The sequence below is a fragment of the Anopheles ziemanni genome, chromosome 3 (assembly GCF_943734765.1).
Source record: "Anopheles ziemanni chromosome 3, idAnoZiCoDA_A2_x.2, whole genome shotgun sequence".
NCBI classification, from domain to species: Eukaryota; Metazoa; Arthropoda; class Insecta; order Diptera; family Culicidae; genus Anopheles; species Anopheles ziemanni.
In genome coordinates this window covers 39,165,625-39,275,270 of record NC_080706.1, presented here as the reverse complement: position 1 = coordinate 39,275,270, position 109,646 = coordinate 39,165,625, and the positions used below count along the sequence as shown (strand labels likewise).

Below are 109,646 nucleotides of genomic sequence, written 5' to 3'. Positions count from 1 at the left end.
CACCGCCCCCGCCCGCTAATCCCTTTTCTCCCGCGCAGCTCGTTAAGCATCGCGCACCTCTTTCGTTCCGTTTCCTGACGCTGCGTTGAGTTGCTGTTTTCATTTTGCTGACCGAGCAAGAAAATTTGCTCTTTTAGGGCCCTCCCGGCGTTGGGTGGCATGTTCTTTGATTGCATCGGCTTTTTCTCCTCACTCCCCCCCTCCGGTCGTTATTGTTCTCGGGGTTGTAGAAACTTGGCCGAATCTTTTCGTACCTTCGCGATGCTAGCGTTTCCTTTTGCCAAGTAAATAAAACAACCACCATTTCGAGGGGTTTATCAAGGTTCAAGTTTAAGGTGTTCTTTCGGAAGGACGCATTGGGAAAATACTAGTGACGTGTGCAGTTGCGGTAATGTTTGCGGTTCAACCATTGACCGACCTCAAGTTGACTGAAGTGAACAAATTCAATCTGAACGGAATACCAGGTGTGGTGATTGAAATTGTCCGTTTTACTTTTCAGAGTAAATAATTAAACATTTCTTCGGCTTTCAAAACAGATTATATTTTTGTTGGATATTAAACCATAACAATAAGTCAGTTTCTCTATGTTACTATCATAGAAACTTTTCCAATCGACATTTTTCATCCGACACATACTAACTGGTAGTAATTTGGAGAATTAGTTTCGGATGTGGGTGCAATACATACTGGAATATCTCAAGGTAACGTTATCGACTGCTTAAGTCATAGAGAACACAAACAAAATTATTAACCAGGAATCATTAGAACTAGTGATGGGCGATTGAATGATTGAGTTGAATCTTACTAATGAATGATTTGAATCCTAATCGATAGTTTTTGTTACTCCTTTTTATTAATTTGGATCCTCAACAGGCATTCGAATTCCAAAAAAGTTAATGATTGAGTAAAAGAGTAGCTAGTCGGCATAGAGCTTCGAATTTCAAACTGGGATTCGAATCCCAATTTCCAAACTGGGACTTAATATACGAACTATATATGATTACACATACAATTTGTGACTCTAATCCCTATTTGTGATTTGAAAGCCAAATCGGGATTCGACTCTCTATGGCGACTCTCTATGGCGACTAGCAACTCTTTCACTCACTCTTGGGATTCGAATCTCTATGGCGACTAGTAACTCTTTTACTCATTCATTCACTCGAAGATTAATACATCATTTTGCACGTTTTTTATTACAAGAAGTGACTTAAAGATTCGAATCATCGTGATGATTGTTCACTCTGATTCAAATCTTTAAAAAGAGTGGTTATTCTCATCACTGATTAGAACTCTCGCTTCTTTCTCTATACTTAGCCCTGTGAAAAAAGAACTATTTTGTTTCTGTAGGATATGCATTTGCAGAGCAGAACTTAATAGAATGTTAAAATAGTAGCAATGATAATTAGCAACATTGTTTCTACGATGACATTGCCTCTCTGATGAGACATATTGAAATAAATTAGGGTTAAAAAGGAGATTACATGATGAAATTAGGATGTTTAAAAAAGTATGGCCCTAAAGTTTGGCTGTTGTGTCAAGATTTTGTCTTGATTATGTGTCAGAGGAAAATCAGATTCTTCCACGACGTATTCTCTGTTGTTCTGGAATAAACCATGCCTTGTGATTTCAGACAATACGGAAGCATTCAGCGTCGCAAGCCCCTCACTCCGCATCTATTACGGCTGGACGCTCAGACTTTCAAATCGCAACTTAAACAACCTTATCAAGTGCGACCCAATCCATCACCGAACACACCGATCAGCACCACCGGGTGACGCTGGCAACGATCAGCCTTCCTGCGTTATCGCACGGCTCGCGTACCGTCTTCCAGACGCGAAACGTGGTTTCCCTCGGATCAGTTCAGCACTTTTAGGGTAGTGTCTTACCCGCAACCTCGTCCGAGGGTGGCGTGGCGTGTCTCGCATGAGCTGCCGGGGACGCATGGTGTATAACGTGCCCAGCGATGCGATCCGGGTGCACATGGTGGCCATCGGTTCGTTTAGCGCTCGTGTTCACTGATGATGGCCCATTATCGGAGGTCTCCCGTGTGAGTTCAGTCCAGAACCCTCTCCCGTATGCTGACTTAATCTTAATCGGAACGAAAAACGTCACAGTATTTGCAGAGGAATCTGAATGTTTTCAAAGTACTCTTACTATCGAGCTTACATATGGTAGGAAGGAAACCAGTATGGTCCATGCATAGACAAGAACTTGTTAATGGTTCGCTGTTTGCAAAACAGACGTAAGTCGACCTCTCAAGTAAGCCAACGTCCGTGACCCGGTCATTACCTTTCAACTTCGTGATACCGACAACACGAAAAAGGTGAGCAAAAAGGATGAACGTGTGTATTAATAGCTTGCGCTCCCCGTACAGCGATACGGTAACGTTTGAAAGTTGAAACAGTTTGTGCCTCCCTGGGAGTGATAACCGACCGCACGTGAATGTGATTGACGAAAGGATTCAGTAGTCCATCGGCGTTTAAAGAAATGTATTCCACAGCAATGTCGGCTTTGGAAGCAGATTATGTGAAGGTTTCTTCTGATTGTGACAATCACTTAGTAAAAGTGATCAAAATATGTTTAATAACACTTCGATTCTCCAATTCGCATGTGACAGCCAATGACACGATATAGAGATTATTAACGTGCTCGGAACTAGCGCTATCTTATCATTTGACTTATCTTGAAAGAATTAATGAATGCCCCGCTAGAAATAACTAACCTATCGCTTATGTCATGAGCTCATGGAGACGAATTGCCGCGCGCAGTTTTTGATAACCGGATTCTAGACTCTTTACCAGTTTGTTGTCAAGAGCGAGTTATAACGTGAGTTTGTGTTGATAAAGGTCTCTTTGCGGCTCCCAATTAGCATAAGGCTTTTAAACTAAAATCAAAACGTAATAAATATTTTTAGTTAAAAAGAAATGCAAAAGTTAAATTAAATATTGGCATTCCAAGTGTATAATCTTTGTAACACAAATCGGTGCGAATCGTCTGTGATTGACTCGTGATAATACAAACCGACTCAACCTAGATTCACAATTTCCTGTGGGTAGCTCCCCCGGAAATTGAGATAAGATTTCCAAAAGCTTATCGTACTCGTAAATATCCCCAAACGCTCCGGACCACACAATGGATACTATGAAGTACCGCTTCGAGGCATTCTCCGAAGGCTTCACTATCAAAAGTGATATGCAGATTGGTGGAGTTCACCATTCCGATAGTCGATTGTTTTGTTATCGTTTTGCTCGGTCCGAGTTTAGCGCTCCCTAGCCATCGACAACCGGGTGCGTTAACTATTTGATGAGCTGATTAATTGTTTGACATTGATAACGTTCCTTCGCAACCGTGTAATCAGACTAAAACAACGTCTTCATTTGGTTGGGCACATGTGCGTCGCCTTTTCGCGGGTCGATCAAACCAGCAAGTGCCAGTAACCCTGGGAATAGCTGGGTCACATGAAGATTACAGACCGCAGCATCAATCAATTGGTTTGCATCGTTCGGCGATAGTAAAATCCGCGTGCGAAAGACACTTCTCGAACTCGCCGAGCAACCCAGATACGGAAGACACGACACACGGTTGACGCAACGAACGTTATGAAGGACATTGATGAACCGTACGTGGCGTTTCGTGCACACGGGCGTCACCGTGAATGTCTCCAAACTGCGATGTATCGTCACGCGTATTCTAATTCAATTCGAGTGTCCATGGTGTCGTCGTCGGTCGGAAGTGAAGAGCCGGGTAGCCATTGTGTTTCAATCTGGTTCAATATCCACCGAAACGTTTATTGCATTCTTCGGCGCTGGCTCGAAGGTTTGCCTGGCGAGATTCCATCGAAAGGGTGCCGGTGTCCCTTGCAGGTTTTATTTAGTGATCAGTGCGGTTCCGCTTGTCAAGAGAAATGACATTTAGACCAATTGATGATGTTTACTGCAAAATGTATATCGTAAGAATAACGGGCCCTTCCTGGGATGTTTTATATTTCCTCGCAGTTTCCGTTTCCTTCGTACGGTTTCTGGTTTATTATTCTGCGTCGCACGATGCTCCTCGAATGCGCTTTAATACCCGAACGGGGGATACGAAATTGGGTTAGAAACATCTTGAACCAGATTGCTAATGTCCATTATGATAACCGTCTGCATTAGTTGAGATCTCTTCCAGAACACGTGCTTATGATGAAGGGGGGCGCTGATAGGACATAATTAGCACGGGCCGTGATATTGAGTCTATGGGTTTTTCTTCTCAGTATTCTCCCCTCAGAGCGTTGTACTAGATGCTCCCCTTAATGCAATCCGATTTAAACATTTTAAAAGCAATTACTTTAGCCTCATTTTCTGTTGATCTTGTTTTGATGTTCCAGTTATGAATTAGTTTAACTAATTTAATTTTGGGGGTCCGCGACAGGCCGAGCGGTAGCGCCGGTTAGAAAAATCTGCCCATGAGCGTCGGGGCTCACCACCTCGACGGCGTGGGTTCGAATCCCAACCGAGACCGGACCCTCCCCTGTACGAGAGGACTGACTATCCACGTACAACAGGGATACAAGTCTCGTAAGTCCTTAACAGGCAGGCATGACCAAGAGGTCGTTACGCCAAGAAGAAGAAGAAGAATTTAATTTTAAGTTAATTGCTTTTTTGTTATACGACATTGAAATGTCTAATTTTACTACTTTTTAATTCTCTTAAAGTTGCTTTCTCAAGTTGCCCAACGTGTATAATTTAGGTTTAAATTAAATTTTGGGTTAACGTTCAATTTTCAACCCGTTATTTTGACTTGTTTTATGTTTAGAAATGACTTCTGTTGTGCAATGGTTTTAATGGTTTTGGAAAACATCGTTTCGCGCTCATTATTTACTTGCTGGTCTCTTCTTCGACCGGTTGACCTTCACCTGATCTACCCCGGCGGCGGGTTGATTGAGTTTAATTAAGTAATTGATCGTACGAATGGCATGTCGATCGAAAACCCTTCAGATAGCGGCTTATGTTCATATAACCTATCTCTCATTTAATTTTAAGTTATTTAACCTAAGAGCAGGGGTCTCAGCTACTTTAGACGGCACGTATTATGCGATCAAGTAGTGCTACCGTTTTCATCACCTAATTGGCATCGTACGTCCATCGAGCCAATCGATCACGTCCGGTTTCTCGTGCGTGCGCCATGCTCGAAGGGATACAGCGGATCTTCTTCTTTCCGTCACCGAATTGATTCAATTATTTCTCGAATGTAGTGATGCTGTAACGAAGGGACCAGTCGGTCCCATTATCTAACCGCGTCTAAACATTTTTATGTTTTCTACCCAAACTTGATATTCTTATGTCTTACCGCGTACATTTTCTGTTTTCTCCCCCTTTTGCTTACAGATTCGTCACATTGCAAGGAATAATATTCGGATAAAACCGCATGGACGCCTTTTCATCGAAACGTAGGCAACGTTACGCAACTGGCGGTGATTTTCACTCACCCACACCATATTCTAAACAAGCACAGCGAAGAAGGAATATTTTTTCCGAACAAGAGGTAAGCAAGAGGTCCCGAGTAGGAGGTGGACGTTATTGTATTTTAGAAAATGAAATCTTCTATTATTTTTTAATCAAACAAATATTGGTTGATAATGCCACTGGAAATTTTGTGAATAATTAAGGAATGTAAATGTAAATTTAAAGATTTGATTAGTAAAGAAGAATGAATTTGTAGACACCTTTTTGATCCCATTTATTTATGTTCTTGAAAAATGATTGATTTTCAACAAGATAACGCCGCGATTCCCGTAAGTAAGTTATCTGAATAAGAGATTTCGGGGCAAAATATAACTTGTTCAAATTTACCAACACGAGGTCCTTATCTAAATGCTTTAGTGCATCTTTAGGAAATCCTGGCCAGACGACTTTACACCGGAGATGCAGTTTAGAACGGCTCGAAAGATTCAAGCGATCATCAGAAAAGAATGGCGCAAAAGCAAAAGCTGACCAATTCGTTGGCAAATCATTTTTCTAAAATACTTTTAAAGAGTATAGAACAAAGTTTTAGTGATTTGATGTTTAAAGTGAGAAAGTGAGTTGGAATAATATGATGCTGCGTTAGTAGAAATTTCCTTCTATAATCATAATATTTTTATAACACAAAAATGGTAACGAAAACTTTAAAAAAATCTCAAGTAAATATAGTTGAAGGACACGTTATCTTTAAAAAATAATACAAACCATGTTCTATCAACAATAAGTTTTGAATTCCGTGCACTGTATTCCACTTTACTTCAAGAAGTTATTGTTTTGTATAGGTGGATGGGCAATACTTTTATATATTCCTTCAGAGTAAATCATTTGTTGTGAACGAATTAATAAAAGAATTGCACATCACATTTTTAGGTAATAAAATTTAAAAGGTACTAAAAAGTGTATTTAAAAAAATAATTAATGCAACATATCTATGTTATGTGCCAATGCAATGGTAATATAGCAATTAAATGATGTGAATTTTAGGAAAAACTACATTACAAACAAAAGTCTAATGCCCCTCAACCATTCGCTTTCTTCCTCCGTAGGTGTTCCGCATGCTCGCCCCCCAACTTGATCCATTAGCGGGGCGCCACGATCGCCATAATCGGGAAGAATGGATATTATCCGAGCGCCTGGAAATATTAATATTACCACTAGCAACGACAGCCTGGAGCCGTTGTTGCGTGCTAGCCCTCAGCAGCAATCAAAACCAAAGGACAATAACACAAACGGTGCCCAGCAACATTTCAAGCATCCCAGTAAAGACCCGCATCAGCAACAACAACACTATCGCCATAACGCCGATGGTCAACAGCACGCTCCCAGTGGCAGGAATGGCTTAAAAAGTAACGCCAGCAGCACCAGCAGTAATCCACCGGCGTCTTTACCGAGTCCGGGAAGTGCGACCGGTGCGGCCATGCCAACCAGTGGCGCCCAGTTGCGCCACCAAACGCCACCGCAACCGGTCCAAGGTTCGTCGACCGATTCGGGCAACAGTTCCTGCGGAAGCGGCGCGGCCAGTTGTAGTAGTGCGAGTGCGAGTGTCGGTGGAAGTGTCGGTGGTGGTGGCGGTGGGGGAGGCAGTGTCGATGAGCCTGAAACTTTAAATCAGTCCTCCACCCCCGGTGTGACAGAGCAACCGAAAACGCCCGAGTTGCAAAACCACCCGTTGCGTTCGTCGTCGTCCTCGAGTTTAAAAAATCGCAACATTTACGTGAATAAAACCTACGATGGTGGCGCGAATGTGGAGGACGTTGCAGCTGACGGTGGTTTCCGTTCGGCTGTAGTTTCGATCGATGAAGGAATAGATGGTTGTTCGGGGACGGGAAGTACCCGAACGATGGACCAGCGGCAAGCCACCGGTAGCAGTCAGCAGCAGGAACCGGATGAGGACCCCATACCGGGCGGGGAGGAAGAAGTGAAACCCCTGCTCGAGCTAACCAACGAGCGACGGGGCCGGCCAAAGACGAAGAGCATCGTAAAGAGTCCGTCGAGCCAGAGTTTCGGCGAAAAACCGGCGCGCGTTCTTAGTCTGCAGTTTTCCCAACCGGAATCGGTGATCGTCGCCGAACGGCCGGTCCATCATGTGCAGTTCAGCAGCAACAAGCACTGCGTCGGGGTGCATGGATCGGAGAGTGGAGAGGACCGGGCGCTGCTCGGTGGCTCGACGACGGCGGCCGGAGGTTTGGGTGGTTCCACCACCTCCGATCAGATGTGTTCGAGCCCGGTTGGAAGCATTTTGTCGCACGGTTCCGGTAGTTCGTCGTCTTCCTCCGGATCATCGTCGTCCTCGTCGTCGAACGAGAACAGCTCGCTCGGGGCGTACGCGGAAGCGCGGCCCCCGGATGGTGGCTGGGGATGGGTCGTGTGCTTCGCCTCGTTCATGGTAAATCTGATCGCGGACGGCGTGACGTTCAGCTTCGGTGTGATGTACATGGAACTGCTGTCGTACTTCGGCGAGGGCAAGGGTAAGACGGCATGGGTTGGCTCGTTGTTTATGGCCATGCCGCTGCTGTGCGGCCCTGTTGCGTCCTTCCTGACGGATCGCTACGGTTGCCGGAAGGTGACCATCGTCGGGTCGATTCTAGCGTCGATCGGGTTTGCACTGTCCGCGTACGCCAACTCGATCGAAATGTTGTACCTTACGTTTGGTATTTTGGCCGGTTTCGGATTGAGTTTGTGCTACGTCGCAGCGGTTGTGATCGTGGCGTACTATTTCGATAAGAAGCGCTCGTTTGCGACGGGCCTATCGGTGTGCGGAAGCGGTATCGGCACGATGGTGTTTGCATCGCTGACGCAGGTGTTGCTGGATAACTTTGGCTGGCGCGGAACGACCCTCATACTGGCGGGCGTCTTTCTCAACATGTGTCTCTGTGGCCTTCTGATGCGCGACCTCGAGTGGACGACGCACAAATCGAAGCAGAAACGTCGCAAACAGCAGCTTCAGCAGCAGCAGCAGGCGGATTCGGTCAGCAATAGTACCAACACGGCAGGTAATGCCAGCGTGCTCAATGGGGGGATCGTCGAGGGAGCTGGTGGAGTCGGTATTGTCGGTGGAAGTGGTGCGGATGGAGTGAACGACCATCATCTGTACGATCTGGACGATCCACGATTGTTCAGCTCGTTGATTACGCTACCGACGTACCTGCAGAACGGTGCCGGCCACGATAAGATACCGCTGGAGGTACTGGCGATGCTGAGCAAGCAGCACAACATGCACGATCATCACGTGCTGCAGGGTTTCCCGACGGCTCAGTTGAACAATTCGCGAAGCTTCAGTGAACCACTTTCGCCGCAAGTGGCGGAGGAGGAGAAGGAAGACGTCGAGAAAGCCAAGGAAGCCACCAATGGCGTGATGATGGACAGCCAACGCGGGATGGATGAGCAGGAGGGTACCAAAGAAACGAATGGCGCTGGCGATGAAACAGTGATCACGCCATCGCGTCAACGAGCTGCAGGTGGAGCACGGACCGCGGCAAGAGGACGGGACGCGGCCGCCGCCGGTGGTCAGAAGCGGCACCCGATCGCCACCCAGTACGACCACGATGGTACTACTCCGCTGCCGCCGGTGTTCCTGCGTCGGGTGCACAGCCACAGCACGCGCGGTACGGCCCCGACCGCAGTCGCAGGCACTGGCGCGTCCACCGCCTCCTACCTGAAGGACCTGCGGATGCACCGCCACTCGCTGACGTACCGCGGTGCTATGCTGAACATTCAGCGCTACCGGCTGCGGGCCTCCTCCTGCCCGGACATCTACCGCAACTCGATGACGACGATCGCGAAGGAGAAGTCCGCCTGGTACCAGGGGGTGGAGGAGTTCCGTGCGCTGCTGGTCAGCATTCTGGACTTCTCCTACTTCTCCGACATGCATTATCTGCTGTTCGCTATCTCCAACTTCCTGCTGTACACGTTCTACGACGTGCCGTACGTGTACCTCGGGGATAATGCGACCCAGATCGGATTCAGCCCCACCGAGTCTTCCATGCTGATTTCCATCATTGGCATACTGAATATGGTTGGGGAGGTAAGAGCCATAGTCAGCGAATTGACACCCTATGCATTCACCCCATGCTTGTTTAGATGTTGTATTACAATAGATGGCTTGTCTTGCTCTGTAATGTGCTTTTGCATGACTTTCTAAAGTTGAAATTACTTCGGTATAACGCACCTCCATTTATAGACCTGATACAGTAGAAATCATTCATGCTGTCATATCCATAGATTCTAGGGGCTCGCTAAAAATTCTTGTTGGATGAATTTCAAATACATACATATTTCCAAACATTGCGACAAACCTCCATAATAGGACACCAAATATCTGCTTTTGCCCTTCAACCACCTTCTCCTTTTAGAGCAGCAAATATAGAACATATTTCATTGTGCTTAGTTGAACCTTTACTTATTGTATGTAACGTTATGCTTCTTCGTCTGACCAGCAAATAACTTTTTATTCAGAAAAAATTGCAAGCTTTGACAAAGAATGGATATATTACGAAGACTTTTACAAAACAAAATTTTAGCCCCTATTTGTGAAGAATCGGTGCAATCAGAAAAATAAATCTGATTCAAAAGATGTTTGTGAACTTGTTTGTGTAGAAAACTTCTAAAGAATCGTTATACATACAATAATAATATATAAGAAACTTTGGAAAAAAAAGTTACTGAAATAAGTTATTGGTTGATTCCCATCTGAACGCGTGGATTTTACAGAATGCAACCAGCGCATCGTTACTCCCGCTAAGAACACTTTTCCACTAGTCCTTTTCGAGAGTTTTCGTCTTTGCTTTAAAAGTAGTTGGCTTATTTCGCATTGGGCTCATATATTTTACAACATTAAGTGTTGCTTTCTGCTAGATTCAGTAGGGATCGACGTCATTCACAATATCCCCGGAAATTTATTTGGTTGGTTAAAAATATAAATGTACATTTTAAAATCACTCTTTCGAATGTTCTCGTCCAAACATTTCAACCAACATAAATCACACGCGGTTCATTAATCTCTTGATTTTTTTTTTTGCTATTTGCATAATGTCTCGTTTTTTATGCACGAAGTTCGCACTACACCCGATTGAATTTTGTAGAAACTTCATCCATCCAATGATTAATGTCTTTTCAGACCAGAAGCAAAAAATTATACATTTCTCGTTGATGTATTTTCCTTTTTTTTTTTTTTACTAACTTCGTTCATAGTGGATCTCTGCGTGTCTGTGTTTTTCTTTTTTCTAGACATATCAGAAGGACATTTATGCCAATCGTGTAATGCGAACGTTCGATTCCATCGTATGAAGGATTCGCATAGGACATATCTTCCCCTCACGTCGAACCTCTTTCCCCTGTTGCACCATTTGGGTCTTGTGTGTGTGTGTATGTGAGTGCGTGTGTGTGTTTTAATGTTGTGCTCCCCATCCAATCCGTGTCTATCTTTATTGCCAATAGAATGTTACCTCAAATGTATATGTATGTTCGATGTTCGTGGGAACGCTTGAATGTTGACGTATGTGTGTGTGTGTCGATGTTTTGATGAGATATGAAATCCTTGATCTTGAAACCGAATAGATAGTGAACATGCCGCTTGATGTTAATCTTTGCCTCAACCTCCTTTTGCTCCCCGTTCCAAAATTCGAATCGCCTATGGTTGCGAAAAACAGGTCTTTCTCGGCTGGATGGGCGATCGGAAGTCGGTCAACCCAATCTACACGTACGCCCTCTGCATGGCACTGTGCGGGCTCGTGACGGCGTTGGTACCATTATTCAGGGATTACACGGTAAGTGCCGGAAGTGCTAATGTTCCACAGCCATTGTGCGACAGCGAAAGAGACATCCACTGCATCGTACCGTACCCTTTCGCTTTCTGCAGAGTCTGTCCGTTCTGGCTGGTGGCTTCGGACTGTTCATAGCGGCAAACTACTCGCTGACCAGTATTATTCTGGTGGAGCTGATCACCCTGGAGCGTTTCACCAATGCGTACGGATTGCTGCTGTTGGTGCAGGGCGTAGCGAACCTAGTGGGACCACCGTTGGCAGGTTCGTTGGCGGATGGGGGCTTTACCCGGAGCATGTGTTTTTTCATTCGAGTGTAATAATCTTTCTCTTTCGTTCACTGCTTTCCGCAAAACCCAAACACTGCACACTTGGATCCAGGTTGGATATCCGATTTGACCGAGTCTTACGATCTAGCGTTTTATTTGGCCGGATTTTTCATCGTCATTTCCGGCGCCCTGCTGCTAGTCTTGCCAACGATTGCGAAGGCTCGCAAGGTGTTAGACAAACGCCGCCAAAGCAGCATCGCAAATGGGGCGGCGAACGGCGAGCTGAATAATCTGCGTAAAAAGGTACGAATTCCACAAGAACAATAAGGATGCGCCCAATCGATGTGCCGTGCTAAAAATATAACACTATCTTCTTCCTGGTATTCCAATCGACAGCATTCTTCCGGCAGCTATCAGCAGCAACAGCACAATAACAATATCTCCGCCAAACCGCCGGTAACTTTGGATCTGAAAACGACGTTTATTGGCAACGGTAAAGGTGGCATCGATCCGAAGAAGGGTGGAGGACCCCCTACACCGAACGGGCGCGTATTTGGTTTGGATAGCAAAAATGTCCCCCTGGAGGCGGGTGCTAACGTTTAAGCACAAGGAAGCAGAAAGGTGGAACGCGGACACAGACAAAGCGATACGCACCGATCCAAGACGAACAGTGTGTGTGCGTGTGTGTATGTAGCGAGAAGGGGTTCCGGCTTAATCGGTTTCTTCCATACCTACGAAGCTAGCGTACTTTATTAATTTAACGAACTGTGCTCGAGTGCGTCGTTTAGGATTGTTTGATTGAAAACGGACACAAAAGGGATATCCTTGGCAGAAGATGGTTCAACGCGAATGAATGTCGAATCGTGGAAAAACGATAGGTAACTAATGGTAGCTCCATGCCACAACCTTTGAAACACGTGCGATAAGGAACTTCTTCGTTTTGTTTATTTAAGTCAAGCTAAGATGTGTACATATTTTTTTTTTCTAATTATTTTGTGACCACTTGTATGATGAGAACAATGCGTGAAAAGGTATCATTTTGCAGGCAGTTTTCCATCTCCACCATGTTGAATAACAAACGCGCTGTTGAATAGTAAGCTTCATCGTTGTCTTTAAGTATTACCTTAATTCAGATGGCTAGGGGAGGGACAAACTCTATCGCTTCAGCTTTCCCAACGTTTCTTGATCGATTCAGTTCACGGCAGTGGTGTTACATACTCGGATACATTTGTTTTGGTAGCCGACGACGTAAATATATACCTCAGGTCGAAAACTAAACAAAAAAAAAAACATTGACGTAATCACCTTTTGAAGAGATCCTACAATTCAAGTGAACACGCATTCTTGGTTGGAGCAATATTAGCGACAACTGTGGGCGACGATTTGATTAAGATAAGAATGTAAAGATTTATTTCTCCTTCCACTTTTTTTTGTAGCTCTATGTATGAGCATCGAAATGTTTAATTATTTTTATTACGTTTTTTTATTTAAATAAATGATTTAAATGTCGAATGTGGTTACGGCTATTGAAAACTGTTAAAAATGCGTTGTTGGCCGGAAGTGTGCCAGAGGAAATATTTAATACATATAGAAATTTCAAATAATAAAGCTATATTCAACAAATATGAATTAGGTACTACAGCTAACATTAGCACAGGACAATTAGAAACAAATATCAAGAGATCAGTTAGGAGGGAAGGAGAAGTAATAAACACAACGTTTGCGAAAACCAAATAAGGGGAAAAAGATGCTCGGTTCTGCAACACACAGCCTGAACCAAAATTGGAACCTTTTGAAACCCACGAAGAACATGATTTTGCCATGAATGTTTCCCGTCCTATTATACTATTGTACGGCAAGGACACAGTGAAAGAATATGCAAAATACTCTGTTTTCAGAATGTGATCATTCTAAAGCTTCCATAAGTCTCATTTTGGAACGAAAGTATATTCTACCTTGCCTCACAATTACAGTCCTATTGAATCAAACATAACTATGATCGTACTTCTCCGAAGGAGAATCTGTGAAAGAAGTGGATAATTTCCGTTTCACAAAATGAAACAAAGGTGTAGGGTTTCCACAAACATCCACTAAAATGGTGAAATCATCTTTGATGTCACCCCTTTGGCACAACGCTGTGGCTGCAGGCGGTTTTTTCTCTCCTGATTTCGCACGGAAGACTACGAAATCGTCTTTGTGGTGTTGAGCAAACGTGGTGACATATTAATGTGTCTTTTGGGTGAAATTCTCCTAAAACTAACAACCACAGTTTCGATGAAGTTGTGTGAATAAATCGAAACTACTGTTATTTATCCTCACACCCACGGATAACCAAAATCAGAAGCAGAGGGGCGGAAACAAACACACAGTGCAGATGCCGACATATAGAACTGACATTGGCCGCGCAACATTAGTTTGGAGCAAAGCAAGCAGAAAAGGGGGTTAAAAATGAATCATCAGCTGTGATCACCTAGTATATTAACAACTAAACTAAACGTAACTAGTAAAGCGATGCAAAACATTAGACACGTAAATGGTAGTAGGAGTATTGAAAGACACCTGACGCGGGGGAAGTAAGGGAGCGAATCCAAGGGGAACGGGTTTGGGAAGGAAACTGCGGAAACCAAATGTGACCGGAAAACAAATGGGGTTGGGGTTTCTTGCCGATAAGAAGGTAGCAGATGATAAAAGACAGTGAAACAGGACTATGTTCAAAAATATGTGTGCGTTTTATTTGTTTGCTATTTTGTGTAAAGAATTTCAACAAAACAAAAAAAAACTGTATAATACTTATCGATTCTGTTAGGATGTATGAACAAATTTGGTAACAAAGCACTGACCAACGTAGGAAACGTAACGTAAAAAATATTGAAAGTGGAAAAGGGATCAAACAAACGAATAATGATGGAGGCTATGCTCAATATATAGCAGCAGAAACGAAAATAGAGACAAGAAGATACAACAAACGAAACCAGGTGTAAAAGTTGTTGCCAAATATCGGTAAACACAAGGGATAGGAACGGGGAATACGAACGACCGGGTCCACCACTCAAACGGTGGAATGAATATATTTTCTTACAAAGATGGTTATTTTAAAGAAGATGTAATTAAATGTAACGGAAGGAGTACTGTTCTATTTTATTATTAAACATTTCAAAAGAGAAGCTCAATAAGAAAACGATCAGGGTTTTTTTTTTCCAGTAAAGCCTTCATCTTGCGCTACCAGTGCGTAGAGTAAGTTCTGTTTCCTGTCGGTTCTATTCGTAGTATGACTTAAGTTCACCACCGTTATCAAACTGTGAACCTAGGCAGAAGGAGAAAATCGCAAACGGGGATGGACTGCACGTGATTTGAAGGGGGTTACAATATAACCCACCGGTATTGGGTGATAATTGACCATGATCAGGTGGGTGCGTCGTGAATGCTTGATAATAAAACATAAAACGCATCCGCAAACGTTTGCCAGCACGGAAGTAGCAGCTCGATCGCATAGTAATTTGAAATTCAAATGTTTCTTCGATTAAAACCACCCCATCAATAGTGAAACGGTGAGCGGTGTGTGAAGATAAAATAAAAATAAGCAAACGAAATACACCAAACTCGTGAAATGTATGCCGTAAAGTTAAGCAAACAGACTATATAAAAAATACCAGTTTAAAATATATAATTAAAAAGCAAAGGAATCCTCCACCATGCACACACCACTCTACTTCCTTTGCGTCTCCTCCGGGGACTACGGGAAGGGGAGGTTTTTTCCTCTACACAGACACTTTGGCGACGGGACAGCTCGGTGAATTTAATAGTATAAAAAAAGGATACACTTATTGGAAATTTGAGCTAGGATTTTCTTTTCAAATTTTCTCGTATGCAACAAACTCTTCAAAGCAATTTCGTACGAGCGTACTTACATATAACCAACGTTCATCCCCCATCCCGAAGCAAAAACAAAATAGATGGAAAGCGCAAAACCGGACAGAGGAAGGAGCGCAAAAGGGTTCACTTTAAACCGCATATAACCGATGGGAAATCACTTAGTACACCAACACGCAAACAGTGGCGATGATTGGCCGTTGATGTTCGTTCGCATGGCGGAAGTACGACCATGGACGTGGGCAGAACGTTCATTCAACAGAAGAAGTTATAACGTGCAACAGGAAAAAAAAAAGAAAATGTCTTAATAAAACCCATTTTGATCGCATCAAAATAATCTGAATATCGTGTTTTAGTACTTTTTGGTTTAATTTAATGTCTTCTTCTTCTCTTGGGCGTAGCGACCGTTTACGTTCACGGCTGCCCGCCAATGACTTACTAGACTTGTACCCTTTGTATACATGGATTATCAGTGTATGTATCTGAGGTGCGATCGAAGCACGAAGGTACCCGATCGCGAGCGTAGTTGTTCTCAACGTGATACTTAAGTATCCTTGCGACTCTCGATTTAAGGCATTCAGTTTCGACCGGTCTAAGTAGGGGAACGGAGGAATTGCAACTAATGCTACAGTCAAAGCATGAGAAATCTCGCAAAAAATTCAGTTGCGGGCCGGTTCAAGCCCGAAGGCGGAGGAAACATAATCATAAGATGATAGCCAACGTAGAACTACCGGATATAGACACTTGGAATAAAGATGCTAAATCCGGTTCTTTCTTCCACGGGTGTCCTTGTGAAAATTTCGGTGAGATCATTCCATTGTTGGTTATATACTTTGCTTATTTCAATCCTCGTTTATTCCATGTTCAGAAACAGACCACAGACCACAGACTAACGAGACAACAGACTTCTTCTTCTTCTTCTTCTTCTTCTTCTTGGCGTAACGACCTCTTGGTCATGCCTGCCCGTTAAGGGCTTACGAGACTTGTTTCCCTGTTGTAACGTGGATAGTCAGTCCTCTCGTACAGGGGAGGGTCCGGTCTCTGTTGGGATTCGAACCCACGAATCAACAGACTACAGACGACAATATTCCTTGCTGCATCTTCCTCACAGTCTACTAGATTATTTCGGATTACTAGATGGTTGAAGTTGTAATAGATAATTCAACATCCACAAGCTCAGTTTCAAGTCGGTCATAATGACCGTCTGCAAAAGAAACTCATGAAAGCCTGATTTTATTCCAAAAATCCTCTTCTTATATACTTAATGGGTGTTGCGCAGGCTCTTGCGCAAGAATCTTTGCTTAACTATGTTTCTTGCGCTGTCGTTGCATGAAAAAAGCTATGTATCTCTTTTTGATATTTTGTCCGTGATCCATGTTTAATTTGAAAGACGATCGCGATCTCGGCAACGATACCGAGAGTTTACCGCGCTTCGTTGATGCACCATCACTGTTTTTCTTACTCCTTCGCGATGCTAAACTAATTAACAAATAAATGCGATATCCTTGCACGTGCATGTTCCAAGTCCTTCACTGTCCTAAACCGACAAATGAAAGCGATATTCTTGCACCTGCATGTCCGAAGTTATGGCCAAGCTTTTGGGTATTTGTTCCTTTTATTTCGATTCATATTCGCTCCAAATAAATGTACTATCTAACTCGAACGAGACTTATCGTCGGTCCTGTTGGCTAATGTTAAGCTCTGATAATCTAAAATTTTGATTCAATATCATGATCCAGAACATAACATAATTTTCAAAATTTATCCTTAAAACAATGCATTTTTATGTTTGTCAAAATATTAGTTCTTTTTCAAGATATTCTAAACTGTGATTTGAAAACTTTAAGTTTATGTTTTTTTTTTTAATTTATACACCATTTTCGGCTTCTCAATATTGTTTTATGCTATAGTGTTTAAATTACTCCTATATTACGAATTAATGAAATAATGAAAAGTACCTTTCAAGAAATTGGAATGTTTTTTTCAATTTCTTTACGAGGTAAATAATAATCCTTTGACGATTCGTACCATTTACCGCAAGCAGGTCGGATTAATGAATCCATTCCCAAGATCATAAATATAGATTGAAACGATGTCCGTCGATCCAAAGGAAATTGCTCCCGTTATGACCGGTGGCTAGAGAAGGTCACTTTAATTCGACATTTGAACTGCAACACAGAACCAAATATCAGGCAAAAGTCCCTTCTATGAGCCCAACATTACCGCGTGGAAGTGATTGTTGAGTTTTTAGTTTTCAAATTTTCTAAAATATTCTTATCAACGATACGGATGAATCGATAGGAAAAGTAAACTTTTATTTCAAAGGAAAAAACCCCTCTCCGCGGAAACACGTCGCGCGGAAAAGTGGGTCATTCCCAGCCGGGAACGGCACACAGTCGCCTGTTTTTCCTTCCCCTCCCCCGACCTCGTCGGGTTCGACTATCAGTCTTGAAGGAAATATGTGTCGAAATGCAGACGCAGACGGGGCAAACACGGGAAATTATATCACAACACAACACGGAAGACAAAAAGAACCGAATGGCTTTTCCACCCGTTCGTCGCCCCCCGGGGAGGGGTGACCATTTTCCCTCGTGATCGCGTTTGGTTGGTTGGTTGGTTGATTGGTTGGACGCCGGAGCGGCGGCAGGTTCGTGTGATCGCCTCGAACGAAATAACACCCACACCTCACCGAAAACCATCCAGGTCCAGGTTGCCCCGGTTACCGAAACAACGGGTGCAGTCGGCGCAGTTCCTCGGTTTTTTTTTTTCGGGGTGATTCTTTCCCTTTACGGTACGATGCAGTTCGTCGTCGTCGTCGTTGTCGTGGTTGTTGTTGTTGATGTATGATTATTTTTACTAGAAACTCGCGTCCGCGACGGCTCAGTGGAGGTGTCTCTGGTCCTACCGCTTTCCGCCGAGAGTACACGGTGGGAGGCATTTCCCGAGTGGTTCCCCCGGACCGGGGAGAAGTCAGAGAAAGATCGATAGAAAGGGAAGTCAAGAGATGGGGCAGAACGCGGAGGCGGAAGGCAATGGGATGGTTCCGCGTCATTCGTTGGCGTTTCGCGGGGTTTAGTCTCGCGTTGGACGTCCACCGGTTCGGTTCCACCTTGTTCGTTCCCGCCGGAGCACGGAAGCCGGCAATTTCGTGTCGATCGTGTATGACCTTAGGTGATCTTTGGTGTGAGAGTTTAAAGTGCTGCCCTTATGTTTAACGATAGTGTAACGTAGTGATGTTTAACCATTTGTTCTGAAGTTCTGTATGAAAAAAACCTGTACATCCAGGAAACAACCTAACTGCGCTTATGACAGCCAACAACACCTCCACGGCCGATTACTATTTTCCCTACTTCCTGTTGGGAAAACACTTGCCCAAAGTGTGCGCCCCGCGCTGAACCAAAACCAACCAAATCAAGGCAAACACACCGTTGCCTTTCCCTCGGGTGTGATCTTTGGTGGTGGATTATGGTCCATTTTTGGTCCTCTGCCTGTCGGATTTGGCCTATAAATAGTGAAGCTGTGCGTCGTGTGTGGACTGTTTGTTACCGTTTCGAAATGGGAATGATCTTTGTTTTTCACGGAATATTTTGACACAACCCAGCTCTCCCGATGTCATGCTGTGCATCTTCTAAGAAAGTGGTTTCTGTCCCCATCAAAGACACCTTGACGAATGGATGTGTCATTGTTTATAGCTGATTGTTTAGCAGAATATATATTTGTAGATAAATATAAAAAAAGAAGTTTATCTGGTTCAGCTATACATGTTGAGAACTTTTTTTGTTTTTATAAAAAAATATTTGTTTGGAACTTTTAAAGAAGCATAAATAAGATCATTGGAAATAAATTTATAAAGTCTTAATAATTATTTAAAAACTTTTTTGTAGAACATTACTACATCCTTACTTCATACAAATTCCTACGGATATATTCCTTGAACTTTCTTCGTCGCTTGGGCCTCAGGAAACCGCTTGGACGCGCAAATGTTTAATCAATCAAAACCATAGCCACGGCGGTGGTACGGCGTCTTCCTTCGGGCGGCCGTTTGGTGCGGGAGTCTTGGAAACGCACCAAGTGAACGTACAACCGTGAAAAACAATCCTCCGAGCACGCCGAGCAATCATTTGCGGTGGCGTTGTGGCTTACAATCCGCTCGGGATGGAGCTCCTTGCAGACAGCAGGGAGAGAGAAGGCAATGAAAATGCCTTGTTGTGGCGCCATTCCGGTGAGAAGGTTGGTTTGTTATCCTAATGGTCATAGGCCCGCCCTTCCGAAGAAGGCCATCAGATTCGGTCGGAGAAGTTCTTTACGGTACGCAAATTGTACCGGTCGTCAAGGAAAACGCAAGTAAACTTGTTTGTTCCGGCCTTCGAAGTGGGTGTCGGCTTGGCTGTATATTGCAGTTCCAGGCCTGAAAATATACCTAGGATTTTTCTACATATTTTTATTAACACAATATGATTTATGAAAATGTAATTTATTTGAATATAATTCAAAATTTATGAAAATTCAATTACGTTGTGTATTGAGACATTGAAAGAGTTTTATAAATATTATCGCCCTTGGTATCATGAGTGTCAAAAAGATAGAAACAAAACATCATAGAAAACACTTACCCTACATAGGGTACAAATTCAAAATTCTCCTACTACAAAACAAGACAAACTTTGAAACCAATAAAACGACGGGAAGTTGGGCAAAGTTATGTTATCGCACCAAAACACCAAACAGTACGGAACAACCATGGTGATGATCCACTTTTCACTAATGGCATTACAACCAGTTATTTCTGACGCATTAGAACTGTTCCGGTGAAAAAAGGGTGAGAATAGAGAGCCCCAGAGCATATTTACTTCCACCTTTTGGATCCATAGATTTTGGATTATTTTGTTGTACAATTTATTAAAGTGATGTCGTTGTTGGAAAGTTGAATGTTAGGGAGCATAAAATCACAAAAAAGATTCTTTCCTGAAATGCGTTTTAGATTTAATTATATTATGCAAACATTATTACCAGCAGAAACCTTATTTTATTCGGAAAACGTTTAATCTCCTTAACATTTTTTAAAACATTTAAAATGCATTTTAATCAATATAAAACAAAAAATGTACAAAACTAAAACGTAAGTGTATTTTGCTTTGCTTCGCAACTTAAATCGGTTTTGGAGCCAGATTTTTCGTTTGTTTGAATTTTCCGTTTCCGGAAACGCTCGTTAAAGGGCCTTTCCAACCAAAACAAAATACAACTGTGTACACTCCCAAATTTGGCGCCCTTCTTCATTCAGTAATACTATTTTGTTTTGATTGTTTTGATCACGCGCCAGGCACAATGGCAAGTGCAACAATTTGCTTCTTCCCCTCGACAAATGGCGTTGTGTGGCATTGACAATTGTCCAATATATTATTTTTAATCGAGGGGACTACTACAGGTCTTCTCTTGCGTTGAATATGCATCGGACTCGAATAGCGCACGTTTCTTTCATGTTCCATTCCGATTCCAAAACATTCTTCCATTTTTCTAAACCCACAGTTTTCTGTCATCGTTTATGTTTTTTTTAATGTGGTTCGAAAAACTGCTACAATTTTCCACTCCACTGTTGCAATAGTGTTGATTGAAACGGTTTGAAAAAATAGATGAAAATTAAACTAGCCCAATGACCCTGACAGCGGAACCAGTTCGCCGACGGTTTTGACAACCCTTGCCAGGAAAAATAACACTGTGGAAGGCCGGGCGTTGCTTTAAGGCCGTGAAGTGGTGCCACAGTGATCCAGTGATGGAAGTGAATGACCTATGATGAGCGGGAATGTGGGTGAAAAGTGTAACGTTACAATGTGAATGCCAAATGGGAAAATTTAAAGGTAGAGGCAAAATAGTGAGCAGTTCACTTGAAGAGTTCTGTTTCATAGTGTAAAATAATATGTGTGTATAATAACTTCTCTCGAAGTAAAGAAGTATTGTCTCGCCCGCGTGATTAAACGGATAACTGTGTCTTTAAACAAATCACATCATGAAACCAAATGGTAGTGAAGGAAAATCGTCCAATGGATCTGTGTACCATTTGTTACAGGTAAATTTCAAGCATTTTTGACTTATGTTGTACGTAACAGGTTTTTTGATTAATTAGTTTTTGTAGTATACCATTAACATTATTTGAAAACCACAGCAAAAATGATTGTATATTGGATTTATCACGAACAACGATAAAAGCGTGCATTTAATCGAGATTGTGAGATTTTTTTTAACGTTTAAAATGAACCTCAGTTTTTTACAATTAACACAGATTAGAAGCTCTAATTGTCGTTTCCAATTCATATTTTAATTGCCTTCTAAAAGCAGTCTCTTTTCTCTAATTAAGTGACAATTATCATAATTTGCCTCAATCAGTCTTTAAGTCGTTAAAAGAATAACGTAGATTTTATCTGATCATGGTCACTGAACCGAATAGCTAGGCAGATGTTCGTATTTTGCATTGCTTAGCGGAGAGCCTCACCCTATGCAATGCAGAGAAGATCACTAGATCTAGCTGGAAAGATAAACGAATAGCAGAAGCACCGATTTTGCGTATGTTCGTCGTGTGGCGAGTCGAGCAGAACTTATCGTGATCGTCAATTAAGATCCACTCATGGCGGACTGGATGGTCGAGCTAGACTTCCGGCCACACCCCGGTTGTCACGATCCACTCCATGACCTGGTGGTGTACCGCGATCGAACGATATTGAGTTATTGATGTAGCACTCGAACCAAAAGTAAACTACTTCGTACGATCCGCGAAGTGCAGAAGTAACTTAATCTTCTTTGCTTCTGTTGCCCTCCTGCATCGCTTTAACGCCATGTGGTTTCACTTAAGCCATGGAAAGTGTCTCGACAGAGCGACTCCGACGCATCCGAAAGGGATTTTCTAACCAAGCGACTACGGCAGGAGATTAATTACACAACCAGGAGAGATCTTTTCCAAGCTTCTTTTCTTATGGTTTCTTTGTGCACCTTATTTACGTCGTCATTGATTCAATTGTATCATGCGTGAATATGTATTGAACACATCATAAATGTGTTGAATAGTTTCTATTTATGATTATTTTTCCGGTTGCGTACTTAATTTATTTTTCACATAAAATGTTTGAAATTGATCATAGAGTATTAGAAGTAAAGTATGTGATGTGCTTATCTGTTTTAAATTCCTAATTAAAAGTTCGCTAAATTTTAATTCTGAATTATCTCTGTTGTCCAATAAAAAATACGAGTACGTTCTCGAATCCCAAATATGATGTTCATACAACATACAAAATATATTTCAGATGAATATCATCAACGGCATTAAAATGATGTAGCAAAAATAGATACATATAAAAATAGATAACGACGATTTTTTCTGGATAGTACTACCATTTCATTCCGTCCACTTAGTTTTCTAAGTGAAAATTTGTATAAGGCATTTTTACAAATTTGTTCTTTTTTATTCGTTGAAAACTGATTAAACCCGAACTAATTGAAAAAGCAATAAACAAATAAAACTTACTTCAGGTGTGAGGTCAAAACAAATGTTTGTAGTAACAAACAATTTACAAACTTTACCGTTAAATGTAAATAAATTCACAAAGAATTCTTATACCTGGAAATTTGTGGTTAAAAGTTCGTTTAAAGGCTTAATCTGAATTACAGTCAAATAGGGAATTTAAACAGACATTTACTCCTAATTTTTCTTATTGGTTTAGGTCAGGCCCCGTTGAGAGATTCTTTGTTGGATTCAGTTAATGTTAATGCAATGCTTTTTCACACGCTAATGTAAGCCAGATGTTTTAAAACGAATTATGCTTTGCTTTGCCTCTCCTGTAGAACCCCGCGCCGATATGCATGTTCTACTTTGCCCATCCCTTCGGCATCGCATCACCGGCCAGCGGCGCAAAGTTGGCCCAAATTCGGGAGCGTGCCACGAAAGGCGTCGACGAACCCACCCCGAACGGTCCGACAACTGTGGACTCGAACCATCATCCTCAAACCAACGCGACCGATGGTCCCAAGACGCACAAGCAACGCAAATCGAAAGCTGGCACCAGAAAGGAACCACATCCGCCCAAGGCGCACCGAAAGGTCAACGGGTTTCCCACTGAAAAGGCGCGAGTGGATTCGAAGCCGACGACGGAAGATGCGGAGCAGCGGCAGAAAAAATCGAAGAAACACCGAACGCACCAGCGGCGGATTAGCAATTTCGAAAAGTTTCTTCTGGAAATGCAGCACTGCCACCGGTGCGTCCCGCCGGACGGTTCGTTCAAGATACGGCGCATCGACCGGGAGGATCGCATCACACCGCTCGTACCCTGGCCGAGCATCATCTGGAACCGGGAGTTTCTCATACCGACGCTACTGCAAGCGCTGGCCCAACAGCACGGTAAGCACATGGCGAGCATTGGTTTGCCAATTCACACCCTTCCACTCCTCCTCGGCAAACCGACCGCCCTTTTCCACCGGTGGCCGTGACGAAAATTGAATTGGAATTGAATAATGAGTTCCAATTTCCACAAAACTCACCCCCTCGGGGTTTCGGGCCGGATAAACAAAACGAACGTTTTTCCTGTTTCTTTTTCCTCGACTGTTAAAATTTCCCCACCCGACCCGGTGAATCATCTCACGGACGGCCGGGGGTCTCATTTTGGCTAGACAGTTCCATGGGCATGGGCTAAGAACGGTTGGCCAAGGTGACGAGGAAGAAAAATGCTGAAAAACACCGGGCGGCTCCTTCGGAAAAACTGTAAACAAACAGCTGATGGGAAAACGCGCGTGTTGATGGATGCGAGTGTTTGTTGCTGAACTTTCGGGTTTTACCGATGGTATCTGCCGAAGATTGTGCGCCTGCGTAAACAGTGCATGGGGAGGGGGCATTCACATTCCAATATGGCACTCAACATGATAACAAGGGGAGCATCTACTATTTGATGTTTGGAACAGAATACAGTTTTACTAAATATTCCTTCAGTAAATAAAGTTTTAAACATTTTTGCATGGTTCGGGATTGTTTTTGGCATTTAAAATATACTTCATTCGATGTTCAATTAACCGAAAACCAAATTACACGCGCATTATAAACACAATAGATTTTTCTTTTCTTATGGCTTTTGGCCCAAAAGAACATTTTCGAAACACCAGATATTGAAACAGCGTTCGTCCATTCCATAATTTCATTTATGATTAGGAATGTTAGAAAAGTATGTTTTTTACAAAACAAATAATGCTTTTGAAATGATAACGTTCTGATAGATTTGCTTAAAAGACATTCAAGGTTACACTACATCGATGTACAAATGAACTTTAATTTGGTACATTAAATAATTAAAACACAAAGGTGCCATATATGCTTTTATTTGTTTAATAACCCTTTGTAGTTCCATATTTAAAATTTCCATTTTCTCCAAAATGCATTAGCTATGATATCATAGCATTTGAATCATATGAGGCAAATTTGTTTCTTTTCATTTTTAAATACTTGTTGTGTAAAAAACGTAAACGTAGCAGTAAGTAAAAAGAAAAGTGAATAACACAATTCTTGCAAAGTGTTTCAATGCCCTTTTTTTTTTTGTATGGATATTTAAGTACTCTATCTGTTTGTTGTTTGCATTGAAAATATGGTTTTTAAGCTTAGATGGTTTCACTCCAATTTCACTGCTTTGTATCCTTAAAGCTTCTAATGTGCGATCATCTTTAATTATAACTTTGTACATGACTGATGTCTATAGTCCGTATTAGTCAAAAATGGCTCATGTATGTTTGTTAGCACTTTTTCTGGTTGAATCGAGTAGGAAATAAGTTAATAAAATTTTATTTCTAAACACGTCGAACCCTTTCTACCCCTCCCGTACGAAGGAATGGCACCAACAGCTGAGTGTTCGAGCTTGCACGAATGACGAAACGGTCACTCGCCGGGAGGCCTCTTCATCGTAGACCGGCATAATGGAGACGCCTCAGTTCACTTGCGGCACCCGACGGAGTGTGTCGTCCGCGAGTCGGAGTCGAAGCCGGGGTTAGCCTATGCCTTCGATACCGATACGGTGCCGGATTGCACAGCCGGTTACACGTGGGGGGGCCACCATGAACTTGGTCGTGCGTAGATAAACAAGAAAACAGCTCCGGTAGGTTGTTTTTGTGCAATTGTGACTGCATCAAAAGTGGCGATAAAAATCACTCGAATCGTGTAATCTCGTGTTTGTCCCGCGTCGAAAGGGTCGCTGATGAGCGAGTCTCTTTTGTTCTTTGTGATATCTGTCTCCGTGTCATCACTGTGTTGTGCACCGCAATAGAAGGTAGTGTTTGTGTGTGTGTTGAAGTCATTCGTCCACCAGTGGTCAGTGACGGTGACCTCGCGAGGTCATTCCGGATCGCGACAGGTCGGTGCAGTTACGTCGCGACGCGTGGGCAACCAGTTGAAAGCGATGGTTCGTGCACTTTGGCGTGTTGCAGTTTTACTTCGATCGTTTTTCTAAGATGCAATCGAGTGTTTGGACGATGGCTGGCGTGATGTTTTAAGCTTTTGTACACCTTATCCGACATCCGGCATGCGGCACGATCAGACCGAACGTGTAGCGAACACGGCTCGGCAGGCGTCGGTGAAACTGTGAAACGTGTTGCACACTAGATGTTTATCTGTGACATAATTTTGTACAGCAATACTCAGCGAAACGAGGCGTGATCGGGAGCACATTAGAGTACTATTCCGTTGGTTTTCATCGTGAGATTTGAACACGTGATACACGTGTCCCCCACCAACAGGCCCGGGTCTTAAGAAGCCTTCCCGACGCTGGAAGGACATTTCATTGAGCAATTGAAGCGCAAAAAGGGCCTCCCGGAGCAGCAATGGCTGCTAATAATAGTGCTCGGTGCTTGTGTTAAGGTAGGTCCTCACAGGCCAATTTCCACCCATTGCAGGGTCGTTCACCTGGGCATGGAGGAACAAGGGGCAGCTAGTTTTCTTTATCCACTACGGAAACACGACGTCTGCAATGGAAGGTATTCCGGGCTTTCCGTTGAGCCAACCTCTGGGTGGGAAATTATCCTTCATTTGGCATTTGCCTGTGTGTTCTGCGGACTCGTACTCTTGCTTGGTGGGAATTTGCTGGCCGGCTTAAAGCTATGTGAACAGTTCTTATTCCAAGAAATTACATCCAAACAAATCACTCCGCCAAGTACACTTCCGATTTACTACCATATTGACGGTCCGGAACAGCGCGAGCGGAAAATTATGCACTGTTTATTTTAATGCTTTACACTGGATGAAAGCTTAGGATAGCTAGGATTTTCTTTCGTTTACATCTACTTGTTGCTTGCCGAACTTGAATATGGGAAACCTAACGCTCTTCTAGGATCTAGAAGTTTGTATTAGGATAATGATACATTTTACGTACTACCTAACATATCTTATTTACGACAATGTTTCAAAAGTATTCCAGAAACATATTCTAACAACGTCTCAATATCTTCTCATGGAACAATGAAATATGATAGCTAAAGAAAGTAAAGGTAAATGTAATAATATCCTTTGATAAATAAGCATTGTTAACAGAGAGTTTCACAGTTAGATGCATTATTATCTGATCCAATCTATTAATGAATGAATCTTTTATTCATTTTTGATCGTAGCTTATTCTTGATCGGAGCAGATAGGCTCAAGTTAATTTGTACCCCTTATCTTTTGTTATTCATTGAGAACTTTTACCACTAAGCCAAATTAAATTGATCTACCAAAACTGTAGCACACGATGTAATCCATTACACAAAATGAATTACTGCAAGGTTGATAATATTTTTATAGAAACATCACAAGTTAATGGGATGTACAAAGTACGACATGCACGTTTGGGTGGTAGAAACTTTCTTCCTTTTCATGTTTTATATCTCTTCTTCGATTTCGATTATCGGCCATGTCCTAGCTGAAACCGGAAAGAAAGAACAATACGAAAACTTTCCCCATGGTTGTTGCATGTTTCTTTGGACGCTCCTGTAATTGAGCGCTATAGGTTCGTTTCAGTGAACAATGTGGAAACTCCAGACCCACGGCACATCCTTAATTCGAGTGAGGGTGCACGAAACGAGGTCACAGACCCCTCCCCCGGGTGGGTGGTATACCTATCTTCCCGTGAAGATAACCTGCCGAGCAACCAACACAACAGCTGGCTCGGTTCCCTATGGTCGTTTAATAATTTATCGTCTCAAAGTTTGCTGAATTCAATTCGCTAGACTAGACGAAAAAAACGTGGCCGAGCATTAGCAATGCATGCATTAAGTTGCCTTTAATGGCAGACATGAAGACAACTTTTAAGCAAAACTTCATTACACGTACCATCAGCGTGGCGGCGATGTGATGTGATGAGGTACGATTCCGAACGGTGGAAGAGCTGCAACCCGGAAGTTTAACTACATTTGGACGGGCCCTTTACGGATCCCTATGAGGAAACTGACGGGGATCCGAGGGTCAACGTAAGTAGATGATTTCCAACAAGAGTTTGCTAATGTTTTTTCTTCTCCTTTTGGTGTTTGAAGTTCGTTGTGAAGTATTTCATCCACTCGGGCGACTTCTCAAGTGGGTCCGTGCCCGAACGTGCCGGGTGGAAAACAATAAAATGAAGCGCCATCCAACAAGTGTCCGTGATGAAAAGAACTGATGAAAAAGTTGTCTCTTATTCAGGGGATTCTTCTAATGGGGCCCTAAGGGTGGTGGGAACACTTCTTGTAAAACACACTTATGTCACTTTCCAACTTTTTGTTGTTGGTAAAATTGTTGACAACACTATGGATTTAATAAAATTACATTTGTTCTCTTGTTTCAATTACGTTGATCGCAACTATACCTAAGCATGCTTTTAATATATATATATAGTCTATAATTTTTATAGAACTCAAGAAAAAGTTTGATGTACATATGAAATTGTGGAGTAAACATTTACAAAACTTTTTTCTATAAAAAAAAATGTGTAATGCGATGTAGAAATCAATGTTGCAAGAATGCATTGTTTAGATCAATGGTATCCAATTAAGCCCACATAACTTAACAAAACAAAAAAGAAAGAAATATTACAGATCAAGAAAATTCTTATGGTTGATTGTAACCTACATTTTCTTCATTTTAGTTAAAATCGAAATATTGCAATATTTTTCGCAGTGCTGCTAGTATACAAAGAGTATATAAAATACTGATTAAATCATTATATCTTATCTAGTACTTGAATGTGCATTTATATCGGACATTAGGCAAATGGAAGAAATTTAATTTTCTTTAAATTCTATCTAGTAGCAACATTACTGTTAAGGAGCATCTATGCTTCTTTTTTTTTTAACCACAAAATACTCTTTAGGGTATTTTATTTACACTTTTTATATGCCAAGGAATTTGGAAACTCATTAAAATTTCGTTGACTTTCTAGTACCCAGCGGTAGAAAACCGGAGAAAGAAAGCAGCTTCGTATTTAATGTCACAGACACCCATAAACTGTCAACGTGTTGATGGTGCAGATATATTTATGACACCGGTCCCGTTTGTGACCGCGAGGAATTTTCTGCCGCCGGTTCCGCTTACGGAATTCCCCAAATCTTCGCCAATGCTGTGCTCCTACGCTACTACCGGAATGCGAGTGAGTCATCGATCTCTTGAAACGGGCCAACAAAGAGCATGATGTTCGGGAAATGTGCGAGTCAGTTTCCAAAACTGAATGACATTTATGCTCTTCGGTCGTGCAGACTCCGGATGGTGTTTGGTTTCGTTCGTTAGAATTTTCGAGCATTTTTCCAGGAAAGCTGTGGCCCCTCTGAATTATGGTAGAATCATGATCTTTGTACGATAAAAATATGCTCATTAGTGCACCACTTTGAACAACGATAAGCGTACCCAAATCGGTTCCGAATTGAAAGACTCTTGTGATGTTGTGACGGAAATCGACCCGCGGACAAGGCAATCGAACAAAAATACAAATGCGGAACGGCACAGAAGAGCACCCAAACAGACAATATCCAACAGACAGATCGATGGAAAAGGCGTAGCAGAGCCAGGCAGACGTCAAGCAAGCCAGCAATCGAGGCTGCCAGATCGAGCAAACGAAGGCAACTATTTTTGGTCCATTTTTGGGTCCACTGTTGGTGGCTGGAAGAGGGAATGGAGAGGTGGGACTCCTAAGCCGCTAGGGGAACGCTGGAGAATATGTCGCGTTTCCACTGGAAGAAACATCGCATTGTTGTCGTGCTGCACGAGACGACACAAAAGGACACTTTCATCATTACAGTGTTCATGTTCATGCCATTAAAAAAGTGTCCCGGTATGGTTGCCCGGGCTGCGTCATCGGTCATAAATATTTTCTTCAACACAATCTTCATTTGCCAGCGATCGTCGGTCGTTCCAAGAATAGAAAGGGAATACACTTATGCGAGAGCCCTCCAAAAACGCAACCATATGCGCTGAACGTGGCTAAGCGTTTGCATTTACAGAATAAATATGGTCCCTAGCCAAGCCGAGAGCGGAAATGATCTAGTCTAAACAAATACGGCCCATGTGTGGATTATCTCCTCTCAAATTGAATTGATACGTGGATTGCTTTTATTAAGACATTCAAACCCTAACACACTGAACACAAATTTATAGGGGTTCTTGTCGATTTCTCCGATGTTTGAATTTTCCCGAAATCTTATGTTTTAATAACTTTGTTTAGAAATAAAATGGCATTGGTTTTATCGTCAAATTTGATCGATTGGAAATCCATAGAAATTTATAAAAGAAAACTAATAGCCGGTCCATTATGACCTGATTGGATTGTAATTGAATTGGAATGACTTGAAGAAGGCATTTGGTAGATTGGGATTTTAATTTGGTCACAATGGACACTTATTATCGTATTTTCGCATGTATAAGATGCACAACCCGTTCCAAATTGCTTATTTTATAAACAGGTGTTGCATTTTGTAGACGAGTGTAGAAGTGTGACTTTTAAATAGTACACTAAATTGCGCTACACATATATTTGTAGAATTGTAGTACTGTAAAGAGGGATCACTTCTTGTGAGAACACTCTTCAGAGTCAAACTCTTTTATTTGGATGGACAATAACCGAATTATGGAAATTGTCATCATGTTTTCTTACGATTCAAACAAAAATAAAATAAAACTTATTTTTAAACCATGTTGAGCTACCTTGTTCCGGGGAATGCCACTCGCAGGAGCATCTTATACGGAAGAAAATGCGATATTGAAAAATCAGTCCGAGAGTCACCACAAATAGCGATTGTTCAATTTTGGAATTTAATATATTTATTGCGGTGAATCAACACTACATTAATTAACATTTTTGACTCATTACCCGCTGAAACATTCCCTTCAGTTTAGTTTTACTTTTTAACTAGTTTACAATTTACATCAGTTTATATTTATAATTTTACAGTTCAATTACAACGAGGATATTTTTTTCTTGTTTTGAAGAAAAGAAAGAAAACAAACTCCTTTAAAGTATTTGCAACTCTTTTATACCCCATTAGTACTGAACAAACGGAAACAAAATGATAAGTTTCAAAGCTGGAATTGCTACATTAAAATAACAGTAAGACTAATTTCCGTGCATAACAGACCCCCTTTTTTCAAGAGTAACAAACTTGGACAAAAAAAGCGGTGCTATCACATAAAAGACGGTGATTTATTTTTGAATAATTTGAAATATGAGGTACATTGTCTTTTATGTTTTGAAATACTATATTTTATGCACCTAGCGGCACAAGAACACACTACAGGAAATGCAAATTGTATACCACGCTTTACCGGATAAGCTTGAAAGAAATACAAGTGGGACGTTCTTTATCAGCCCGGGACCCATCACAGCGGCATTGAATGACAAGTTTTCACCGGAATCCTGCTGCTTCGCGTCCTACTTTCCATTGGGCGTGGATGTAGTGAATAATTTTATTTTGTCCTTTTTCCTTAACAAACAGCTTACTACATTTTTACCTCCATTTTGTGCTTCATCTGTTCGCTTATCCAGGGCCTCTACTATGGCGTTACAATGTTCTCCACGGAAATGGTTTGAAGTATCGCGAGCTGAAAAGCGTCCTTTCAGCCACCGTTATCGTGCACCGGGTGCATACGGTTTATTTTTATGGCACCCTGGAAAGGTTTTTTTCACCCCGTTTTTGAATCCATGCATCCGGAGAGATTCCTGCAATCGATTGAATGGACGTGGTGCGCTGGCTGTTTGCGAAAGGTCAAGGTCGGGTGCCACCCACGCCCGGCGATATGGAAGAAAGAAGAACGCCGGAACGCCGCATATGGGACACATTCGCATTTGCGAACAGGACATGGTTGCCACGTAGAGGGTGGAAAATCTGATTGACGGAGAAAGTACCGATATTAAAGAATGATGATGTGGGGCGCGTCGTTGGAAAGCTAATGTAATGGGGTTCGCGGGTAGGTTGGAAGCCACATGGGGTGGATGTAATTTTTTGCATTGTTTATTGGGGCGGAGAATGTGCCTTAATTGACTTGCGATCCACTAATCGACCGGAAGCGAACGTATGCGAGGCGAAGAGGCCTGTAAGTGCCAAAGTAATTTGTATTTATAGCTTTAACACAACACGGGCAGCAGAAGGGTAAATTGTCGGTTGTATTAGTAGTCTACAAGGAAATTGCTAATAATAATAACGCCATTTTATTTTTAATATCTAGTTCTATTCAGAAAACAGTTAAAAAAAATAATATAAGAATCAAAATGAGTAACATGCACATCTGTAATACAATTCTGCGCTGAGATGCGATGCAAGCATTCAACGGGAAAATAACATCGGTTGAAGTAAATTCTCGACTAAATAATTACAAGTGGCGTCTTGGGCGCTCATGTTAATTTCCAACGATTAAAAACCCCTCCGCTGTTTTGCAAATATTAACAAATTTATATTCATGAAGCATATTTTTCAACTTATTATTTTTTTACCAACTGCGCTGAATATAAACAACGCCAACAAGGTAACGATACGGGTCAAAGCACTGCAAGTCGGTTCGGTAAAAAGTGTGAAACGAGAGCACCAAAAGCCAATTTTAAGACGCCGCGCGCGACGCTGAACGCCCGCGTTCACTAATTATGTCAACAAATTTGTCCGTCTCGAAGTGATAAGATAAATCGTGCCGGACGAAATGAGAAGCAAAAAAAAAACGCTAAGAAAAAAGCCGGCCACCGGCATTGCAATCTATCATCGTCCCGAAGGAAGCGCAACAAAATGGATAATGGCTGTAAAAATATGCTACCTCGTTTGCAGCCGAGATCGATGGACGAAGTGGACTAGATAAACAGGGAACGCAGTGATCGAATGGCTTTTTATCGGCGGGACGTGACCTCCGCCATGGCGGTCGGAGTTAGCGATGGGTTTAATTTATTGATGGGAAAATTTTCTGCCACCACATAAATCACCAATGATATTTTCATCACTGCCAAGGAGATGCATGCAGATCAAACACGTCGTAGATAATTTGTTATAATCAAATGCAACCGAATACTTGTTGGCTTTTTTATTTGCTTTACCGAATAACTTGATGAGTTATTAAATATTTCGTTCGGAAATATTTCGATGAGTTATTAAATAATACTTGATGAGTTATTAAGTATAAACGTAGTTATTAAGTAAACGCATACAAAAAGTTGTATTCAAATCGGAAGAGATGAAGTAATGATGAGGACATTTTCCTTGGTAATAATAATGAAGAATACTGGAATGGACGGCTGTACGTGTTTCTGTGAGGAGTTTTTAAAGCATTTTTGCGACTTTTTGAAAATATTTACTTCCATTTGCTTACCACCACGTTTTTTATAAATATTAAAATACAGTCTGCGTGACGAATTTGTGCAGTTAATTCAAACAAATTATTTCTCTTGTTTTCGTAACAATATTCCGATAAATCCGACACTAATGCAAAGCTTATTATTTTAGTTTTCATTACCAAGGATTAGTCAACATTACTATGCCAGAAAAAAGAGAGCAATCAGTCAGTCGCCATAATATCACTACGCTCCGTGCATGCACCGGATATTGTTCGATCGGTAAATGTGAAGAAATCGTTAAACTTCGATACCGAGCCGATAAATACCGATAGATTATAACTGAACTTCATAAGCTGTTAATCAGATTGCTCGACTGGTTTACGTGTGAAACATCAAAACGAACCGGAATACAGTGCGCAAATTTTTTAATGATGCTTAAAGATATCCGATCGAAGTTATCGACCTGTCTCTAATGAGGTTTAACGACTAGTTTCGTAGCTTAAGGGTGCACTCAACTCGTTTCGGCTTGCAGTTTAAATTTAAAAAAACGTGAAAACTAATCGTTTGTACACTTGTATTGCTCCGTGATTTTGTGTGCCGTGAAAACTGAGGTTACGAAGAACTCTGAAACCACATGTTGAAGCCAAACAAGACCTTGGGAGTAAATATACCAAGGAAAACAAACTTCGTTGAAAAACGTGTTCATCTACAGATACTACAGCTGCTGCTAATCAAGTTCTTCTAGGAATATTATTTTTAAAACGTAAGCGTATGCTTCAGGGGTAAAGCATCGAATCATCATAAGCTAAGAATGGCCAATTGCTATAGATTTATGTCAGCTCAAGATCATATTTTCCTTTTACTGTTTTCATAATGTTTGTTACAAGAAGGGGCAGACACATATTTCGACATGTACTAAAATTCTGATGGGACAACGTAAATGGAGCAAAAAGGATTGTAATAAATTGGTACCAGTGCTTTCTTAGATTATCGAGGAAAACATATGTTTTTCTTTGCAACTACACCCTGCTCGGGTAGTAAGATTGTAAAACATTATAAAATTGAGCTCAGTGAAAAAACAAGGTATCAAAGCTGTAAATCAAACCTGCTTTCTCATGGCTCAAAATAGAGAATTAAAGTACCTACAGCTCCGGATGGGCTTGGTTTACATTCCCATCGCCCGGCTCAGGCTCGGAAGACTGATTAGGGCCCGTGTGAATATATGTAAATTGTTTAAACTTATCAAACCCATTTGGCACGCACGTGCGCTTTGTTCGTTCCCGTCCGTTCGCAGCCGGCTGGCTTCGAGTTTGGCCCGGCAGCCCAGGGCAACCGATTGCGGTCTAACGGCGAAACAGTTTGCACCTGGAGTACCGGTGCGCAGTCGGTCAAGTGGCGTGGGTTGACTAATTCCATCTCCAAACCACCGGCATCCAAACCGACCGTCCGACAGAAGGACTCCGAGCGGCACAGTGACCCTTTGGCCACTTGACAAATCGAGAGGGGGTCCATTGCAGAGTTTGCGCGCCGACCGCCGGCGTTCAGACGTTCTCCTGCGTCCTACTCTCCGATGAAACCGGTAAGAATCGCGCGTCTTATCGAAAAGTGTGGCAATTCGGGCTGCCCCCGAAAAGAAAACACGTACCACTCAGCGAGGGTTGGATCTCGTTCGGATCCGTTATGACCCCACCGTGGACAATTTGGGTCAATAGCCTTTAGTGCGCCCCTCCGCACCGTTCCGAGGGTGTCAAGTGTTTGCCGGTTTGGGCAACCAAAACTAGAACTCGCTAGAACACCCGCTAAGGAAATGCTGGCACAGAAGAATTACAACTCGGAAACAAACGAGTCACAACAGTACACATTAGGACTTGCTCCTTTCGGCATCAGTCCGATTCACGTGCCAGCTTGGTGTTGTGTTTTTTGGGGCCTTTCTTTCGTTCCTTCGCAGCTTTGCCTCCGTTAAAGACCGCGATTTGTTTAATCGGCGGGTAAAAATCTAGATCAAACGCAAGTTTAATTGCTGCCCCCGGTAAGTCCCCATCGAGCAGCGTCGGCCATCCTCCCCCGGTCACAACCTCATTCGATTTCGTTAACCCCTTGCGCATAATGAAGGCGGGCCGCTAAGTGTGACATCTTGGAAGGGTGATGCCTAGCATGATGGCGTTCTGGTGGAATAAATTGAAGCCGAAAATGTGATGGCTGCTCCATATTTTCGGTTCGTCCGGTTTCATTAAAACCTAGCAATGAATATCCCACGATGGCTCTATTGGCCGGTCAGCCTTTAGACGCCCCGATGTGGAATCACCTTAGAGCGCTAGGGATTGTCTAAAGCAGCTCGTAATGACAAACTTTGGGGTTCGTTTCCCTTTGTCCAGCCTCTTTTCCCTAAGGCAAGCATCTTTGAAGTAATAGAGTGTATGGCAGAGCTTTACAGACAAACTGTGTCATTTGCACCCCGCGGATCCTGTTGGCGATAGGATATTCGCGTGCTTTGCTGAATAAACTCCAATCAAGAACTTTATTCGAATGGGGCTAACAATAGGAGGTCGCATAAAGTAAGCCTGTTATTTGCGCCCACTTGGTCAAAGAGAACAATAAACTGTGTTTTTGATGATTGTTTAAAGAAACACAATTGGAAACATCTCAAACAGGGTCCACTTACAACTGTAAAAGAATTAACCCCCATCTCGATAAGACCGGGGGTTTCGTTCTAACCTCGTTCTAATCATGCTGTCACTTTGAGGTGGTGATGAAACTTTTCTCGAAGGAACAGTTGCCGTTGTTTGCCGCTACGACCACAGTTCGTCTCGGCGAAGGTAAAGTTTCCTGCCGCGAGGGCCAAAACTAAACATTTTCCTTACGCCAACGCAAATAACCTCCATCCGGGAGGTTCCCAAAGGCCGGCGAAATTTTCCGTTTTCCTCGGCGCAATCTTGGGCCCTGGTGTGCAAATATTGAACCAAGAGAATAGCTGGAAAGAATCTGTACAGACTCCACGGTGGAAGTTCTTCGTTCGGGCAGGGGGGATCAGTAAAACAATATGTCTGGGCAACCGGTTGACCTTTTTCGCCAGGCAAACTAGCCATCCTCGTTGGCAGTGGACGAAGTTTGCAGGAACAAGGTGGCACGAGCGGTACGAGAATGGAAGAATAAACAATCGCGGGCAGTGGATATTATTTCTAACATTCAAATCGATTCCAAAGTTCATCCGTTACGGGACTCCATCGGCACTCGTTGGGATTCCACACCGAAGCCTCGGCGTGTTATTTCAGAGCAATCAAATCGAAATAAAATAAAACTGAAAGAAATTCTATTTGACGAGTACGATATTGTTTTACTTGCTGCGGACCATGTGATCCGAGTAATTCAAACACAGTGTGACACGATGAACAAGAGAAAAAAAACCTTAGGAAGCTTCAAACATGTACATTGAACATGAAAAATGGAAATTGTGACAACCCACCACAGCATACCATCTTGAACTTGAGCGATGCAAAGTGTGTCAGACAGCGTGACATAATTGAATATTTGTTTGCGGATATCGTCCCACACTTACCGGCGACATTTTATCTCTCTATGATGGACGGTTCAAGTACTCCTACCTAAAGAAGGCCTCCACAGAAGCTTAAACCTTGTCCTTTGACTGAAAATGAGGTTGTCGTTAGTGAAATAAAGTGAAAAATTGATTTTTTTTCCCCAAGATTTCTGACCATTTTGCACAATCTCTGAAGAAAAGAGCGAAAGCGTAACATCACGAACCGAGGACCTTTATACACACACAATTTTTTATGACCTCCTGTTTGGAGGAAATGATTTAGAAAAAAGGGGGATTCCCTGCCAATCGTTAGCGAAATCGCCCCCAAGTTCCTAGGTGACAATATTTATTACCTTGCAGATGGCGATCGATTAATCAAAAGCCAAAATCGTTGATAATAAAATACAATCCTTTGGGGTTTACAGCCTAACAAACTCGTATTGATCTAATTGTTGCTGCGAATTCTGATATATATAGCTAAACTAAATATTTCTTTATAGAGTAGAACCAGAGCAAGAAACTTTCTCTTAACAGTGCAGAAAAAGGTTTTCATCTGCCAATCAGAATTTATAATATTTTAAAGAATTTTAACTAAATGGTATAATACAATATTTTTTTTTTATACGAATTTATATGTGAACTCATTGTGGAAAACATTCTTTAATTCAACATTTCCACGTTCCATTGTCCGCCGACTCTAATCTGATTAGAATTGAGAAGCTTCGCGACATCTTTCAAGATTTCTATGAGATTATGATAACGAGATTATTACTATGGTTTTCAAAAGGGATTGTTATAAATATTCAATCCAATCACGAAGTTATCAATCGATCGTCTCTTCATTCTTTAGTACGGAGCACCTGCCACCTGAACACGGTTGAACTTTTCTATGAGGGAATAAATTAAGATGAATGTCAGTGCGGCTTGCATTAAAGCCGGTACACGCCGGCCCTAATTGAATGGATCGATCACGTTGGAAAGGCACGCGGTTGTTGACATACAAACGGAATGCACCGTGCGACTGCTGGAAGCGCCATGCCATAATCCCGCCTTCGAGAGAAGGACAGATAGGAGTTTGCAAACACTATTGATTCCACTCAATGACTTCCTGGAATATTGTGTTCTACACCAACTGTTAAAGTTAATTGCATTTTTTCTAAAGACAGGAGAAATAAATAAGATCGAATAAACTGAAGATCTCGTTAAGTAAAGTAACTTTTTGGTACGGACTAATTTGGTAGAATTATATGCTTTACAACATACCATTCTAACACATTCAGTTCAATTATGGGTTTGTCGAATTATGATTTTTATCGAAAACTAACGAAAGGAATGTTTTTTCAAACAAATCTGAAAATAACAACTCATTCAACATTAAGCATTGAAATATCGACAAAAGAGGCATTAAAAGAACCCTCATTATATTTTAAGTTGTAATTCTTCACGAGATAAATGCATAATAGATTTCGCAGTAAAGATCTTTTCCTTTCTGTAAAGCTTCATAAATCTAAGCTGGATGTGTTTACCAAAATTGAAACCATAAAAATTATAACTAAGCAGAACTTTTTAAGATGTAAGATATAGTTTTGTACCCTTCATATAAAATAAAACTAAATATTTTTCCCCACTTTTCTATTGCAAAGCATAGTATCGATTTATCACCTACTGCGTAGCGTGGTCACGATTGACATCAGTTATCCATCTTTAATCCAGCTCACCTCAGCCTTGTGGCAACAAATGCTTTCAACGTACCGAGCATGCAAGTGCACTATCGTGCACTGCATAGTGTCTCGCTGTGCAGTTGAGTGCATGGTAAATTGAACCCAGCCAACCTGCACTTCCTCCATAAGATAATTAAACTCTAAACCATCGAAGCCAATTGTTGATCGTTTAAGGGGTCGTAAAGTCGATTTATCAGCATACTGCTCCACCAACCGTTTGTCGAAACGTGAACGATGTGCGGTTTTAGCAGTACATCTTCAATATCCGCCACTGTTCCGGCGTACCGGTATCGATCGTGGGGCCGATTGAACTTGGTTTATCTTCTTCAAGGTCACCGGAAGAGACACCTCGGTTCGGTGGTGGGGTTGAAGCTTCAACGCACCATTGTTTTCGTTACTCGTTTAACACTAGACACTATGCGTTCTAGCTGAACGATTAGAAAGGCAGCAAACAGTTCAACCATAAGGCAACGATGGGCTCTCTGAAGCGTCCGACTCCACAGTACCGTGTGTACAGTGTCTTTAGTTGGTCTTCAGGGGTTTAAAAAAAAAATATCAACTCAAAAATTACAATCAAGAGGACAGAGTTAGAACTTTTACAAAACTTGTCAACTATCCTCTTTTGTAAATGTGTTTTTTGTTTTTTCAGACATTTAGAATTTCTTATTGGTCTGTTTTATTCTGCTCTTTTTACATACTTAGTATTTGTTTTTTTGGCTGCTAAATAAATTTAAAAAAACACACACACACACACATTCCAACCATCTTTACCACTGTGAGGCATGAGGTGCGAAACGGTAGCTTTTCGACAGTTACTCTGCAACGCACGACTTGAGACCACTGTCAGGTCGCGGGGCGTTCAAAATGCATTATTTATTTACGGGGGTCTGCTTCACCTTTGCGTGATGAAATGCTGCTGCTCGTGTTTTTTCCCCGTATGTTTTCACTTTTCTCGTGCCAGAAGAAAACGGAAAATCAAACCCCGTAGCACACATTTTTTGAACTGAAGATTTATTTGGGTGAGCAATCCGCTAGCATCGTATTGCGTAGCGAAGCATGGAAAAAAAACAAATGGAACAAGTTTACTCAAAAACAACCTAATAAAAACATTATTTCTTGATTTCATCCCCCGGTGTTTGGTGTCGCTTCCATAACATCAAAAGGTTTGCACTACAAGAAGTCGGTCAGATGCTCAACACCGTAAACAGATTGGTTTTATACGATAGAGAAGGCACCGATGATGGATCACAAACATTAATCTGGCACACGGAAAGAACACAAAAGCTGCAAGTGAATAAAATGGTCATCGTAAATGGCTTGAAGTGGAATTTTAATTGCAATAAACCGTAAATTCGTTTCATTAAAGGACGGGTCAAAATTAAAAACAAAAAAATGGAAAATTTGATAACACCACATACAATGATACAATCCCATTGGGGAGCGCAATAAGCAAAATAAAAAGCAAATTATCATCCAATATCTACACACGGTTGTTTTATTCATTAATTAATCATTCACGTGCCAATCGGCACGTACGCACGTTCGATATTGAATGCCTGTGTGGTCATGATTGGCACGGATCGGAAACTCATTTTGTGGATCAACACTGTGAAACAAAATGGAGCTACTATGCAGCCTGTATAGATGCACAACAAATCAGCCGTTAATTAAACTACCGAATATTTACCTTCGCATATGTAATCTTTTTTGTTTCAGGACGAAAAATACCGGATATCGAGCAGATATTACGCACGGTACGATCCGCCTGGAACACACCGAAGTCCCAACGTTCACACTTGCAAAGGTGAGGTTTATGAACCCGTGCATATTGTTTGATAACGAAACCACTAGTAAACCTAACCTTAAATTCTAACATCCAAACACTGACCTACAAAGTTACAAGTAGAAGTTGCGAGTGAAAATCGTTAGAACAAGTGCCAACACAAACATCAAAGCTTCCGAATGGGTGGGCAAACGCAACTTCCGGGGTTTTATGCGTCAGCCCACTCCGACCGGAAGGGAAGTCTATGGTGAAGGACGGCACATCTTTTTCTTGCTTTCTTTTTTTCCACCGGTTTTATAAATGGTACTAATTAAATTATAATCCAACGCACTTTACCCATGGTGGACGCCGTCGAGAACCATTTTCAGTTGGCATTCCAGGACCGACCTCAAAAAAAGAGAAGCCACCGGATGAGGCACAACCAACCATATTTTCCGACCACATTTGCCAAAAACGCAAACGAACACGGTCCTATAGGGCTGCCGCTTCCTTTTGCCTCTCACCGTTAGGGAAAGAGGGTTAATGCGTGAATAAATAAATACCTCCGAAATGTAGGCTGAGAGCACGGCGGTAATCACCGACGATCTGAAATACCGCCGGAAAGCTTTTGGGAAGCTTCTTGGAAGCTACAATTTTCATTGCTCGAAATCCTGAGGTAAGAAACATCCGCTCACAGGACGAAACAGTCAGCTTTGCGGTGTTATTGTTCACGCTTAAATGAATTGGAAAATTTGACGGGAAAAATCTGTTTGAAGTTACTAAATAAACGATTCATGGAGGGTAATCTCCAAATCCTTATTTCATAATATTTTGTCAGATATAGGAACTGATCATACATAAAAAATAAAAGTCAAAATGGTTAGCGAGATCAAAAGTCAAATATGGATATATATATATATAGACCATACGTTACGCTCAGTGTAACTTATTCCAAAATTTAAAACTAAGCTCTCAACCCGAACCTTCGGGATACGTTTGAAGTGAATTTTTTACAATGCCGAGTGTGTCGGGACAAAAATCAATGGTCATCCGCTAAAATCTTCTAATTTTAACCACGACGGATGATTTTCATCCACGTAGGGATCGTGGACAGACAAAGCTACCCGGCTCAACCCTACGGTCCCGGTGGACCACTCGAGAAATTGGCTCATCAATGATGCACGGGTCCCGGACCGGACGACGGTGCTGGCGAATCAGTCGGCGAACCCGATTCTGCGATGGCAAGTCAGTTGTTTTTCTAGCTCCTCGTCATTTATTTCTATTATTCGACTCCGAAGGGAGGTGTGACTACGGGAAAAGAAAACCCCCTTTCCATCGTACGGAGACGAAAGTAGTCCGTACTACAACAATCTCTTGGGTAATCAAACAGAGTGAACAACTTATCGGAAGGATCGAAAGAGTTTTTTGCGCATCAAAAGTTAAGCGGTTTCTGTTTCAAACCTCCCGTCACGAAAATGGTACCGTGAGCACCATGCTCAAATCGATTAACTTCAAATGATAAATGCGCGGTAAACTCACCGAACAAAACAAAAGAAAAATTGGCCAACAGAAATAAAGCAAATGTGTTTGACAGGGATCATGCATTCATGTCGTATCATGCTTGCGTGTGAAAATCCCCAGGGGCACGTGTGGGGTTGAAGAACAACATTTTCTCTGATGTGTTTTGATTAACACTGAGTAATGATCTTACTTGTAATTCTGACAGACTGTAATTTTGAACGTATAATGCAATGTTTTATTACTACAAGCATAAAATAAGGGTAGGTTCATTGGATGATGAAAAGATAGTTTGAAAAATACAGCAAGAAATAAAACCATTGCAAAATAAGTCATCAGATCGTTGACTAAAGTTATATTTCAAAATAATAACCGTTTGGTGTTGTACACTACCTTTCAATATAAATGCGTTCCGAAGGCAAATATTTTGTGTGTAAACTATAATAAAATGAAATGAACACTGTCGAAAAAACACTTTAAGGCACTTTACGCGACGCCCTTTGTGCGTCAATTTGAATTCAAAGGACCTCTACATAGAGCCACCTAGCGGCGGCTAGCTTAAACTGTCAGACCCCATCCTGTCGATAGCACACAACACATCCGCGCCGCAGCCAAAAGGAGGTTAAAAGCGAAAGTGCTACCCCAAAAATTCATGAACTTTTTCCACCGAACAGTAGCACGGAACCGGAATATAGAAATGAATAAATTGGTGACAATTTTCCGACTCTTTCCTCCCGTAGAAGGAGGAGGTGGTAGCTGAGCTGCAGAGCTCGTTTAGATTGCGTGCCAAACAGCATAAAGACTCTCTGCGTGCGGTTGACCGCGGAAGAAGGTGCGTGTGTAAACTGGTTGGACATACTGTTCCCTTGCTGCCCAAAATGTCTACTGGAATGAAAATTAACCACGGGGGATATAGCTTCCTAGAAGTATAACTATGACCGAACACATTAATCATCAATGGAAATTTTCTTTTTGTTTTAACATTTTCGCAGGTTTTTTAGTATTGTAATTCACGCTTGATAAATCTTTTCGTCATTGTACATCTGATGAGCGTTATTCTATATGAACGTGGGTTTCATGTGAACCCATGAGTGATTTGCATATTTAAATTTTTAAAAATAATTTAAATTTCGCAATACCAAATTCAATCAGATCACGCATCTAAGGCCACACTGAAGGGCAAACCGGTAGCTTGTGCTTTTGAATAAATGATTAGGGGGAATGGTCAGCTAACCCGCAAGGAAAATGTACAATGATTCTAAAAGGATACTAAAAGAAAATCGATCGTCCACAGCACCGAAGCAACGTTCGTGGCCGCTTAAACAGATCATTTAAGTTCACCGGCTCATCCCCCGCGAAGATAAGTTCTAATTTGCATTTTAAACCGCACAACGTTAGTAGAAAGGGAAATCCTGTAGCGTAAGAAAAAAAGCGCAGAAGACAACCAGAACACAAGCTTTCCTTGTTTATACATTTGGGTTTTACCACCTGCTATGAAAATCACGAAACACCGCCGGCAAACGATACTTCCTGGTCGTAATCATACATTTTAAAATGTCATTCAAAGTGTTCTACATTCTAAGGCGCTTCTGTATCTTGGGTGTAGTTAGGAGTTTTTTTTAGCGGGGGTGAAAAGAGGTCAGCGGGACGATTTTTTCAAACAAGCTTCTCCCGAAACTAGTCGACATTTTGCGGTTCCATAAAAAAGAGAAAAGGTACAACATGCTGTCAAATTTATAATGGATTCAAGAATTTTTTAAACTACCAAGTTTATGATAAAATTTAAAAATTCAAACTTCATTAGCATGATTTTTCGTTGTTATTTTGTATTTGTATCAAACGTCTTTGTTCCTACAGCCGAGTAGCCTAGCTCGTTGTCTTTATCAAATGTGCTTATTCGCTTAAAGATACGTTTATGTTACATAAATTATACAATTATTAAGTGGTTAAGATTAACTCGAAAGGTCGCTCCATTTAAACGCTGCTCGCTTGGCGCAATTCACACATAATCACATCGTAGTTTTGTGGAACAAAGGTGGTACTCCTTGAATCCGAATCTTGAGGTTGTTGTTCCTACGGTTCATGCAGATCCGATGGGCTGGACAACTGGTTCATAGGCGATCCTAACTGCGATGAGGGTGAACTGGCGACACTGAGACCGTTCGATATCAGTTTGTCCATCTCCGAGCGCTCCCGTGCTTTAGATTTCTTTTCCTGCCGCTCGACCTTCCGCTCGTGCGAATACTCATGGCTATGGCAATGGTCCTTGCGAGCGAACGCTTTCCCGCAGTACTTGCAGTTGTGCGGGGCCGCCCCAGTATGCTGGTACACGTGCCGCCGCAGATCGTTCTTGTGGAAGAATGCCTTCGGACACACGTGGCACCGGTGCGGCTTGTCGACGGCCGAATGTCGTTCGAAGTGCCGCGTCAAAGCTTCCTCGCCGGAAAAGCACTTGCCGCAGGTGGTGCAGCGGAACGGTTTCTCGCCCGAGTGATGCCACTTCATGTGCTGCGTGAGGCCACACTGGCGGGCGAAGGTGCGATCGCACTCCGGACACGAGAACAGCGTCCCGTAGTTGTTACGGGCCTGTTTTTTCAACGTCGCCGACGCGATTGGCCCGACGATACTGGTTGCCTTGTTCTGCTGCTTGATCAGTTTGGTCTCCGGCACGTAAACCGATTCCAGGGGTGGTAAAAGCTGCGGTGAAGGTGTTTGCATCGGTGGCACGCCAGCAGGTAACTGTGGCGGCGGGGTCTGGGACGTATCGGACATCAGTTCCGCCTTGATACTGCTTCCACCGGCCAACGACGATGGAGACGGACTGTGGTACGTGGCCATATACTCCTCCTTCACTGTGAAGCATGGTTCGGTGTGGAGCGAGGCCGGGTTCGTTCCGGGAGACAACGGCGAAACGGAAGAGGAGCCCCAGTCATACTTCACCGATGGCAGCACGGAATCAATCCCTGTCGGTAGGACGCTCTGGAACGATGGAAGGTTGCCTTCGTAGGTCGGTGTGGTGTGGACGCCAGCGTACGGCTGGTAGAGATCACTCGGTGGTTGTGCTCCACACGGCACTGGACATTCGTTGTACGCCATCGGCTGCGGAACATGGTCCCCGTTGACGTAGAGCAGACCGTAGGGTTTATTGAACGACGGGACATCGGCGTGCTTCAGCAACTGTCCAGGCGGTGAGGGATACATGCTCGACTGGGACGGAGTAGGTGCGGCCGCGGATGGCATCGTGCGCACACTCGAGTTATAATATCCATGCGGCACAAAGCGAGCGCCAGCGTTTGCAGACGACTTCGATGGCGGTGCTTGTTTTTGATTCTGATAAGAAAAATCACCTTGGTGATTTGCTTGGTGCAGATGTTGATGCATCGAGAACGGATAACCGTAATGCTGCGTTGAATCTGCCTCGGCCACTTCGACCGGTGAATCGAGCGGGGATATGCGATGCAGGCCGCCCGCAAGTTGGTGGGCCTGATATGGTTCTTTGTGCTGCATTTCGGGATCGTACGGCAGCGGAGAGCCTTCCAGATCGGTCGCCAACGATGTGAACCAGTCCGAGCCGGGCATCGTGAATTCACTGTATCCGTAGGGATAGGTACCCCAGGCACCCAGCTGATTGTCACTGGTCACAAAATCACTGGAAAGCGAACTCATTTTGACAACGTTTTCACCGCCACAAACTGCTTCACGATCAAATATCAGTGCTTTCCCCGGGAGCGATCAGTTCAGTAGCTCCTCGTCTTACAGCAATGAAGTTGCAACTATTGGATCCAGCATCCCTTGTACTGGTTTATATAGTTTTCAGGAGGTAAGTCTACAACAAAAATTAGATAAATATTAGACCTGTAGTAAAATTACCATTTTCAACCCCGAAAATATCCATCCAATGTCCGGAGGAAGGCGTTACCGCACGGTTGATGATCGTAGCTACCCGCAGGTAGATCCCACAGTGTTTTCGAACAATAGGACAAATGCAGCAGCACAAGATATTGTGACCCTACCCGTTCCCTTACCCGTTCACCGAGGAACGATGGTGCACGACACGATCCGAAAAGGGGGAGGTTAAATAAAAAGTAGTATCTGTACTAAAAAGTACATTCCATTTCTAAAGCTCGTTTGTAAAGAAAACTCCAACGTACGGAAAACATAAATAAAGAAGCATGTTCGTCAAAATTGATCATGACGATATGAAAAATAGATCGACTCACAGTGAAAACCCAAACAAGATTAGCGAACGGCATTCTTATAGTTGCCATTTATTGCCACGAATTACGAAATTAACACTTAAATACAATAAAATACTTTATCCTAACCGCTCAATGCCTATTGAATGTTTACGTGTTTACAAATTATGTTTAGTGTTTACATAACAAAGTTGAATCACATATAGTTAACAGGTGCGTGTGTGTATCCATTACACACATGTCAATTTGTGACAAACCGTCAAAGCAGGCTAGCGAACCAAATTAGTTATCGAAGCATCAAGTTTGCCTAATTTTCTAAACTATTGTTTTTCGTCATGCTCATACGTGATAAGTAGATCTTTCCGTTTTCCTTGAAGGTAAATGTGGGATTTTACATCCTTTTGACTAGTCGTTAACTTTCCACGCTGTCGTCGTCTGCACTATGTTGTCGCTTGTGGATAAATTCATGCCTGCGCAGATGATCCTGGCGAGAGAATATTTTAGAGCAGAACGAACAAATGTGGGGCGATTTTCCCGAGTGCTTGTAATCGTGACGTATAAGGTCCATCCGGTAGAAGAACTGCTTCGGGCATACGGCACACTTGAACGGTTTGTCCGTCGATCGGTGCCGATGTGAATGCTCATCGAGAAGACCCGCATCCGCGAACCGCTTGCCACACTTGCTGCAACTGAACGGACGATCACCGGCATGTTTGATCGCATTGTGCTGTACCAGTCCAAGCCGTCGTATAAAGCATTTGTTGCATTCATCACAGCTCCACTCCGTCTGTAGTTGAGTTTTAAGTTTGCGCTTCGTTCCGGTGGTGCTTTGTTTCGGTGGTTCAGGATCAGGCGTCGCGGGGCGTTTCTGGGCCACGCTGCTGCCTACGTCGACCGTTTGGGTCAAATCGGGTAAAATCTTTATCTCAATTACCATCGGTGCGGCGGAAGATAGTGAATCCTGTTTCGGTGGCACCAAATTGGGTTGATCAAGCTGCAACTCTTCGTACGGCGGTGATAACGGGGGCGTGGGTGCTCCGTATTCCATCGCAACCATCTCCGTCTTGCCAACGGTTGGTTCCAACCGCACGCCGTTTGTGTACATCGGTAAGTGCTCGATCCCCGGTAGACCGCTGGTCATGTTTTGATAATCCACACTATACTCCGGCGTAATGTATCCGCCATCGCTCTTTTGGGTTACCGTGATCGGCAGCGTTTCATTGTCCACGTACATCCCGGGCATTTGTTGGTGATTCGTCACCGTTTCAGCATGCAGCTGATTGTTAGAGTAATCGTACGACCACGCGGAAGACATCGTCCGAGGATCGTAACCACCGTTGAAAATAGTCGTGTCCCACGGAATAGTTGACCCCACATCACGATTGGGCCAGTACGGCGCATCATTTCGCTGCGGGTCAGAAGTGGTTGTTGCCGTCGACAGTCCATAAGGAAATGTCTCACCTCCTCCGGCGGACATTCCAGTCGTATGGAAATAGTAAGGGTCACTTCCGTATAAATCCATCGCTGGGCGGTAGTAATTGAACGGTTCCATTTTTGCCTGATATCGTTTAGTAGATCACTTCGCTTTTTTTTACTTCACCGATCGCTTCGTTCTCCGCTGTCATTACAATCGATCAGTAAACCGAGTTGCCAAACATGCGTTTACTGACTATCGATCTTCGCGATCATCGATCGATCAGTTAATAATCAAATTTACGTCAAATCGTGTCGAAGAAATCGAGATAATTTGAAATGATGGATTGGATTGAGTGCATTCTTCTTTTTTTTTTTATTAAAAATTCATGACAAGGGATTTTTGAAACTCGGTAGAATTTGAAATAAGTGAATTTATCAGATAAAAGAAGGGTACCAAAAGGTAGTTGTCGGATGTAAATCATTACTGTAAAATACCATGATAAAGCGTCGGCTTAACCCTTATATTGTTGGTTTATTCAGTAGGTTGGCCGTTTTTAAACATTTTATTTAACCTAACTACCCATAATGACCAAATTTTAAAAATTTGATCTCTCTATGTCATGTGAATAGTAAGTGAGTAATACATTTTTCAAATGGAAAACATTCACACGATCGCTTATTTTGCATTCAATTATTTTATCAAATACGTTTTCACGGGTTTGTTGATGATATAAATGCTTTGGTATTGGTAAAAGAAGTTCTATCATGAACGAGTTTTTGGAAAATTTATCCAGTAGAAATATTCTTATTCATAACTCGCAGGGCTGGAGCGCTATAATGCAAGATCCAATACCAACAGACTCAAATTGCATTTTAAGAAAAGCTTTAAAATTCAACATCAATTTTGAATGAACCGAAATGAAGCTCTCACCGAAAACGTCCGTCTGCATCACAACCGTGTGCATTCCGTGGAATCACGAACAGGAAGGCCACTTTCAATGGTGCATAGTAGCATTGACCCGTTGTGTGAACCATACGGGGTTTCGCCCCGGAATCAGCAGTCCTGTCTGCCAGTCTGCACGCGAAACACTTGCGAAACACGAAAAGGACAAGACGGGCGTCTGCACCGAACGCTACCAAGAGGCTGCTTTCGGCAAGCAGGAAAGGAATGGAACGCCGTCTAGCAACTTCGCTCGGGCACGGAGAGCGCGCGGTCTGGGAAGCGTGGTCCGAAACGGCGAGTCGACGGTTATTTTAAAACATTCATTTGCATACATGTTGCACCCGGTTTAGTATGTACTGCGCTCATGCGGAGCGTATTTTAAAGCACCTTTTTCTGTTCGCAATTCCAAACGAGACGTGCTGCTTCAAAACTCGCTCACACGCTCGGCTTGAACCCTGGTGGTGACAGTAATGTTTGGAATTGCAACCGTCAACATCCGGTGATAGCCGGCTGCCAGCGAGGATGGGTTTCTAAAAATATCGTTCAATGTCACCAGCCGAGAATCTTCTTTGCCGCGACAAAGCTAGGGCATACATGTTTTCGGAGAGAGTAACCCTGTGGCAATATGCACAGATAATTTAGGTGTCCTAATCACGTATGAATGCCCCCTAACGGTGCCTTTGAATAGCACCAGGTTTTTTTTTGTTATTTTCGTTTTTTCTAAAACGTTTTCTTTACCATTTTCGATTGCTTTAAAATGCATTTCCGTTTTTCTTCTATTGCAGCCAAGAAAGCCGCGAATCGTCCGCATCCAACTGGGACCTATCGAGCTTGTGCGATAGCTATTGCTGCTACTTGGAACACCGACGGGGCAAGATGGGCGCGGGAACGTATGCCAATGCGGCCAGCCCCGGCCCGGGACTGCTCCGCAGACGCTACTCGGTGCCCGAGATTATTATGCGCAAGTAAGTGCCACCACCGGTTATATTTTGATGAGCAATTTGGAGGGAGGGAAACAAGTGGTATAATAAGTGACTGGAGAAGTCATTGACCAGCTATCATAGCAATGTATCAATTTAATGCAGTGCCATATCCGGATCTTCCGCGATCGTGAGCTGACCCTAATTGGTCGGCACTATAGTTTGCATGGCCTGGATTGGTTAGTTTATGTTTTGCTTCTTTTTTAATTCGCAACCAGAATAGAGAAAATATTATACTTCGCGGTGGTTTAGGTCCTTCGCGTTTGAACCGTAACCGTTACAAATGCACACTTGTCACGAGTCCTTCTGTGGATCCGTGCAGGATTAGTCATGTTCGGGTTCGAGGCCTAATTGCACGGTTTTTTTTTTCTTCCTCGTCCTCTCGTTTCTTCCCACGAACGCAAAGTGCTGCGTGAAATGGTTTAAATTACAGTTCAGCCCAAGTTGGTCCCAGCGAGGTTGGGATGGGCGTTTTTTGGTATCATTGACAGATACCTCCCTCTGCAAATAAAATAAATTATCCTTGCGCCCGCAGAAACGGTGGGCGTTGTAACGGAAAAAATGGCACATTGTTGGAGGAGGGACTGTTTTCGTTGTACGCATGGTAACACACTTACCTACGCCCCCTTCGGAAGACCGTTACTCGCGGCGCCCAGGTAATCGAATGTCCACCGTCGCCGACGGGATGGCGTGCATCCTTCAGGACACCATTGTTCGCTCACCCGGCCCAACCGCCGATTGCTTCGGCATTCCACGATCCATTCAGGATTACTTTCGGTATTTAAAATGAAGATATGTTTTATTGTCGTCCCGTATCGTCTGGAAGGGTGCAAATTTCACTTTGCAGCACAATGTTCAATGGCCCATGGTCTACCGTGGGCAGTGGGAGAGAAAAAAATCAAAAGTTATTAAATGGTAATGGGTGACCGCCGTTAGTCAACACGGTCGCTGTGGTGGGTAAAAGAGCACTGCTTTAGTTCTATTGTGTTATTATGTTTTATCCTAGCCATTAAAAAAACACGTGTGCATTTTAACGTTGGAAAACTAAGGTCCATTTACAAATGAACACCTTTCCGTCGGCCTAAAATAGAAAGTGAATTTTCAGAGGCATTCAGAGGGTGATGGGAAAGAAGATAATTAAAATTAATATTGATCTTTTTATTCCTTTACTTCGTACTCTTTTCCAGAAATTAACAGTACAAGAGATGTACATCTAGGCTACTTATAATGGCTTACGTAATACATTCTCAATTTTAACATCTGATTGTGTTTTTTTTATTGACGAATCTAAAATTATTTCTGCTATTCAAACTTGTAGCATTCAAACTAAACCTATACAACAGGAATAAAATGAAATGCCAATTTTGCAAATATTTCACACCTTCGAATTAAAGCCGTACTGCTAGCAAATGACAAATCAAAACTGCGTCACATCTTCTTCGAGTGAATCAATTCAAATGCTTTCTACGCTACAACGGCAGGTTAAAACGTGGGTTGTTTGTAACTGAGTGTAAATTTGTTCCTGCCCACGATAGGGATCCCGTTTACGTAACATTGAAATTCATTTCATCAACAGTAAACCATTCGTTTATCTGCAATCTTTGGCGCCACGAGGTGAAATAACGTTTCAAGGCAACTGAGCAGGAATCTAAGAAGCAAAAATAAAAAGGTGCAAAAACCCGACCGGCGTGGGAAATCTGAATCTCTACCATTTAGCAAACGGACTCGGGGTATTCCCGCTCGTTAGAGCCACCGGATGGTTGGTGCGGGCGGGCGACAACCACCACCACAGGATATTACTTTGCTGACGTCGACGCGCCAACGTTTGGTCTTGGCTGTGCCGGCGGCAGACATCGGCGGGGCGAGTTGGGAAAATCGATACCACCCGGTATCCAGAATCGTCCAATCGGCAGACAAACAGTCTGACACAGGGCGGGTCATGGAAGGGCGGTGTCGTCCGGATTGGTGTTAGGTTGGTGAATTGGATGAGGATTCACCACAACAGGCAGGCTTACACCCGATTAATCCAACTTCTCGGGAGTTTTGTTGTTGCCCCCGGTTGTGGCGGTCTTTCTTCTCGGTGTGATGAAAGAGGACCTCGGTGTACGCCAGGCTCGACTACCTTGCGTGTGATCCTGCAAACGAACATTTGATTTTGATTTGATTACTACCGGCTGCACAACAACCTCCCAAAAGGGTTTTCCTTGAGCGGTAACAGTAAAAGGTGACCTTCACCATCGAACCAATCAGTCATATTTTTGGTGTGCCCGCTAAGGAAAATGCATCCAAAGGGTCTCTATTTTAATCCTTGCGCCTGCCGTAAGTTCGCACTCCGCAGTCACGCATCGTAATGATGATTAGGTCGTCCCCCGGTGGTCGCGAGGGAAATAATCGACAGGTGATTCGATTATCGATACAATCATGCACGTCATTCGTTCGGGACGCACTTCGATCGCAGCTGAGCGCACAGGTTCAATCCCCGTTGAAGGGTAATGACTTCGGGAAAACCGGGGGTTGAGAAGATATGTGTCGGAAAGGTACGAGCTACTAGGGGGTGTGTTTTTATGTTGCTCCCGGACACTTGTTTTTTTTTTTCGTTCCAAGGTCTTTCAAGGCCGAACAGTCAATTGAAGGTTCTGCGGGCCGACCGTGGGCAGGCAATAAATACTGAAATATTCATACACGATGAACATTGTACTCCTCCTTTTTTTATCTACGAATTTTCATGCAAGCGACGTTTTGCATTATTGAATCCCATTATTATTGATTAAGTTATTTTTGTAGTGAAACTGCTAGTAACATATGTGTACCATAATTTTTATACATAAAAGTGTTGCAAAAATCTGGTTTTGTTTTGGTTATTATTCTAGTTCAAGTACTTGTACAATTGAAAGTAATTTTGTTTAGAATGTATGTCTCTCAAATAAGAGATTGTTATGTTTATGTTATGGCTATAATGCTTTCCTAAAATTTATTTTTTATGTTACTGACAACAATATACTTTTAACGCCACTCTCCTCGTAGAGTCACACAACATAAAAAGCACCTGACCATGGCGACCGAAATCTTACGACTCTTCGTTGCCTCGCAGCGGTGAAGGCTAACTTTTGTTTTTCGAGGACATCATCCATCCAAAAGTTTGCGTCGAAACGCAAAACAAACCCATAATTATGCCGATGAAACTGCGCCATCGATTCGCCACGCTAAGGACCCGCCGTTGGGAAGGTCCTTAATCCACGAGTGGTCCCCGCAAGTACGGCTCGCACAAACTGTTTCCGACTGTTAGCCTAATTTTGGCACCGTGCGCTTTGGAACCGAGAGCGTAAGCATTTCCCGGCCACTTCCACCGATTTCCATCGCTGCTAGCCCATTGCCTCCACGGTGGACGATAGTTGAAGGTGAAGTGTCCACCACCAACGCGAACCTTTTTCCCCGGGAGCCATTGTTAATTGGAGGGGCTGGCTTTTATCGATCCAACGCCCCTCCGTGCTGGCGTTAGGTGGGACGACGAGGAGTTCGACCGCAGATTGGCGAGGTGTTTACGGGTTCACAGTGTAGGACTGAACTAAGAGGAAGTCCAGTCAGCTACAAACAGCACACTTGAATCGAGAATGTTGTTCGTTTGATTGTTTTGACTTCATGAAATGAAGTTCTTGATGCTTCCAGTATAGTATATTATGAAAAACCCCTTCGCGTGTATAATTTTGTATTTTTAGTTTTTATATTTTGATTTAATTTATTAATAGTAAATAAAACATTACCAAAAAAAAATCCCGCGTGGTTCAAAAGTTAACTTCAATCGAATTGTTTTTTAATAATATGCTCAATTTAATAAGAAGATAACATAAATCAATCAACTTTAAATATTAAAAAAAAATTAGGTAAAGATAAGCTAATAAAATCATCTTCAATATTTTTTTAACACCTGTGACATTAGACATCGCGTTATGCAAAATAATATCAGTCTGCTTTACAAGTAATCAAATCATAAAAATCAGTTCAGTTGTTGCAAAAAATGGTAATTTCGGATATTAATTAACGTAATGTAACAGCAGGCAGCACGCACTGCTAATTAGGAAATGCAAATATTAATTTTTTGCTACTTTATGTAACGTGCGAATGGATACATTTTTCCTGACCTTTAGTAATAACAAATCCAACCAACCGAATGTAAATATTGGTTATAAAGTATTTTTTGCTTTACATTACATTTAACGTAGTCAAACGCTAACGTATTTAGGCTTCAAAAATAATAGAAAACTGTTTTAAAATATTAACCATGTAAACGTCATGTATTCAAATTGAAGAAAAACATACGAGATGTAACATCGCTAGAGTTCATTATCTATTGTAAATTGGCGTTCTATAAGGAGCACACAACACCAATTATTAATGGTCATGATAGTTGGAATCATACATATAATTGAATGTGTTTACCCATGTGTTGTTAGCTACACACAAAAAATACGGTATTTATAACATAGGGCTTATATCGCTTGACTTCTAAGGGTTAACAGAAATAGGGGGCAGTTCCTATCAAAACAAATTCTTATCTTCACCCCGCCTCGAAAAGAGCCTTCTTACCCAGCATATGAAATAGAAAGCTAAAAGAATTTCCCTGTTTTCGCTTTTTCCATTCCCACCCACAAACAGGCACACGCTGGCGCAGCAGAAAACAGATGACGAGCCACCGTGGCTGCAGCACGACACCAACCACAACGTGATCGAGGTGGTGGGGAGCAAGGGCGCTGGCTCACCAGGGCACCGGGCACGCATCGGAGGGACGGCACCAGGGACGCCACTGCACCGGAAGTCCTTCGGCCTGCGGCAGCCCGACGAGCGGCCGGTGAATGGGCGCAGCAGCAGCGTGGAGAGTGGGCCGGCGGGCGGCGGAAGAACGCGGCGCACGGTGGCGGCGACGCTCACGGCGACCGGGTCCGATCCGAACCTGGCCTCGCTGAAGCATCGCGTCGGGGGCGTCGCGTTCGGCGTCTGCAGCAGCCCGCTGTGCAACGGCTTGGGCGGGGGCATTGGAGCGAGCCGGGCAGTGGCCACCGGCACCGGAGGTAGTTTGCGATCAATCCACAATAACTCTCTCAGTTGTAGTAGCTCTAGCAGTCTCAGCGGGCCGCCGGCCGTCGCCGGTGGTAGTAGTGGCAGTGGAGGTAGCGGTGGTAGCGGAGGTAGCCATGGCGGAAAGTGTGGTCACCACCATCACCAGCACCAGCCCCATCCCATCCTGGTGGGGGGAAGCAACGGGCCCAGCCCGGTGTTCGTTCGCGAGGGCGACTACTCGATGAGAAAAACGACGCTCCTGCGGCGCATGTGGAGTCGCGAGCTGCGGCGTTACGAGCGGTCCGGTAGCTGGTCCCCGCCGTTGCGGCGTGCTCCGCGACGCATTTACAGTATCGAAAGCATCGCCTCGGTTGAAGGCCATCAGCAGCAGCAGCAGCAGCAGCAGGAGGATGAGGTCGGACGGCCTGGTAGCAGTGGCAGCAGTGTCGGTAGTGGCCGATGTGCTACCACGGCAACCACGACGACGACGACCACCACCGGTACGACCTCGTGCTTGGAGTGTGCCAAGCTCGAAAGTCAGTACACCGGTGGCTTCGGTACGGGCAAGAGCTTGCTCGCGCGAACGGTCGGTCCCGTGGAATTGTCGTCGCGCGAACCCCCCGGCACGCTTGTCCCGACTGGCGGCAGCGGGGAGCACGAGTCGCGAGTCCCGAAGAGCGAGCACCCCTCCCGAGGCATCGATCCGACGGTCGATGACCGACGGCAGAAGGGCCGACGACAGCAACGCATGTGTTCCTCGCAAACGGCCGACCTTGGTGTCGAATCGGTGTCGGCCCGGATCATCGTTGATGGTCCCCTCGAGCCTCCCGCCGATCTGGTGGTGCAAGGCGAAAACGAAGAAGAGGACGACGACGACGACGAGGAGGAGGAGGAAGAAGAGGACGAGCAGGATCTCGATCCGGAGGGTGAATATCTTTCGCACAGTAGTTCCGTCTCGTCGATAGCTTCCCAATCGTACCGCGCGTCCGGGGCACCAGCGCGGGTCAACGATCACGATCTGAGTGATCTGAGCGAGTTTCTACAACAGGAGCAGCTAGCGGCCCGTGCAGACGTCCCCGGGGCCGAACCGCCGAGCGCTGCGAAGGGCGGAAGCACTAAAGTGGTGAATGGCGTGGAGAATGATTGCGAAGCTGCTGGGCAAGCTGCTCCTGTCGGCGTTGGTAATCCTGTTGCTGGCGATCATTCTCGAGAACGTGCTCCGGTTGCTGGTGGCCCTGCAGCAGCAGCAGCAGCAGCAGCAGAAGCTAGGGGACGTGACGAGCAGTACGAATCCACCCAGCCCGGACCCGAGTCCGAAGCAGTGAAACAGTTCCCATTGCGTAGCGCCAAACGGCAACGGGCGAGGCGCCCAAGTGACGATAGCAGTGTCGCCCTGAGTGCCCTCCCGGAGGACTCGGACTCGACGAGTGCAAGTGACTTCGAGGACGGTACGACCGGTGGTGACGGTGACGAACGGCACGAAACGAACGCGCGTGTCGACGAGAAGGACCAGGCACGGCTGGATGAGTACATCTCCAACCTGCTGCTGGACAATCTGAACAATCTTGCCGACGCGAAGGAGCTGGTGCTGGCCACGAGTGAGCGGGACGGTGACACGATCCTCGGAGTGTACAGTGAGCGGAGGGCGCAGCTGGACGAGGGTGTGACGGTGGTAGTGGCGTCCGATCGACAGAATAACAATCACGAGCTGGGGGCCCAGGAGCCAACCCAGGCACCGGGTGGTGGTGGTGGCCAGAGGGCATCGACGCCTTCCGGTGCCATGAAGCAGAAGCTCACGGGGAAGTACATCGGTGGTGGGGGTGGGGTGGTATGCAATTCGCCCCCTCAGCAGGAGAAACGTGTGGCGGATCCGAAAGCGGAAGGTGATGCGCAGGAGTGCGATAAGGAAAACGAAGAGGATGTGGCGAACAACAATAACAGCAACGCCGGGAAAGCAGGCCACGGTAAGCACGGCGAAGAGCGGCAGAATCACCGCCGGCAGAAAGGGTTGGCCGATCAATCGCCGTCGCATAACCAAACCCACCGGAAACAGCACGGTGGCCGCTCGAAGGGAGGCGGGTTCTATCTGTCGAAACGAGCCGGAAGTCGATCGCCCCGGCTCGACGATGCGGACGATGTGCCGTCGGCCGAGGTGGACCTGAACGGGAAGTACTACTTTCCCTCGTACGGACTCGAGACGGACCCGTCCGACAATACGGACATCGCGTCCGAACCGGAACCGTTGCTGTTGAGTAAGATCGGCACGGGTTCCACGTACCCGGAGGCCGGACTCGCTCGAGGTAGCGGTGCGGGATCCGGTGGCAGTGGCGGAGGGTCCGTGGTGGTCCCGAGGTTTTCCGCCATGCCACGCACCGAGTCGATGGAGGTACAACCGTCCTCGACCAACTCGGATGAATACGAAGAGCGGCGACGAGTGAAAGGGCACGCCGGCTCCGACTCGGATTCCGACTCGGACGACAGTTTGGTGGACAGCTTGGATGGGTACGGGTCGCCGGCCCCGCGCAACCATCGGAAGAAACCCCCACCGGCGGACACCACCACGACCGGTGGCAGCTCGACGGAGAAGTCGCCCCGGCACGAGAAAGGCGAGGCGTTCTTCGTTCCGATTCACGCCGAAACGACCAACGTCGAAACGCTGCGGCTGCACGAGCGCGTCATCGTGGCCGACACGATGCCGCTAAAGATCAAGGAACGGCTGAACAACCGGCGCCGGCTGATGAAGTGGAAGCAGGAGCAGGAGAATCTTAAGAAGCAACGCAAGCTGATGCGCACGATCGAGCAGCGGCGGTTTTACGGCGAGCCGGCAATCCAGGTGATCAGCACGATCGACAAGGCGATCAGCCGGAAGGAATTCATCCCGCCAGCGGCCAAGAAGGCCGTGTTTGGAGCGAATGGAGCCCGCGGCAGTCCGGGCGGCTCCTTCTCCGGTGCGACCCCGTTTCGGGCGATGAAGCCCAAGAAGCGAGCCGCCACGGGCGGTGGTAGTGCGCTGCGAACCGAGCTGGGCATGCTCGAGTCGTACAAGATCGACGGCAAGGGCAACATGCAGATTCAAACGCCCTCGACTGGAGCGGGTTCGAGTACGGCCGCGTCGGCGGGCGCCACACGCAAGGCGGCCACCAAAAGTCCCTGGGGACAGCCAACGGATCGGCGGGGGCAGGGCAAAACGAAGGAAACGCCCGGCTCGACATCTACCTCGATGATGGGTGGTCACACGACGGCATCCACCACCGTTGGGTCGGTCGGAAAGCCCTCGACAGGTCGGACGGTGTCCCGCGGGCAGGATGGGCGCCGCAAGCAGGTGCTCAAGGACGTGCAGCAGATGACGCTCTACCCACAGGCCGACCTGACGCCCGACATTGAGGGTGGCCCGCGGCGGATGTACCAGAAGACGGAGATCCAGGAAGGGGACAAGCACATCGAGATACTGGAGATCGTGGAGTGCGCGGACAGTGCCCCCCGAGCGCGCCCAAGTGGGCGGCCGGCGCGGGCACACAGTGGTGGCCGCCGGAGCCGCCATTCCGGGGACAGCCACTCGAAGCATCACCGATCGCGCATCCCGGTTCCGATCTACCGCTTCGGGCACTACCGGCGGAGTGGGAGCTCGCGCGAGGGCAGCCCCCTGTCGGCCGGTGGAGCCGTCAACGCGAAGGTCGATCGAATGATCGCCGACCTGCTGCTGGAAGCGCTGGTCAACAACCCGGACGACGTCGGTGTGAAGTTTGTCAAGACCCCCGAAGGCCTGCGCGACGGTGCGAAGTCGACGAAAAAGTCCGCCTCCGGCGGTGGTTCCTCCAAGAAGGGACACAGTGCGCCAATCACCACCGGTAGCAGCAGCAACAGCAGCGGCGGCAACAGCGCCAGCAATAACAACAACCTGCTAACGCCACGACGCACCGCCAGCGGGAAGTACACGCAAAAGTTCGAAGTGATCCCCGAGGAGCGGTCCAGTGTGTCGATCGAGTCCTCGACGGAGGAACTGTCGAGTTCCGGTCGCAAGAAGCCGCACCCGTCGCCACGCCGCGTCAGCTTCGACGAGAACCACCAGATCCTGAACGGTGACGAGCTGGAAGCTGCCCAGACACCGATTCAACTCACCGTGCCGAGTCCGGCCAAAACGCAAACACAGCAACAACAGCCCTCTCCAAAGCATCGGCCAGTGGCAGCTGCTCCCGTTTCGCCGCGGAAAACTGCAACCGTTTCGCCGGCGAAAAGTCCCTCCCGGACGCCGGCCGGCAAGAAGCAGCAGGGCGGCGGGGCCACGGTTACCTCCGCTACCGTCACCACGACCAGCACCACTACCACCACCAGCCGCGGCAAGGCGGCCATCCAGAGTGACGTGATCGAAGAGAAGGGCTGGATTGGGTTCAGCACCCAGCACGAGGACATGGCCACCCCGGTCACGAACGGTCACGACGATGAAGGTACTTATCGTTTGATCGATTGTTAACCCGCAACTCATCATCCCTCATTCATGTGCACCGTCTTCGGACCATCGCTGTCGCAAACAAAGCAAGCTTTACTTCCTGATGCATGTTTATCCGAACACTATTGCATTTCTGCATTGTGCCAAGTATTGTAGGGTCGTTTCTGCATGGTGTGCTTCGCGTTTAACATCAACACTTTTTGGCACTAAATTTTTATTCGTTTCTATTTACTATATCCTTTTTTTAATATTTTAGTTTTGTTGCGTTGTAAAATCCAACACAAGTGAATGTGTTGTACAATGAAATCAATTTATCCTTTTCGCTTCTCGTTGTAAGGGCTTTAATTATTATAAAACACATAATCACTTGATTCTTTCCGAATGAGGGTTGAAATTTAACCGCGGAAGTGTATGAATTAATAACCATATCCATGAATTTAAACGAAAATAATCCCGGTAAAGGCTACTTAACTACTTCTAGGAATAGAAAATAAAAACCTTTCATAAAACTTGTAAAGAAACCTCTTATTGCGCTAGCAACAATGAAACTAATAATACACAAAAGGCAGAATTGAATAGTATGCCAAAAAACAACAAAAATAACTTCCAAAATCGAATCTTGTTTCTGTTTGGTTTTCTGGTCCTTCCATGGATTCTCATGCATGGTATTTACCAAGTTTTTTAAAGAGTTTATTAATAGACTGGATATTATTGCTAACCGGTCATATCAACACAGTCTTATCATTTTTAGCCAAATTGTGTGGAATCAAATTAACTTCCGGGTTACATCGATTGGATAAAACCACATTGAAAGCATAACAAGGAGGTTTCTTGTTATGTGAAATAAACTCAAGAAAAGTTCAGTTTTTTTTTTATTTTTCTATTGTGACTCAATGTGGATTGATAGTATATACACAATGAACAATGATAATGTATAGCTTTTCTCCACACTTTAGTGTTGTAGTGAGAAAAATTATTATCAAGTTTGACTGTAAAAAAAACAAGATTCACAGAAACAAACGTGATCATTCATTAAACTATCGTATACAACTACATGTAATAACATCAATTCTTGGAGTACAGAATATCGATTTGGATCAACAATTGAATGGAATAAATAGTTAAAGTTTTTAAATTCGTACCTACCTGTTGAAATCTGTCAACATTCTTTAAAACAAATCTTTTTCAACATGTTTGAAGATGGGCTCTGAAAAGCAAAGAAGAATATACGTTTTACAATAAAGTCGCTTGACTAATAGTAATGGAATTGTTCATTAAATATGTATATTTTTTTAATTAAATTGGGCTGAAGAAAAATGAGGTCACTAAAGTCGGCAAACATTTAATAGAGATGAATGACCCCCGGGAAAGATGCCCTCAATCGATGGGGTGCGAAAATTACTAAACCCCGCCAAATCTAAAGACGCCTCGAGGATAATGATGAATAATTTTTCCTTCACAGTTAAGCCATGAATTTCCTTTCCGCAAGGCTCCACAGCCAAGTGCTTCGCTGCCAATGGTCCTCAATGAAAGGACCGCTGCGATTTCGGGGACGATTAGAATGGCGGCAACGTGTCGCATTCCGTTTCCATTTGCCACTGGGAATGATTTTTCGGCAAAACTACCTCGAACAAGTCAGAGTGTGTTGGTACGTGTGCAACTACTTTCGGTGTGACTTTGTTGCACGCAAAAGGTACATTTGTCGTTTTTCGACTGTCAAGAATTGGTAGTAATTTGACCGCGGGAACCATCCTGCCACCGCTGCATGTGTCGTTTCGAGGAAGCGAGGTCCTTTCCCTTCCAAGTGAAGTAAAGCTTCAACAAATAATCCACCCGGGTTCGTTTGCTAGTTTCCCTCTCTAGGGTGGTGGGGTCTTAATCGCTACGTTTTACTTTCCTACCGCGCACCTGAAGGAATTGGACGAACATAAAGTTACACATTGTCAGGTGTATGAGGCACAAACTAAATAGAACAAAGGTGAATACACACACAGTAAACGAAAAAAAAACCTCTCTGAAAAGTTTATTCTCCATTTTCCTATTCCACTCTGACGATGCTTTCCATGCTTCCCCGTGCATCGAAGCTTGTTTTTGCCAGCGTTAAATAAGGCAATCTCAGTCCCAACTGAAAACCACCGGATGTAGCCACTGGCTTTGAACCTCTGTGTGTGTTTTTTCTTGTGTTTGGTTTTCGAATTTGGGCCAAAGGACCCAATTCGAATCCTTGACACAAAATAGCCACCCGCTAGCCAGCAGACTTTGGAATCAAGTGGCGAAGCATTATTTATCCCCAACCTGCTCATTGATTTTTTTTTCGGGTTTCTCTTCCACGTAGAACCAACATTCTAATTCCTTGCTTCTTGCGCGAACCTACCCCTCCGGTTGGTCGGGGTCGTTGGTCAACCCATTATCCAATCCTGGAATTCTATTCGGAACCATGATGGTATGTTTTTGTGGGAAAAGGAAACATTTCAGTGGTTTTGGACGGGATTTGAGATTCGAAGGATTTTCGAAACTCTTGAACTCGTGAAACCCGTTGTCTATCGCTGCGTTTCCGAAAGAGACGTTAGAAAGGTACCTTATCTAAAACCAGTCCTTCAAGTAGAACTAAAGTTCTGCGGCTATACGGATTTTCTTCTCCCCTTCCGAACCGACGCTGGCTGAGAAGGAAAATCAATGCGCCCACCGTCCCGAATGCGGCGAAATGGTTGATGGAAATTTATTCCAGACCCTAATGAGGTGGTCCGCTACGAAAGGGCTCGCCGTTGTGAGACGAAATGTGCGAAGACCTCCGAATAGCCGTCGGCGTTCAAGCTAGCCAAAAGCAGCTAACAATCGGTTTGCGTCTGGCACGAGGATTGGTTTATTTTTTTTTGCTCTCCCTTCGTCTATCGCACATTAACGTCAACGGCAAAGGTTATCGAGCCCTTGGGCGTCCAAGGTCCCAAAGGTGTTTTGGTCCGAAGGGTGAAGCGATTTTAATATTCCCCGTGAACCCCATCGGATGGGTGTCCAGGGCCAGTTCTTCTGCTCCTCTCGGTTCAGGGTCGTGTTGATGGAAGTAAATAACAAATGCGATGGTGCGAAGGAAAACATAGTGTTGGAGTTCTAAGGGGTTATTCAAAGATTGTTTCCAGTCGTCTTCAATTTTCTTCATTAAATAAGTGCCACTATAATGGGTGCGAGTTATTCTTCTATTATGCTTCCCTATTTCAATTAAATCATGCATGCTTTCATTTTGCCTTATTTCTATTTGTTTGATATTTTCCCTTAACAACATTTTGATTTTCGTTTTATTTTATTTTTTCCCCCTCTCCCATTCCCACTCACAGGCATAACTTCCTACATTGCACGTATCGCACACTTTGCCGGAATGTTGCTCTTCCGTTTTTGCTACATTGTCAACGAGCTGCTGATCGTGTGAAACGCACCTACCCCGCCCCGAATGGGTTTGAAGAATCACCTCCGGGAGGACCCAACCGTAGCACTTGCGTTAATTAAAATCTGCATGCTTTACTGGCCAGGCGGTAGGATTCAAATACGAGCTGTGATTGTGCCAGTTTTCTCCATAATTTTCCACCCCACCCCAAGGCGGAAAATTCGTACCCCGTGTGTTTTCGTTGTGATAAAATTAACGTTCCTATTTCCTACTATTGATTGTATGAGCAAAAAACTATTTTTAAAACTTCGTCCTTTCTCACACATTATTCTTCTCGCCTTCGCATATTTTTTTCGCAGGATTAACTTTGCGTGTAGTTAGTTAACCTAGTTAGTGTCGTAGTTGGGTGTATTGAGCTAGTTGTGAGAAAAAGCGAGCGTTGTAAGCATGTAAAAGTCCGACTGTACATTTTAGAAACTGTAAAACTGCGTGTAGCTTAGCTAGAAAACACATTGCGTTTTGTTTGTGGTGTGCAAAAAAATTAATGCAATAAAGCTTGCATTTAAAGAAGAACGCTAAATCACGACTAAGTTGAGAATTTAAGAGTCCGTATCAAAGTAAATTTGATATATGGAACGGATGTTCGATTGATCGCAATTGCTTATATGATCTTCATTGCAAAAGTATCAAGTGTAGCTTTAGCTAAATAAATTTTACGGGTTTGAGGATTTTATTTAATCTTCCTGCAACGTTGATTATAAGTGCACCTGATTCAAAAACACGTCATTACATGTTTGTACATTTTAACTCATTTATGCGATACTAATCGATGAAATTGAACAAAATAATAGAGAGTATTGATCAAAATCACAAAAAATCTCAAAAAACACTGTGAAGGGGTATAACAAATAATCATGTGTAGCTTTAATCACATTAAATTTATTTAAGACCTCAAAACATCGAATATAATGTTAGAAAAGAGGATTAAAATCAGCAAAAAAAAGTTATGATATCGATATATTTCCGTTATTCTATTTTTGAATATTCCCAACAAGCGTTGCTAGTAAAGTTCCTTTCTAGCAATTCTGTAAAAGATCATATAAACCATTTTGAACAACGAACATACATCCGTTTGGTTAGATTATTGATTAGAAATATTTGCTGTGAAAGCCCACATCGGTTTTGAGTGAGCAAAAAAAAGCCGTGTCATTTCCCGCCCCATTCTGTACATACACGACATCACCTCCACGTCCCCATTCCTGGGAAATCTTTCAGACACAAGCATCATCGTGCCGTATGGCGCACTCGGTCCGTCCGAACCCGTACCCCGTAGCGAGCCCGACACAACCAACCATCCCCCGCACGTCGCTAGAAGCGTAGTGAAGACAATCACCACCGGCAACTGTTTGCCGGTGGCAATCCACGGCCACCATCGGCCCCCTCCGGCCGCCATCTCACCACGCTGGTCCGACGATGGTGGTGGCGCGGACAATCATTGCGAGGGTGCCTCCTGCCCTTTGGCGGAGGAAAACCACCGTCGTCACTATTCGTACGGTCCGTGCAGTGAGTCCGGCTTTTCTAATCCCCTCTCTGGTGATGGTATCGCTCTCGATGCTGAACCCGACATCGATCATCGCGGGCACCACAACCACCCCGATCACGACGATCACTCAGACGCGGAGTCGTTCGTGACAGACAGCTTGAATACGAAACCGACGCCACCGTCGCGACACTGCTGCCGAACCGCCGGCAACGTGGCCGACCATCGACCGATGGACCATCTCCCGTACCAGCTCGTAACGCCGGTTGCCACGACTGTGGTGGAAAACCGGCAGACAGTCCGATCGTGCCACCGGTCGGGCCACAGTGTGAACGAACTGAAAGTTCCGGCCGGTCCGGACGCGGTGAAAGAGGTAATGCAGAGACATTCCCGGCGATGCAACTTCCACAGGGCAGGTCTAGCGTGGTTTCTCGATTCTCACAAACTTATCGAAAGAATTTGTTTCACATGCGGGGTGTTGTTCTTTGAAAGACAAAATGAAAGAGGACCATAGAAATGCAAAGCAAACATACCTCCACCTCTAATGGCTGATAGCTAGTAATTTTTCGTGCAGCCAAATTTAAAACATAATTTTATCAGTTTAGGAACTTGACAAAACATGATAGCTATTTTCGCTTGTTGTGTTGAAAAACGTTGCTCCTAAAGAAAACAGTTCTGTTACCAAATCACTAGATTACCTTAATTCTTTCTCTTTCAATCTAAGTTCCATCACCTTGCTTTCGAACAAGTCGTAATTCCAAACAATGATATAACGAATTACGCACTTGAAAAAATATAGGAATAGTCCAAATTAAATGCTTGATCAGCATAACTTCTAGTAAATATTAGCACCATACTTGAAGCCACAGTACTAAGATTATTTCAAGTAGGAACAAGTTCCAAAAATTGTAGGTAATACAATAAATCATTTTGAAAGTCTCATCAATCAGCGTGGTATTAGATAAAACAGATTTGAAAAATTTTACTGGCGATTTTCACCAACAAATGAACAAAATATCCTCTTACAAAATATTTTATACTTTTAGAAATTAGGTTTCTAATTTTGTGGTCCGAACTTGGCAAAATGTTTTACATTACCAAACTAGATATAGGAATAGATGAATAAAAGGAAAACTACAAATTAGATGCATCTTGTACCAGTAAACCAAGAAGTTTAAGAAATAATTGTTTGAAACGATGCACATTCGGATAGCACCATCGCTTCTTAGGAAAGTGTTCAGTCTTGAAAATGAAAACTGACGTCAAGGAACCAAGTTCTTTCCTTTTCCTTTTTCCGTAATGTACAGGGTCATTTAGTTTATTTTTCCAGTTTTAGATTAAATTTTGAAAACAAATTGGTTTTTGAAATCGGTTGATCTTATTGATGTAACCTTCGAAAAATGATCAAATGATAAATAAATCGATCGAGGGATCGCGCTAGACCTAAACTTGCGCTGGGTGTCGTCTGCATCTTCCATAAACGTTTCCCTGACATCCTCCACCAGATACGGGAGGAGAACGCTTGGCATGTGTTTCAAACGGCAGACTGTAAGGTGATCCAGTCAAAGATCGAGTACTACGAAACGTCCATCCATCGGACTCCGCAGACCAACGGCCAAAACCAGCAGCAGCAGCAACATCAACAACACTATCACGGTAGTGGTACGACTGCCGATCTCTTCGGACCTCTTGTCGAGCACGGAAAGGGCATGGAAGACGCGTTTCAGCTGTGTCCACACCACGGTGGCCTGTCCACGGCAGACTCCCTCGAGAGCCACCTATCGGCCGGGTCCGCCCTGCTCACCAGTACCCTGGCGAGGCATCGCCTCACGACCGGCGGAAGCACGGAGCAGCCCCCGAAGACGGCCGAAACGACCTGCTCGTCCTGTTGCTTCTGCAATCCGGACCTCCATCGCCGTACGGCCGGCCGACCGTCGGACAGCTGCTTCTATTGCCACGCCAAGGCGCTGTCGCAGTCGCCGAGCAAAAGTTTCCCGGCCCCACCGACGCCACCGAACATTCAAACGCCTTCGCCAGCCCCCGCTTCCCCCCAGGCGCTGTCGGAGATCGCGGAACTGACGCCGACGCCTTCACTGCCGGAGATCAAGCTGCCGGAGCGGAAGCCGGTTGTCCCGAAGGCGCCGGTCCGAAAGGAGCAAAAGATCCCACAGACGGCTGGCACGAAGTCGAAGGCAAGTGAGGCAAGCGACATGAGGATAAAAGGTGAGACCGATCGGCCGACGGCCAAAAAGGCTGACCCGGGAGGGTCGTCGAATCCGAAGCACAGCAAAGCGCCGGAACAGACAACAAAGACTGGTAGCAGGCAGGCGCACGAGCGGACGCCCAAACGGACTAACCCAACGTATCTTCCGCCGGCCACCGGAGGCTCGACGGCGACGACTCACACAAACGCAACCACCGCGCCAAGTATGGCCAGCGCCGAAAGTGCGCCCGAACCGCCGTCACTCGCAAAGGTTGCCTCGCTTACACCCAAGCTGAGCCGCAAGAAACTGGGCGACCCGGGTGGCGGAACGAACGGTGCGGGTGTGCTGAATCGGCCGAAGCACATTAATCACCTCAGCCGTGCCTCAACCGTCGTCCATTCGGTACAGAAGGAGGTCAAAAACGAGCTGAAGACGCCGATCCGCGTACTGCCCAAGACGGCCAAGGAGGTGAACAATCGGAAGGAAAAGGAACGGCAGATCAGCCTCAACCTGCCACTCGGGCAGGCATCGGTACAGGGCACCGTGCGCAAGGACCTTCTCCACCGGCAGCCATCGTCACTGGCTTCGCTCGGAACGCTCGGATTCGAACGAACCAGAGGAATGCAATCGTTCACCATCGAGCCGGACACTGGCCATGGGTGCGGAAACCCACCGGCTATCGCCTCACACTCCATCGTGACCGCCATGACGATCGAGGATCATGCCGAGGGCTCGGAGTCGCGCGGCTACGACGATCAAATGAGCAACGATTCCACGTCAACGTCTTCGTCTTCGTCGTCGGCTTCCGGATCGGTGGATAGTACGCCCAACTCGAGCCCGTTCAAAACGGTAGCTCCCAAGCCCTCCGACGGGCAGCGGGAGGGCGAGGGGCCACAGCCGACGGCCGCGACCCGCTGGAAGACCAACAGCGAACGCAATCTGTCGCAGCTCGCCATCCAGAAGATGGTCAGTGCGAGCAAGTGGGGAAGCAAGTGGCGAAAGGCATCGACCACGGTCGAGCCACAGACCCGACCGAACCATCATACGCTGGAGGACGATTTGGAAAACGGGAGGGAAAGGCATCCGGGAGGACGTCTTCTTTCCGCCGGCAGCTGCGGTGACCTGAGTCCGATGAAGTCGGCACACCAAGGTGGAGATCTAATGGGACACGGAGGCTCCGTTGGCTTGGGCTCGATGGCCGACAGGACCGCCTCGTCGAACATCATCAGTGGCATCACGCAGACGTCCTCCAATCAAGGTACACTTAAGGTCCCCACTGCTCGGTTAGGATATCTGGTATCCGACAACAGCCTATTACGAGTACTCTTCGTTTCCTTCGAACTCGTCCATAGCTAGGACATTCAAATAGAACAACTAATTACCCTGCATTAAAAACTAATACAACTTTCTATAGCCCCTACTATAGCTCGCTTTTTCTCCTCTTTTCCTCATCCTCCAGGGTGGACAGTGACGGTGGCGGGCAACTACAACCCCGACATGGCGCCGGACGTCGAAATGCGGCTCAGCTTTCCCAAGGGCGCTGCGGGTAACGCTTCTACCGGCAGCACCGGAAGCGGTGGCAAATCGCAACTCACGGCCGGCAGTGGCTCGCTGGCGACGTCAAACGGAAACATGCTGCAGCACCAGGACACCAACTCCAACTACCACGCGAACGGCTTAACGCACCTGGCCGGAGGACGGCATCAGCGACAGTCGCAGCAGCAGAACTATGCCGTGCTGGACCATCTCGATGGGAGCGTCGGGTACGTCGGTGGCAGTAGGAACTCCTCGCGCGCAGCCACTCTACCACCTCCGCAACCCGCACCGGGTGGGTTGAATCCGAAACGGAACCTCACGCGCACCGACGGCTCAGGTAGGTTTGATTTTCCTGCATTTCGCAAATCAAGGAAAAACAGCGAAAGAAGGTTTCGAAGGTAAAAGAAAATGTAAACTAAACAAACTAAAACTAAACTATGAAGAGGTTTTGTCAGTAAAGTCAGTCAGACCTATTTTTTAGACTTTTTATCAAGTCAGTCCCCTCGTACAAGGTAGGATCTCTGATCTCAGTTGAGATTTGCACCCACGCCGACGATTTTCTAGCCGGCGCTACCGCTCGGCTGTCGCGGACACCCGGCTGGAATTGTTCCACTACAACCACTATTGGTACTAGCACCACTATAGGAGCACTTACCCTACTCATCTTTTTTTTTCATTTCTACTCTTGCAAAGGATCGTTAAGTCTTTTCAAGTTGCCTCGCTTTAATTCTAACGTGATCCTTTTTCATCCAACACAATGTAAATGAAAATGATCGGATATGGCTGGCGGAAGGAAAAAAACAATTGTGCGAGTCTTAGTGGGGTATAAAATACATTTAAAATAAAAAAAACACTAATTTATAATGTAAAAACTGATGCAAAGGTCGAACGAAAATTGAAAATATCATAACACGCAACAAAGTTTTAAATAGCTTGAAATAGTCTTAGTATCAAATTGAACCAAACAGTATAATTGGGTCTACGATGTCTGTGCCTCAGTGATAGATAGAAAGATGTCCCTCCAAACAAGCAGCCTAATTATAATAAAGCCTTTTTCTTTTAAAACATCAAACTATTGTAGACAAGTTACCAAAAAGCATTGCAGTTTCATCAAAGAAAATTTGTAAGAGAACAATCTGCAAATGCTCTTTTTAGTTTGGTAAAATCAAAAAAATACTCAAACTGGAAACCATCGACATGATTAAATATTTTATGCCATTTCTTTTAAGCACATGCTTACCAATACATTTCCATTGTCCCTTTCTCCATTCGTTTCCCGCAGGTGCTGGAACAACGAGCAAGGACTATCGTCTTCCAAATGTTGGCCCAACGCACAATATTCTGGCAAGACCGACGGCGAAGAAAGCGATCAAGGTACCGGAGCGTGCCGTAGCACCGGGACCGGTGGTAGTAGTGGCCTCGTCAGCGGCTCCGGCACACGTGGCGACGACGGGAACAGCAAATCGCAGCGACTTGTCGCGCCTCAAAACCCAACCATTCGTTCCGCAGCAGCAACGCAGTAACCGGCAGCGGTCGGCGGCGTACGCACTCTACTAAAGCGAGGCCGGACGGCCGCTTTGGTCAATTTTCCATCGTCCCTAGCAGCTCCACAAGCTTCCACGTGCGGAAAAACTGCTGTGGAGCCGTGTTTCCTTTCAAAACGTTGCTCACTCTTCTACACACCCTCGAATGCTAGGCGCGCGTTATAGATTGTCCGTCATTGTGGTCGTAGTAAGACCTTACGCTTACTGTCGCTTCCAAGAGCTCGCGTCCCTTTAGGGGTCCAAACTGTGCTGCAGTTGCTGTGCTATTTCTTTGTAGCGGAACGTGACACATTTAAAGAACGCCCCACCGTTTTTTGACCCACATGGGGTTAGGTAAAGCAATCAACTTCTCTTATAGGAGCTTCTTTCTTCTCTGCATACTTTTAATAACTGCTGCCTTCATCCGACTAAAGCTTCGCTATGTAATTGTGTTGTGAACGCTCGTAACAATCATTCTTCTGTGAATGATCTTTCTAGGCAAGGACCATCGTGTTCCATCCGTCCATTTCCATCACCGTGATTTGTGTATGTGTGTATGTCCGCTTGTTTCATCACGTGTATACCGTGCCGTGCCCGTTGGCCGTAATCCATATTTCCATGCAAACGCCATCCGTCTTTCGCAGAAACAGTGTTGTGTCGTCCCATTAATGCTGATCATTCCATTTGCCATCTTGTGCATGGACTTGAACTTTCATTCTCCTTCTTTTCTTCATCTGAATATACTTAATTTTCAAGCAGTGTGAATGTTGAAATTTCTTCCGGGTGTTCATGTTGAACATGTGTTCGTCGAAAGATACCCGTCTTGCATTCTTACACTTCGCAACATTAAACCAACTGTTATGTGCTACTAATCCACACAAAAAAAACATTAAACTGCTTAGAAGAAATCTTCTTGGACTGAAGATTTTGCATTACATGCCTAACTTCTCTCTAAGATAGAAAAAGTAGTTAGCTGCCTGCCGATCCATCGCTTGAAAGTGTTCGTCCATTCGTCGCCACATGCCAGTACATGCTGATCGAAGCCACCATTGACATCATACCATTCTCGTGCCCAACAAAAAATCCTTTCCCAGCTCACGTCACGCTCATGCACACAACTATTTTCATTTTCGTTTCATTGCTTTGCCCTCGAAGACGGTGGAATGTAGTGTCGTTGCGTCGGCAACGCGGACCATCGCCAACAACTATCATCAGCTGTCCCACCAGCACCAGCTGGAGAGCCACGGCGGCAGCCACCATCCGTATAAGGGCCAGCACCATCAGCAGCCCCATCATTCCAGGGGCCCAACGACGGCGGGCACCGGAAGTACGGGCACGGGCACTACTACTGCGACTACGAAGGGTGGGCAGCATCGTTCGCGTCCATCCGCACAACCAGTACTCCATCCCGCATTGCAAAATGGGAGCGGTGGAAAGTTTATCTCATCATCCTCACCTTCACTAGTGTCCCAGCAGCAGCAGCAGCAGCAGCAGTATTATCATCAGCAGCAACAGCTTCATCAACAGCAGCAGCATCAATCGCAGCGCTTTAATCATCCCGAACCGTCATACCATCTTGAGGACTATGGGTAATTTCGCGGGACTCCAAGGGTGGACGATTTATAATCTGCTTTTCGTTCGACTGTCCATCTGCATGCAACTGCTTCCAAATTACTGTTTCACTTAACTTTTACAACACTAAACCATATCCAATCTATCAACGAGCAAGCCTTGTTAATGTCGTCAACAAAACTGACGAACCAAAACTCTCCTCACTGGTTGCTTTGTTTTTTTTTCAACAGACACAACACCTACTACGATCATCGGCAACAGCAACACCATCCACCAACGCGCCGGATGTCACTGGACGGCCAGCAGCAGCAACCACCGAGTGCGATGATGGCTGACTGCCTATCGATAATGGGGAACGCGATCGCACCGGAACTGAAGCCGAAGGTGCCGACCATGAGCGAGAAGGATCTGACCCGACGTCACCATCCGTGCTACACGCGCACGCAGCCATACTTTTCTTAGGGCGAACCGGCACCCTTCAAGCGCACCAACAAGTCAAACTTAGGACGAGTATTAACGCAGCAAAATAGTGCGTGAAAAGACAACCGACAAGCGGGGTAGTTGTAACTGAATCGAACGAACCTACGCACCTGCGGTCTCTATCACTAGTGTAATATAGCGTACTTTAGAAAATAAAACCATCACAAATGAAGTTATGAAAAAGATATGACCTAATGTACTTTACAGATCAAATAGCACATTCGAAATGCATACAATACTGCGAAGTAAATCGTTAAGCATGATCAATGACCGACGTATAACTGTGAAAAATAGTCGTGAAAACTGGTTGATGACTTAACAAACTGTCGGTTTGCACTATGATAACATATTTTATATCACTGCAGGAGATGGATGATATAATCCTTTCCACCACAACGCTGTTTTCTTTCCTTCGCCCAGTTACAGTTATTCCTCTGCCGCACAACAAATCAAAACGCATTCCGTGTATTCCATAAAATTGATAATTTGTTTTATATCGCTTCAAACTGCTATCGGTGCTTTGCCGTTCTTTCGTTCACAAGTAAACCCCTATTAATGCAGCTTCCGTAGCATCCACTATCGCTATAAATGGTCGCGCTATGGTACAAGATACGAGTGTGCGTGCGGTCGTAAGAAATTGTGTGGTTTGCCCTTTTCAATTCGATCAAATCGTTAAAAATCAGCCTAATTTGATTCTGAACCTCCGCCTTACTATACAATAAAAAAAAAAGAAAAGAACCTTTGTGTCGTACTAAATGTTCCTACGAAAGGAAATACTTAACGAACTAAAATAAACTATTATTTCATTAGAACTTTCACTTCACTCGTGGTGACAGATATGGGTATGAAAGTAAGCAAATAATTCAAATCCCAACGAAAAAAGAATCTAAATAAGAAAACCGATTTTCTACTACAACGTTCAACTAATGAGCGATATGTTTTCATTTCCATGTGAAAATTTTCAAATCTTTCCTTTGGCGCTTCAACTGTTGCTGCTTTTTTCCGAAACTGCTAACGGAGTCGCGCGCACGCCAATTCGTTAAAAATATCTTCGTGCTTCATTTCATATCGGTTTGACGACCATTCGAAAAAATACAACAGACATTTGTTTATTTATTCAAACTCAAATCAACCGAAGATTTGAAAATATTTTGGAAAAAATTACAATCCTATTGTTGCGCGGGGGTGGCCTTAACCCACTTCAAAACAGTCCATCGCTCTAGCTATCTGTCGCATTCGTTTTTCTTCCCTATGCCTGTGTCGTGCCGTCTGCTGCTGCACATACTCAGCACATTGCATTACTGTAACCGTCCCAACTGATCCGGAACCAACTGATCATCTCTAAGATGTGGCATTGCATTGCTTATCAGGCGTAATTTCTACAGTAGTATCCTATACGGCCCCCACCCATCCACGACCGTTGGGCGGCTTCTTCCGCGTTCTATCTACAAATGGTTATTACATTCGGCTATCGCCTATCACCCGCCCAAGGACATTCGGGGTTTGCTCCGTCCTTCACTTGGCTTGTTTCTTCACGGTGCTTGAACGCAAATTAGTCACGATCAAAACCGGTATGTTAAGGATGTGGTGCTTGTCAATTAGTTTAGCACACGTACATGCTCGCACGCACACGCACATTCTACATGTACCAAAGGGCGGTGTGTATATATGACCATATAAATATATATATACATATATTAATGTTTGTTGATATATGTATATTTATAATTATCAGATTGTTATATTATTTGCATGCTTCTGTTTCATTTGTTGATACTATTCCCTATATGTATATATATATATGTATAGTGTGTTTTACTCCATCGTTAGCTGCTCGCAGCTACATCGATTTGTTGTCTCGTTTGCCCCCTTTTTGTTCAGCTTCGCGATGCACGGAAGAAATCTTCCGATCAGTGATATTCTATACAAGCAAGAATATTTTGTTTGTTGAGTTAAATTCATCGCATAAGCCATGGTAGAAAGATAAGCATTCTTCAAACCAAAACATTAAATTATGCAAAAGAAACACACAAAACCTAGCCAAAGACAGTCGTGACCTTGCGTAGTATTCATTTGTCTAGACCCTTTACAACCGGCCAATGTCGATAGAGCCGTGTTTTATGTTACGCATTTCGTTGACTAACGTTTATCATTTGTTTCATATCCCTTGTTTGACTTTCGATTACGTTTAATCACCTGCTATTGAACGACATCCATGTTTTATGCCATTAACCTATCATTTCGCGCTGGTTTATATCTATCTAGTTTTATCCAGAGGGTCTTAATTTTTCCTGATACGCGACCGATTGTTGGGGATTTTCTAGCTTAGAAGAAGGAACGAGAAATTGTAGAACCATTCCGAGATGGCGAACGAAGGTGCCATGTAGAATGAGTTGTTTATGCTAGTATCACCCTAAATAATACGCGCACACACTAACCCTCCTGCTGCACGCTCTGTCTGAATGTTTGTCCTGCCTATCTGCTGCTGGTGCCGAGTGTGCCGGTATATATGCGCACTGGAGAGAACGATAGCGTTCGTTTTTGTATACACTAGTAACTTTTCTACTTTATTAAAGAAAATACCGATAGCAAAACTAAGTCATTTCTAACTCCCCATTGCAAATAGTGGGAACAGTTCCGAGAAAAAAGGAAATATCTAATGAGGCCTAAGCCATACGAACCCCGATCGACTTCTCGACACTCGGCTGCTAAAACTTCGTGGCGAAAACGTTTTCATTGCTACCTGTGACCTATCATTCGTATCCCTTCTGTGAGGCAATTTGCTCCGTTAGGTTTTATTTTTGTTTATACAAATCCAAAATTCTTCGTTTTGATAGCTAACAGTAATTTGTGGCGCAGGACCGCTTTGCTCGAGTAAAGCGGGATGTATAGACGGGAGATGCAGGTGTTGGCCGTCGGAAGATGGGCGTCATCGGCCGGGCGGATCGTGACCGAGGGCATCGGTTGAAATCCTTCTTCTGACGCTGGCAACGCGGGTGAACCGGTCCAGAAATACACCTGCGAAGGGGAAATTGAAGCAACGAATCATTGTTTGTGTAATGAGAACGACCGGGCGCGCTTAAATCACGATTTCATCGTTAGTCAGCGGCAAACAACACTTACCAAATCCTGTCGCTCGAGATTGCTCATCTTCTCGACTACGCTCCAAAGCCAACGCTTGAACTTTATCAACTTGTCACTTGTTTCGTTCGACTCGTCATTGAATGTCGTGTAGGAAATAAGCGTGCCGACGTGGATGTCACCGACGCCATTCAGCAGCAATCGCAAATCCTCCGCCGTTAGCTGCTCGAGGGCCGTATCCGGGAGGACGTCAAACACACCCGAACGGATCGCCTATGATAATCATAATCAATCGATGAGAATCACTAACTATAACCAAAACGAAACGAATACGCGGTGCCATCACTTACCTCCAAAGCTTTCTCTTGTGTTTTTATCATCCGATATTCGGCATACTTGCGCACGTAGTCATACACGTTGCTTTCATTCACCGGAATATCTCGACCGCCAGGTACGAGCTCTACCGTGCCAGAACCTTCTTCCGGTATAAGATCGATCCTGTGAATTTGTGTATGATTTGAGTTGATTATTACAAACAACATTACACGCAGGGGATGATAAAACAAAAGGCATAAATAAATACTTACACAAAGTTTATTTCGAGGCTCTGCAAAATGCTCACGCCCGTTTTGGTTTGGGAATCTTTAATCAGTTGACGCAACGACTCGTACACCACCGGATCGAAAAAGGCTAGATCGTGGAATCGTACCTGGCGACCGAGGATGAATTTCAGTACGTGCCGTTGAAGGAAAAGAGGAAACAGTTCGTTTTGAAGCAAACACAATCCGATCAATCTGTGAAGTAAGAAAAACCAGGTAATGAAATTGAACAAGTTGAGTGACGAACTATTGCAGTAAATTTTAACAGATATGCAGACAAGTTTTACAGCACTGAAATTTTATTGTGTAAGGTATGCGAAGAAAATAACCAGGGCACCAGAAGCAACGATGTCGAACTAAGAAAGCAATCAGTTGACCACCTTCATTTAATTTAGCATCGGGTATTGAAAGATAAAGGATATAGCAATGAACAGTATGCATTCTTTTTAGATGTTTAGGGGTACAATCAACTTATTTAAACTTGCTCTATCCTTTGAAAACCCATTGGAAACTACTCCCTTCGACACATTTACCGCCTGAATCAGTGTTGTGCTTAATGAATCTTTTAGCGAGATTCATTCATATGAATCTTTCACCTAAGATTCATTCCGATGGATTCATTAATCTTTGCGGAGAATCTTCAAAGCTTAATGAATCTTTAGAAATCTAAATGAATCTTCATGAATCTTTCATGGATCTGTCACGAATCTCCCCGATTCTTTCATTTTTGGCTAGTGACTTTCCATCAGTTGGTGTGTCTTCAGGATTCATGAATCTCTCGATGAAAGATTCATGAATCCCATATCAGGCAGAGATTCATTCAGATTCATGAATCAGAATCAGATTTACACAACTCTAGACTGAATACAATCCTTTACACTTGCTGCGGCGCGAAATATAATGATGGCACCTTGACGGAATACTCTCTTAATTTGGTTCGTTAATAACTAACACCACAACCTTTCCAGTGCTGTCATATGTATCTGAATATTGTTATGCAAAAATGATTTCTTAACAACCAGATTTCCAACAGTCAACACCATTGGATTGATCTGGAAAACACTACACTTGAAAAATGTGTGACATTCCGTACCTTCCAACATTGCGGAAAGCATTCATCCGCTCGCTCGAAGGATAGCCCTGTCGGGGACTGTAAAAGCCCCGCTTGCCGGGTGTGTAGAACAGCGGTGCGTCTAGTTGGCAGTCCTCAAGCACTAGCATAGGTCCAGTCTTTTTCGATGAAATACCACTTTGTCCTTGTGCCTGTCCTCCTCCTGTTACCGCCACCGGCACTCCCGAACTGTATCCGGATGAGTTAGCCCCTCCGACACCGGTTCCTTGATTTCCCACCGACCCGGACGCTGCGTTAGACCCGGAACCACCGTTTCCGTTGCCAGCGACAGCAGCTCCCCCCGAGCCTCCCATCATGCCGCCGGTGGCACTTGTTCCTTGTGTTCCAGAAGCACCAGAAGATGATGAAGACTGTCCACCGTTCGTTAGGTTCTCAATTTCAAGCCGCTGTCGGTGCACGATAATTTCTAACGCCTCGCCAATCTTCTGCTGCAAATTGTCGTCCGAGGCAAGCAGCAGGAGCACCTGGGTAGGGGGCAGTTCAAGTAGCATTCCCGTTATTTTGGCTGCATTGCTCGGATGGTGCTGATGGATTTTCGGGTAAAGCCGTTCGCCGAGCTGCTGCTGCTGCACTGACAAACTATCACCGACGTGCAGGAACGGTGGGCTACTGTTGCCGCCAGCAGCGCCGGCCGCCGCTGCCCCAGCGGAAGATCCTCCGGCGTTCATTTCACTCGCCGGTCGGAACGGTCGGGCATCGTAGTTGAGCGTCTTGCGTGGTTCCCGGTTCGGACGCCACAGCGGCTGCTTACTCGAAAGCCCACGGCGCGAACTGCTACTACCGCTGCCTCCACTGCCACCGGGTCCACCACTGCTACCTCCTCCTCCGGTCACACTTCCTCCGGCGACAGAACCTGCCGCTCCGCTGCCACCACTGCTGCTACCACGATGACGCTGCAGCATGCTGTTAAACGGCCCGGGGCCGTATTTACCCGGTCCAGTCTGGGCCGTATCAAGTGGGGGCAGTTTTTCATTGGCCAACAGCGCCTCGGCGATGGCCGTGTAGAAACTTCGCGCCACACCCGAACCCTCGCCCGGTTCGTCCTTGAACGTCACCTTCACCCGGGAGAACATCAGGGGCTGCTGGACACGCCGGTTGTTGTACAGTGTGTTTAGCTCCTTGAACGTCTGCGAAAGCAGTGCCGCCCGATTGCGTTCCATCTTGGATAGCGTTAGGTCCTTCTGGTGCGAACAGCTCGTGCGCAGCTTCTCCATATAGCGCCGGAACTTGGCCTCTTTCACAGGGAAACCGTTCAGCTCGTAGATGACGCTACCCGGTTCGATGCCAACGTCCTCAAGGAACACACGTGCAAAGAGGTTCAGCGAGAGGCGCCAGCGGCCGAGCAGGATGTACGAAAGTACCGACGAGTGCATTGAGGAGGCACCGCGTAGATAATAGCCCCGAGGAGGCATTTCGGGTTGGACAGCCGGTGCCACCGGTACTACGGAGTTTGCGGTCGTCTCCACCGTCAAAACCACGTTGGGAGTCGTTTCAACCGTGACGTGTGCGGAAATTTCTTGAATATCCATTGCCTCCGCTGGTTGAATAAGGTCGGCCGACGAATTGCTATTACTGACACCGGCGTTGCTAGCGGCAAATACCTAAAAACATATCGAGAATAACGTAACAGGATGATTCAGTAAACAAATTTACATCGAATAACAAGACAACGAAAACAACACCGGATGGGTTAGATATAAATGTCTCCTTCCATTTTGTTGGGAAATATTATTATTTTAAATCATTATCTCCTCTGATTTGAGGATGAGTAAAATATTAGTTCGCCTTCCCATGTCTGCCCCGCCTATTTTGCTCTGTTCTATGAATATAAAATTTCCGCTCTACTCCTTCCGATAATCAAATAACTCTCTTCTACATTCTACAAAAAATTAGGTTAGAATGTTCAATATTTGGAACTATTTTGTCCACTCCGTATCTGTCCTCCAGGTAAACGATCTCTTGCATCCTGAAGGTCATCAGAAAGCGGGCACACAGATAGTGTGTACATGCTCTATGAGCGTTGAGTGAAAGAAAGGACACACTTCCTTAAACACTTCCTTTGTATCGCGCTCAAAACCAAAACTTCTCCTGAACGAAACCTGTCGTTTAAACTGCAGCTGCACACTCACCGTCGTCGATGATGATCCGGCACGGACAATGACGCTCTTTCCTGGCGAGGTACCGGCCGCTCCGGAGCTCCCTCCGATGGTGACCAATGGATTGGCAAAGGACACGGAAGGACCAGAGGAGGAGGAGGAGGAGGATGATGAGCTGCCACTTGCCTGATCGCCTGCCATTGCCACATCCGATGATAATAGGCTGGCAGCAGATGAATTTGGTCCTGGAAACGGAAAATAACGAATTAAACACGTTTACTGCCATGGCTATCATTTTTGATAGCGAGCTGTCAAGAGTTCTAAAATGTTGTTTTAATAAAAATATATTGAAGCATAAAAGCTATCAAAGTGTTAAAATTGATTGTAAATACCAACCTAAAGTCATCGACGCATCCAGTCCGACCTGGCCTGCCACGGCTCCCCTACCGGCTGCTTCTGCCGCCATCGCCACCTTCCTTCGTGTGACAATAATCGGTGGCCTAATGGCAGACGAGGCTTCCTGCTGATGAAGCTGGACATGTTGCTGCTGCGGTTGATGTTGGTGTTGCTGCAGCTGATGTTGCTGCACGATACTGCCATCTGTTTGCTGCTGCTGCTGCTGTTGCTGGGACATCACCAGCGAGACTCCACCCGTGGCTTCATCGCTGGTCGCCGCATCCGTACCATCGTTCAGCTTCTGCCGTTTGACCGCGGTCGGGCGCGAGTCCTCCGAGTCCGACTCTGACAGCTCATCGTGATCCTGGTCCGTATCGACATCGAGTTTAAGCGACGATTGCGACAAGTCGTGCGGCTCATCCGAACTGATACTCACTTCATCGACGTCGGACTCTTCGCTGTACTTGTTGTTCTTCGTGAAGAACAGCCGGCTCTTCTTGTAGTACACATCGGAGGAGAACGACGACGAGGAGGAGGAAGAGCCAGCACCAACACCGCTGCCGCTGCTGCTACTACTACTGCTGCTATTACCCGGCGGTGGTGGCGGAGGCGGAGGTTTCGGTGAGAGTGTTTCGCCCGATTTAATCGCGACCGTGCTTCCACCACTACTAGAGCCGGCTCCAACAGCATCCATCATTTCCTGCTGCACCTTGGCAGCAGAAGAGGTCGATCCACTGGTGGCCTGATAAATTCCTACGGGAAGTGAAATTTCTACCCGCACACGAGAGTCCGTGCTCGGCGGAGGAGGTGAAGTTGGTGGTTGCACATTACCACCACCGGCGGCTCCACCAATGAATGGCACGGCCTGGTCCTGGCTTTGCTCAACGTACATCGTCTCAGTCGGATCGACAATCATGCCGTCGGCCTGATCGCTCGACGGATCGTTTCGAATCGACGACGAAAGACTCAGCCGAACGGGAGGCAATTCCAGGTTAGCTCCGGTGCCACTTCCACCGACGTTGCTACTCACGCCCCCTACCACAGCTTCACCCATAACACCGGCAAAGCCAGCCGACGCATTCTGAGCGGCCGCGCTGTATCCTACCCCACCACCACCACCGCTACTACCACAGGCACCGCCACCATTCGGTGGCAAGGTAATCGGTCTCTTCGGCATGCCGAAAAGGTCCTCCCGTTTTGCATTCGGTTGCAACCGGTGGGGTTGGTCGGCCAGTGGTAACGCCTCGGTGAGTGGCGTATTGAACGGGTCCGGTGCCGGACAGCCAAGGCAGAGCGTCGAGTCCGAACGCTGGAAGAACGAGTGGCGCCGGCCGAGTGAAGGTCGCGACAGGACGTCCTCATCGACCGAGTCCGTGTCCATCACGATCGAGGTCGAGATTTCTTCCTCCGTTTCTTCATTCTCGTTCTCGTCCTGATCGTCGCCCCACACGTTCGAGCCCGAAGTGCCGCGATCAATTTCAAACTCGTTTGTGGCGCGCATGTAGAATAGGATCGCATCCAGGACGTATGCTACATGGCGAAGCGCAGTTACGTCCAGCACCGGCAAGGAGTCGCGATGCTCGGAGTTGTGTGCGCGCATCAGCGAGAGACAGTAGGTAAGGAAATCACGTCTGCTGGACTCTGAATCTGCAGACATCGAGGAGCCACCTGCAAGAAAAGGAAAAAGAAAGATAAAAGATTAATTCAATACTCTGAATTAATTTTAGCCACGTGCAACCTTCTCCCATATTACAAACAGAACGCCCTAAATATAGCCGATACCACTTCATACCAACGTTTGTGCCATGATCTCCGGCTATTGTGCCGGTGATTCGTTGTTTGGGCAAACTCGCTCAGCTGTTGATCCGATTCCCTTGTCTTATTCGCAACGAACAAAACGAAGCAATCGGCGCACGGCCGACGACACGGAGTGGTAACGGCTGTAATTTTCAGTTTACTAAATATACCAAATTGGTCGTTTTAACCAACTCTTTTTGCTAAATCTTAAAAATAAGAAAAATTCAAAGTAACTGTTAAACATATTCCCAAGCTTTTGGCTCGTTACATGGTATGCTGCGACCTCTCTTTTTAAATATCTTGTCGCCCAAAACGACTGGTTATATTATGCTTGATCATTTGTAAATGCAAAAAAAAGGCTGCCCTACAGAAAGCGGTTGCAAGACCTCGGAAACTTTTTCATTGTCATATAAACCATCTCCACATATCCTTTGTTCCACTAACTGCAATAGAAAACCGCTGATACGGCTGATAAGACAAATAGAAACATAAATCAGCCGCCTTAACACTTGCAGCTTGGCCAACCGACTTTGGGACGGCCGCTGAATGTGTTTTTATTATTTTTTTTTTTTCGTCGTATTTTCAACACACGCCATTCTCACCGCACTGCAGCGCAGGCGGTAGAAGGAGTTATTGACCCTGTTGCGTTGTCTTCAAACCTGTCACTTAAAACACCAAAACAACAAACAACAACGTACCATCTCGCGCGTTTCGCTCGTTATCGGCAAATCCAAGACTACGCGCAGAGGCCACGTTGCCTAGCGAGCTGATCGTGGCACTTCTTCTGGCAGCTGAAAGGAACAGAGAGAAATAACGGATAGGAAAATCAAACACAATACAATGGAGTGCCGCAGCGGCGCGGAATGTGAATCGGTGCTGAAGTAGACAACTTTACAATCCAGGAAAATAGATAACGGTGTGTGAAAGCTCGATGGAGACCTGATGATTTACATGTCCCACGGAAAGACTTTAATTTTAAAAGCATTCATGTTGAAGCATCGGAACCGATAATGAAACATCGCTATAGAACTTTTCCACATATTTTAATGTTGATTGATTTTTATGAATGACCAAATAGAGTTAACAAACGAATGAACGCACACCCGCATCATAACCAGCGATACTCACTTGGTAACATTCCTGTTCCGGCCACGGTCTCGGAGGCAGTGGATGACGAAGCGGCCGGTATATTGAGCGGATGAAGCGGATGCGATGGATCGGTAGAGTCGGTTAAGGAGGCGCCAAAGCGCAACTGTGCTTCCGTTGCTTCCATGACGGTCAGTATCCACTCCCAGGTGGGTTTCAATCGTTTCTCAACGTACATCTTTGGGGCAAAAGAGAGTGTAGTACATATTTAGTAACGTGGTGCGTCTTTCGGACGGTTGCTTCTAGGATTTCCAACCTGTAGTTGAACAGCCTCCTGATGCGTCACATCAACGGCGGACGAGGTGCCCGTCATGGTGGTCGGTAGCATTCCAACCAGGTCGGATATTTGTCGAAGAATGATTCCGAACGCACGCGCCAGCGCACAGGCCGTGGTGGTCATTGTGGGAGCTTCCTGCTGCTGGGCGGCCGTAACGGCGGCCGTCGAACGCCGCAGTGTGGTCGGATCGATGAACACTAGATTGGAACCGCCCGTAGTGAGGCGCACCCGTTCCGGTACGACCGTATCGCGGCTGCGTATAGCCCACTGCATCGACTGCGGGGCCAGGTTGCTGCGCTGGTTACCACCGGGCGTTTGGCGGCGCTCCAGCTGCTCGTCGTTGAGATTGAAATCCACCGTGGACTGATCGTCACTTTCTCCATCCTCCGAACCTTCATCATCGGGTTGTGTGGAGTCGCCGGAATCGTCTTCATTGTCGAACAGTAGCGAATTTAAACCTGCAAGTTGAGTCATTTAACATTCTCCCCGAATACAACCACGCTGTGCAAGACGCAGACGACGTAGCGCATTATGACTGGCCAATCAAATTTGAATTACTCAATTTTAAAAGTATAATTTCAATAGTAAATTCATTTTCTTTTGAGCTTTTACACCAAGTCTGTTTAACATCAAAATAAATTGCTTTGAAACTTGTACTTCGAATACTTTTTAGCGGAATTTTTGGCTCTTTAACAAATGCTATAATTTCGTCATTTTTCAAGCTTAATATCCGTAAGCGGCTACTGTTTAGAATATTTGATGACGTTTGGCGTTTTTTTCTTTTTTTCATGCACCTCTCCATCATTCCATTAGCTCGGTGGTAAAGAAAAAAAGACCGGCTCGGAATGAGAAAAAATGTCAATTCAGAAAGAATGTGCTTGAAAGCAAAAACATTGAGTCACCTTTTAAATACTATTTCATAATTTTTCAGATGACAAATGACGTCAATGGTAGGTAAATAGCTATCAGAAAAGTCTTCAAAAATGATGAAGTTATAGCGCGTTATAAATCATTCGGACCAAAATGGCCGCTATTTAGATTCTAGTTTTAAATCAACTAGCAGTACACTATTCAACTTTGTTCAAATTTTGATTGTCCAATAGAATACCGTTTTCGTATTCACTTTGTCATAAGACGCTCGTGAGTGAGGATGCATAAAAAAAAAAATAAATAAATAAAACTGAGAGCAAATTGCAACCTTCACCTGTGTCCGAGCCAGCCGTCGCTCCGGTCTGCACACTGCGCTGCGCGTCCTGCGTGCTTTGATTGTCGTCGGAATCGGACTCCGTCTCTGCCTCGTGAAAGTGGAACTCGTTGTCGCTCTCGCCCTGCGCGTTCTCCTCATTCCGCAGCGGATCTTGCGATTCCTCCTCGGCGTTCAACGAGACAGCACTGGTGACCGGGCGCAACGAGGACGACCGTCTCGGCGGTGGCTGTTCGCGCTCGGCCATGTCCTCCTGCTCGGACGTTTCGCCGTCGTCCTGCACCAGCGCATCCGCGTCGTTATTGTCGTCGATGTCGCGCAGACGAATGTTGATGCGCGAAATAAACCCGGACGACGAGCGCTCGCTGTCCATATTGTCCACGCCCAGGTGCACGTTGGCGGTAGCGTTTGCGATTTGCACCATACTGGTGCCGCCGGAGCGGTTCGTTGGCGGTGCCAGCGGTTCGACGGAGAATAGATCATCCGTACTCTGGTTGGGGGAAGCCAGTAAAATCAATAATTAGGCGATGGAAAATTGGTTTGTTGAGCAAAATACCAAAACTACTATTACTAACGAATAAGATTCGTTAGCTTTTTAAATTAAAATTAGATGGTAATGATGACAAATAGTAATATGTGTAAAACACTTACATCGATATTGTTCGAAGACAAACTGAATGGTGCTATCGGTTTGACGACTCCCAGCCGTACCGGCGTTATGAGGGCGTCGGAAATTTCTACCAGCTCTTCGATGGCAAACTTGAACAGTGTCGTAAAGACGCGCCGATACGCCTGCAAGTGCTTCGTTTGCGTGGTGGAATTGCGCTGCTTCTCCGGATTGTGGAACCGCTCGATGCTGAATATTACGTATACGCGGGCCACCGAGCGCACAAAGCGACGGGCCACCTTCTGGGCTTCCTCCGCGCGCCCCGGAATCGTCTCGTCCTGCAATTCGGTCACCAGTGTCACGAGCAGCTTCTCCAGCGGATCGCTGCTGCACCGGACGATCAGGCTGTGCGTAAACTTGTCCAGCAGCGTTGTGCCACTCTGCGACTGCAGGAACACCTGCTGATTGTCGTCGTCGTAGAACGGCTGCTGGTTGACATTCGGTACGACGGGTTTCTCGTGCTCCGCCCCGGTCATAATCATGGCTCGCACCGCCGGCCAGTCATGCAGCAGCCGATCCAGCGCCTTCCGTGCGAAGCGCGGTGGCTCGAGATTATGCTCGGGCATTTCGCTGTCCGACTCGAGGTTGGGCGTTTTGCGTGCGTTGTTCCCGGAGGAGGAGCGCACCCGCGAAGTCGCCCGGTACTGGCGCTGCTCCACCATCTGCCGGCCGACGGTCTGGATGAGGAACAACAGGATGGGTTCACCGCGTGAATTGAATCGCGTCACTAGGTCCGTCTCGTTGGCCATCTTGCACAGTAGCTCGTAGCGCTTGGTTTGGTTGCCGGCAATCAGTGCCTTGCACTTGCACTTTTCCCAACAGTCGCAGTACGCCGTCGGTGAGGTGCGCTTCAGCTTGCAGTCGTGGCCCTTGTGGCACACCTTGGCACACTCGGTGCAACAGCAAAGCGACCCCGTCAAGCCGCACGTTCGGCACTCGAAGATGTCCTGATTGATGTGATCCGCGCCGGTCCAGGTGAACGAGCAAGTGTCATTGCAGCACAGAATTCCGAGCGGAGATTGATCGGGCGCCGAACCGACGGGGAATATCATGGAGTTGCGCACCGCTGCGTCGCCATTGGCAATGCGCTGGATTGCGTTGAACACCGTGATGCCGGCCTGGTATGCGCGGCACGTTACTGCCAACATGAACGGCGTCTGTCCCTGAGCATCCTTGGCGCACAGTAAGGCCCGCAGGTGGGGTTGTAGCGCCGAACTTTCGCACAGCAACTGCACGATCGTAAGTGCATTCTGACGCCGCTCGTTCGGGTCGGATACGTACGTCTCTGCGATCGAAGCCATCGCAACCGACTTCTGTGATGTTGAGTACTGCTGCTGACCACCACCACCATGCTGTTGCTGTTGTGAGGATCCGCTGGCCACCGAGCTGTTCAACCCTCCGAGACTGTCCTCGTCGCCGCTGGTTGGGTCGTACTCGGGTGGCCAGTACACGACCGGCATAGAGTTCCCACCTCCTACAACGACCTGGGCGGCGGATTGTTCGTCTACCACTACACCCGCAGCACCGCCCGCACTACCGGAGCCGGAGCCACCCACATTGTTCTGCATCAAATTGGCACCTTCCAGCACCAGCTCGCGGTTGATGACGTTGCGGCGCATTATCTCCCGGATGCTTACCGGACGGTTACCCATCATCGAGCTCGTGATGACATTAATCGAATCAAGCCCACCGGACGAAGATCCTCCTCCGTTCGATGAGCCACCGCCATTCGAGCCACCGCTGGATGTAAATTCCGGCTCCCGATTAGACGTTGGCGAACACATGCTGATGCACGCGTGAATGATGTTCCGATTGCCGTCCGTATACTCGTTCAGAATGGATGCCAGATGGTGGGACTTCGCATCCTGACTGCCACCGCTACCATCCCCGGCGGCCAAATAAGCCAGCAGCTGACGGACTCCTTCGACATCGCAGCGCAGAATCTTCGACATCAGATGCTGCTGCTCGGGCGCAAGGACGACAAGCGCGACTTGCGACTTCAAATTTACGCCCACCGACGGCAGCGTCAGCGAGGCCGCCGCAATGCACTTAATCGGGGGCAGATCGAGCCAGCTCGGGTCACGAATCGCATCGACGCAGTCCTTCGCCATCGGGTACAGCGTGTTGTTGCCATCGCGCAGCAACAGCACGCTCTCGGAGCAGTCTCCGGCGCACGTTAGCGAGACCTCCTGATGCGACGAAGCACCCAGAAACGATCCCATATCCGTGGGAAAGGCGCTGTCCTGCTCCTGTCGGCCGGTGTTCAGATTGAACAGCGAATAGTGCAGCTTACTGCCAGTCTTCATGATCGCGTGAATACCTTTCGAATCGACCGCGATCGTTAGCAGCTGTGAGGTACCACCGCCGGGTGCGTCCCCATTGCCACCACCACTTCCACCGGTCGCCGTTGGGCTGAGCACGATGCGGCGCGGTATCTTCTGGAAGCAGTCAGGGACGCGCGGTGTCGTAGCGGATTTGATCACTTGCAGCGCATCTTTGGGCAACAACCGACAGTCCTGCCATGCATCGATACTGTCGTCGAACTTGTCCTTGCTATTGCTACCTCCGCCGCCGCCACCGCCGCCACCGTTGCTAGACGAGGACGAGCTCGAGGTGGTGCTGCCGGGTGGTGGTGGAAATTTCACTGCCGCATAGTCACCATCTACCTTCACCACACGCCCTATCGGAACGGAGCGCACGTCTTCAACGAAAATCACATCCCTATGGAGAAAGCGAAACATAAGTAAGATATAAGTTAAATTTGCTCAAATGGGGAGAATCATTTACCGCAAATCAGTATATGTATTCAAAACAAAAACCAAAAACAAAAAATAGAAAAGACACGTTATACATCAGAGTTTATCCTCTTCAGTCAGTACATGATTTTTCCAATGCACATTGAAAATTTAAATGTAGAAAATTACTTTTTACCAACAGTTAACAATATGCTGTCAATAATAATAAAGATGGACTAATTTTGTTTAGTTAGACTTTCACCAGTACATTTGTAAACCACTTTGAAGGACGAATACGGAACAGGAGGTTAGTATTAGACATTTATTTTAATTTCACTATCCTCAGGAAAGTTGTCCACACCTGAGTCATCTATACACCTTTTACCATCTTGCTTTTTGGCTTTTAGTGAATCCTAACTTATTTGCATTTTATGGTTTGAATTTTCCATTACGTATGGATATATTTTCGAATTTTTTTGTTTAGCTGGAGTCCGATTGAGAATTTGATCAATCAAGCGAAACAAATAACGAGACGGTCCAGTTCACTAAACAAATTTGAGCTAATGAATGCAATAATTGATCTAATGAACGCAAATAATTGCTGGAGCAGTGTGGTCATACTTTGCAAAATATCTCAAGTAACCAATTATGGAATCATTGGAACCAAATCAGACATAAACAACATAAATAATTAAATCTGAATAACTGTTAATAAATTGGTTCCAACAAGGAATATTCGAAAAGCTTTGGATGCTGTGATATGCTAAGAAATGCTTTGGACGGATTCACTCAACGGCGCTCGTAATATGTTAAAATCTAAAGCCATAGCAATAATAATAGGTTAGACCGATTCATTAGAATCCATAGGACATAGCATTAAAATTTGATAAAAGGTGTTATATGTAGACAAAACTCTAAAACAACAAATACTACGAAAACTATGATCGATTATTCGCTGACTCTATAAGTCAAACTGAGATAAAAAAAAAATATTGCGAAAAGTTGTAGCATAACTAAATATTCAATCGAGCTTTGACTTAATCGGACTTCCCAGGATACTTACTTCAACAACCACTGTTCCTCATCCTTTTTCGGATCGGGTTCTTCCTTCAGCGTCATCCGCTTTTGCCGTTTGTGAGAGTTTGTCACACTGCCCGTGTCACTGCACGTGCTGGATGCCGGCGACGGCGGCGGAGGCATATCGATACGGTCCGCCGATTCCTTGTTGTTGCCTCCTTGCTTAGCGGACGAACCACTTCCACCGGACGCGGAAGACAAGCCGCTTCCACCGAGACCTCCACCAGTACCACCAGCACTGGACGAGCTTCCCCCCTTGGAGTCTTTATCCAAGATGCCGCTCATACTTCCAACGCCACTTGAGTTACCACTCTGTGAACCCAGCAGTCCGGAATTCAATGACCCGCTCATGGTACCACTGCCCGCTGTCGAGGAAGCAGCTGCACCCGAGGAAGCGCCCGCCGTACTGGCCGCCAACTGCTGCGACAGGGTCGACATCGATAGCAGCTTAAAGCGACCCACGTTCGTCAGGTCCCAGGCGGGATTAATCAGCTGGCCCACCTTGGGCACACCGTTCGAGATTGTGAATCCGATTGCGCCATGCTGGTACATGGGGGACGTTTTCATGCAAACCTGCGCCCCCACCGTCACCTCCGGCATGTTCACACTCGGGCGTACCGGTTTCTTCGCCTTTGCTTTGTACTTGTCCCAGAGACGCTTGCGCTGACCGAACGGCAGCACGCCCCACCAGAACAGCTCGCCACTCTCCGTGCGGGCCACCGTGTATAGCGTGCAGGTGTGCAGCGACACGATCCGATCGAGGTTAAACTCGGGATAGTTAGATGCCACGTGCTCGAGCTTGTTTCCGGCGTACCCGAGCAGCTCGTCCATCCAGGTAGCAATACGACCGGCCTCGGTTGCGACCGAGCAGCGTATAAGGGTGGCCGATATCTGCGTCACTTTTTCATGCTGTAGGTTCAACGGCACTGTCTTCGGATGGTGGACGTCCGGCGAGTCGTTGCTACGGTACGGTTCCACATCGGCCCAGCGCCACTGGTGCAGTTCGCCCCGCGCTGTCACCCCGATGAACTCGGAGTAAAGAGATGCGATTTCCGTAAAACGGACTGGTTGGTTTCTCTCCGGCCATGGTTCCATCTCGTCCGATACCCAAAGCGGGTAGCCTGAAGAGTAGTCTTTCTTTTTTGAATCTACAACACAAAAAATAAAACGGCAGAGATGGTTAAAGCGCGTGAAGGATGACACCCGAACCCTACCCTCCTACTTACCACCGACATCTTTTTCCCATACATCTTCCCGTCCACTCTGAAACCAGCGGCGTGGTCCAAAGTACTGCCGATCGCGCCATCGACCGAAGCCTTCACGTTCCGCACTGCTCAAACCTCCCGCGCCGCTAGAAACACCCGATGGGCCACCAACGCCACCTCCACCACCACCACCAGATGGACCGCCCGATTGGCCGCTTCCCGAAACGACGGCCGACGACGAACTGCCACCGGTGCCATTCCCCGGTCCAGACTGGCCACTTCCGCTGGATCGACTACCGGCAACGGTACCATCGTTTCCATTGCCTCCAGAGCTGGTACCTGCCGCACCGGCTGCACTCGCACTGCCACCGGCTCCCGATCCTCCTCCACTGGCCGAAGAAGAGTTGTTTTGATTGCGTTCACTGCGAGCACGGCTGTACAACATCAAACTAGTATGAGCCAATGAAACAACAATTTTGGAAAATGTTGGGTTAGTTTTGTGATTTTGAAAATGCCAAAAAGATGAATGCAAGTCGAACACAATCGACCCATTTGTCGGGCCAAGATTGAGTTCGTCTGTCTGCATTTAACCAATTAATTTGTTGTTGTTTTAGAAAACGTGATTTAAAATAGGTACAAAACCAAACACTTATTTTTGAAAAAAAAAACATTGCGCCACACTTACTTTCTAATGTTGGAAAAGCCGAACACATCCTCCGAGAACATCGCTTCGGCGTCAATAATGACGCTATTGTCTGGATGGAAGCCACCGTCCAGCAGAGAGATCAAATCCTCGGCCACATAGTTATCACTTCCCTCCTCCGTATCGTCTCCACCTTCGTCGTCGCGGGACAGCAGATTATTGACGGCCAAGTTCACATCGAGATTGGTGCGCTGCAGTTCGCGGATGATCAGATTGCGGCTCTTGCCCTGGAGCACCACCTGCGCCTGTGCTACCAACTCCTCCGGCACGAACGGAGCCGGCACGGATACAATCGACCGACTGCCCGACGAGCCGCTTCCCATAATGACACCGGTGCTGCGTGACCCGGACCCCTGAGAGCTACTTCCGCCGCGCATCGAGCTGCTGGTGCGCATTATTCGCGTCCTCGAGCGACACTGGCGCGAGGTGGGTGTGGTTTTCGAGTTGTTGTTGGCCTGACCGGAAGGATTTCCTCCGCCTCCACCTCCCCCACCGCTTCCGCCTCCACCGCCACCGCCTCCTCCGCCGCTACCACCGCCACCACCTCCACCACCACCGGCACCGCCACCTCCACCACCACCGCCACCGCCGCCACCTCCACCGACTCCACCGGCTTTTGAGGCATCCTGTTTGCTGAGATCCAGCCGCTCCGGTATGATGGAGAACGCCACGCGGAATGCTCGACCATCCTCGAGCAAGATGCCTAGGTGCGCTGGTCCGATAACGATCTGCTTGACCGGTACCTTTAGCGACTGGAGCCCTGGTAGTGTTTGGACTCCATATTTATTGATTTTATCAGCCACATCGCGTATTCTAAAACGAATGAAAAAGATTAACATTAAAGCAAAAGGTAACTTTGTCTTAGCGTACATAACAATGAAAAAATAAAATCCACGTACTTGCCAACAGTTCAAAAGACATAAAAACTGTTAATGCAGCAGAAGATAACAGGTTTTGAAACTTAACATCTAGTATATGTGCTGTGGTTTACTAGATTGTTCCATTTTTATCGCAGACGGGAACAATTTAAAACACTAGCGCCACCTCAACACCGTAGCGTTGAAAAATTAACCAAACAAACTATTCCAACCCGAATACAATTAGTGGTGCCAGCTATAGGCGAAAATAATGCTATGGCCATCCAATGCAATATGGTTTGGGATACGTAAATGTAGACCGAAGAAGCGATTCTTGAAGCCACGCTTTTTTCACAGTCTACCCCGGCGATGTCAGACACCGTTGACAGCCCGTTTCTTATTTCATTACGCGACGTTCTGCTTCCAGCTCTGCTTTTCCGACCGCAACCACCAAAAGAAGTGGTGAATGATCTGCACATCCTTCGGCCTGCTTGCACACACTCACGAGGTGCGTGCATACTACACATAATTTATGCAACGGCCACGTCCCCACCTCTCCCGCTTCCCTACACCACCTGTGTACCAATACGCCAGTTTTTACTCTTCAGCAGTGGGGTTAGAATGCGGCTACCATCTTACACAGCAGCACCGCCGAGAACCAATTGACAAGTACGAGGAGCACCAATGCGGTCACGGTACCTACCTGTCATTTAGTTGATCCTCAGTTCCAGGGAGCGGATGAACAACGAAATGTAACGTCGACATCTTGATGCTGCTGGGCTGAGCTTAATCTACACTGATGTTTGCTTCGGAACACTCATTTACGACGGCCGTTTGATTGCTTCATCGACAGAATCTTGTTTCTATCGATGCGTTACGACAAGTGCTGGCGATCCCTGTCGGTTGTCGCCCTGCACAGGATGTGGGTAAATGAGGTGATCGAATCGACCAGGCGTGCCTGGTATGCAGACCCGTGCGGAAATCTTCGCCAATCTCCAACTGATTCCTGCTGTTTTCCACTTCTATTGCCGAAGATTGTGTTCGCTCGGCTACTGCTTTTCAGCCTTTGCTGCTGGTTCTTCGACACACTGCTGATGCATATGTCAGTGGACACAAACGAATGCACAACCACACTCTCACTTCAGTCCTGTGATCACGCACACAAATCTATTGTAGAAAAAGAAAAGAACTTCCATGAATGACCAAGACACATCGCTCGATTTCGAAGAAGAAGAACCGACGACGGCGATGGCCAAAAGGGCCTCCGTTCTTCCTCTTTCTGCTACTCCACACACCAGCCCTTTGGACTAAGCACACTAAAAACAGTGTTCTTTTCTCCCGTACCCTTTCCACGTCTTCACCAATCAACACTTTCTAAACGCAATTCTTCCGCAGCGTGTCGCTGCTAGTCTAAAATCGGTCCAGAGGACTCATCCACCACCGGGATGATATTTTACCACGTTTTTCTTTTGCGACAATTTCACCGCTAATCAAACACCTCACAGAAACTACCAAGCACCGGACAGCTAGCAACCACTTCCTGCCGTTTCAGGCGTGCCTTGGGTACAGTCTGTCCGACACACATCCCCCAGCGGCCATATCAATTCTACCAACTACCTTTCCAAGGAAAAACCGTGTGCTCGTTTGACAGTCCAAGCAGAAAAGAGTTCGCCGTGGAATGGTGGCTCTAGAAAACTATCGTAAAACTTCCGTTTTTCACATTAACTCAATATCTACCTAGTCACTTTTCTTTCTTGTCGTCGAACTCGTGCAGCGCAGTGATGGCGAGCAGACACATGTAATGTTCACCCCAATTCTCATCAAAAAAAGCCGCAGCACGACGGAACGACGACGGCGAGTCGAGGCAACTTGCCGTTTAGTGTTGGCAAAATCGAAATTTGGAAGATTTGAAGATTCGATCCCTAGACGGATTCCAAAGATTCGAATCCCATCTGACGGATTCTAAAAATTTGATTAGATTGAGCACGGGTAATGAATACGGTTACGGAATAGGGGATTTCATGTCCACCATATTGATTAAACTCAAGTGTCAAATATTGTTTATAAACAAAGGGAAAACGACGAGCACTGACGACAATTTTCCCTTTTCTGGAGGACCCATCCAGTTTCAGTTCGGCAGTGAATCAGAGCGGAGGTTAGCAGTGCAGTTCCTGAAAGGGTTAGCGGAAAAGTAAGGTTACGGCACGACCGCGTGGTCACGCCGAGCTGGAGCTCAGGTCAGAAAAATCCTAGCTGCCGCACATCTCGTTCTGTTTGAGTCAATCAAGCGGACCACGAGTTCTTGTGTCCTGACAACGGAAGGAATTATCCCTCCCGTGGCCGGCGGGTGGACATATGGCTATTATTAGCCGGTCCTAAAGGACGAGCCCCTTCATAGGAGTTCGGACAGAGTCGGTACGCCTCTGATTACGAGTAAGGGAACAAACGTTCGACTTAGCGTAGGAGGATATACCCCGACTCGCATAGCGAAAGAAGAAGAAGAAGGAGGACCCATCCTTACTCATCCGACACCTTGATGAGAACGCCTTTCTCGGCAGCAACTTCCGAGAACTGTGAGAACTGCGTAACGGCAGCAACTTCCTGTACTTTTCGGCGACAACCAGATAGCACAAGCCTGCTCCACATAGGCATGTGCTTCATTCGCCTGCTTCACTAGCTTGATAAAAAAGCAAGACAGCGTTTCGTCGTCCACATTGCCTACTGTTCCGTTGACCGTTTCGCACTTTTGAAGACCCTTCAACATGTACGCAAACACCTGACCAATAGCAATATGCAACGCGGGATCGTTGGTCAACTTCAGTAGCCTAAGAAACCGAGACAGCACCTTCCGGAAGTAGTACTCCCGATCGCCGACGGCCAGATAACCGTGGCAGTGAGTAGCATCCTTGCAAATCTGCCTTCGTGTTCGCTCAAATTATGCAAAATTTTACTTAAAACAGACACAATTACCACAACCGCAATAGCACTCCACAACACAACGGTCGTTCTAAAAGCAAACAACATTAACCGGACTGTCAAAGGTTTCTTGTATTTTTCTTTCGACGATTTGTCAAAATGCTCTACAGTATTTGACCAGAGTGTTATATTAGACCATGAGATTGAGATTCGAATCAAATTTGATTTGCTTGGGGTTCGTATCAGAATTGATTTGATTGGGACTCGATTTGATTCGGTTCTGACTTGATCCCAATCTATTTGAATTTGATATGACCGCGTGACCACATTAGGCGTACCATACCAAAAACTTGGTACGGTCGAGTGACAGCGTACCAGAGCCGATGGTGCGCTAGAAAGAGAGAAAAAACGGTTTTTACCACCTGGGCCGCACCAGTTTTTTGGTATGGTACGCCTAACCGCGTGACTACATTAGGCGTACCATACCAAAAAACTGGTGCGGCCCAGGTGGTAAAAACCGTTTTTTCTCTCTTTCTAGCGCACCATCGGCTTTAGGCGTACCATACCAAAAACTTGGTACGGTCGAGTGACAGCGTACCAGAGCCGATGGTGCGCTAGAAAGAGAGAAAAAACGGGTTTCACCACCTGGGCCGCACCAGTTTTTTGGTATGGTACGCCTAACCGCGTGACTACATTAGGCGTACCATACCAAAAAACTGGTGCGGCCCAGGTGGTAAAAACCGTTTTTTCTCTCTTTCTAGCGCACCATCGGCTTTAGGCGTACCATACCAAAAACTTGGTACGGTCGAGTGACAGCGTACCAGAGCCGATGGTGCGCTAGAAAGAGAGAAAAAACGGGTTTCACCACCTGGGCCGCACCAGTTTTTTGGTATGGTACGCCTAATGTAGTCACGCGGTAATGTAGTCACGCGGTGACTCGATCTAGACACGAGATGAGCAACGGTGAAGCTCACATCGAAAATGTGTGGCATGTTTTTACTGCGGAAAAAGCGAATTATCAGGTGTAATTTGATGGAGATTCAGATTAGGATAAACGATTTCCAGAACGGCACTGAATGGTTTATACCGTATCTCGGGATCCACACTACAGCGCGACGTCGCCTTTTAGGAGCTGAACTCCATATAAAAAAAACCATGCGCGATGTCGCGCGAATCGCGCTATGATTTTTTTGCATGGAGTTCAGCGCCTGTCAGGCGACGTCGCGTTACGCGACGGTGCAGTCTGGAAAGCGTGTATCGCGTATTTGATACTCGGGGTCCACACTACAGCGTGACGTCCCGTCACGAAACGCGACGTCGCGCTAGCTCTTGTCAAATGTCAATTCGAAACGTAAACAAACCGACAGCTGGACAAAACGTAAACAAACCGAATCACAAACGCGACCAAAACGAGCAATATTCTTCACGAAACATCGGATTTTTCGTTGTACTACTTATTTTTAGGCTTCACAAATGTAATTCAGTTATCAAACTCCGTTTTAATTGATATTTTTACCAACGTTTTTTCAGGTGCCGAAACGTAAACAAACTGCTCTTCAACAAGTAGGAGATGATGTGGAAATATATACTTCCTACGGCGGGCCAAAATATCGTCGTTGTTTGTTTAAGTTTGTTTTCTCAGTGAATTTCAAATGTGGAAGGGCCAAACTCACTCAGGGTGCATAAAATACGTAGCTAAATAAATATCATGCATTACTACCTCAAAATTCAATAAAAAAATTTAGCTGAGTTTGCGCCCCAATGTGATACATATTTCCACATACTCCCCTACCTCTGTCGCGCTTGGCTTGCGCGATTGTTCTGCCGAAACTGGGCTACTTTTAAAACGAGACGTCGCGCTATAGTGTGAACCCCGAGATAGATTGGGATTCGGTTTACCCACCACTAGAACATCCATATTGAAGTGGTTTATGAAAACGAGATGAGTTTTTATTGAAAAAATTATCGACTTCTTGTGCGGTACGGCTTATGGAGATCAATGCGATATGCACACCTTTCAAGTAATTCAGTACCTAGGACCAAAGAAAACTAGGGTTTAAGTTCGGAAAAAATGCAAAATCCCACAAAAAATGTATGGACTTCCCTGGTACGCCAGTCGTTCATTTCAGAGGTTTCAACCTAAAACTGCTGACAAAAATCAATTCAATTTCTTTATTCTTTTCCAATCTTGAGCAAACCGGGTGGAAACAAGCTTCTCTAGACAATGTAGAAGTTTCATATTGGTGCGATAATCCAATCAAAAGTTATTGAAATATAAAACTTCAAGAGCTACCCGTATAAGCAGTTGTTGAAGTGACGGTTAAAGAATGATTCTTTGCCCCGATGAAAATTACTTACACTATATATGACACTCGCGCAAAAGAGAAAAAGCACCAATGCGAGAACGAGAGCTAATACCAACATTCAGTCAACTACCGAGACTTTTGCCGTCGAGACGACGTCCTTCAGTCTACGAGTTTTCTTCGCGTGTTCGGTTCCTTTTTCCGCGCGCGGGTTGCACACATCCGGTGCTTCTTCCCAAGTTTTTCCATCGGTCAGTTAACTCGGATGTGTTGTTGTTGTTGCTCTGGTGTCCTTGATATTGCATCGCCGTACAGTGCGCCATCCCAAAAACCATTGTCCTGAAGAGTTTGCCCCATCCGTGACGACACCTTGTGGTGCAATTGCAATTGGCCCTAGGGTCGCCGTGGATTTTTGGTGCCGTATGCTGGCACCAAACTGACGCGCTCCTCGAGCATCGGCCGTAACACGTTATCGGCCGTCCAATCGCCGCCCGCCTCGCCTCTGACGACGACGTACGACGTCACGAATTTCACACCGCCGCGTTACCTAAACCGTAACCGTTTGCGGGGCAGGAACGGGGCTAGGTTGCAGTGCGGGCGAGTGTTCTATCTGCTCACGCGGTTGGGAACAGTAGTCTCGTACGTGCGTGCGAAGTGCGTAGTTTGTCGATGCGATTCAGCTTCCCATTGCACGGGAAATTAGCTCGCATCCCCCGCCGATCCGCGGCCAACCGTGCCGACGTGTGCTGCTTGCTAAAGTGATAGTATTTCATCCCCTCTTTGCCGACCCACAAGTGCGTCATAGGTGCTGTGCGGCAAGGGGGAAGGCATGTTGGGAAGTAAGTCGAAAATCTGGTGCAAGTGAAACGAAGAAGGCGCGGAGCAGAGTACGTGAAAAGTGTTGTGGGTGAAGCGAAAAGTTACGTTCGTGTTGGGATTTGCTTTCTTCCGGCCAACAGCCGGCATGCTACAGGGTTGCCTGGCAGGTCCACCTGATCGAGTCGCTAGTTGTTGGGCACCATAACCGTGTTGCGAATGTGCCCGTCATTCGACGCGTTGTTTTGCCTACCGTAATCGAGGGCTGATTGAACCGCTATCGCCAAAATACCTTCTCGAATCACGTCATTACGGTGCCCCGATTTTACCGAAAGAACAACACCCTCAACGAGTTGCGTGAAAAATACGGTAAGCTGAAACATACTACCAGATCCCAAGCTATACTTTCCTTTTATCCCACATTTTGCTCAAAACAATAATAATGTAAAATAAATATATAAGTAAGACTACATTTAGGGTTTCTTTGATCGCTTGGGAGAGATTCCGTTCCTGAGAAGAGATTATTGAAATTATCGAATTTAGTGCACTAAAGGTTTAGTTGGTAGTATAACTATTCCCTCGAGAACCCCTTCTTTATATTTTGTTGGTATTTTTGAACAATGTTAATGAAATTACCCGAAGCATGTATTTTTTCCTACCTTCGTTATAATGGAAACAACTTTTTGGTGGTGATTCTTCGCATTTAAAGGGTTGTAAAAGGTAAAAGTACTTCACTAATTTTAAGCATAAGGATAAACTCTTAGGATATTTGCGTTTATATAAGTTAGGTGCATAGCTAATTTTCAGCATAAACTGGTTTCACCAATAAAGTTGTCCAATTTTCCTTTTTTCCGACACTTTGTCACTTCGTAGTTTTTATAGTTTTTTTTGGCAGTAAGTCAAATTTTCATTTTTAAATTTGAAGAACCAACTTTGGGTGTGTGTTTGCTTAATTGTCTTTGCCTTTCGTTTTAACGTAGATGGTTAGAAACATACAACCCATTAACTAGCCTATCATTTCTATGAAATAAGATAACTGCTTAGGAGCCGGATAAAAAATAAAAACAATCCCGAGTCTTCTTATACCTACCAGGATCAATCCATTGCTTTGGTGCTGTGTTGTAATTACTTTCAAATTTTTTTGATTATTGTGATCTACTAGCTTGTATATAACACTCAAATTTTTTTTTTATTCAAAGTGAATAATTTTACTCCTAAGCCCTATATAAATAAGCGGAAAGTTCTGTTTATTTGGGTACCTTGGAAGGAATAAGATTTTTTTTCAACAGTTACAATTCAAACTCATTTCTTCTGTTTATTTTGTGTTTTATTTAAACTTGACGTTCAGGACGTTTATCCAATCCGTTTGCAGAATTTTTTTTTTACCAAAGATCCTGATTCATTTTATTTGTCAATGTAATTAAACAACTGCAATTACTCTCACTTTGAGATTGATTCGTAGTACATTATTTTAATGTTTTTCCTTTGTTTTCAATGTACAACCTTTTTTCCTGGGGGTCCGCGTCCGTGGGTTTGAATCCCAACCGAGACTGGACCCTCCCCTGTAAGGGAGGACTGACTATCCACGTACACAAAGGGAAAAAAGTCTTGTAAGCCCTTAACGGGCAGGCATGACCAACAACAACAAAGTCGTTACTCCAAGAAGAAGAAGAAGAAGAACCTTTTTTGGATGAAGCTATCCAAACGACCCTTGATAAAATTCTAAACGCTAGCTACTTAGTGAAACTGCATTGCCTTACAGGTTGCATTCTTTGATTCTACACCACAATTTCGCGAGAAAGGTTCTAATGATAAATTATTATACAGTAAAATGCGCTAGCGTATGTATGTGAATATAATGGCTGGTAAGGTAGAGCAACCAAAACTCCAAATTGGTAGCAACACCAAATGAAGACAAATCGTTACACACCGTCGCCAACAAACGAAGAAAACCCATTTCCGTTAAACAAATTAGTAAAAAGAAAACAAACAAAAACATGAGAACGAACGCAAATCAGCCACGTGAAACGAAAGCAAAATGGTATCATTAAACCTACTTTACATAATGAGTGTCGATTGTGTACGGCCGCTGGGGGACCATACCGACCTGTGGGACAACATCCTCCACATCCACAAACTCGATCTGAAGATGGTGGAATTAGCCGTCCTTCGGCTACAGGCAAATAGCTTCGACCACCGTAAAACCAACGTTTGAGGACGGTTGGATCAATTATTTCGCGAAATATCTTTCTTACTGTCTCAATTTTTTCGGGCAGTTTCTCTTTGATAAATTTGTAGGTTGCTGTTTTGAAACAAATCGAGTGACATTGTATTCATTTATAACTACTGATCAATTGGTTCTCTTCGATCATGGTTCTCGAATAGAAGGAACACAGTTGGTGAAATTTGAAATCATTTGTTAGTTTTGTCTCAAGTAGCTCCAGCAGTTGTTAGGCTATGAAAATCCAATGCATCCATTTTCACAAAACAGAAGAACCTCCACGGCACCAAGACTAGAAGTTTCGATCAACAGCACCACATACTTCATCTCATCATCCACTACTCAGTTGATTAAGAGGGAAACAATGAGGGAACCAAGGGAACCCAACAATGCGCGTGTTGCATAAAAGCGGATGAAAAGGTTAAGAGATTGTTATAGTGCACTAGAACTTGCTACGACTGTGGTCCATTCCCTTTTCATTCAAAAGTTGTGGTTCTATTATGCTTGAATACTTTCAATTCAAACTTTATTTTAATTATTGACTAGTACAATCAGCAACAGAATCAATAGATGATATGTTAAACTGAATTAACCCAATAATTTCCAAGTGATATAAGCTGTACATGCTGAAATCGAAAAATTATATCTTAATAACAAACAAACTCGAAGTAATCGAAGACGAATTTATTTATGCCGTGACTGATATTTGAAAACTGTAAAAGTTATCCAAATCAATAATAGAAATAGTAGAGCTTAGAATTACAACGTCCAATAATTTTGATGAATTGACGTTTCTACTTCTCAATAAAACAAAACAAAAATAAGACGAAATACAATTTGTTACAAAAATGCACCACAGTGCACGAGTGTCTTGCAAGAATTTGGATATACCGGCACAGTCGGTTTATCTGTTCTAGATCTTGTTCACAATTCTCTCATTGCCTGCAGTCTTTGTTTCTCGTTGTTTCTTCTCGTTTGAAGCACTTTTTCCAGACAACGAGACAACCAGCAAATGTATGCAAACGTAGCTTCAAAGTGGTTTGATTTTGCAGTTTTGTAGTGTGTTATGACTCTTCTCTGGTTCTTCGCCTTGCGCTACAATCGCTGAGGAGATCACGGTCGTTGAAACAAGGACCGTGTTCTGCATCAAGAGTGGAAAAACAATACGATTTACTGATGTTTCTGTTCCGTTGATGCCAGTGTTTTCACGGTCAAGCTTGACCACTTTCATGGTTCTTTCTTATTCCCCCTCCTGTAAACGTGAAGTGGACGACCCCGGGCAGCCAATGACCCCCAACATATTCAGCCCCATGCGAAGGCGGGGTCGTTAACGATAGCCTTGACCGTGGTTACGTTTCTGTTTTTCATACGAAGATCAGATCAGATCGCGGACAAAAAAATCTTGGTTTTATTTCATTATCATTTTGAACATAACTACCGAGCATAAAAATCCGCTTTTAATGATAAACAAAAAAATATGAGTGTTATGATGATGCAAGAAAAACATTATAAGGAAATGTTTAAAGGATGGGTATGCTTTTATTTTAGTAAATGCAAGAAAAGGCAATACTCGAGCGATTCGTGAATAGGAGTAAGAAAACATGTTTTGTTAGGCTTTAAATTTATAAAGTAGAGCATTGAAAATATGTTCATAAACCATGTAATTATTCCACGTTCAGAATGAAGTGTCTGCTCCCATCGATGCTATTGCGTGCGCCGGAAACGTTTTGCCACCATCAAACGTTCCCAGTTTTGCCTGCCAAAACTTCCACCAACGTTCAATTATGCAATCAATTAATTAGTCCAATAAATAACGAAACATTTTGCCCCGGTATCTACCACCCGTCTGCGCTGTGCGGGTTGATGATTGGCCGTCGAGAAGCGAATAGGAACAGGATGGTGCTGGTTGTAGCTTGTGGTCGGCGGCGTGTGCCACAAATTGATGGTGTTATCGGGGAACCACGAAAGAAGAAGAAAAACGCCAAAGAAACCTATTCGCTAGTGGCATAACTTCCTCGTGGAAAGTGTATTCGAGAACGCGAGAAGTGCGTTCGAAGTTGCGTGGAGTCGCGCATCAAAACCACGCTTAAAATGTCACTAATTGAAGGATCATTTTCATTCGATGGATCGATTCTAGTGCTGTATCGCTTTATTTGCTACCCAGTCGCTATCATGTCTCTAGTGGTTTGAATATTTGCCACCGAAAATTGTCCCGTTTAACCTCGTTTTTATGAATGGTTCATAGTGATTCGAATCAACAACTTCGCGCAAATCTCCTCAATGTTGTGACGTTTAAACGAATGTTTAAATTATTCATAGTGAATGATCACCTCATTTAACTTGAGGATGGAAATGGTCTTAACTGCATACGATGTAGGTTTTTCAATATTACTTCAATGGCAGCAGTTTTAAAAATTTCAAGGTAATCATCGATATGAAATTTAACACGGTAAAAGTAATTTTCATATGTTCCTGCAGGATTTCAGTAAACTTTCTTGTCATAACTTGCTTACTTACTTAATTAGCACTACCATTGCCCTCCTCACATGCGGGGCCAAAAATCCTCCAGTGGATCTTTCTCTCGGCTAAGCGGGTTTCGTCGGATTTGGACAGAGTCCATGTCTCGGAGGCGTATGTGAGCACTGGAGCTATAATGTTCTGTGCACCAAGCATTATTGATTTGGAAAGTAGTATTGGTGTAATACACGGGAATAAGTCTCACTGATTTTTTTTCTGCGCCAATTTCTGTATTCTTTTCCGTTGATTTTTTTTCTTTTCCTGCAACGTTTCATAAATAACATTTGTAGAATAATAATAAATTCAGCATAAACGATGCACGAGCGGATTACAAGTAATTTAAAAAGGAACTAAAACAGATTTTGTAAATTTTAAATACAATATACAAAATTTCCAATAAAATCTATGCTGAGGTAAGATATGGGACTCATCATCATCATCAATCTCCTGAATAGGACTTCGAATTACGATAAAGAGGTCATGGGTATCGAGTCCCGAGTATGCTACTTGCAGTGGTTTTTTAAGGAAACCAAAATAGAGTCCATTGCGAACTTAGTTTATGAACAGAGCTGAATGAGTTTTAATTATCGAAGTACTTTTTGTCAGGTTTGATTTTAATGTACATACATTTTGTTTAGAGTGAGAAGTTTGCATATAAACTGTAACTTGCATGTAACGAACATCGACGACGAGCTCATCTTATTTGACGCAAGGCCAGCAACGTTATTGGACAGGATAGGACGTTTCAAATTAAAGCGAACTGGGCCACACCGAAAGGTTAAAGTCGTTTTATACTCACTGGTCAGCGTGGAGCCTGTGCGTTTTCCCGACAGGAAGCGAGCGAACTACCAGAGTTAGTGGTTCGATTCAGCCGAAACCAGGTTAAGAGGGGGGCGAAGGAAGTGGTAGGTGACCCATTAATATAAATCGCTGCTTTTGTCTGTCTGCGCCGAGTTTTGCTCCACAGGGACGGGACGGTTTATCCGTCTCACCTTCGTGCTTCGTGGTCGTCCTCGCTGTCGTGTTGAGATTGTACACCGTGCGTCCTTGCGCGCTTTGGGGGGAAATAGGTAGGTTAAAATTTTAATGTAGGCCTCCCCTGGTATTGGATTCACTTTCAATGCGGGCACTTCCGGCCGCCGACTGCCTTTCATCCGCCTCCAAAACGTACCTTCGGGACCCAGCGCTTTCGCTAATGCTATGTTGCTGGAATGTAGTTGTTGTCGCCTGTCGTGTTGATGTTTCCTGTGCACCTAATTTCCATTTCCAGGAGGTTTTTTTTTTTTTTTGTAGCTGTGCAGTTATTTTCCATTGCTAGAAGATCTTTTCGTAGGTACTATGGGTTCCAACAAGGGTGTGGTTTAGAGTTGTTTAGTTCAGATTCAGATTCAAGAATCTGACTGATTCTTTAGAGATTCATGAATCTTTTCACAAGAGATTAATAAATCCCAAAGATACATCAACTAATGAGCTGAAAAGTGAAGAGCCAAAAATGGGTACAGGGACCCGCAAGATATTGTTTTGGTCGCATGATCCACGCCAATGAAAAAATCATGGAGATTCGTGACAGAACCACGAAAGATCAATCAATAAGGTTTGAAGATTTGAATTCCTGGAGATTCATAAATCCATCTGAATGAATCTTAGGCGAAAGATTCATACGAATGAATCTCGCCAAAAGATTAATTAAGCACAACATTAGTGTGATTCCTTCCAGAACGCATCGCACATTGGGCCTAGGACAATCGCATCGCTGGCAAAAGTTCGAAGGGCACGAGAGTATGAAATACATCTCACAAAACTCATCCTGTGAAATAAAATGAAGCAAACCGTGGGCGAAAGGGCAAAGAGACTGAGGCCGAACATGTTTACAGTGGTTCCATCGAGACGGAGATAGTTGGTAACCATGCGGTTCCGGTGAAACGTGCCCTTTCGCCAACCACGGCGCAAGATGGATCACCGATGGAGTTGTGAAATCCGAACCACACCATCGGGGGCCAGGAGAAAAATCAGGACAAACGGGGGTGGGGGTCAACAAAGGGAAAACTGTTGCTCCCCTCGTCCCCCCTTTTGGCGCCGATTCTGCCGTGTCGAACGCAGGGATAGGGAGCCTCCCGTTGGCTCCTGTCTGTGCTTGGGAGATAATTAGACGTCGACACGAAACGGAGAATCGACCCACGGCCCAGCGGCGTCGGAAGCGAAGCTGTCAGGAAAAGTGTTGTTTGTCTCCCGCTAGGCCGAACGAGGGAAGGAGGGAAGGAAGGACGGAAGGAAGTAAGGAAGGAAGGTGGTGCACCGTACCCGACGCCCCCGGGAGTGCGGGCCAGTTGTGTGTTTCTACGCAAATGGCACACAAAGCCCACGGGTGCTACGAGCTGGCGTCACGAAGCGTGACGGAGGCGTACGGTTCTGGGCGTTCTGGGAAATAAATGGGCGCACAGTAAGGATGATAGTATTTTCCATGCCAAATCAATTCGAGCCCGAATTGGGATAAATCTCGCCGCCGCTTCCCATGCCCTCCTTTCTCTCCTCCATGGTTGGAGGAGGTATCTTTTCGCCTCAAATGAAGGTTGTGCCGTCGAGTGCAAATAATTGTATAATCCTCAAACCTCTCGTTCAAGTGATCAATTATCAGTATCATCACGGTTGGATCTAGCCAGTCTCCGTAAAGTGAATGGAGTAATTAGTCGAAAGCATCCTTAATTGAAGGATATTGGTTCTATCACTTTCCCGGACATGTTTTGCAGTTTATCGGCGCTGCTTTGTCTGCTTTTATACACTCAACATTTATTTTTTAAATTTAATCGAAGAGAAATTTTTAGAAATCTAATCAACGAACTCACAATTTAATTTTTTTGTAGTTCTTGTCATTCCAATTTTTTGTTTAAATGTTGTCAACCTCTAAGAGAAACTACATATGTTTAGTTTTATAAGACTTTTAGTGAATCTTATTATGAAATGGATTTTTCTTTATTTTGTTATCGCTAAATTATTATTTTACAATAATATCACAATATATTAGTCATCTGACGTTCTATACATTTCCAACTAGTCACGTTTTGCTTGTAAAGATTCTCGTAAAATATACCTTGCTCCGTTTGCTCAAACTGTAGGCTTGCAGTGTTGTTTCACTCGTGCTCTAGTGGTTTCGTAGGTTTTATTGATCTTTTTCCCCCCTCTTCATAAGCAATTTCTACATTTTTACATTGTATGTCGGATCGGAACCTACACTTGGATGGGTCATGCTGAACTTCAATCAAGTACATTGGAATGGTGAACGTGGTTGGTTCAGATAACCAGTAATCATTCTAATGCAAACAGTATCATGATGAAATGATTGGCTTGCAGCTCATTTGATATTTCACTATCAAATCTGTTATCTTAGTTTAGCATTTTTTTTCTACTTCATACAATGTTGGAGATGAAAAATAGATGTGACTCACGTTTGATCGGATGTTGATTGATTGGGATTGGGATGTCGTACGGTGAATTACAAACAAAATAGATCAATTCGCTGTTCAAATAAACCCAGTTTTGAACCTTCATATACAGTTAATTATGTTTAATAATGCCATATGTCTCCTTATACCTAAGCTTTAACTTATCTAACGTTTTTTGAGTACGGTAAAAATAGCATGACACTGAAACTCTCCCATTGGCTAATAATACCTTATTATAGAGCAAACATGGCAGGTCCTATGTCTGTTTTTAAATTTCTGATTTGCACGAAACCGCATCGAACCGTATCCAGTAGGAACGGGGAAAAAACCTTCGACGTCCTACACATGACGTCCCTTGTCAGCTGTATCTGTGTTTCTATTCCCTCCAGTGACCTTTACATCGGTATGTGGTGTCCTTTTTGATTGATGGTTGAATAACTTCCGAAGCGAATCCGTTACCCGTAACGGTGATGGTTGAAATTATTGAAGCGATAGTTGTTGGGCACTGTAGGGAAACTTTCCAATGACGACAGTATCGTTGGCGAGCGGGCGACATTCTGGAATGGAATCCCCAACGAACTAGTGCAACTTTTGACTGGCCACCCATGTACCGTTCTGGTGTCCTGGGTGAGATTTCCGATGTTGGTTAGCTGTCCGACACTATGTACTTCCTTGCACCAGCCAACTTTTGCTGCAACACTGAGCAAAAGGAGATTGGCTTAAACCGCAAACCGACTTACCACTCGAACGAAATGACCCAGAAACGTTGGCAGGCCAAGTGTCACAACCATCACCGGTCGTCTGTGATTTTTTCTATAACTCCGGTCTGATAGTTCGTTTATGTTTGTTGTTGCGGATGCTAGTCGCATGCGCTCGTTCGTGGAAGTACCAATTTAGTGGACCTATATTGGGCTTCTTATCGTCACGGAATGGGAATGAAACAATTTGTTTGCCTCGCGGCTATCCTGTTCCATCGTTGAGCAGGTCTTCCTAGAAATCCCAAGCGTGAAGACTAGACAACTAGAAGTAGCTTATTGACTCGCCTGTTTTTTTCTTCTTTCTGTTACAGACGGCATATGGATTGACAGGACAAACGAGTAGGACGGATTTGAAGTCATCCGCTGACTTCCGTCAGTCACTTTGGTTTATTCTGCCCGGTTAATTATTGACGTCGAGACGAGAAGTTTTTGTTTCGAAGTTGTTCGAACTAGCGAAGGTAAGTGTTTACTAAACAGCTTTCCGTTTTGGTGTTTCCATTTAGCAGTCATTTGTTTTATGATTCCATTTTTCGTTAACTTTGTTTGTAAATTTGTAAATATTATTCTCATCTGTTTAGGGCCATGTGTACAAAATCATGTTTAACCATCGACCATGATCCATTTAGGGCATAAGCGTTTAAATTCTTCCTGTACTTCATTTATCGAATAATTAATCTTCTAATGTTGACTATTTTCGTTCTTTTCTTTTCTCCTTTCGTTTTCTTTTCTCTTTCTTTCTATTTTCTATTTAATTTTTCTTCTTCTCCTTGTTTACTTGTACACTTTTCTCTGTTATGTGGTATCGATTGCACTTGGTACACGTTTGCCGTCCACTTGTTTTGTGCCCTTACCCCGCTTCGTACTTCATACACCGATGCACTGTGGGTGTTGGGGTTGTTCTAGTCAGCTGAAATAGCAACTGTTTCTCAAAATAGCGTATTATCGGTGTGCCAAAGTGATTTGTTTGTAGCATAAAACACGTGCGAATGCTATCTGTTCAAAACGTACGGTCGCTTCCAATCTGCGAAAAGGTCCACCAAAGGCTAGATACATATCAACAGGACAGGCGAAAGCCGCAATTCGTAATGAAATCGCACGGATCGCAACGATCGATGGTGGAAGTGTCGAATCCGATGGCTACCGGGGCCCATCGAAGCATTGCCGGAACCCGTTTATGCAGGTCCCCACGGGAGGCGTACGGTGGCCACAACGGAGCGACGGTCCCCGACAGGCAGCATCGCCGTGGCGTGGACAAGGAACAGTACCAACAGCGTGCACCGCTGCCCCGCAAATCCAACCAGCGCCATCCGGAGCAACAGTCGGAGAAGCTACATGTCGTCGCTAAACCCAAGTTGATACCACGATTTACGCGCTTCCAAGGTATAATTTATGGTTCGGGATCGATTACTGTTCTAAAAACAAACAAACCATGGGAATGCTTGTCCCGTTTTGCTGAAAGTTTTCTAATCTTCCCAGTGTGTGAAAAGCGCTCTTCGGAATGAATTGTTTCGAAAAATAACTTTTCAATCGATTTTCGTGGATCCACCATTCACATCTTTTATCAACATGCAAATTTTAAAATTGTTTTCTTTTTTAAAATTCATTTCACAAATGTAGATATTTAATCCTATCATACTAACTTTAAAAACATTCTTCACTATAGTCATTCTTCGCCGGACTCCCTTTACAACAAAATGGCTTCTAATACTCTAATAAGCATGGATATGAAAACCCTCTAATATACAATTTTATAACCTTCCAGCCTCGTTCATCACTAACGCGAAGTAAATCCCTCGCCTACAGGATGGATTTACTTTACTGTTTTACTGTGAAATGAGTTTTTTGGAATCCGTAGAGCAGAAACATTGGCTTTCGTATTTCGTTTTTAAAAATGCATCAGATTGGAAAAAATGAAAAAAAGAAAACACCACCGAATGTTTCACTATGCTCGTCATTTTCAGTTGTAGAATATTTTAGGTCATATAAAATACTTTTCTAGTAACTTTAACCATTCAACCAGGCAACTAATTTAATTGTTGGTAAAGTTCTGTTGGATGCATATATAAGGAGCCTTTTTGAGTTTTGGTGTTGTAATTTAAAGAAAGAAACCTAATTGAAAGCAAATTCAAGTTCATGTTACCGGTTTCATCATCCATGGTTTTAGCTGAATTATACAACTTATTAGAGTTGTGACTTATGAATCTTTTAACGAGATTCATTCCTATGGATCTTTCATCGAAAATTCGTTCAGAATTATTCATGAATCTTTGAGGATACGATTCCTAAAACATTGATGATCTTCCAACATTTTCATGGATCTTAGTGACTCTTTGACAAATCTTCAAAATTATCAAAATTTGTTTATGGCTCTTTTTATTGCAGTGACTTTTTGTGCTTCACTAGTCTGTTTTTGCGAACAATCACGATGGGAATCTCTCATTTAAAGATTCATGAATGTCAATTTCTAAGCAAAGAGTCATTCATGAATCAGGATCTCTATTACACAACTCTATAATTTATGGAGTATGTTCCTTATGTTACGAGCCTTCCTTATGTTAAGGTATATAAGCCTTAACTATGTGAATTTTACGGTATTAGGTTAAGAAATTAACATAGAAATAGGATAAAGCAAATTAAGTCTGAAATCATGTTAGATTTCACTACTATAGTTTGAACGTTGAGCAGTGTTGAAATGAGCTATTGCATCCATGCAGACATTCATCAAGTACCTCGATATGTTATCGAACGAATACTGAAATGAATTAGATTCACAACCCAATGGAGACTAGTAATAAACTATTTGTGGTGAGAAAAGCAGTAAAAGAAAAATACCGACTTACATATGTGGCCAGAATGGACCGGTATAAATCGTAGGCAAAACTTGCCAAACTTTTTGAATCTTTTACTGTCCAAACTAATACAACCCAAGACTGCACATATATAGCCGTTTACTTGGGCCATTTGGTCCATTCATATAAAAAATATGTTTTTTTTTTAAACTTGAGCGCTTCAATTTGGTTTAAGATTTTGTTTGTAGTAGAAGAATTGTTAGAGAATCTTCTCTCTTATTACTACACCAAACCTTCTATGTAATAGGTGAGTAAATTCATTTTCAACGATGCTTTATGCCCTGGTATTGTTTGAATAATATTGCATTTGAGCCATCTTCGGCTCGAAGTACGTACTATCCGCGGCTGATACCTGATTGTATGGGCTTTTTACAAGACACGTCGTGAAAATTGATAGATCGTGTCGTTGTCTCATGATAATTTGGATTTTTCAAATTCAACTTAAAGCGTTTTACTTTAATGGATTTTTTTTTCAATTGTAGGTTGTCAATGTTATGTATGCGTGTGTCTTTTGTCTCACCGGTGTAGATTACCCCGCTTTACCCTAATAATCGATGCTGACCATGTTGTTGAAGATCTGTAAATAATCAAATACTACTCCATCTTGATTGGGACATTGTCGACATTGACCAACCCTAGACGGGTTTGTATCTTAGTCAGTTTACTATTGCTAACCCAGGTGAAACATTCAATCATCCACCTAACAACAACGATACAGAACGTTGGCTCCGAAAGACGCCGGCCCCTTTGGTTTGCTGCTAACCGGCCATCACACCAGATCCGGAAGCTCCCCGGCTCCGGTATTGACGCTTTCAGGATGATGATGTGAGCCGCGGCCCGTTCCTGTTTTTGTTGCGGGTGTTATGAATGATTAATGTGTGTGCTTCGTTTCCGCTTTCATTGGCTTCGGAACTTAGGAGGCCTTTTGCGTTTGCCTCGCTGGGAACTGCGATTGGCGAGTTTACAGTCTGTGCCGGTTGCTCACCGCTCCGTTGCGGGGCGTTAAATGGAGGCACAGGAAAAGCTCCTCCCGCTCGGAGGTGTTTCCCGTGGGTACCACGCGTGGCTTTGATGAGCTTAGATCATAAACGTCGGGTTTCCCGGTTTCCTAGAGCACGTGTGTATGCCCGATGACAGATGAATGACACACCACACACTGTAGCATCAGGTTCCAGGCAGGGAAGGACACGCCAAAGTGAGTGCTTCATCCTTGGCCGGGACTATCCCTTCCCCTTCTCCCGTGAGTGTCCTTTGGTTGCCTATTAAAACGTTCACCAGCGTCACCGGAGATGATGACGGGCTAGTGGCGCCATAAAATCCCACACACACACAAACACTTTTGTTTCCGACGGACGCGCCTGATGGACAATTAATTACCAACCCCGCGAACCGGCGATGACACTCTCTCGGGGAATATAATGGCTGTTTATATGTATGTTCAGGGCGGTGATAAAAATGTTAACCGCCTTCAAAACGGAAGACCGTAGGAATGCGTATTGTTGTGTCGTTTTTTTTTACAACTCCCCGGTTTCCCGGAACCGGCGGCGATTAAATAATAATTAAAGTGATAAGAAAATTGAGGTACTTGGGAAAAGATGATGGTGGTCGAGATACGGGGGCTGGCTGGGAGGTGGTGAATGAAGTTATTTTCCTTAAAATTACACGCCTTCGATGCGAGCACAATGATGGTGTGGAAAGCGCGCACAAAGTAATGCTGCCGGAAACTGCCCGCCGGGTGTTCGCCGAGCCGCCGGGCCGGTGCCATGCCCGTTTGATCCTTAATAAGTTTTCCCTTCTGGCAGCTCGCAGCGAGGCCATCTTTGTTGGAGGAAAATTGATATCTTGTTGCGCGCGCGGCACGTTGTGTCACGATTGGATCAGTTTTG

The 109,646-nt window shown here is 44.9% G+C and overlaps 4 protein-coding genes across 4 annotated transcripts in view; 3 read left to right on the top strand and 1 right to left on the bottom strand.

The window, feature by feature from the left end:
- The first annotated feature begins 6,615 nt into the window (after positions 1-6,615).
- LOC131284707 (uncharacterized) lies at positions 6,616-12,132 on the top strand. The gene is made up of 5 exons (XM_058313570.1): positions 6,616-9,525; positions 11,150-11,266; positions 11,359-11,524; positions 11,642-11,832; positions 11,926-12,132. The coding sequence occupies exons 1-5, from the start codon at positions 6,616-6,618 to the stop codon at positions 12,130-12,132; spliced, it is 3,591 nt and encodes a 1,196-aa protein (XP_058169553.1).
- A 9,271-nt stretch (positions 12,133-21,403) lies between these two features.
- On the top strand, positions 21,404-70,950 carry LOC131284706 (uncharacterized). The gene is made up of 12 exons (XM_058313569.1): positions 21,404-21,463; positions 23,230-23,782; positions 40,134-40,221; positions 49,038-49,217; positions 53,886-56,587; positions 56,621-58,732; positions 63,389-64,026; positions 65,159-67,115; positions 67,317-67,730; positions 68,676-68,767; positions 70,072-70,505; positions 70,719-70,950. Exons 1-12 carry the CDS (start codon positions 21,404-21,406, stop codon positions 70,948-70,950), a joined length of 9,462 nt encoding a protein of 3,153 aa, XP_058169552.1.
- Positions 70,951-73,355: 2,405 nt separating this feature from the next.
- On the bottom strand, positions 73,356-91,805 carry LOC131289041 (E3 ubiquitin-protein ligase hyd). The gene is made up of 19 exons (XM_058318236.1): positions 91,678-91,805; positions 90,644-91,107; positions 89,658-89,896; positions 89,066-89,627; positions 88,402-88,829; positions 87,162-88,323; positions 83,348-86,084; positions 82,697-83,186; positions 81,472-81,950; positions 81,198-81,393; positions 80,768-80,860; positions 79,299-79,940; positions 78,324-79,268; positions 77,910-78,121; positions 75,742-77,381; positions 74,637-74,843; positions 74,400-74,547; positions 74,092-74,322; positions 73,356-73,986 (listed from the first exon to the last, which is right to left on the bottom strand). The coding sequence occupies exons 2-19, from the start codon at positions 90,703-90,705 to the stop codon at positions 73,774-73,776; spliced, it is 10,686 nt and encodes a 3,561-aa protein (XP_058174219.1). The 5' UTR covers positions 90,706-91,107; positions 91,678-91,805; the 3' UTR covers positions 73,356-73,773.
- Positions 91,806-105,833: 14,028 nt separating this feature from the next.
- Positions 105,834-109,646, top strand: part of LOC131288015 (uncharacterized) — a 12,188-nt gene continuing 8,375 nt past the window's right edge. Inside the window, exon 1 of the mRNA XM_058317112.1 lies at positions 105,834-106,291. Coding sequence (XP_058173095.1) covers positions 105,898-106,291 — 394 coding nt within the window. The 5' untranslated portion in view covers positions 105,834-105,897. The remainder of the gene's footprint in view (positions 106,292-109,646) is intronic.

Coding starts and splice junctions, on each gene's coding strand:
- LOC131284706 (XM_058313569.1), top strand. CDS start 21,404: ATGAAACCAAATGGTAGTGAAGGAAAATCGTCCAATGGATCTGTGTAC. Junction 64,027..65,158: donor GTCCGGACGCGGTGAAAGAG/GTAATGCAGAGA, acceptor ATCCTCCACCAG/ATACGGGAGGAGAACGCTTG. Junction 70,506..70,718: donor TACCATCTTGAGGACTATGG/GTAATTTCGCGG, acceptor TTTTTTCAACAG/ACACAACACCTACTACGATC.
- LOC131284707 (XM_058313570.1), top strand. CDS start 6,616: ATGGATATTATCCGAGCGCCTGGAAATATTAATATTACCACTAGCAAC. Junction 9,526..11,149: donor TACTGAATATGGTTGGGGAG/GTAAGAGCCATA, acceptor TGCGAAAAACAG/GTCTTTCTCGGCTGGATGGG. Junction 11,525..11,641: donor AGTGGGACCACCGTTGGCAG/GTTCGTTGGCGG, acceptor ACTTGGATCCAG/GTTGGATATCCGATTTGACC.
- LOC131289041 (XM_058318236.1), bottom strand. CDS start 90,705: ATGTCGACGTTACATTTCGTTGTTCATCCGCTCCCTGGAACTGAGGAT. Junction 83,187..83,347: donor TGTCTTCGAACAATATCGAT/GTAAGTGTTTTA, acceptor TCCCCCAACCAG/AGTACGGATGATCTATTCTC. Junction 74,323..74,399: donor CACAAGAGAAAGCTTTGGAG/GTAAGTGATGGC, acceptor TGATTATCATAG/GCGATCCGTTCGGGTGTGTT.